Raw genomic sequence first — 144,179 nt, 5'->3', positions numbered from 1 at the left:
TTTGGGAATTGTGCTTATGCTAAAGCAGGCAATTTGTGCATCCACTTATGCGTTAGCAAGCAGTTCAAAACTGGTTGCCAGGGCTGGAAAAAGAAGGATGCTGTTTGTCTTTGAGGCCACTACTTCCTCTTTTTGGACACTTTCTTCACTTTCTGTTGTTCCCACTTCCTTTCTTGCAACCTGGGTCACAGAAAACAAGGATCTGATAAACACATTTTCAATGAGATGATGATAATGTATGTTACCTCTTCTAAGACTATTTAGAAGAAGGACCACAAGAAAGAGGACACCTTTAACAGAAAAGTAATTAATTTCTAATGTGAGTTTCTGTGCCATTGTGATATGTGTATACAGGCTTGTAGAGATGTGTATTTACTTTGGTTGTAAGAGGCATGTGGGAAACATCAGAATCAAGACTGGAAGAATATAGTTCTCTACAATTCCATTGTTTTTATTTGGCCAAAGGGATTGTCGGTTAATCAACAAATTGTCAATGTGAACAGCCAGGTGGTTGGTGGAAGATAAAGATTCCCTTTTCATTTATAGTTCTGTATACTTCATCTCCTGCAATTACAGGAGCAGAATTTAGAAGCTGTAAAGCTTTGATTACTATTAAAATCACCGACTCTGTTTTTGCATTGTTAAAAAAATTCTACATTGTTAATTTCAGCAAATTTATGCTTGATTATACTGGAAATGTTTCCATAGCTCACTGTTTTCTTTTTGAACTAGGAACAAATGTGTGCTTAAATTTAATTGCCTTCAATTCCTAGTCAGTAGTGAAGCACATAGGATTTTAGAAGTGATGAACAAGATTAATGTATCAGCTCCTCCATGTACATTCCAGCACTTACTGTAATATTAGAATTAAGATTTCTTTATAGATACAAATATCTACTCATAACAGGCAAGGAAAGATGGAAGAAATTGTATGCAATAAACAGGAGCTTTTCTAGCCTAATTTCATTGGACATATCTTTTAAGTTATTTTCTTTCTTTTCTTTTTCTTTTTTTCTTGACGTAGTCTTGCTCTGTTGCCCAAGCTGGAGTGCAGTGGCACGATCCCGGCCCACTGCAACCTCCACCTCCCAGGTTCAAGTGATTTGCCTGCCTCAGTCTCCAGAGTAGCTGAGATTACAGGCACCTACCACTCGCCCAGCTAAATTTTTTTTTCTTTTTTTTTTTTTTCTTAGCCGAGACAGGGTTTTGCCATGTTGGCCAGGGTGGTCTCAGACTCCTGACCTCAAGTGATCCACTCACCTTAGCCTCCCAAAGTGCTGGGATTACAGGCGTGAACCACCGTGCTTGGCCATTTTTCTTTTTATTAAAAAGAAAATCTTATCTTTTCGGTAATAAGGAGCAAACATTTAGGTCTAATAGGAACTTGGGAGCATTTTGTGTGTGTGTGTGTGTGTGTGTGTATGTGTGTGCATGCATGTGTGTGTGTTTTAGAGATGGAGTCTTGCTGTGTTGCACAGATTGGAGTAACTGTGTTGCACAGGTTGGAGACACTGCAGTCTCACACTCTTGTACCCAAGCAATCCTCTCACCTCAGCCTCATGAGTAGTGTGGACTACAGGTGCACTCCACCATGCCTAGCTTATTTCATGTGACTTTATCTTTAATTTTGAGTAGAGGAGTACATCCAGGATTGAATAACAGCAGGACTAGTGGACACAAGCCAACAGACAGTCTACCCAGACCCCAAGTTACCCGCCGCACAGCCCTTTTTCTGTGTACGATGCCAGCTACATAGGGGATCCTACAGGAGGAAGGAAAAGCCCACATTTGGGCTTTGTAATGGGTGGCCTTGCTCTGTGGGTACAGATGGAAAGTGCATGAGGGCTGCAGCCTCATTCAAAGGTGGCTAGCAGAGTGTGGTGAGAGGAAATCTTCTTCATGGGTGGAGGTTCTGGCAGCACCCTTGGTCACCCACTTTATAATGAAAGAAGAGGCAACCCACAGTTAGAAATTAATGAGAATCATGGGAAGTACTGGAAGGCCATAGATGCATATCGATGGATAGAAGGAGTGGGTCTGAAAGTGAAGATCTTTATGCTGTGTCAGCACTCACAAGAGTGTCCACAGAAGAGGCACTGAATGACTGAGCAGACAGAATGACTTGGCTTGTGGACATCAGCCCATCCCTACCCATCACCACCTAGAGCTGACTCGATGAGCTCATGAACACAGTGGCCATGGAGTCTAGGCATGGGGCCCTACAGCCCGGACCCACACTCACCAAGGCTATCTAGCTGCCACTGTCTAAACCACCAGCTTCAGAGAACACTGTGAGAACTCCCATCTTCTCCGGTGCATCTCCTTGTCCTGGTGCACTTCTTCCCCCTGATGCCCTGCTGCTGGCTTCAGTCTATACCAAAGAGGCCTGTATTGTAAATTTTAAAAACTTTTTATTTTCCCAGTGCCACACCATCACACAGGTCATGAGCACCCCGCCCAGGGCCCAGGTGCAAGGTTTGTCTAGTCGCAAGTTCCTCTTCTTGTTCTCCTCTGACTGTGACCTAGTGATATTTAAAGGAACCAATAAAACTCCCTCATGCCTCTTGCTTGTATACTCCACTGGGACTCCCAGTAAAGGCAGGTGCTCATGGGAGTTCACTCTCTTGTGCCCCAACCTGCTTTGTGGAATGCTCACTTGGTGCTTCTTACACATAGCCCCCTGCATGGCATGGTGTGGCCTGTGTCGCTCTCTAGGACTACAAGTAGAACAAATCTTATTTCACATGTTCTCCGAGTGTAATGACCAAAGTCAGAGACTGGAGACATCTCCAGAGTTGGAGAGATCCTTAAAGACCCTACAAGGGGGACTGACTCTGCGATTTACAAAATGAGGTCACAGATTCATTCTTAGAACAGCTTCTTGAAAAATCTGCGAGTATTTGTTTTGCAATACTACCACAATACTTAGAATTCTTAAAGAAAACTTTCCACTAGTCAAGCTAAGCAAATTCAGTTTTAGTCTTAGTAGACATTTGGCTTAAAATTCTTTTGGTTGCCTTTAGATAGTAAGCTGACATTTATTTAAAAGGTCAATTTTAATAGCACTCAAAAAGCATAACAGAAATCTCTTATAAGAAAATACTGTCTTCTTTCATGGTATCTATATGGTCTTTTCATAAATTGAGCATTGAAATAAAAGCATAGCAAGGAGGTCTTAAGACATTAATCTGTCCTTTAGTAAAAGAGTTATAAATGGTTTGTAAAAATTTCACCTCATGGTCAAATAGGTTAAAATAAAATGAAATGATCTATAAGATTGCATTTAAACCTTATATATAAACCTTCATTTAAATTGAGGTTAACATTAATAAACAAATGCAAGGGTAAAATTTGGCTTTAAACAGAACTATAATGTCATAGTAAAGGCTAATAAAAGGTTTTCCCTTTTGAGTCATCATTTAGGCAAAATAATTTATGGCAATCTGGAAATTGTTCTTCCTAATGCCAGGGTTTTTGAATGATTTAGAGGGCCCCTGAAACATTCGGAAAAGAGGTAAACAGGATTATTTGACTTGCAATCTCATGAGATTGCCAAAATGATGTCCAATCTTCTTTAAGTTACATTTTGGTGAATAATACTAATATATGTTAAAAAATGGTATTGGATTTCTAAAATTCTAATGTCTAAGTTTATGCTATCAATCATTATTAAGGGTAAAGTTATTGTGAACCATGAAGATAAATAAACTTCTTTGTCAGTCATATTTTTAACTGTAACTATACTGGAAATTTTGTCACTTGCAGATAATTGTTGTCTTGCTTTGTTGCTTCTCAAAAAACAATTTATAATCAAGCTATATTAAGGACTTTAACAGGTGTTCTCAAATGCAGGCTTTTAATAGCTCTAAAAATTTTAACATTGGAATAGAAAAAGAACATACAGGACTCATAAAGAACTGATATGCGCTGGGCGTGGTGGCTCACGCCTGTAATCCCAGCACTTTGGGAGGCCGAGGCGGGTGGATCACGAGGTCAAGAGATTGAGACCATCTTGGTCAACAAGGTGAAACCCCATCTCTACTAAAAATACAAAAAATTAGCTGGGCATGGTGGCGCGTGCCTGTAATCCCAGCCACTCAGGAGGCTGGGGCAGGAGAATTGCCTGAACCCAGGAGGTGGAGGTTGCGGTGAGCCGAGATTGCACCACTGCACTCCAGCCTGGGTAACAAGAGCGGAAAAAAAAAAAAAAAAAGAACTGATATGTTCACAAACATCAGGCAGAACAAGAGTTAACTAAGTGAACTGCACTCAGAAAGTTTAAGCAAACTTTTTAACTTTTGCTTGGAATATTGCTGATCCTTCTTTTGTTTTTCAGAGTCAAGGAAACTTATTTTAAACTATTTACAGCCTTTTATAATTAAGTAAGTATCCTCCTGTGAACAAAATTTGGAGCATGTTTATTTTTGTTTGCCTGGTTCCCCTAAAATTTGAATACTACTTGTAAGTACTCTTAACTTATGGCAATATAGTTGTTTGCATCAGTGCAATAAGAATCCATTTTTCTTTGTGAGCAGGACACAATTAAAAAACTGGTTATTTTACCAAGGCTTTAACTGAAATGGTGTGTTTCCCTTTAAAGAATCAGGCTTGACATACAGTGCCAATAAAAGCCCCTTGGGGAAAACTGACCTTATACCTTGTCTACACAGTCCCTGCACAGGGTTCCTAAAGCTGACAGTTTAGCTGCTATGGTCTAAACTGTCAGCTTCAGAGACCTGTGGTCAGTAAAGAATGTCTCTTTCTAACAGGTCTGGAAGCTCTGAGTTTATCTTGGGACCTCAAGAGGAGAGGATCATCCAACTCACAGGTATCTGAGGATACAAACCCATGGCTGGGCTTGGCTTTAAAGTCTTATATGAAATTCATTGTGGAACAGAGTTTCATCAGAACCAATTCAAAAGGCCTATGAAAAATAACCTTTCTTGCTTCACTTTATGCAAATAATCAGGCCAATTTTAAGACTAAAATTTATTTGTAATTTGTTTTTACCAAAAATGAGAACTGGAGAGAAAAATTGTGCTCCAAAACGTATCATACATTTGTCATTAAACCTTGGTTTGTTAATTGTTTTTTAACTTTTTGCCTACATTTTAGACTAACCTTGCTATTCCTGTGAATCAAGTGATAATCTTCTGCCGCTTAGAAAAGAAAAAAAAGGGATGGGCAACGTAGAATAAATATGCTAGTTCTGGGCAATTATCTTTTTAAGTCTACCAGGTAATGAAAATGAATAGAATGCCCATAACCTGAAGATTTCTTTGTTTGGGAAAATAAAACCAGGAAACTTCATAGACCCTCCCAAAGGAAAATTCTACATCTTAGCAAGTAAAATTAATGGAAATTATCTACTACGCCACGCTTGTGGAAATTGCTATACTCGCTCTACTATTTGCAATAGGGTTATACATGGTAGCAACTTCTAACTAAAACATTGTACAGAGAGTTTCCATTGCTGTCGTAGTTTGCTTAATTATTATCCTTATAATCAGGACAAGAGTTACTGACAAAAAGGAAGCATAAAAGTTTTACTATCACTAAGTCTGCTAGAACTTTTTATTGGGTTTAGTGATGTACTTTTAAATGAAACATGATCCTTTTGAATTAACATCTCTAGTAAAGTAAAGGAAAATCTACAGGTACTTAAAATTCAAACCAAAATTATTAACAGGCTCAGGGAAAATGTTGCCTTCAGCCCTGGGTAGCTACAATCCCTCTTTAATGAATTCCAGTCTTTATGGAATTGGTGAACCCCTTTATTAAGCTCTCTTTTACTTACATGTCTTGTAATAATATTTGGACCCTATATACTGAATACTATGACTCAAATAGTTTCTTCTCGCCTAGAAGCAATCAAACTCCAAATGGTGCTGCAAACTGAACCACACATGGCCACGCCATTCTTCTGAGGACCCTTAGATTGACACCAGGAGAGCTGCTGTTCCCCATTAGATGCTTTTCAGCAGGAAGTAGCCAGAAAGAGTCATTACTCAAACCCCACTAACAGCAGTTAGTGTGATACCTCCACAAGGGAATACGGTAGAGTTACTAAGAAATTATTTTAGGCAGATAGAGAAAAAAAGTGGCCCTTGGAAAGTTTCCATTTTTTGAAGCATTTTAATGGAAAAGTTTCTTGTAAAGCCCTGTCTCTTAGAGCCAGGCCATCAACCTTCAGTATGTAAACAAATTCCTGAGGCATTCTTGCCCTCGCCCCACATGTTCCTGGCAACATGGCTGCTCCCATGTATCCCCATGTGTGTGGAACAGCATGGTGCCCTGTATTTGCATATTAAAAGGCAAGGGTGGGAAGGCCACCTTTTTTGTGGGCTACATGAATGATATGCCTAGTCAAACCAATCCCCTGTCTCTATGCAAATCAGACACCACCTCCTCCAGCCTCTGTATATATACCTGGTTGGTATCTGTGGTGAGTGGAGACCTCCTCTTTCAGCTTTGGAGCCCAGCCTCCCTCTGTCTCAGCATGCAGGGAGCTTCTTTCTTCTTTTCTGTCTTTCCCTTTCTTCTTGCCTCTTAAACTCTCTGCTTCTTAAAACCACACAAACAAAAAAAAAGCAAAGTATGATGGGCTCACAAAAGTGCCAATGGCGAGAAGTCAGCTTTCTTTAAAGCTCCACTTCTCCCAGCTTTTAAATATAAATGTATCTCAATTATTGTAGGAAAGCATTAATATGATCTTATCAATTCACAGTATTTTATATAAACGTGGTGAAGTCTTCAATATGTTGAGAGAAAAAAATAAAGTGATCTTACACAGAAACCATATGAAAGATCAATCCTATAACTGAGAAAACAAGAATGTACATTTGTAATGTCTGCAACCTGTCAAGATGAAGAATATGTAGGAGTTTAACTTTTGAGAAGTATATTCTTGGCAACGGAGTAATTTCAACTGGGAAAAGTAACCCTTGAAACAGTTAGGGGATTATCTAGAGTTCTGGCATTCATATAAAGCCTGCTTATTTGGAACAAACTACTTTGGAGTTTTAAGATTGGTAAAATGTCACCCTACCTTGTATTTTGAACTTTATTAAAATGACCTGCAGCTAAAAATGTCCTTATATTATTGCCCCAGAAAGACAGCATCTTATAAGGATACCTTGAGGTGTGGTGTAGCTATGATACATGTCAAGGCCTTCTCTGTCTTCTATAAAGAAAATAATCATCTTGTAATGTTGTAAGCAAATGGCAGAAGAGGTGCCTACATTCTTTTACCCCAGGCAACTAGAAGAGAACAGCTGAACTCTTTGAATGCCTCACATCATCCAATGGCAAGCGGAACATTAAAGAGAACAGGAATTGCTTCTGGCATTTTCCGAATACTAATTGTGCCTTTGGGAGACCTTTGATTTTAAAGATTTTTGAAGGCAAAATAATCTCATTTTCTCATATTGAATTAATGGGTTAAAACAGATAAGTCATATGAGGAACTTGTTGCACTTTGCTTTAGGGGAAGCTTAGCTTTACACTTATTGAGGTTCTGATACCTACAGAAAATCAGGTACAACTGCTCTGGCAGCCCCATAGCTCAGCAGGCACTCTGCTCTCTAACAGTGCTACCTGCTGTGCCCTAAGTACTCCCTGCTTCTTGCTGCCTCTACTGGAAATCCTGCCCATTCTTAAGATCTAGTTCAAATATCACTTCCTAAAAGAAACCTTCTTTGATTCCCACAACTGTGATCAAAGCACACAGAACTTACCACATTCAGTTGTGTTACCAACATCTGTGTAGTACACATGAATCCTCCAGATCACAAGCGAAGGCAGAGACCCCTTTCCCTTTCCTCCAGCTTCCTGTTAAGAGTCTCCTGCCCCTCACTATGCACTCATCCCCAGCATGCTTGTGCTTCCTGCATTACAACACTTTTTCCTCTTCCTCACAAACTTCATTTTTAATTATTTTTTTCACAATAAAAATTGCATATATGTGCCCAGTGCAGTGGCTCACACCTGTAATCCCAGCACTTTGGGAGACCAAGGCAGGCGGATCACCTAAGGTCAGGAGTTTGAGACCAGTCTGATCAACATGGAGAAATCCCGTCTCTACTAAACACATAAAAAATTAGCCAGGCGTGGTGGTGCATGCCTGTAATCCCGCCTACTCAGGAGGCTGAGGCAGGGGAATTGCTTGAACCTGGGAGGCAGAGGTTGCAGTGAGCCAAGATAGCACCATTGCACTCCAGCCTGGGCAACAAGAACAAAACTCTTGCCTTAAAAAAAGTGCATATATGTAAGCTATACAATGTGATGTTTTAATATATGTATACATATACATGAAATGATTACTGCAATCAAGCTAATTAACATAGCCATCACCTCATATAGTTACCTGTGTGTGTGAGTGTGGTGAGAACATTTCACATCTACTCTCCTAGCAAATTTCAAGTATATAAAACATAATAGATCTCCAGAATTTATTCATTTTATAATTGAAATTTTGTGCCCCTTGGCCAACATCTCCCTATTTTTCCCTCCCTCCAGTCCCTGGTAACCTTCTATTCTCTGCTTTTATGAGCTCATTTTTTTTTTAGATTCCACACATAAGTGAGATTATGCAGTGCTTACTCTTCTGTGCCTGGCTTACTGGGTCCCTGGATGATACACTTAACACAGACCTCTGCCACTGGGGGCTTAATGGCCATCCCCCGCTCTGCACTGTGAACTCTGGAAAGGGGGGTTGTTCTAGGAGCATCTCAAGAGCCACTGTACCCAGAGACCAGATCATCTGTAGAGCTCCTGACCCATGGAATGTATTTAACTCATAGTTGTTGTTGCTTTATCCCTCTACAGTTTGTAGGTTTAAATTAGTAATGATATTTCATTTGGGTCAAACTGTATTTATTAATAAATATTTCCAATCTGCTAAGTGCTTTTAGAAATGAAATAATAATATTGTTGTCCAAGGCCAGTTCAGTTCAGTTCAGGCATCGTGATTAATGACTTAAGAAATGCCCAGGAAGATTACCCGACTGTTTATGTAGTAGAGATGGAATTTTGGTAGGCATGTGGCCTCTCTTAGGTCAGCAAAAGCCACAATGCATGATTAAAGAAAGGCACACGAATGAACACAGGATCTATTTCCAGTGTTGTAACTTCCATTAACAAACAGATCATTGGAAAGCACCTTGTAATCTAATGTATATTTCTATTTCTCAACCTGTAAAAACAAAGAACTGAAGTAAACTGAAAACTATCCTATGTTAAACTAAATAAGTCAGAAATGTGTAAAGTCTATACCTGTAGCCTTCTAATTTTGTAATTTGTAATAAAACTGTCAGGATTTGGTGTGAGTGTTGGCAAAATGTTTTACTTCAAACACTGCTGCACGAAACAGCTGCCCTGCAGAGAAAAGTGGAACTTGGGAATACTTCAAAATGAATGGTGTGTATGTGGGGAGTTCCATCTTTTCCACCACAGTGAAACCCTGTTACCCAAGTTTAGAAACTGTTTACATAAAATGAAATGAAATCTTAGAACTCCTCAGATGTGCAAACCAAAAATTAAACAACACAAATAACACAAGCTGTGGGAAAAGGCTGTCACTCTTCTCTGAAATAGGCCTTTTCATGTAAATAAAATAGGTGACTTTTTTAAGGTTAAAATCTGGTGTATTTTAACTTTAGGTGGTGACTTGCTCCTAATGTCTGTTCACCATTTTCCCAGCTACACTGTCATATCATCAGAACCTTCTTAGAAACAAAAAACCTTCTTTGATTCCCACAACTGTGGGAATTCTAGTGAGGCTTCTTTGCTCTAGTGAGAAGACAAATCCAGAGTGGGGATTTTCCATGCCCAAACACACAGTTCGAATTCTGGAAAGAAAGCCCCACAGCCTTCCTTTTCTTAAGACCTGATTAAGACCTTCTTGATCTGATTTTACATTTTCTAATCCCAGAACAATGCAGTTGACATGCAGTGAGAGCTGGCCGTGTGAATTTATTTGGTTCTACTAACTTAAAATTGGGGCCAATGGGGAAAAGAAACATTCACTCTATTCTGTCTCTGATGATAATAAAATGCCGGGCACTGCTCTTGCTTTCTCCTCTCCTAAACCATTTGACAAAATCATCCCTCCAGTCTTGCATAGGCTTTTCTACTTTCACCTCTCTGTCTTAGCCTATTTTTGTGAGCCTTCTGCTTCACACCTTTGGAGCTATTGTAGCTCTTTGACTCTGGTCTTTAAGTGACTTGTGGATAATTACGAACCCTTGAACACATCATAACACATCATAACCTGATGAATGTCTTTTTTTTGAGATGAAGCCTCACTCTGTCACCCAGGCTGGAGTGCAGTGATGCAATCTTGACTCACTGCAACCTCCACCTCCCCAGTTCAAGCAATTCTCATGCATCACCCTCCCAAGTAGTTGGGACTACAGGTGTGCGTCACCACGCCTGGGTAATTTTTTTTTTTGCATTTTTGGTAGAAACGGGGTTTCACCGCGTGGACCAGGCTGGGCTGGAACTCCTGACCTCAAGTGATCCGCGGGTTTCTGCCTCCCAAAGTGGTGGGATTACAGATGTGAGCTCTGGAGTGAGACTGCAGTGGATGCAAATCCCTGATGCTGCTACTCAGCAGCAGTGTGACCTACGGCAGGTGACTTCACCCTGCCCAGCTTCTGTTTCATCAGCTCTAAAGTGGAGATAGTAATCTCTTAGGGTTGCCATGAGGCTGAATAAAATAATGTCTGAAGATAGCTTAGTACATTGCCTGCTAGACAGTTAGTACTCAGTAAGTGCTACCTGTTGGTTATAAGTGGGTTACCATTTCTACACAGTCTTCTAATTTTTAAAATTCTGTTGGGATTTCATCCTATCCAGCCTTCATTATCATCATAACTGGGTCATCCTAAGCTATCTCTGCCAGAGAGGTGCTTCAGGCCTCACCTTGCAAAGCACAGATATTAATTCATTTCTTTTTAATTTATCAAGGGACTTTCACTAGCTACTAATTTAGCAGAGCTCAGAGTCTCCCTGTATGTCCTTGAGCTGAGATGTAGCAGATCAAGTACAAAGAAAAAAAAAATACTAATTACTTAGCCTTCCAGCTGTTCATTTTCTTGTTTTTCAAAATGGCTCTTAGCAGCAACCAGGAGACAGAAAAATGGTTGTTCTGAATTGGAGGTTGATTTAATGTGTTCTAGGCACAAAACTTTCACTTTCAGCCCTCTTCAAGCCCGAAATACACAAAATACAACCTGTAATGTATTTAGTAAATGATGAGTGGCTGAGAGGTCAAAGACAATCTGGCACTAGGGAAAAATCTGCTGTTGTTCAAAAGTCTCTCTTGCAGGCTGGCTTTTGGCTGGGTGTGCTTGACTGTCCCTCCATCCTGGGAAGGCAGTAACAGTGAGGCTAATATTGTCCTCTTTCGAGCAGGTAGAGAGAATCCTTCCCCGATTCCTTTCTCTGTCTCTTAAAAGACAGTAGGGAGAAAAGGCCGACTTCCATTCTACTTGGGGAAAAAATATTTATCTGTCTTATTTTTCTCTGTTTTTAATTCACTGAGTTTTATTACAGTTAAGACTCATCAAGGGATCAAATCTGAAAAATTATAAAGGATACTTATTACAGAAAAAATTTAAGGGTAAATGCTTTCTTCCCCACTGTCTTTATTCAGAAGACATTACAGGAAATGTACTTAAGTTGAAATAGAGATTTCAACTGCTGAACTCATAATTATGATAATAAACAGTTGTTTTACTTGGTCCCTTAATATTTCTAGATGTCTGCATCCTCAGATCAAAAATGAAGGGCTTAAAATACATGAGCTATAAAGGCCCTGTCAGATTTGAAAACTTTATGGTTCTACTAGACATTTAATTTATAAATACACTATTCTCCTTCCCAGATGGTTCCTGATAATGTGGCATTTTTCACAAACGTTGCTGATATAGCATCTATTTTGTTTCCAATGAAGTGAAGAACAATGTGACCCATTCAAAAGCTGGCTCGTGAGAGAACATTAGCCACTAGTTATCAATCCTTTTATTTAATTTTCTTGATAAGGACTTTATGATAGAAACATTTATTTGCTGCAAAACTAATAGCAGTCTAGACTGTATTTGATAATACTATACATGTACTCTGTAATAGCTCTAAAAATGGATTTTATATTTGTTGCCAATTCAATTTAGATGGGTTGAGAAAAAAGAGAAAATTCACTTTTGTGCTCATCTTTCCTGAATGACTAAACACTTAAAAAGACATATGGTTTCTCTAAATCATTAAAAAACTTTAACTGTTACTTTCTATGTGCATTGCTTCTCTGTGTAGGATCCAGAAATGATTGCTATTAAGATTGTAAGAAATTTCTTTTTAGTTTTAAGAACATATTCTTTTGTTCATATACATGCTTTGTTAGAATGAGTTAACAGATATTTACCAAGAAAGATGGAAGAATGTCAATAAATGGGAAACCAAATTATTTCAATGAGGAAGCAGCATTATTTTAATGAATAACTCAGTTTGTGAATGTAGTTTCCTTAATTTCACCCATCTAACAACAATCTGGCTAATGTCTAGTTGTGAAATTAAAACAGATTTTGACATTTTGTTTTTCATTCCATGCTCATGGATAGAAAGAATCAATATTGTGAAAATGTCCATAGTACTCAAAAATAATTTATTTATTCAATCCTTTTCCCATTAAACTACCATTAACATTCTTCACAATATTAGAAAAAACTATTTTGAAATTCATATGAAACCAAAAAAAGACCCCAAATAGCCAAGAATATCCTAAGCAAAATGAACAAAGCTGGAGGCATCATGCTACCTGACTTCAAACTATACTACAAGGCTACAGTAACCAAAACAGCATGGTACTGGTACAAAAACAGACACATAGACGAATGGAACAGAATAGAGAACTCAGCAATAAGACCACACGCCTACAATTATCTGATCTTCTATAAACCTGACAAAAACAAGCAATGGGGGAAGAAGTCCCTATTTAATAAATGGTGCTGGGAAAACTGGCTAGCCATATGCAGAAAATTAAAACTGTACCCCTTCCTTAAATCTTATAAAAAAATTAACTTAAGATGGATTAAAGACTTAAATGTAAAACCCAAATACTACAAAAACCCTAAAAGAAAATCTAGGCAATACCATTTACGACATAGGCACTGGCAAAGATTTCATGACGAAAATGCCAAAAGCAATTGCAACAAAAGCAAAAATTGACAAATGGGGTCCAATTAAACGAAAGAGCTTCTGCATAGCAAAGGAAACTATCATCAGAGCAAACAGACAACCTACAGAGTGAGAGAAAATTTTTGCAATCTATCCACTTGACAATGGTAAGTATGGGGAGTAGAGAGTGGAGTAAATGAGGGAAGAAAAACAACCAGAGTGAGATGGAGGCTGAAGAAGAGAAAAAGGAGGGCAGGAAGAAGGGACTCCTTGAAGACTGGCTTGGCTTAGAGGAGGGTGACTACACCTTTTGGTTTGCCTGTGATCGTGGTAGTTGTAGAGTGTCCCTTTACTCTAAAACTGTCCAATACAGATGATAAATGGTCACCCAATATACACAAATGGCCCAAATGCCAGTAGCATACCTAACAGTAGGACACCTGTCCTGGCATGCTTACTGTCATGTGGTGCATCCCAAAAGGAAAACTGCCCAGCATTAGCAGATATTGGACAACAAATGGTGTCTGTAGGAAGAAATGTCTCTGTGTTTTTATGGTATATTTGTATAATTTAATTGACAGACTGTGGCTTAGATATGTAGAAAAGGGTTTTGTATCAAACATTATAATCTACAGTTGGATGAGACTTTTTCTTCACCAAATCTCTGCCCCTGCTTTTGTCTTCCTTTGCCTCTAAGGTGCCCCAAGGGTAACCATGCCCTTGTGCTCTCCTTGCCCCTTGAGTATAACTAGCTTCTGTTACTTGCTTCTAGCCAATAGAATGGGGAGAGGTGATGGGATGCCTCTTCCAAGATTAAGGCATAAAAAGACTCAGGATTGGTCTTGGTGCTCATCACCCCCCTATTCTCTCTCTAAGGGAAACTGGTGCTTTATTGTGAGGAGTACACTATGGAGAGACCCATGTGAAAAGGAACTGAGGACTCCAGGCAGAAGTCACCAAGGACTGAGGCTGCTGACAGCTGTGTGTGAACTCGGAAGCAGATTGATCCTTGCCCAAGCCTACACCTTGTCTACAGCCTTCATGAGAGACCCTGAGTCAGGGGTGGACATCCAAGCTGTGCCAAAACTGTTGACCCACAGAAACTGTGAGATGATACATGTGTTTAAGCCCCCATATTGTGGAGTCATTTATTACACAGCAAAAGATGGCTAAGACGAGCACTATTTTTATCCCTTGTGGGTTCATGGCTTGGTTTCCCTACCTCCCACTGACTGAATGTGACTAAAGCAAAATCCTATAATCAGCTGTCGCTGAACAATATTAACTGATTGTCTACTGCTTACTAGCATGGCAGGAATTCAAGAGTTTATGAAGGAAATGGCAACAGTGAGGCCGAGGATTTACATGCAGGAAAGGCTTCATCCCGGCAAATTACCCAGGGCAGACCTTGCCTCCTTCACTATCTAAAATATCCAACTCTTATAGCTTAAAATCCTCATCTCTCATTGTCTGTCTTATAGAAACCATCCTAACCACCAAAACACAGCCACTCCATTCCTTATGAAGGGGCTCTTTAGAGATGGGGAACCTCCTCTAGTTTTCCACTTGACTCTGGTCTTCCTCCTAGTTCCCTTCCTTCCGGGCAGAGGCTGAGGCCAGGCACACAGTACCTTTGCTCTTACTGTGTTTGCAAAAACAATGGTTGCATTTTCCCGTAGCTGACTACTAAAACTCTTGGCTGACTCATTAAACATTTTACTTTTGTCAGTTTCAAAGCACAGCTTACATATTAATGAAATCCACCATCTCTCCTTTTGATAAGGACTTTTGTCCGGTTTCATGATGTGGTTCATTCTTGAGAAACAACAAAACATGGTGGTTAAGAGCTTGGCGCTGGATCCCACTTCCCAGTTTTAGGTTCTGGTTCTAAAATTTACCCGCTGTGTGATCTTGGGCAATTTGCTTCACCTCTCTGCGCCTCCATTTACACATAAAATATTGGATAATAATGACGTAGTTGTGAACCAAAGAACATGTGTCCTTATTTGGAATGACTAGAAATGGTTAGCTGTTTTAGAATGACAAACAATCAGGAATACATGGGCGACAGTCCTGATGATGCTTGGGCACAAGGAAGTAAACACGTGTAAAGTGCTTAGAGCAAGGGCTGGCTCCAAGTGAGCACCGATGAGCCTTAGCTCCTACGCTATTATCACAGTATCATTTGGGGCAAATATAAAGCTATCATTTTTTAGATCAAAATGCTTTTCTGAGCTGTGACTACCTTCTTTGATTCAAATTTATGAAATTTTCCATGAATTGTGAAATAACCCACCGGCCTATACTGGCTTCTTAGAGAGAGTCACCCATGACTCAAATTCCTCAAAAGAAATAAGATGTCTTCCTCTCTGCAAAGGCTTGAGAAGTTATTTGTAGCCAAAGGATGGAGATAAGGCTTGTGTTACTCCTGGAAGCAGAGAGGGGACCTATTTAATAGGCAAGATGAGGATACTACAGAATCATTTATCAAACTTTCAAGCAACTGTGGTTTGTAAAATAACTGAGACACCCTGGAAAAGTCAGATCTCTTAGTCAAAGGAGAATGCAATTTAAGTTTCAGTAATCCATATAGAAGAAATGAATACCTGCCCAAGGATGATGCATAGATATTCACAAGGGCCTCGTAGATGTTATTAATAGCAATCATTTTTAGTGGACTGAGAAACAGGTATGTATACAATACTTAGTTTACGGAAGTGGACGATCTATTTTGGAATAACAACTCAGAAGGGGTTGTACACACACACATACACATATCCTCACAGTTTTCCCAAAAGAGTTGGGTGTTTCTGCTCCTAGGCTTCTTTCTTTCTCCTGCTTCCCTGATTCTGTCCCCACTCTCTTGACTTCCTGCTTTCCCTAACCTCAGCCAATCTTCCTCAATCCGCTCCCTTGTTCTGTTCACATTCTTAATACAGATATATGCTGATGCTAGAGTGTGTTGGTTAGAGCCACAAGTACTCAGGGTGGTGATGAGAATGTGAAGTTTGTATATAATTTTCCCAGAAGAACAGGAACAGATGTGGAGAGAAAAATCTGTGAACGAACACATTTTATTAAAAAAAACCCACACAACTATAGTAGACCCTAGACCCTTGACACTCAGAGTGCGGTCCCTGGAACACTGGTATTCCAGGTGTCACTTGGAAGCTTGTTAGAAATGCAGGACATCAGACCCCAAACCAGGCCATTGAAACCTAATCTGCTTTTTAACAAGACCCTCAGGGATTTGCATGAATATTAAAGTTCTAGAAGCAATTCCCTAGAAACATATTAGGTTAAAACTCAAGCCCTTATTAGCAGCATAGTGTAGCAGTGAAAGGATGGTACCTGATACTAGAATGGCTAGGTTTAAATCTTGTTTCTACCACCTACTGTCTGAATCATACTTCCTTTTTCTTTTCTTTCTTTCTTTCTTTTTTTTTTGAGATGGAGTCTCACTCTGTCACTCAGGCTGGAGTGCAGTGGTGCTGTATTGGCTCACTGCACACTCTGCCTCCTGGGTTCAAGCAATTCTCCTTCCTTAACCTCCCAAGTAGCTGGGATTTATGCACACGCCACAATGCTTGGCTAATTTTAGTATTTTTAGTAGAGACGGGGTTTCCCCATGTTAGCCAGGCTGGTCTTGAACTCCTAACCTCAGGTTATCCACCTACCTTGGCCTCCCAAAGTGCTGGGATTACAGGTGTGAGCCACCGCACCCAGCCCTGAATCACACTTTCTAAATCCCTTAGAGACTCAGTTTTCTCATCTACAAAATGAGAATGATAACAATACCATCCCATTGGATTGTTAAGTGAAGTAACAGTTATAGAATGCTTAGAACAATGACTGGCACACAGCAGTTAAGCACCATGTAAGCATTGGTCAAATATATTTTCCAAAGATAAGTGTAACATAATTAATAAATGTTAGAACTTCTTTAAATAATTAATGGAAATAATTCCCAAAGCCCACTTGAGCAATTTATCCATATCCTAACCCACTACTCTCTCAGCCCCACTTCCAGGCTGCCTCTGTGCTTTGCACATAAGCTTTGCATTTATTAACCCTGCAATGCAATTATTTGTTTATTGTCTGACACAGGAAGAAGATCAACAAATGCTTGTAAAGTAGATGAATAGATATTTGATATATCATTATTTCCAAATCTTTCTCAAAGCCCAGGCATCTATCACTCTCTCTTTTTTAAAGCATTTTCCCCTTTGTAGACCAGAATATGCCACTCCAATATGCCACTATCAAGTAATTCAGGACATGCGCCCGCAAATGTAATCTGAAGGCACTCAAAAAACAGCAAATTCAGGGAGAGGCTTTCTCTGAACTCCCCTTATCTGCTTAAAGACAGATCTTCCAAAAGAAGCTAAAGTGTCATGAATCCGCTCTCCAGGAAATTTTATTAACCAGAGAAGATGGACTCTTCTCACAGCAGAGACAAGTTGACACTAAAACCAGAAAAACTTTGTCCCAAATGGTGGTATCTCCCATCTCTTCTTCTAATGCCCACTTACCTTTCCTAAATATCCTTTACTCTCTAAGTGACCCATGTCGCCCTCCCCTTCCCCTTTTAAGATAAAATTTCAGATCTCACTGCTTTAAGAGTACTCACTTTCTTTTCCTGTAATGACCCATGCATATAATATTTAAAATTAATACCATTGTATATCTTTAAGACACATTATTTTAGATTTGGGGGAACATCTGCAGGTTTGTCACATGGGTGTATTGCATAATAATGAGGTTTGAGCTTTTAGTATACCCATTGCTCAAATAGTGAGCAATGTACACAATAGGTAATTTTCCAGCCCTCACTTCCTTCTTGCTCTGCCCGCTTTTGGGGTCTGAAGCATCTATTATTTTCATCTTTATATCCATGTATACCATTGTTTAGCTTCTCCTTAGAAGTGACAACACGCAGTATTTGATTTTCTGTTTCTGAGTTATTTCACTTAGGATAATGGCCTCCAGGTCCATCCCTGTTGCTGTAAAAAACATGATTTCATTCTTTTTTATGGCTTTCTAGAATTCCATGGTGTACACATGCACATTTTCTTTATCCAGCTAACCATTGGTGGACACTTAGGTTGATTCCATGACTTAGCTCCTGTGAACAGTGCTGCGATAAACATATGACTCTTGGTGTCTCTATATGTAATGATTTGTTTTCTTTGGGCAGATAACCGGCAGTGGGATTGCTGAGTGGAATGCAGTTCTACTTTTAGTTCCTTGAGAAATCTCCATACCGTTTCTCCGTCCAGGTCATACTGATTTAACATTTCTACCAACAGTGTATAAGCATTCTCTTTTCTCCACCTCCACACAAACATCTGTTGTTTTACTCTGGAAGAAATCCAAATAAATTTCAGGCGTCTGAAAATAGGTATTGTTAAAGAACAAAAATTATGAAATGACACTTGTTATAGCACAGTAAGACAGACTTTATTCAGGTCCACCGCAATAGGTATAGGGGCGCAGCAATGAGGAACTGCAGTGAAGGAGACAGACTGGGCTCAACTCCCAGCGCAGCATGAGCAAGTGGGACCTTAGAGCCAAGAAGTAGGGTGGGGGTCAGCAGATGGAAAAATTACTAAGAGGGAACCTCAGGGGTAAGGCGAATTCTGGCTGAACTGATTTAGCAGGGGTCTTGCTAAAACTAGATTTTACATGGAAGTGCACAGATGGACCTAAAGAATATTCAGAAGTCTGAGTAGAGTTTGACCAAGCATAGAATCTTTGTATCAATGAGGCATCTAAAAGGGAAAGCAGAATAAGCTCGGAATAATTTTACAATGATTTTCAAAACATGGGTGCATGGAGAGTAGATTTTTATAAAGGTCAACAGCTTTGAAAACTTCATTCTGTTGAAATCAAGATAATCATTTTCTCAAGTGATCTCTAAGAATAATATAGGAAATCGTGGGTATGAAAAGTAATAATAATTAAAAATAAGTGGTCACCCCCAAAAAGTAGGTGCATGGAGCCTGTACATACCTTTTGTAAAGAGGTGAGAGTCACAAAAATGAATGACATAAAAATGGTGAGATAGCTCAAGCCTGTAATCCCAGCACTTTGGGAGGCCGAGGCGGGTGGATCATGAGGTCAAGAGCTCGAGACCATCTTGGTCAACATGGTGAGACCCTGTCTCTACTAAAAATACAAAAAAAATTAGCTGGGCATGGTGGTGCGTGCCTGTAATCCCAGCTATTCAGGAGGCTGAGGCAGGAGAATTGCCTGAACCCAGGAGGCGGAGGTTGCGGTGAGCCGAGATCGCACCATTGCACTCCAGCCTGGGTCACAAGAGCGAAACTCCATCTCAAAAAAAGAAAAAAATTGTGAGATAGGCAGGGAATCAGCACTCCCAGGTAATGAGGACATTATCTGTACTGGCAGACCTTCAGAGAGACTTAACTGGGAAGCCAAAGAAGCTTAGGCTCAGGGCCCCTCATTTTCTTTTCCTTTTCTTCTTCTTTTTTTTTTTTTTTTGAGACAGAGTCTGGCTCTGTTGCCAGAGGATGGCCTCCATCTCTTGACCTTGTGATCCACCCGCCTCGGCCTCCCAAAGTGTTGGGATTACAGGCTTGAGCCATCGTGCCTGGCCAGGGCCACTCACTTTCACAGGGTAATTTGCAAGGCCCTTGAAGAGGCCCTAGCAATTTTATATTCTTTTGACGAGAGTCATTTTAGCGATGTATGTATAACATCATACAAAGAAAAACTGAGCAAATGGGCTTCTGCTTGATGTGCTTAGAAGCCGTGCTATTGCACCAGCTTTTGAGGTAAGAAAGGATTTATTGAGAGGCTGACCAGTAAGGACACAAGAGGTAAGGCTGAAATCTTGTCTCGCAAATTTGAGTCCAGGTAAGTTTTAAGGGATTAGAAGGCAAGGTAAAGGATTTTGGTGTGGTAAGGTCTCATTGGAGAGCTTCAAATGTGACTATTTTTGGTAGGGTACGCTGAGGCTGATTTTCCTTTCTGTGGATCTTCCTTCTTCCTGGCCAGCAAACCTCTCATTTTTGAAAGGGGTCTGGTGTTCATGTTTGGGTTGTGTCCTGGTCTTCCTGGTTCTGTGGGGAAGAATTGCTGGTCGTGGATGTCAGGGGTCAAATCTTTCCAATTGCCCAAGCCTGAGCCGTATGACTTGCAGTCTTGGCTCTGTTTTACCTACGAGGCACTTAGACATCCTGTTATCAATAGGCCCAGTTTGTAACTGCTCCTGTGGTTACAGTTCTTCTGGAAAAGACTCCTCATCCCCCAGTTGTGCAAGTTTCCCACAAACCTGCATCAGCGTTGGCTGGATCGTGCTTCTGCAGAGAAACCCTTGCACTCCCTTCTCTCTCGCCCATTCCGGCCGTGGAAGCAGGTTCTGCTTACCAAAGGCCTCTGAGTTCTGAGCAGTTTTGAATTCTGGTTTGTTCTTTGATAAAGACATAAATGACATTACAACTGTTTCCTCAGACTGGAATAATGAGCTCCCATTTTCAACACTAAACTTAAAAGAAATAAATATTTAAAAAATCTAGCATTTGTGCTACAAAATAAAAGGCATAACATATGAGAAACTTGGCTTACAGTATCATCTGTGAAGAAAAGAATTAAGTATTTTGTTTCACTCTGTACTCTAAGTGTCAGTAGTGCTAACGAGGTTATTAAAAAGCTCTTGAGTTACCATGGGTAGAGTCAGCAGGCAAGCTCGAAGGGTCCACTGTGTTCTGGGGATCCTGTTTCCTTAGGGTTAAAAGCATAATTTTCAAAAAGGTAAAAATCACAAAAATAAAATAAATGAGGCACATATTTTATTTAACTCATTAATTAAAATCCAGTTAAAATGCGATTTTGATTTACAGAGATTTATATTCTCTGCCAGACAAAATTCATTTGCATTGTCATGCAAGGGAATCATTTGCATTGCTATGGGCAGGAAAAATTTGCATTGTTATTCATATTCTATAACTTAAACCCTATTCCTACAGAGTCGTAAAATAACCTAGTCAATCGCAGGCAATCAAAAGCACATGCCCTGTGGAATCAGAGAATCCCAGAGGTTCTGCTAACAATGTCCTGTCCTCCACTGAAAGGACACCAGGAATCACTTTGGTCTATTTGTAAGACTTGGACCATTTTTCCTACATGAGATATATTATGAAAAGAAGAATGTTTATCAGAGTGTAACTAGGAGAGCAGAAGCTCTCGAATTCATGTATTAATGATTTCACATACTTGTGGACACACGATAGGACCAGGAATATTTTCAGCCTGGCAAAGATGAGATGTGTTGTGGACAGTGATCCAAGTTATCAAATACTAAACAACTATCATGAAGCTAAGGGCTGTCCTTATTTTGTGTAGTTCCAGAGGTCAGAACTAGGATAAATGGGTTTGGGAGTAGAGGTAGGATGGGGGGAAGAAGCTACAGCAAAGCAGATCTTAACATATGAAAAACCTGTTAAGAAATGGAAGTTTTGGGCCAAGCACAGTGACTCAAGCCTGTAATCCCAGCACTTTGGGAGGCTGAGGTGGGAAGATCACTTGAGGTCAGGAGTTCGAGACCAGCTTGGCCAACATGGTGAAAACTGGTCTGTACTAAAAAAATAGAAAATTAGCTGGGTGGAGTGCACCTGTATTCTCAGCTACTTGGGAGGCTGAGGCAGGAGAATCACTTGAACCTGGGAGGTGGAGGTTGCAGTGAGCCTAGATCATGGCAAAACACTTTAGCCTTGGTGACAGAGCCAGACGCTGTGTCAAAAAAAAAATAAAGAAAAAATAAAATAAAAATAAATAGAAGTTTTGATTTGTGGTTTCTGTGTCATTGAAAATATCCAAGCAGAAGTTATATAGTCTTTTACAGGAATGTGAAAGGAAAATACCTTGGGCCCATGACGAAAGGCAGGTAACTCCTTTACGGAGTTTATGCTCACTTCCAACAGGGAAGATGAGTTGCTTGTTTGTTCCTGCTTCTAGGATAGCAGAGAGCAGTCTTTAGCCTGAAACCCATTCCTAGGTAAGTAACTGAATTGAGGTTTGTCTTGGCTAAAGTTAAGATGAACAACCAGCTGGTCTAAATGTCAGAGGTGTTTCAGCCAGAGCAACTCCATCATTGGTAGGGGCTGGATAAAATGAAACTGAAACCTACTGAGCTGCATTTCAAGATGGTTGGGCATTCTAAGTCACAAGATGAGGTAGGTCAGCACAAGATACAGGTCATAAAGACCTCGCTGATAAAATAGATTGCAGTAAAGAAGTTTGCCAAATCCTACCAAAACCAAGATGGCAATTAAAGTGACCTCTGGTTGTCCTCAATGCTATATTCACATCAGCACCATGACAGTTTACAAATGCCATGGCAACATCAGGAAGTTACCCTATATGGTCTAAAAAGAGGAGGCGTGAATAATCCACTCCTTGTTTAGCATTTTATCAAGAAATATCCATAAAAATGGGCTTCTCTGTCTATGGAGTAGCCATTCTTTTATTACTTTATTTTATTTATTTATTTATTTTGAGATGGGGTCTTGCTCTGTTGCCCAGGCTGGAGTGCAGTGGCATGATCTCAACTAGCTGCAACCTTTGCCTCCCTGGTTCAAGCAATTCTCCTGCCTCAGCCTCCTGAGTAGCTACAACTACAGGTGCACACCATCACACTCAGCTAATTTATATATTTTTAGTAGAGACGGGGTTTTACTATATTGACCAGACTGGTCTCAAACTCCTGACCTCTTGATCTGCCCACCTCGATCTTCCAAAGTGCTGGAATTACAGGCATGAGCCACTGTGCCCGGCTTATTCCTTTATTTTCTTAATAAACTTGCTTTTACTTTAATCTATTGCTTTTTCTCCCAAATTTTTAATCTTAATTGAGTTTGTCTGTGTGTATTTGCATGAGGAACAGAACTGCTATTTTTATATGTTAATGAATACTGAGTTTTCTTAGCCCTGAAAAGAAAGGGCACTTTGGTCCTTCCAGCCAAAAGGCTCCCCCAGGTAACCAGGGGCCTCATGGGAGTATCTGGGAGGTTGACCACCCTATGATATGCATACACTCTGTGAGGGAATTCCCAACAAAAATTAATTTTAAAAATGGCTCATCCAAGTAACGCCTATAAGAGCTAACCACCTGGCATTTTGAGCCCTCTCTAAGGTCATAGACCTTTGGAGGTAGAAACTGGGATACCTAAAAGGGTGGAAAGTACTCAGTGGTGACACATTGGGGGTCCTGCCCACAAGTAGCACATATTGATAAACCACATAAAAACCCTAGACCATAGGTCAGTTTCTCCTTAAAAAAAAAAGAAAAGAAAAGAAAAAAGAAAATTAAAGTGGGAAACCATCTAAGAATGAGGAGAAAACAGGGAGTGACCCCCCTTTGAGCACTCTGTAGATTTTATGGCACCTCTCCTTGCCACAGATTATGTAAAATGGAAATAATATGGGCTTTGTGCACATTTACATTAAGGAAAATGCCCTAAGGTCAACTTGCAAACTGTAGAGTTTTAAGTCCTCCTTTTTTCTACTTTTTCTGTTCTGCCTGCTCTAAATCTGCTGTTATTTTTTTCTTGGTTTTTGTTTTTGTTTTTTTAAGACAGTCTTGCTCTATTGCCCAGGCTGGAGTGCAGCTCACTGCAACCTCCCGCTCCTGAGTTCAACCAATTCTCCTGCCTCTTGAGTAGCTGGGATTACAGGCATGCATCACCATATCCAGCTAATTTTTGTATTTTTAGTAGAGATGGCGTTTTACCACGTTGGCCAGGCTGGTCTCAAACTCCTGACCTCATGATCTGCCTTCCTCAGCCTCCCAAAGTGCTAGGATTATAGGAGTAACCCATAGCATCTGACCCTGTTTTTCTATTAAGATGAAAACCACTGTTTAGCTCCAACAAGTTCTTTTTGCAAGGTGGTAAATTTGAATTATCTCATGGCTAAAAGTCTGAAGTAAAAGCTATAGGATCTCTGTGTGTGTGTGTGTGTGTGTGTGTGTGTGTGTGTGTATTTAAAAGGCCTGTATAATTTTATGTTTAATTCACAATTAGATCAATTTTAATTTCCCTCTAGCACATCAAACTTTTTCTCTCTGCAGCCTGTAAAGTAAATTTTGCTATTTGACTTTCACCTGAGGTGCTTCCTTTAATATGCAAATTTAAGGCTATTTAGCTGCAACTGCCCAGGATTGTAAAACAGATTATCAAGAATCTGAACGTCTAAGAATGAAAAAAAAGTTCTTATGAATCTATAAAATGTACTTCTATCAACATGCCTATGTATTTATGTGTTGTGTGCGCAATGTTTCATTACTACAAATGTATAAAAGAGTGCTAGTTAATTGCTTAAAAAATAAAAATGTTTAAATCAGATACTAAAAAGGAAAAGACTAGTCAAATGCTTTTTCAAGTGTATGTAACTTAAGTAAAATCTTTAATAAATAAGCTAGCTTTAAAATTATTGATAAAGTAATATTAGAAGTGTCTTAAGAATTACTAGAATACTGTTTTGCTGGCATTTATTAATCAAGCAATTTCATATTTATCCCTGCCAAATACTTTAAAGTGCCAAATTTAGGCACAGGGGTTACAAAACTGTAAACTCAGCCCAAAACAGAATAATTTTTTCTTTTGTAATTTTTAATAAACAATATATTGATACTGGTTTAATGAAAATAGCCACATCTTAAATTTAGTAAGATTACCAAAACTTCTAGTCTTGTAGCTTTAGGCAGTCTAGTCCACAGGCAATAAGGAGGTTTGTTTTGGGAAAGCACAGTTATTGTCTTTGTTTCAAAGCTAAGTTATAAACTAAGGTCCCCCCAAAGTTAGTTTGGCCTATGCCAGGAATGAAGAAGAACAGCTTAGAAGTTCAGAGCAAGATGGAGTCAGTTGGGTCAAATTTTTTTTCACTGTCTCAGTTATAATTATGCAATAGTGGTTTCATAACTTTAAATTATGACTCTCACAGTTTTCCTGAATAATCTAGGTAAACAATTAAAATAAAATAAGTGAATATAATAGGCTAAATACTAGTAGACAAACTGGTCATAATTTAGAATATAAGGTTACATTAAATTAAATAATAGATATTTCATTATTTGGGTGATATCATTTGGCTGTGTCCCCACCCAAGTCTCATCTTGAATTGTAACTCCCACAATTCCTATGTGTCATGGGAGGAACATGTTGGGAAGTAACTGAATCATGGGGGAGGGTCTTTCCTGTGCTGTTCTCATGATAATGAATAAGTCTCATAAGATCTGAGGTCTTTAAAAATGGGAGTTTCCCTGCATGAGCTCTTTGTCTTTGGCTGTTGCAAAGCATGTGAGACATGACTTGCTCCTCCTTACCTTCCACCATGATTGTGAGGCTTCCCCAGTCACGTGGAACTGTAAGTCTATTAAACCTCTTTCTTTTGTAAACTGCCCTATCTCAGGTATGTCTTTATCAGCAGCATGAAAACGGACTAATACATTGAGTAATTTCCAATAAATAGATAACAGAAAAACATTCTTGCTAAAAAGCAAAAAACAAACAAACAAAAAAAGCTGTGTCCTTTTTAAGAAAAGGTGAACAAGTTTTATCTAATTTAAAGCTTATTTAAAGGTTATGTATTAAACGAGGTAAAAGGAACCAGAAAATAAAAAAGGTATTTTTTGATTGTTGTGGTAAGAAAGCTTAAAGAGAAATACATCTTGTTTGTTCAATTTAGTCCTAAAATAAAATGACTGGTTGTTTAAGAAGCAGGGATGTTCCAGACAAACCAGAAAGTCGAAGCATGTCATGAACAGTCACTGCGAGTCACAATAAAAGGATTTATATTGGTGAAAAAAAAAAAAAGCAAAAAATTTAATATGATCAAGTTGTCATATTATTATTAAGCTTAAGTTTGCTTAGGATGATAAAAAAATAAAAAAAATTTAAGGTTATTTCATTCATGGTATGTACTTTTAAAATCCTTGTGACATTGAGTTACAGGGCTCCTGGATGTAAAAGGGACACCAAGTCCTAACAAATCTTAAAGCCTCATCTTCAGGCCCTGTAGAATATGCCAAACAAAATAAACTGCATTCCTGAGACACAGGGCAAGAACTTAAAGATATTCAACTCCTCAAGGTACAGGGACTATTGTGAAAGAGATGGGCTTATAAGATGGTAAGGGCAAATTTTGAAAGATAAAATAAGTCCAGTTTCTCTATAAATTAATCATTAATATTTTACTGATGCAAGACCAGCATATTGGCCCCTGTGTCAGCTTAACAAGATTTTCTTTAAGCATTAACCAATTCCTTAATAAAATTATAAAAGGCTTATGGAAGCTATACCTTATGGTCAAGATTAAAATTTTATAGATTGTTTACAAAATTTTCAAAAACAAATTTAATTGTCTTCATGCTGTTTTTAATATTGTTTGGAAAATTAACTCTTCTTTCTCAAAAAATAACGTTTTTCACCTTTCTTAAAAAACATCCTTGAGTTATCACTTTGGTTAAATGAATGACTTATTTTACAATGGCCTGTGATCCTATTTTGTGATATCAAATGTTTAAAACCTTTGATATTTGACAAAATTTCCTAAATCAAATTATAAATTGTTTTATTCTGACCTAATTAATCCTTTAAAATATTAGGTTCCCTAAGATCCAAAAAAATAACATAATGTGACTTATTTGGTACAAAAATTATATAGGAAGCATTGTCAAATATGAAATGGTGTTGTGTTTTCTTTGAGTATACAGTATAAATGTGTTATTGGTATGTATTCCCAAATTATGGGAAACTCCTATAATTCTGATATAACTTAGAGTATATTATCAGTAATAATCATAAATGTTATGTTAATATTATTGCATGCCACAGAGGTAACAAATTCCCTTGTCAATTGTGTTTATGACTACAGTTACCCTAAAACTTTTGTCATCCATGGACAATTGTTGTCTAGTTTTGTTGCCTTTTTAGAAGTCAGTTTTATAATCAGTTACACAACTCTAACAGGTGCTCTTGAATGCAGGTTTCTGATAACTTTGAATATTGTAATATCAGAATAGAGAAGAAAATTTCAGGACTCATGGAAAGCTAAAATGTTCATGAATATAAAGCAGAATAGGAATTAACTGCATGTACTAAACTAATCTTTTTGACTTTTTGCTTAAAATATTTGCTGATTCTTTGTTTTATTTTTTGGAGTCTCAAAAAGGTTTCTTTTGAGCTATCGATAGCTTTTAACAATTTAGTAAACTCCCATGAACAAAATTTGCAGCATATTTGTTGCTCTCTGCCTGATTTCTTCAGAATTTGGAAACTATTTGTGAGTATTCTTAAATTATGGCAATAAGTGCAATAAGAATCTGTTTTCTTTTGTAATAGGACACAACAGGAGAAACTGGTTATTTTACCAAGGCTTTGGAATGATGTGCTTTCCTTTAAGGAATCAACTTGACTTAGGGAGCCAATAAAGCCCTTGGAAAAACTGGCCTCATATTTTGTGTACCCAATCCATGTACAGGATTTCTGACCTGTGGTTAGTCAAGAATGTCACTTACTGACAGGTACAGAAGCCCAGGGTTTGTCTTGGAACCTCAAGAGAAGAGGAAATTCACCCAACTCATAAGATACTCGATGGCACAAATCCATGGCTGGGCTCAGCTTTAAAAAAGACTTACCTGAGGTTCCTTCTATGGAACAAAGTTCCATCAAAGCCACTTTAAAACCCTATGTAAAAAAATGATCCTTGCTGCACTGTATACAAATAATTAGGACAAGTATGATAAAGCAAACTAGTCCTACCATGATTTGCCTCTAGTAAAAATGGGAAACTAGAGAGAGAAAAATTATTTTTCAAAAATATAGTACACCTATTGTTAGATTCTAGTCCTGCCTAATGCTTTTTTCATTTTTATTATTTTCTACATTTTGAACCAAATTCCATTTGTTCTTGGCTACAAGTCTTCAAAATAATGTTTTCAATTTTTTTTCCTTTTTTTCCTCATGTTTCCTGATTTGAAGACAACTGTTAACCCCTGTGAACTGAAGCCAGACAACTTAAACTTTACAAGAAAATAATAGCAACCTATTTACATACATAAGCCACTTTCATACCTGCTTACTAGGAATTTGTATTTCTAACCATTTCTCAGGTGATGCCTAGGTTGCTGATCCAAGGACCACAGTGAAAAAATCTTGGGTTTAGACAAAAAAAATACTTATCTTTATAATGGATATACACTTTGGACATTTCTCATTATTGTGAAACAATGGTCTTTGTGGAGTGAAGCTGAGACTTTCTGAATTGACTCCAAATGATCTTGACTTTCTCAGTCTTCATACAATGTTTCCTGCACATCATTATCTCATTATTGAGCTCCTAATGTTTATGTGCATTTCTCTGCTAAGAAAGGGTATCATATGTTTCCTCACCCATCATAAACATCACTGTTGTACTCCTATTACAAAAGACAGACAGGTGGATGAGAGAAAACCATTACAAATTAATCAAAGTTTTATATAACATGAGCTTTCAGAATGAAGACCCAAAAACTTTAGGGAAACTGTCTATTTTCAGACTTGGGTTCAATGAAAAATGGGGAGTGGTGTAGAAATGTGATTGGACACAAGATTATGACTTAATGGGAACAGATTGATGGGGAAGCCCAGCAAAGCCTGTCTGTTTCAAGTCTTCTTGGCCTCTTTGTTTAGCATTTCTTTCTCTTGGGTATGGGACAGGACCTCTCTGGAATGAGCATCTTCCAGGGAGAAGACAGAGAGCCCTTTCTAGGTTTTATGGCTTGCTTTGGGGGAAAGGGGTTCTACTTTCTATGCACCCACTTGGGGAAGAGGATTTCTGGTTTCTGTGACTCACTTTGGGGGAAAGGGGTTCTACTTTCTATGCACCCCCTTGGGGAAGAGGATTTCTGGTTTCTGTGACTCACTTTGGGGGAAAGGGGTTCTACTTTCTATGCACCCCCTTGGGGAAGAGGATTTCTGGTTTCTGTGACTCACTTTGGGGGAGAAAGATGGACAGGAGACAAAAGGACAAGAATGTTGGAGAGGGGCATTCCTTTTGAGGCTGCTTCTGAGGCATCTCAGTCTTCTTTAGTTCAATGTACTCAGGAGGCCAAAGAGTCATATTTTGGGCTACTGTTTTCTAAGTCCCAGTGCTTTCAACAATGGTAACTTTACAAATTTTACTGAGTGTATATGAATATTAACAGAAGAATAAGTCAAAGGTGGTGTTTCTGATTCTTGTATTATTATAAAGGACATTTAGTGATGGGACACAATTTTTCAATGTGTTAGATCCCAGGGGCATACATATCCTTATGCTTTCCTTTTGCAATGTATCCACTGGATACTGAACCCATGAATGTATCTAAATCTCTCTTGAAACTCTAAATTTGTCAACATATATCATAATTTTTCTAAGCTTAGTAATTGTGTAAAGTCGACCTTTTCATGTTTCCTAAAATTACATATTTTTTTCTCCAAGAGGAGCTTTCTTAATTTTATTATTCTAGGATTTGGTAAACACATCTATATCTAATGTGCAGACACCACATAATTTACCAACTAGAATGTACCTGGATATCTCCTTGGACACTTTAATTAGGGTATGATTTCACTGATGCTTATCAATTGGATTTATCTATCTATATCCACAAGGGATTCTTTTCCAACTTATGCTATGAAACTCGCATTTTTTGCACAAATTGGTTTGGTCTCTTAAGAATCATCTGTTAGTACCAAAGCAGTTACAAAAAGAAAAAAAGGGGGTGGGAGGTGGAAATGCATTTCAGTCTACTGGAAAAGGAGACAGGCCTGGATATTCTTGGAAGCCAAGAAGACAAAAGTTTCTTTTCAATAGGTACAAAGAAAGACAGTTCTTTATTTTTGTGTAACCAAGAAACAAAAGTTTCCTGTTTGTAAGACGTTCTGGAACACAGCAGGGGCCATTTTCTCACAGTCCTTCCCAAGGCACAAGGTTTCTATCAATTCCAAATACAGACCGACTTGGATGTGTATATGAGTCAGGAACACAAGGTCCTCATCAGGCTTCCCTTACAGAAGGGAAGGTTATCCAAGCCAGAGCAGTTCCCAAGGAGGACAAAATTAATGGTTTAAAAATATAAAACATAAACAGTTTCAAAATGTAAATTAAAATTTTCAACTGATGCTTTTCATAAAAAAGAATGAATTCAGATCTTTTGTGGTTTAGAGACGCTCTGTAACAACAGGACTTTAGACTTCGAAGTAGGCAGCATATGAAATAATATATTTCAGTTATTTTTTTGCCTGAAAGATTTTTTTTTTTTGAGACAGAGTTACTCTGTCACCCAGGCTGGAGTGCACTGGTGTGATCTCAGCTCATGGCAACCTCCACCTCCTGGGTTAAAGTCATTTTCCTTCCTTAGCTTCCCAAGTAGCTGGAACTAAAGGTAGGTGCCACCACACCCAGCTAATTTTTATATTTTTAGTAGAGACAGGGTTTTGCCATGTTGGCTAGGCTGGTCTCAAACTCCTAACATTTAGAGATCCATGTGCCTTGGCCTCCCAAAGTGCTGGGATCACAGGTGTGAGGCACTGTGCTTGGCCCTGAAAGCTTTCTAAATGATTCTCAGTAGACCCAGAATTTTCATTTTACAGAATCGAACATATAGTTTCCCAAACATTTGTTACCAGTTATTTTTTTAAAGAGTAAGGTCTAGTTATGTGAATTAGTCAATAAGCATTTGCTGAGTGCCTACTATGGGCCTGACTCTTAATAGACCTTGGGGATTTAAGGATGAATAAAGTATAGTCACTGTCTTTGGGGAGTACAAACTCAGGTGCCAGAGAAAGACATATAAGCAATAATTATCAAGCAAATGCTTCAAGAATAGCACGTGCCTTATAAAGTGTGGGAATCAGGAAAGACTTCATAAGGAGAAATATTTTGAGTAGTACTTTGTAGGCAATGAGGGATGAAGGTAAGCTGAGGAGGGGAAGAATGGGAAGAGGAGTGAAAGGTGTTCCGCATTTGGGCTGAGGGAACAATGTTGCAATTCACATAATTAAAAATACACAATATATCTGGGGACGTAGTTGCTGGCATTGGTTTATATAAGAGGTAGGTTTATTGGTTTATGTAAGTGTCTTGCATTGGTTTATATAAGAGGTAGGTCCAATTCAATTGAAGTAGATCCTGGGTGGAGGGCATGTGAGCTTTGAGACCATGAGATTTTGGGATGAAGAGAATTTTAACGAAGGGAGACAGGTTGGGAGGCAATTGCAGTAGTCAAGAATAGAAATGATAAGGTCTTAGGAACTAGCATCCTCATTCTCTACTCTGTATATCAGCAGGCATCTGAAACATCTTGAATGTCAAATTCATTTAAAAATGTATTTTAGCTTGTCAGCAATCAATTGGCAACTAGTTATTGATTGTTCGTCATGTTCTTAGAGTCACAACATTCTATGATTGGAGTGATGGAAGTCACCCATTTCTGAAGTTAGCTATTTTGTGCATATTCTAATTTTACCACTTCCTCTTTCTAATATACTGAGAAAGTCACATAAACTCTCTGAGCCTCAGTTTCCTCATCACTAAAATGGAGATAATGACATTTACATCACAGAGTGGTTCTGAGGGTTAAGTGAGTAAGCCCAGCAGTACCTGGTGCTGATGTGCTCACCCCTGCACCTGCCCTAACCCCATGCTCTACGTGGGTGTGAAGTGTGGTTTTTTTAATGACTGATTATAGATTTTCACTGAATTTATTTAAATAACCTTTAAAATTTTGTGACATCTCTGGGGAAATGGGAAACATTTGTGGGATTGTGTAGTTGAGGTTTGCTCTAACTAGTTCAGTGATTTCCAGCCCAGGGACTCTTAGCCCTATTATATATTGATATCCATTGAAAGAGCTTTTAAAAATTATGATTCTTGGCTTTCACCACCTCCCACAGCTTAGAATCACTTCTAATTCATTTAAAGAAATTTTTCTGAAGAGCACACTGATTTGGGGCCATTGTGTTAATTTTTCACACAGACTATAGTTACTGATCTCAGAAAATCGGAATGAGGTCCACAAGATGTCCTTTCATAATCTGTGCTGAATTTGCAGGATCATGCTGAAAATTTGGAATAGCATCAAACTTGCCATAAGACTGTTGCCCTAATACCTCTTTGCTTAAGTCAGTTTCATTGTGAGAGATTTCTTTTCTGGGTCATAAAATGAGCTAAGTTTTTTTTTCCTAACAGAAATTACATACTACAATAATTTAATTTTGTTCACTTGCAGTGACTTTAAGGATTAGTATAGATGAACTCCTGACCTCAGGTTATCCAGCAGCCTTGGCTTCCCAAAGTGCTGGGATTACAGGTGTGAGCCATCTCACCCGGCTGAGATCACATCATTGCACTCCAGCCTGGGCGCCAGAGCAAAGCTCTATAAAAAAAAAAACAACAACAATTAGTACAGATTAAAATACTCTCTAGTTCTGGGCAAGACACAGCTCTGTAGATATTAGTAAAACATGAGACTGTTAGAAAAGTAGATAGTGAAACTACCATCATCATTATTGGAAGTGTTTGGATTTGACATTTTGTTGCAAACATCTAGGGTAACCACCAATTACAAGAGAACTCTTATGGAGTCCCAGTAAAGAGTATACAAGAAAGTGTATTGTCAGAATAAGCCTTGGAAACGCAGAAAGCATCAGTTAGAAAAGGGAAGAGAACTTTGCCAAAATACAAGGTTGGGAATTTCTAGACTGGGAAATGCTGAATGGTTCTACAGAGAGTGGGAAAAATGTTAAGCATCAAAAAGGGACCTGAATCTGGCCTTGGCTTTCTACAGGGGTGTAAACTTGGGAAAATCACATGACTTTTCTGAGCACTGCCTTTAAAATTAAGGGATCTTCAAAATCTCTTCTGTCAGGAAAAGTCACGATAGACATTTGAAGTAGGCAAAAGAGATGCTTGCGTGTCCTTTCAATAGGAAGCTGGGCATTGTCCAAGAGACACTCCCAGGATAGTGTGATTTTTTCAGGGGTGTGAATCACTGATTGTTTTTGATCTATTTAGCAACCCTGTAGACAGATAGAAAGGGTGCCTTAAAGTCATTAGTTTGTAAATTTACTGAGTGGCTACTAGATCTTGGAAGTGTGATAAATGAGATAGGTTTCTGATCAGTTTCTACTCTAAAAGAGACCCATATACTCATTAATATTGAGTCTTCCTGCATTGATTCCCCTATGATCCCCACTTCCTCAAACCCACCCAGGCAAAGGGAATGGGTCAAAGAAGGAATATTATGCAAAAAGGCATGGTAGGCATGAAAAGAACCTTGGATATTTTGTAGTTGGGTTGCTTATAGACAACAAATTTAATGAAGCTAAATGGTAAGATTTAGCTATCCTTTTTTTATGGCCCTTGCATTCTGTACTCAGGGGAGGGGATCTTACATGTTGCTTGCGGCAGGAAGTCAGCCGGGATTTTTCAGCAGGAAAGAGATGTGATGTGAACTCTACCATTGATATCACAGATGAGCAACAGAGGATGGAGTGTGGGTGCACTCATCTACTTGAGAGTGGACAGATTTTTAACTATGGCAGTAACTGTGAGGATAACAACAAAGGCAGGGGTTGAGAGACACGTTTTGAAATGTAGTTAACAGGGTTGAATTAGAGAGAAACACTGGAGTTGTGAGGGAAAGTAGTACAGGTTGATTCCTTGCTTTCCAGACTGGATGAACGGTAGCTTCCCTAACTGCAACAAAGAACGTAAGAAAAGCAAGGTGTCAGGGCAAGTGGGGTGAGCAGGCAATGAGTTTAGCTTTAGACATGTGATTTGAGCAGCAACTTAGTTGTGAAACTAATTTGCATTTGCATAATTGTTTACAGTTTTCAGGAACCCTCATATTTATTGACTTTTATTTGTTTTATGGTTGTGAGTTGATGAGAATGCTAATGTCTTAGTGTATGAATGTGGATGAAGCAATATGTGTGTGCAGTTCACAGAGTAAAGGCACACAAGGTTGTTTTTTCATTTACAATTAGGGCTTTCGTATATCAGGCTTTCCTTGTTGATGGCTCTGCGTGAAACCCAAAAGCCCCACCCACCCCCATCTATGGGATCTTTTCCAATGGTTATCCACGATTTCTAAATCCTGTTTCCCATGGTTATAACTTAGGCATTTCGAGTGTGGGTATACTATTTCCAAAGTTCTATGTTCCTGGAGCACAAAGGCCAATTCTATTCATCATAGTATCCCAAGCCTTTAGGACAGTGTCTTCCAGAGAACCTAATCAATAAATATCACCTGGATGAATGAATGCATGATTGAGCTTACTGAAGTCAGCAAAACTTAGGCAGAGCAGTACAATTATAGTACTGACAGACTGCCCAGAAGAATCCCAGGACTTAAGTGTTTGTATTCTCATTGTGTCCTTCAATGTGTAGAAAGCTCACATCCAAAAGATCTTCTTGCCTTCTTCCCATGACCTCAGCTCCATGATGGACTTGCTAATTACCTCCTTCACTCTTGAATATAAATATCATCCCCTATTTATGTGATCCTGGGTTAAGGAGGCTTATGGATAACAGTCCCAAATACATGTGGGTGTCTAAAACCAGACTATCTTGATGTCAAGTACCTAGAGCTATTGCTGATTACCAGTAGGTTCTATTTTTATCTGTGGTCTTGAAGGGATATAGTTATGTTACTAGGGCACTCAATGTGTTTGAAATCCTTAAGTGACACATGATTCTTCTATTATTTTATACACTTTGAGCAACCTCACAAATGTGTGAATCATAAAGACATTCCTGTATATGAATACAATAATAACATGGACAGTACTCAAGCTCATGATAATAAAAATGAACTCAAAGATGAAATGATCTAAGAAAATATACAGGTAATATACAACAATCGTCTCTTATAATAGCTATGAAGATAATAATTACATTATTTTAATGCCTGTCAGAGGCAGTCAGTTTTGCTGTAATAATGTAACATATACTCCCGAAAACTACTGCACTATGCAAAATCGGCAATAACAATGACGGGGTTTATGAGGAAATGGGTTTAGGGGCATAACAGTCAAAAATCTCACTCGTGACACGTTACAAACAACAACAAAGGAACATAATAAAATGACAGTAGTTTGTTACACACGTTCAATGGTTAAGAAATGCATAAATGCTGAAATAAGTGTACATTTTAACTTGGAAAAGACCTGATGCTTGCCTGTGGAAGTGAGTGTCAGAGGCTGTACCTTGTGAGTTTCTGTGAAGAGGTAGAAGGAGGGTTAGCTGAAATGTGATGGGAAGTTCTAGTACATACAGTGACCTGAGGTGGTTGGCAGGCGTTTGGGTGTGTGCATGTGTGCGTTTTGTGCGTTCCCTGCATGACCCAGTTCAACTGGCTGCAGTTTTCTGTGTTTCCAACAAATGAAGGTGGCATAAACAAGCACAGAAGTCTCATTGTGCCCAAATTGTTCCCTAATATATCAATTTCATTGGAACAAATTTGCATTTTCAAAACAAGCCTTCTAGTAGAACTGACTGTTCTAGTACAAGGGCTTTATCTATATTAACTCATTTAATGCTCCCCACAGTTATTTTGGTTTGGCACTGTTATGGTCCTCATTTAATTGATGAGGAAATTAAGGCAAAGAGAGGTTAAATAACTTGATCAAAATAAAAACTTATTAAGTGACAAAACCAGTGTGCTATTTTGCCTTTCAATGTACTATATTACGCTAATGACATTAATACATTTAATAAGATAAGCGTTTCTCCCAGACTTTTGAAGGTAGATTTATTTTGGAGAGGTCCACTTTAAATAATTCTTAATATCTGATAATTATCTCACTTAAATCTCTGATGTAGTTTTAGTACATTTTTCTGTTGTTATCTCCACTGTCAAGGTGGGAAATATCATGCTATCATTCTGTGTTAATGCCCCTTAAATAATTGAGGATGAGTTGAAAGCAGTGTATTAGTGTATTCAGTCTTGTTTAGTGCCCAGCATGTACTCAGCCGCAAGCTTGACTATCTCTTTCATCATTGATAATTATGCTAAAAGTAATATTCAGTGAAGTCTAATCAATGGGGTTCCAATCATAATGTAAACATGCTGTGCTCCATTAGCATTAGAAATGTTTATTGCCTGTGTATTTCATTAGTGTCCCTGGTTCCTCCTCATTACACAAACTCTTTATGGAATAGAAATATTTAACATAAAACATCCTGAATGCTTTCTGTTTTTGAGGAGTAGCTTTTTGATTGCTAAGCAGGCACTTAACTATTCATATCCTATGGAGAGTTGGTTGCAAATGTGAATGGATGAATAACTAATGACACTTTGAATGGGATTTTTGGCACAATAGTGACTAAAAGCTGACTCCTAAAAAGGAGCGATGTGGGAAAGGATTCTGGATCTCTGGCTTTAGAGCTGGTGAGACCTAGGTTCAAATCTTAACTTCTCCATTCGTTAGCTGTGTGATCATGGAAAAAACACTTCTCTGGGGTTCAGTTTCATCTATAAAAATATCTTTGTCATATTATTCTGAATCAATGAACTAAATCACGTTACACACATAATATATAATAGATAATTGGTAAATCAACCCCCAGTAAGAGAGGACTCTGCAGCCCATCAACAGACATCAAAGCCTGGGTTGTTGGTCTGAGCAGTACAAGCCTGAGGTACTGAGGTTGAAGGTAAGTGGTGGACATGGAGTTATGAGACTTAAGGTAGCAAAGCTAGTGAATGTGCTAAAACCTACAGGGGTCACAACGGTGGAGTGGGGAGAGGCCAGGCTTGCAGCATGCAGAGATGGACAAAGGCATGCTGGACAGGAGGTCTAGTTTAGGAGCAAATCTCTCCAACATGGGATTCCAGCCACTGATTTGCTTCTCTCTACCTATGCAGAGAATGTACAACACAGGATGGTCTCTGATGTTGTGATCCACCTGCTTTGGCATCCCAAAGTGCTGGGATTACAGGCGTGGCCAACATGATGAAACTCTGACCCTACCAAAATGCAAAAAATTAGGTGTGGTGGTGTGCACCTGTAGTCCCAGGTACTTGGGAGGCTGATGCAGGGGAATTGCTTGAACCAGAGAGGTGGAGGTTGCAGTGAGCCAAGATCATGCCACTGCACTCCAGCCTGGTGACAGAGTGAGACTCTGTATCAAAAAAAAAAAAAAAAAAAAAAAGTACACACAGTGATCTCTAATGTAAGCTATGGACTTCTGTTAATGATAATATATCAATATTTGTTACATCAATTATAACAAACGTATCACACTAATGTTAATAATAGGGGAAATGGGTGGGGTGAGGGGGTGTATGAAAGCCCTGTACTTTCCACTCAATTTTTCTTTAATAAGAAACTGCTCAAAAAAAAAGAAAGTTGGCTGGGCATGGTGGCTCACGCCAATAATCCCAGCACTTTGGGAGGCTGAGGCAGGCGAATCACCTAAGGTCAGAAGTTTGAGACTAGCCTGGCCAACATGGTGAAACCCCGTCTCCACTAAATGTACAAAAATTAGCTGGGTGTGATGGCACACACCTGTAATTCCAGCTATTCAGGAGGCTGAGACAGGAAAACCCAGGAGGTGAAGGTTGCAGAGAGCCAAGATGGCACCATTGTACTCCAGCATGGGCAACAGAGCAAGACTCTGTTTCTAATAATAATAATAATAATAAAGTTTCTCTTGTAGTTTTCTAACCTAGCTTCTTTATTGCTCCTTGTTGGACCCTTCTAACCACAGCAACCAAGACTGGTCCAACATATCTCGCACTTTACCCAGAGAAGAATGCAGTTGGGCTGGAGTGAGTGTGCATGTGAGTTGGTGTTTGATCCCCAACAGTGTTCAGTGGAGACGGAGTGTGTTGGCTGAATTCACCCTCTCTGAAAGCAGTAGGATTTGGTGCCAGGAGTTCAGATTCTGGAGTGAGACAGACCTCTCAGATTACTCACTGCCTCTGTCTGTGGTGGTGGACACATCTAAACCTTCGTTTTCTCATCTGAATACAGCATATTATAGAGTCTCTTATAAGAATTAAAGGGATTAATCTGTGGGAAGTGTCTGGCATGGTATCTGGTTAATAGTAAATGTTGCTTCCAATATCTGTGCTGCATAATAAGCCACTCCAAAGCTTAGTGGCTTAAAACACTGATTTATTATTTCTCATGATTCTGTGGGCCAGGAATTCAGGCAGCAATCTGACGGACATGTATGTACTCCAGAGAGTGTCAGCTGCATTCAGCCAGTGGCTAAACTGGGTTGGAAGATCTGAGAGAGCTTAACTCACAGGTCTGCACCTCCATGCTCCTCCACGTGTCTTCTCGCTCCCTGTGGCTGACTTGGGCTGGGCTTTCTCACAGCATAGTGGTTTCAGGATTTCTTACATGATGATTGGTGCTTGAGAGCAAAGAGAAATTGGCCAGCTCTCTTAAAGGCATAGTGCCACTCTATGATAGTACAACGGAGAGGAAAAAAGCCATAAAAGCAGCCCTGGTGCAACTTCAAGGGGAAATCGTCTCCCCTGTAAATGGATGAACACCACATGCCTACTGAGGGTGGGAACTATGGCAGCCATCTTTGGAGGTGATCACAGTGCTCAAGTTTTTATTTTCCTGTGATTTGGTTTGCTGTGTTGCCTAACAGGCATAGCAACATCTCTGACAGCCAACAGCATGATGTAGGGCAGAGTGAGCTGTGGGAACGAAAGTACAGGTGTGGCCTTGAGGTTATGCTAACTTGGCCATTGTACTTTCTCTTACAGTCAACAAGGGTCCAATACATTTTCAGTATTGCTGTTCTGCCAACAGCAATACATTTTCAGTATTGCTGTTCTGCTATCAGTAAGATGGACTTACTCATTCCATCTGCTTTGTATTTTATCTCGTGTCATTACTGTTTTGAAATATGTTTAAAAAAACACTAAAACATAGACATACTATTTCAATATGTCGTTTGCTCTTCTATTCATACCATGGAAAAAAAATTAACTTCATCAAAAAAGTGAACCCATACTGGCCTCTATTTGTGAGTTTTTGTTTTTTCTATTGGAATGCCTTTCTCTCTTTTTTTCCTTCTTTTTTCTTATCAGTCTATATCACGCTTTGAGGAATTTTTTTTACCTCCTCCCCTTCCCCATTCCGAGGGAAAGCAGCACTTATTTATCTTCCAAGGCCCAGCTTCCATGTCGCTTCCTTTATGAAGCCCCTGTTGACACACCTGCCACCAGGTAAACTTGATCACTCCCTTTTTTGTGGCTCTACTGTACCCTGAAAGCTTCCACCTTAGTAACCATAATTTTTATTGCACGAATATGTTTATTCAGGCTAATCAGGTCACTGTATGGCTGATGACACAGGAACTGAATTCCTAAGCGCCTACCATGTGCTACATGGGGGCACACAAAGCAGCATCATTGTTCACACCTGGGATGTTATTTGCTCACATACTGCCCATTTCCTTTAGTTTTTCGCAAATGCCATCTTTTCCAAGAAACTTTTCTAAATCATTCCCATAAGTATGAAAATCCTATCTTCCTTAAATGCAGAGGTACCTGCATTTCTAATTAACATATTTCATATTGCCTTGTATTACAGTTATAATTATCTACTTGTATTATAGTTACAATAATTATAATTATTTACTCCTCTCCTCCCCCAGAGAACTGTGAATTTCTTGAGAGCAAAAGCAGTATTTTATTTATTTATTTTTTGTTGTTTCCCCCACAGTGCCCAGTGCCTTGCTCTTTGGGAGCTCATTATCTAGAGGAGAAGGTCACAAAATACATATTTAAAATATAATCTTAACTTCAGGGTCAGAGACCTACACAGGGCATCATGAAAGCACTAAGAAGAGGTACTTTCACCTGTGTGGTAGGGGGTTTTGTTTGGCAGAAGGCGCCCTAGAGACTTTGGTTACTTAGGAGTCACCAATGTAATTATCTTGAACATCCCAATTTCGGCATAAGTCAGTTTGATGCTGAATTGATGTAGGGCCTCAGGCATAACTGGCATGGTCTGAGAGAGGAGAAGATAGCTGAGGTCCATGTTCCTTAGAGCAGATGGGGATTTTCTCTGGATAAGGGCTTTTTCATTCTGCCATGAAGTTGTGAGGGCCCTAGTTAGGGTTAGGGCATCTAGGAAATTTCCAAGGTGAAGATATGGGCATGGTACTAGAGTGTTTGATTTCTTTGCAGACAGGGAGGTACTTTTTTTTTTCTTTGAAAAAAAGATAAAGGCAAAAACAGCATTTGAGCAAATAAAAATTACCCTTGAACTCATCTTTACCTGATGGGTTACTATGTCTGCTTTTGATAACGCCTAAATCTTTCTTCTAGGAAATGCACATGCTACCTGCACTCATATTTAATTGGTCAAAGAAATCAGATGGCCAAGCAGTGAATGATAGAGACAATGATGTCGTCGCCAATGACTAATTGGAGCCCTAGTCATCTGTTTCTGAAGATAAAAGATCAAGGGAGGTCAAACAAAAAGGAGACTTATAAATGTAACTTTAAGTAGGTGAAGTGAAAGATTATTCAGCTGAAAAAAGTAATTTAAAGAAAGAATTAAATTTTTTTATCAACTAGTTTGAAACCTTCAGAAATGAAAATATATATACAATGAAGAAAATTTTGCTGTCTTTCCTGACAAAACAAAAACTAGACCTAAGGAACTGAACAACCGTGGGACAAAGTGCCTTACTTGAGACATAAGCCTAGAGAAGTGCGTATTTTTAGTGTATCTGAATTGGTTTTGGCAGTCATAGAAGGTGTTTAAGGGAGCAAATAAATGGATCTGCAACAAGCACTTCCGTGATTCGGAGTCACTGATCACGCCTGCAATGTTATTTGCTCACATACTGCCCATCCAAGCTCTACCCATTTCCTTCAGTTTGCCCCAAATGCCATCTTTTCCAAGAAACTTTTCTGAATCATTCCCATTAGTATGAAAATCCCATCTTCCTTAGATGTAGTGGTACCTGCATTTCTATTTAACATATTAATACTGCATGGTGCCTTGTATTATAGTTAACGATTCACTCCTCTCCTCCCCCAGAGAACTGTGAAGTCTTTAAGAAGCAGTATTGTATGTTTACTTTTGGTTCTCTCACTGCCTAGTGCAGAGCAGCGCACATGAAGGAACCCAATTCATTACTGTTGAAGTTCATGAATTACAGTTTGCATAGGAGCCATGTGACATGCATACTTTAGCTGTACCCTTGAGGTGATGCCAGAGCACAAGGTGCACATAAGAGGAAGTCATGTTTATGATGATTCTAGGGCCTAGACTCACTAATACAGTAAGAAAGCCTTGGTATGGTGGACAAGCAGTGAGAAAGAGAGGAGCGGGCTGTCTAGGTTCTGGACACTGGGACACGACCTTAGTATTTGGTTCCTCTGACATCTAGATTAGTTTGTCCCTTTTAGATATTTCAATTTATAATCCCTCAGTATCAAATGGTGTTATATAGGTCTTAGTTTTAATAAATTGTTCTACTAATATGATTTGGCCTTAGTTATGCAAGCATCAAAAGTGAGCAATATAAAGTTAATTTAAGGGATCAAATATAATATTAGGCTGAAAGCCTATTAAAATTATAGAGAAATATGTGGAGGACTTATGTTCGTAATATAGAGTATGAATATTTTTAGATTCTCTGGCATTGAATTTAGACGTGCTTGTTCTATTTTGTAAACTGAAGAACTGGCCTATATCTTTGATCTGTGTGTTTAGATTTTTTTAGTGACAGACAATAATAACCAGAAATAGAAATTCCATATTTGGTGGTAATATAGTACAAGGACCTGAGAGGAGAAGGTCTTAAGGTGCTGTTAATTAGCAAAAATCTGAAGCCCACGGTCTCAAAGCAATTAAGGCTGTTAATTGAATATTTGGATGCCCAGAGGAATGGCTCATATGTGGCAGGACAGGGAACCCTAGGCTTGCATACAGGAGTTACATTCTATAAATGATCCCGAACAATTCAGAAAGAGCAAATATGTGCCAGTGTATGTTTGTCTAGTAGTCAACTGCAATTCTGAATAGTAATACATTGCTGGCTATATGCAAAATTGCCTTTTTACCGTAAAATTAAACACTAACAATTCAATCATTCAGCCTATCTTTTGTAAATATGGCATACTATTTATTCATAGAAAATTCAGTTTTTTTTTTACCATGGTGATTGTCCTCTGGTTGGATAAACATGTTTATGATTCCACTGATACTTTAAATGCAGTTGGTGGTTACACATGGCTACAGTGTCACACTTAGGCACATTTGGGGGACAGAGGAGAGTGGACACTGCTGATGAGCTCAGAGTGGCAGCGATTTTTATTATCCAACTCTTTCATAGCCTTTGTACGGGCTTAATTAGCTGCGGCATTTGATTAGGTTGTGAACATACTTCTTAAAAGAAACTTAAAACAAATGGAAGATTACAAAAGAGTTTTCAAGGAAGGAAAATATAAATGTTCCTTTTAGGAGATCTTCAGGGAAAAGTGGTTAATATTTTCAGTAGTGCTTATTATTTTTCATAGCTCTGGCTTTAGGGTAGGCTTCTGCCTCTGCCAGTCCCAGGCTTGCAAAGATGCAAATGAGTGTCCACTGAAGAACAGACACAATGCAGTGAGAGAAGAATGAATTTCGTTTCTCACACTGGTTCAGTCCTCTGAACAGTGTGATCAACTTTCTGGTCTCTGTGTTAATGAAAAGAGAAATTATATGAATGCTTAAAGTCCACTGGCTATCCTGCAAGCTAAAGTTGGCCAGTAGTTTTCCATCTATTTGGTTAAACCTTCCAGAGAGTTGCAGAATTGAGTGAGTTGAGGGTTCCCCCCACTTCGTTCCAACTCAGTGTGGTTTCTGGACAGTTTGTAATAGCTTTAGCTTTTTAAAAACTCTATGAAGTGGCTTTTTAAAAAAGTGGAGGTGCTGAGCAGGCAGTAAAGGATATGAGCACAGAACCTAAAAATTCCCAAGCGGATAATTTCCATCCTTATTTGAGGAATTATGCATTCATAAGGCTGGTGTGATTTAGGAACAGGACATTCAAACTGCAAATAGACACTTTCATATATGACCAGAGCATATAAAAAACAAATTGTACTTAAGGCTCTAACCCGCGTTTATTGTGCACATATATCTTCTAAAAATATGGAGTTAACCTAAAAGGTGCAGGAATAGAGGGCTGAGGCTGTTAACACTAGACTGGGAAGCATGTTTAAGATGTAACAATGCCACCTCTTTGGATCAGAAGAGTTCCTGTTTGTTATGCAATGTGTGCACTTCATTGTTTACACGATTTCACTAGGTGACTCGGAGCTGTGTACACAGCCAGGTGAGCCTGCAGCAGCGCCCCAGACTCTGAAACTAACACCGAACACCCTCTGTCTACTGCCTTCTGTTAGCCCTGCCTTTGAAATAATATCATTTTCTGGAAAAAAAATTCCCTAAATCATATCTATTTCTCTAGATTACAACCCTTTTTTTTCTTAAACGTTTTTAGGAATTAATTAGAAGTTTCTTGGAAAAATTTCCATACTCGTTTCCACTGTGCTGAACTGACAATTTAAAAAGTAACTATTCAGAAGATACTAAGCAGATTCGGCTGGAGAGCCTCTTTTTATTGTGTTATGGGGTCTCCCAGCCTTCTTCTTTCTCCTACCCTTGGCAGCCCATCCCTCTCCTCCAGGAGCCCCTTCTTTTTGGTATTTCCTGGAGTACGGATGAAAATAAATAGGGGAGCAGCCCCTGGCCTAGGCCAGGCACACAGGGGTCCCAAGGGCTGACCTTGGGAGACTTGCGGGCTTCTGGGAGAAAGGCGCGTGAGGCCCAGCAGGAGTCTCCCGCGCCAGGAAGCGCCAGGGGCGGCGGGGGCGACCCCGCGAGAAGGGCGGGCGGGGATGCGTCGACTGTTTCCGTGACTTGGGACCGGTAGCCCAGTTCTAGCTGTCTGCTCCCCTGGCCCCAAAGGCCGCGGAGAGAAGGGGGCGGATCCTCGCGTGCCAGACACGCCCCGGCCGGGTTTTAAATTCGCCAGGCGCTCGCTCCCCGAGCCACCGCCGCTCCCCCGCTCCGCCCGGGACTCCGGACGCGCTCCCCGCGCGGGCTTCCGCAACAGTCGGGCCGAACGCACGCACGCTCGTACTCACACTGCGGTTCACACCCGCACGCGCGCTCGCACCCGCACGGCCGCTCACGCGCGCTCACACTCCCCCACGCGCGCTCCGCTCCCGCTCTAGCCCCGCGCCCCGCGGAGGCGCAGGACCGCCGCCGAGAGCGCCGAGGGGCCCCGCGGCCTTCCCATGGCGGACCTGAGCTTCATCGAAGATACCGTCGCCTTCCCCGAGAAGGAAGACGATGAGGAGGAAGAAGAGGAGGGTGTGGAGTGGGGCTACGAGGAAGGTAAGCGGCCGCGAGTCAGGGTGTCCGGGGTCCCGGGGCGGCGTCAGTGTCTCGCCGAGCGTGGAACTCGCGTCCTGCCGCTGCTGCGCGCTCCGACGACCCGCACGTCCCTTCTTTCCCACGGGGGTCTCCGCCACCTTTCCACTCCCCTGGCGCGTTTCGGGGCGGGAGGCGCCCCAGGGAGGCGTGCTCGCCGCCTGTGTTCTCCCGCCGCCTGCGCTCGCTCCTGGGAGTCCTCCGCGGGGCTGGCGTTCGCACCTGCTGCGGTCGGGAGGGCGGGCAAGCCTCCGAGCCCGGGCGGTACCTTTTGTCTTCTGAGTAGCCAAGAAGAGCAGCGGGACCTTTTACTCAACACTTGAGGAAGACAGTGTAACAATTCGTTTTTGGCTTGAAGACTTTGGGGAGAAAGTGTTTCTGCCTCTGGTCTTTTCGTGAAGCCTTCTAGCAACGCTCAAGTCTTTCTGAAACATGTCCTAAATTTCAGACTCAAATCATTGGGTTTGGCGAGAAGCCGTTGACCTTCTGAAAAACTTGAGATTCCTAAATGTATTCCTGAAGACCTAGGGCTCCTATTAGAACCAACCAGAAGAGCTGACGTTTACTACGCATGTTGAAACCCATATAGAATATATGCTTTTAATTATAACAGATTTAGAAAGAGCATGTGAATATGTATGTGTGTAGGTGTATACATATGCACACTTTAAAATACTGCACTTGCGTTTCCGATAAGGGCATTTATTACTAGCATGAGAGTTAGGGTTTTTAGCTGTCACTAAATATGTTGAAAGTTACAGCTATTTCCCAAGTACTGAACGTAATTGAACTAATGAGCAGAGGAAATTGTTCTGGTATTCTTTTTTCTAATCACTTAAAGATGACCCAGATTTCCTAGAGTCGTAAATTATTATGTCTTTGTTGACAAATACAAATATAATATTTTGTTAGTCCGGGATTTTGTATCTGGTATTTGATAATATCAGATCATTCAAATAATGAATACAAAAACACACAGATTTACCATATTTCTTCTGTATAGTGATGGTATCATTACTTTCTTCAAAATGTAAAGGATCAGTGGCTAAACTAGTTTTTACATGTTAAATTTTACGGCAGCTTATTTTTTAACCTGTTTTTAATTTATTTTATTTTGTCCTTAGGTGTTGAGTGGGGTCTGGTGTTTCCTGATGCTAATGGAGAATACCAGTCTCCTATTAACCTAAACTCTAGAGAGGCTAGGTATGATCCCTCACTGCTGGATGTCCGCCTCTCCCCAAATTATGTGGTCTGCCGAGACTGTGAAGTCACCAACGATGGACATACCATTCAGGTTATCCTGAAGTCAAAATCAGGTATCTTAGAAAGCATGTGTATGTGCTCTTTTAAACCAGAAGTCAGCATAGAGTTATTGAAATGTGATTTAACTTATATAATTTAAAGGGTACCACTGAAGTATCTCTATTTTCAGGATACCTTTAAACTATAATATAAAGCATTTTTGGGAATTACCTACTGAAACAACTTTGAAAGAATAAAAGTGTGAAATGATGAAGATTATCAGTTGGTTGTTCTGCTTCTTAAGATGCTACTGGAACAACCTTAGTTTGATCATCTTATACCTTGTGAAATATGAGGACAGGTACATGCAGGTGCACTGATCCGAATTTTGTCCAAAATTGTTGATTAGCTTAAATCACTTATCTAAATTTAAGCTAATCATAATTCTCTGTCTTGCTATTTTGTGAAACCAAAGAATAGAATTTATTGACAAAATGTGGCATTCCAGGTAGACTTCTCAGGTGAATTTTCTCTACTGTCTTAATATGCCCCAAATAATTTTAACTGATAACAATAAAAAACACCCTCTAAACTGAGCCAGAGATTTAAATGGTGAACAAACCTCTTCATTTATTTATTCATTTATTTAAGTTCCATCCTGTGAAACCTCCCCTACTCCTTGCAAACCTATTTGAGATGGATCTGAAATGTTCTGTGGAAAAGGTGTTAAGTAATTACCAAGGAAATCAGTTTTTGGCTTTCTCGTAGGAAAGAAGAAATCAGATTTAAAAGAAAGTAGCATTAATAGCATGCATTTTATGGTGAATAATAACTATCTTTTGAGAAAAATTAAAGTATGTAGAAATATTAGGACATACTCGATAAATAGAGACTGTGCTCAAAAATTAATTCCAAATCGAAAAAGCTGATATTTTACACTATAAAATTTTTAGTTTTATTATTAAGCAAGGCAGCGATTGATTTCCAACTATGGACTTATTTTGTTCATTGTAAATGTTTCTAAGCTTTAATTTAGAATCCATGAGATAGTCATAGATTCACGTAGTCTTCCTCGCTGTTCTGAGTTTAGTCAACATGTGAGCATTGCCCAGAAGAGTTTCTGGGTTTATATGTACTTAGACTCAGTTTAAGACATAAATTTCAACTTGAATTACAATTTTTGGGGGGATGTGGGTTTAGCTATGATGGGACATTATTATTTTTTAAAGGAATTTGTAAAATTATTGAATGCTGACTGTTCTGGCATATAAAAAGCAATTTAAAGAAGTACATGTATGTTGATATGTTGAGATGCCTTTGAACTTCCGGAAATAAATGTTTATATATCCACACAACAAAAATACATTTCATGTCAGGTGCTACGATGAGTTTTGGTTGCATACAAATGGATAAGGCAGTTTTTGAGTATTCATAGTCTATTGGAAACTCAGTTCTTTAAGGTACTGGTGTACACATGACGTGGCAAGCCTTTCAAAGGGTTGCGGGAGCAGAGAGGAATGACTGAGCACATACAGTCCACTGCGTCCCTGTATGCCCACTGCGTCCCTGTATGCCCACTGCGTCCCTGTATGCCCACTGCTGCTCTGAGATCAGATTTACTGCATCATACAGAATTTACCATTTTCTTCTGCTACCTTCTCAAATACTCACAATTTTCTTTCATCTTCTGCCTCACTCTAAAACAGAGACTATGGACCATCATCTGGGTGCTCTCACCATGAAGTGTGTTTCTTCCTCAACCAGCATTTTGTGCTTTTCTTGTCCTCCTCCTTCCACTCCTGCCCACTGAAGAACTGTCTGCATTTCTGTCTAGGCCTGATGTGGATACACATGATCCAGGGCCTTTTCTTCCAGCCGCCCTGGTCACCTTCCCTCTTCAGATGCCCCTTCTCCTCTCTATCATTGTCATAATTTCCTCCTTATTGTTCCTTCCCTTCCAATATTTCTGCAAACTCAAGAAAAGTAACCAAAATACCATGTCTTGAGTAGTTGTTTTTCCCCTTAGGATATTTAAGCTCCTCAGAGGAATAGTTTGTAAGCTCTAAATACCCTGTCATTTGCTTATTTAAATAAGGTTTTATCTTTATGGAAATGGAATATGAACACGATTAAAATAGTTGAATAGTACTCTTTCTGTCTCTGGTTATACCCTACTCTTGCCCACCTATGGTGCTGCTGTTCCCTAGTGACAAGTACTTTGAAACTTTCTATCTGTTTCTCCTGTGGTCATCTCCAAGAATGTAAGACTATAATAAGGCTTTTATGCTTTGATATGTAAGCTATGTGTGAACCTTCTACTATAAAAGATGAGGCCAGTTTTCCTTTTTTTTTCTTTGAGACAGAGTCTCACCCTGTCACCCAGGCTGAAGTACAATGATGCCATCTTAGTTCACTGCAGTCTCTGCCTTCTGGGTTCAAGAAACTCTCATGCCTCAGTCTCCTGAGTGACTAGGATTACAGGCTCCTACCACCTCACCCAGCTAATTTTTGTATTTTTGGTAGCAGTGGGGTTTCACCATGTTGGTCAGGCTGGTCTTGAACTCCTGACCTTAGGTAATCCACCTGCCTCAGCCTCCTGAAGTGCTAGGATTACAGGCATGAGCCATAGTGCCCGGCTGAGGCCACTTTTCTTATTGCCATCTTTCTTATGATATCATTCTCTTATTATCACTGTATACTTAAATTAATTTTTAAAATCTGTATAGATTCAGGGTGTGCAAGTGCAGTTTTGTTACTTGTATATATTGCATAGTGGTGGAGTCTGGGCTGTTAGTGTAACTGTGGCCCAAACAGTGTACATTTTATCCATTAAGTAATTTCTCAGGCCTTCTTCCCCTGGAGTCCACTTAATTTAATTTCTATTTAAATCAATACTCGGCATTTTTATTATTACAACTGCAACTATTGTTTCCAGCTGAGATTATCTTTTGTCTCACTTATTAAACAATGTTTTGTATTTTCCTGGAGTTAATGCATTTTGTTAATTGAACTTTTTGTTTTGTTTATCTGTCACTAATTTCATTTCCAAACTCTCTGACATATGACAGATCTTCTCTTAGGACATTCACGTGCAACAGGTCATCCTCCTTCCCTCCCTCGTTCCTCCTCATCCTTTCTATTTCCCTGTGGAGGGTGCTCTTCCTTTCTGCTCTCCAGGCCTCCTTACAGCCTCCTCCTGCAGCTCCTTGGACCTCACACTGGGGAAGTCTCTGTGTTTGTCTCTTGTGTTGAATTGGATTGTTTCCTGAATGCCATGTCATGCTCTTTTTTGGAGTTGCTCCCTCATCTCAGGGAATTTCTTGGTTTATTCACTTCTACAGTTAATCTTCCAGGAACTTGAAAAGGGACAAGTGAGGGCTACATGCTTTGATGCCTGTGTGTCTGTAAGTGTTTTTATTATACTTCACACTTGATTGAAGTTAGCCTGGAGTAGCAGTGTGGGTTGGAAGTATTCTTGACATCCTTTCATGTTTGACATCATGACTGTATTGCTTCCAGCTTCTATTGCTGCAGTTGAAAGATCTAGTGCCCCTTCTCAACCCCCTCTATGTGTCTTTTCTCTTTTTTCCTTTCTGGAACCTTTTTCAGTGTTCTCTTGACTGCTGTTGTTTTGAAATGTTACAACCATATGCCTTGGTGAGATTGTTTCTTCATTGTGTGCTGGGCACTTGGTAGGTCTTTTTCAGTCAAGATAATTGTGTCTTTCATTTACCAGAAGTTTTCTTAAGTTTCTCATATTATTTTATTGATAGATTTTGTATTTTTATTTTTCCCTCCTCTTTTGGTAACTCCGACTTTCTTCTCTTTCTCTTCTACTTTCTAGTAGATTTTCTCAATTTTTAATTGTTCTGTCTTTTTTTTAACCATAGATTGGAATGTATTTCTTTTACTTTCTGTGTCTTATACTTTGACTTTTAAAAAAAATTTTATATTTGATTGCACTTTAGTTTCTGGGGTACATGTGCAAAACATGCAGGATTGCTGCACAGGTACATACATGGCAATGTGGTTTGCTGCCTCCATCCCCCTGTCACCTATATCTGGCATTTCTTCCCATGTTATCCCTCCCCAACCTCCCTACCCCCGCCGTCCCTCCCCTAGTTCCCCACAACAGACCCCAGTGTGTGATACTCCTCTCCCTGTGTCCATGTGTTCTCATTGTTCAACACCTGCCTATGAGTAAGAATGTGGTGTTTTTCTGTTCTTGTATCAGTTTGCTGAGAATGATTGTTTCCAGATTCATCCATGTCCCTACAAAGGACACAAACTCATTGTTTTTTATGGCTGCATAGTATTCCATAGTGTCAATATCTAGTTTATTGAGAGTTTTTTTTTTTTTTTTTGAGATGCAGTTTCGCTCTTGTTACCCAGGCTGGAGTGCAATGGCGTGATCTCAGCTCACCGCAACCTCCACCTCCTGGGTTCAGGCAATTCTCCTGCCTCAGCCTCCTGAGTAGCTGGGATTACAGGCACGCACCACTATGCCCAGCTAATTTTTTGTATTTTTAGTAGAGACGGGGTTTCACCATGTTGACCAGGATGGTCTCGATCTCTTGACCTCGTGATCCACCCGCCTCTGCCTCCCAAAGTGCTGGGATTACAGGCGTGAGCCACCACTCCCGGCTGAGAGTTTTTAGCATAAAGCGCTGTTGAATTTTGTCGAAGGCCTTCTCTGAATCTATTTAGATAATCATGTGGTTTTTGTCTTTTATTCTGTTTATGTGGTGAGTTACGTTTATAGACTTGTGTATGTTGAACCAGCCTTGCATCCCATGATGAAACCTACTTGATTGTGATGGATAAGCTTTTTGATGTGCTGTTGCAATTGGCTTGCCAGTATTTTATTGAAGATTCTTGCATCTATGTACCTCATGGATACTGGCCTGACGTTTTCTTTTTTTGTTGAGTCTCTGCTGGGTTTTGGTATCAGGATGATGTTGGTCTCATAAAATGATTTGGGAAGGATTCCCTCTTTTTGGATTGTTTGGAATAGTTTCAGAGGGAGTGGTACCAACTCCTCTTTGTATGTCTGGTAGAATTTGGCTATGAACCCATCTGAACCTGGGCTTTTTTGGTTGATAGGCTATTAATTGCTTCCTCAACTTCAGCCCTTGTTATTGGTCTATTCAGGATTTCGACTTCTTTCTGGTTTAGGCTTGGGAGGGTGCAAGTGACCAGGAATTTATCCATTTCTTCCAGGTTTACTGGTTTATGCATAGAGTTGTTTGTAGTTATCTCTGATGGTAGTTTGTATTTCTGTGGAATCGGTGGTGATTTCCCCTTTATCATTTTTTATTGCATCTATTTGATTATTCTCTCTTTTTTCATTAATCTGGTTAGCAGTCTATTTTGTTGATCTTTTCAAAAAACCAGCTCCTGGATGTATTAATTTTTTGAAGGTTTTTTTGTGTCTCTATCTCCTTCAGTTCTGTTCTGATCTTAGTTATTTCTTGTCTTCTGCTAGCGTTTGAGTTTTTTTGATCCTGCTCCTCTAGCTCTTCCAATTTTGATGATAGGGTGTTAATTTTTGATCTTTCCTTGCTTCTCATGTGGGCATTTATTGCAATATATTTTCCTCTAGGCACTGCTTTAAATGTGTCCCAGAGTTTCTGGTACATTGTGTCATCGTTCTAGTTGGTTCTGAAGAACTTCTTTATTTCTGCCTTTATTTCATTTTTTATTCAGTCAACATTCAAGAGCCAGTTGTTCAGTGTGGTTCTGAGTTAGTTTCTGAATTCTGAGTTCTAACTTGATTGCACTGTTGTCTGAGAGACTGTTTGTTACGATTTCCGTTCTTTTGCAGTTGCTGAGGGGTGATTTACTTCCAATTGTGTGGTCAGTTTTAGAGTAGGTGTGATGTGGTACTGAGGAGAATGTATATTCTGTGGATTTGGGGTGGAGCGTTCTGTAAATGTCTATCAGGTTTGCTTGTTCTAGGTCTGAGTTCAAGTCCTGGATATGCTTGTTAATTTTCTGTCTCATTGATCTAATATTGACAGTGGAGTGTTAACGTCTCCCACTATTATTCTGTGGGAGTCTAAGTCTCTTTGTAGATCGTTAATAACTTGCCTTATGTATCTGGATGCTCCTGTATTGGGTGTGTATATATTTATTAGGATCATTAGCTCTTCTTGTTGCATTGATCCTTTTACCATTATGTAATGCCCTTCTTTGTCTTTTTTGATCTTTGTTGCTTTAAAGTCTGTTTTATCAGAGACGAGAATTACAACTCCTGCTTTTTTTTTGCTCTCCATTTGCTTGGTAGATCTTCCTCCATTCCTTTATTTTGAGCCTTTTTGTATCCTTGCATGTGAGATGGGTTTCCTGGATCCAGCATACCGATGGTTTTGGACTTTTTATTCAATTTGCCAGTCTGTGTCTTTTGATTGGTGCATTTAGCCCATTTGTATTTAAGGTTAATATTGTTATGTGTGAATTTGATCCTGCCATTTTGATGCTAGCTAGTTGTTTTGTCCGCTAGTTGACACAGTTTTTTAATTTTGTCGATACCTTTTACAGTTGTTCAGTCTTTTGATTGAACTCTTTTCTGCTTTCTTGTTTTTAATTTCTAAAACATTAAACTTAGGCTCCAATTAAAAACATTTTTTTTAAAAACAGAACATCCAGTATTTATTTCATGAATGTACAGTCTTTCTTCATTCTTTTCTATATTGCTTCTCTTCTATCCCTGCCTGTCTCTGTTTACTCTGGGTTCCTTTTACTGTTTATTTTGGTATCCCTCTTTTATTTTGGAGGGTCTCCTCAAATGTCCGGTGATTTTTGACTCTTTTTTCATATTTAAGACTGAGTCGCAGATCAGAAGCTCTGTGCACCTGGGCGGGGTTTGAGGACTGTTGAGCTTCACAGTACCCTGACCAAGGAAGGACCTGGCCATGTTGCTGGTGGAGTCTTCATAGCTTGTATCAGTTTATTTGGAGTATGCTTATTTCCTGTGTGTGTTTTTGTTTTGGGGTTGAGGGTGGCTCAGGTTGGACCCCAGCTTTCTGGTTGTTGGCACAGACAGGAGACTATTACCATTTAGTATGTCCACATTCCTTTCATCTTCTGCCGGAAATCTCATCATCACGCCTGACCATGCGTGATGAGGTTTACCTGTTTCTTTTAAAAACTTTAAATCGGTTTTTGTTTTCAGTTTCCTACTCTGCACTGCCACATTCAGTAGTATCTCTAATGCTCCCACCTCCTGACTCTTTCCTGGTGTCTTAGTCTGTTCGGCTGCTATAAAAAAATACCTTGCCGTGGGTAATTTGTAAATAATAGAAGTTTATTTCTCATAGTTCTGGAGGCTCGGAAGTCCAAGATCAAGGTGCTGACAGATCTGGTGTCTGTTGAGGGCTCTTCCTCTGCTCTGTATATAGCACTTCAGTGCTGTGTTCTCACATGGTATGAGACAGAAGGTCAAACAGGCTCCCTGGAGCCCTTAAGAGTCTCATCCCATCCTTAGAGCAGAGCCCTGACCTCTTCGACATCTTATACTGTTGCACTGGGGATTCAGTTTCAACATGGACTTTGGAGGGGGATGCAGGCACTCATGCCATAGCATCTGGGTTCTGTGGTAGGAATTGTCTGCCTCTTGTGGCCTTCCTGTAGTTATTTAGCTTTTAGCTTTGTTTTGCTGAATCACGACACTACCTTTCAGTCTGCTTTCCACCACTGCCCAGTTTTTTGGGCATTTCTCTTCTGCTGTTGTTCTTTGGTCTTGTTCATTTTGCTCCAGCAAATTATGCCCTTTTCATTTAGTGAGAATTGAGAAGTGATGGCAGATAGATGTTTGAGTGCAATCTTCCTTGTGTAACTGGAGGTACCCCCTGGAAATACAGCATACTGTCTTTGTAAATTAAACAAAAATCCACACAAGAAGCACAGTTCTTTTTAGAAATTAGTGCTGACTTCACAATACCACTGTGCTAAAACTTCAGCCCTACCTGAGGCTGTGTTTGGCCTGGGTTATAGTATTTTTTATTTTGCTGTTTATATTAACAAATCAAAAAGAGTTGCCAAACAAGTTTAGAACAATTGTAGTATAATTTGAATGGTTAGACTTATCAAACTAAAACTTTTAACATAATCACAATGGTATTGTTCCTGTATATATAATCCCATCTGTGGTTACAGCCTTAATTTAAATTGGAGGATTTTCAGGGGCATGAGCCCTCCCTTCATCCCTCTCTGCTGGAACTTCTCAAGCAAAAGTCACTGATGAACTCATCACCCTCCAAATCCAATGGGCATTTTCATATTCTTACTGAACTTTAACTCTGCTGCATCTGAAATGGAATTTCTGGAAGTTCTCTCTCCTGTTAGTCTCTGGGCCACACAGTTGCCTGACATGTCTTCCTGATTTTGACTGCCTTTTCTCTGCTGTTACTTCAGGTTCCAGTGTGCTTCAATAACAGGGTTTCTCAAGGTTTCCTCCTGAACCCTCTTCTCCTGCATGTACCCCGTGAGCAGGGCATCTGTATAGACTGTGTGCTCCTTTGTTCAATGTTCTGTTTCCCCATAGACAGCAGAGGAGCTTAGGAAAGGGGCCGCAGTGACAGGCTCTCTAAGTGGCATGGACCAGCGCAGCCTCTCATCTCAGACTCCCTGACAGGTGGTGGGCAGCCTCAGCTTGAATAGCTCAGGGAAGGAAATCCGTTTCTCACAAGAAAATCCATTTTGCTTTTGAGCAATTCCAAAAGTCAAAAAGTTCTATGGTCTCTGTCATTGTTTCTCTTTTAGGTCTCTGGACCTATTTCAAACAAACATAATTATACTTCCACACTGACATTCTTTCGAATACTATGGTCCTCATAACAAGCAGTTGCCATTTTTCTTTTCAGACCTTCTTAGTTCTTTCAGCTGTTGCTCATGTGACAGTCCTCCGTCCCTCAATACTTATATATTGATTATTTAATAAATCATGGGAGTTACAGAGTCACTTGTCTTTTAGACCCAGGAAGATATAATACTATATATGAGAGCAACCAGGAGAGCAAAAGATTGTAAATAGCTACTGACCCTCTGCTTCATCTGCATTGTCAGCAGACAAGACAATAGGGACAGAGGGGACTGCGGGAACTGGCAGCTGCAGAGAGCAGGCCTAGCTTGCCAGATGTTTAATGTGTGAGGAGAAGCTGGAGATGTGCACCTGTGAACTAAACATAGATGTTCACTGGTTTCATCTGGCCTGCAGGGTGTGGTTGGCAATCTCGGTATCATCTTTTGCAAGCAGTTACATGCTTTGGATAAGGTAAGTATAAATCAGATGCAAAGCCTGCCCTCAAGGAGGATTCAATGGTAGGTCATAGAATATGTTATAGCTATACAGGGAGAGATTATTTTTGGTCGAAATTCTTAGGGAAGGATTTGTGGAGGAAACAGCATTTGAAATAATCCTTGAAGGATTAATAGCATTTGGATATGGGGAGCCTGGGGTGGGTGGGAAGAAGGGACAGCTTGCAAAAAGGATACAGATATGGGAAGTTCTAGAGGTCGTATAAGGAAAGGCGAATCCTTCAGTATGTCTGGAAGAGATTTGTTTATGATAAAGGGGGTTAACAGGAAATATAATAGAGAGGGTATGCTGGAGCAGATTCATGAGGGACCCTGGACAGAGGCTAAAAAGTAGAACCTTAATTTTTTTAGGATAAAGTCATGATTAGAACATTGCTTAAAGAAAATCAAGCTGGCAGCACTGAATGAGATGGGATCTGGGAGAGAGTGTGAGGCAGTTTGAAGGTTAGTACAAGAGACTCAACCAAAACTGCAGGCATTGCAGTATCAGTGGAAAAGGAGGGAAGACACAGGAGTGAACTCTGTGATGCAGCCTATGGAATCTCATGGGTTAGTTATGTGGAGCAGGGGAGTGGAGGGGATCAGTGAAGAGATGGCTGGGATGGACCCCCATAACTGGACCCGGTTTCAGATTCTGTCACTATATTTCTACCTCTGCCCTGGGCAAATTTCAAGGTAGCAGACAGAGTCCCTCTCTCCTAACATGGAGTCGAAGCGAGCATCACATTTCAGGGTGATCTGACCCGTCTATTGATCCTGTTTTCTCCTGGAGTATGGAGAATTTTGTTAAGGCTGCCACATGTATCATTTAGCTTCTCAGCAGGACAAATGGGTCACTGTCCCTTAGGAATCTTAACATTTAAGGTACACAGGCAAATTAAAATTAAACATCTTTGCGGTGGTATAAAGAGGAGTGTAAGCACAAAAAAAAATTCTAGATTTTTAGCTTGAGTGGTTTGATACTGAGGTGGTGAGAAAATGTCAGGGCGAAATTTCTTTTTCCTTCTTTTTTTTCTTTTTCTTTTTATAGACAGGTTTCATTCTGTTGCCCAAGCTGTAGTACAGTCATAGCTCACTGCAGCCTCCAAGTCCTGGGCTCAAGTAATCCGCCCGCCTCAGCCTCTCTGGTAGGTGCGACTACAGGCCTGTCACCATGCCCAGCTAATTTTTAAATTTTTAGTAGAGACAGGGGTTTTGCTATGTTACCCAAGCTGGCCATGAACTCCTGGGCTCAAGTGATTCTCCCGCCCCGGGCCTCCCTTAGTGCTGGGATTACAGATGTGAGCCGCTGTACCTGGCTGAGTTAATGACTGTCTTTGTTATTGGCTAACTTCGTTGCATTTGAATTACCTGGTGAGTTGCTGTGTGAAACTCACTTTGCTTGTGCTTCACTTTGCCAGGCCTGCTCTCTGTGCTGTTGTTGTGATCTTTACCCTTAAGAGCTGAAGATGTTTAGTAGAACTATAGCTTAAAAGCCAAAAACACTTTAAAAATAATGAAAAATTTTTGCTTTTAAGGCTTCGAATGTTAAAAAAGAACTAATTAATTCTATTTTGAGGGAAGTTTTAGAGATAGAATTGGAATTCCTTCAAAGTTATTCCGAGGTTATGAAGTCTTTAAACCCATTAAAAATGAACCCTTTGGGGATGGGCATGGTGGTTTATGCCTGTAATCCCAGCACTTTGGGAGACTGAGGCAGGCAGATCACTTGAGGTCAGGGGTTCAAGACCAGTCGGGTCAACATGGTAAAACCTCGTCTCTACTAAAAATACAAAAATTAGCCGGCCATGGTGGGGCACACCTGCAATCCTAGCTACTAGGGAGACTGAAACAGGAGAATCACTTGAACCTGGGAGGCAGAGGTTGCAGTGAGCCAAGATCACACCACTGCACTCCAGCCTGGGTGACAGTGAGACATCATCTCAAAAATAAATAAAATAAAATAAAATAAAAAACAATAAGTAAAATAAGAATGAACCCTTTGGATTCTTTGGGTTGTGCATCAGAGACCCTCTGCTGTGGGGGTTCCTCTGTGTTGGAGGTGTGGCTCTGCAGACTCCATCTCCTGGCCTCACCATCTGCAACCCAGCATGACGGCAGCTTTCGAACTGGTTAGGCTTCCCTTTTGTTATTCTGTCATCTGTGCAGATGCTGCATAAATAATACTTTAAATACTTTAAATTAAATAGTATTTTAAATACTGCAAATATGATCACGTTAGTCCCCTGGTTAAAAGCCCTCCATGGTTCCGGGCAGGAGAAACTCCAGCTCCTAAGCATAGGCACGTCTCCTCCTCATGCCCACCTTTGACTCGCTAACTTCTGATTTTATTCTCCAAGAACACACTTAAGCTGCTTCATATCTCAGAGCCTTTCCCAGGCTCCTTGCTCTACTCTGCATGCACTTTTCACCTCTCAGCTTATTCAAGACTCAGCTGAGCTGGCATTTTCTTGGGAACGTCTTCTCGGACTTGGTGATTCGCACTTGTTATTGGCTTGTCCCTCACTGGTTGGCCTCCTGCTACCCTTTCCCGTTCTTGATGTGTTCTATATAGACTATTCAGTTTAGTCCCTTAAGCAGTGAGACTGCCTGGTCAACACCGAGGCTGGATCTTTCTTGCTTATGCACTCAGTAATCAGCACAGGTCCAGGCATCGAGTTGGTCTAAAAATTTAGTGTTGAAGTCACATTAAAAGAGAAGAAATAAAGCTTGAGCACTAGCCTTTGAATTATCTGGTAAATTTGTTTTCAGCAAAGGATTGTAGAATCTTAGATAGATTTAGATAAATGTATATACATCAGATCTTTATGGGTTTTCAAATCTTGCAGAAGCTTCCTCAGGGAACTCTTTTTTATGTCTTATAAATGCAATTGCCAAGGCTGTGGTAATGGCATCAGTTTGTTTTATATTCTTTTCACAAGTTCCTTTTGTAAAAAAATTCAGCATGTCATCAGTAGGAGTTTCATGTTTTGTCATTGTAACTTTATTGAACCAGATGACATCATAACTCATACACCTGCCATGTAGTGACCCAATATTCCTCAGCAGAATTTGATATTCATAAATGTAGGAAAAGGCTATCCCTTCTGATATGATTGGTTTCTTTACTAAAAAAAAAAGTAAGCCGTAAAAAGGGAGAATAATGCCTGAAGAGGATGTTGCCAGAAGGATAAAACAGAGGCGCTATTTATTTTCAGTCTATAAACACAATCACTTTCGGGGGATGAACGGGTAATGCTCTTACCTGGAACCTCATAAAACTCTGAATTCAGAATCTTGTCATTTTTTATGGCATTATGTGGCCATGTGACTTTAGTGTGGTTTAACTTTGGATGATTCATCTGCAGCAACAGTGAAAGGTCCCCAGAGCCTGATTCCTGGCTGGCAGCCTCCTCTTCATCACCTCTCCCTGGAGAACCAGGCTTGGGCAAAACACTTCCCTTCTCAGTGTTCCTTTCACTCCGTAGAATATAACTATTTTATTGTAGTTTTATTGAGTATCATGACATCACAGTTAATAAACCTGCCATGTAGTAACCAGATATGACTCAGAAAAAATATGATCTTGAAAACTATAAATTTACACTTTAACCTACCAGAATGTAAGATCTACAAGGCCAGGGAATGTTGTCTGTTTTGTCAAAATCAAGGTATCCTAAATACTTAACACAGTACCTGGTATGTGTAGTAGATGACCAGAAACATACCAGTTGGAAGGATGGGTAAACTTTCCTGGGTTTTGAAGTTCTTCTTATCAAAACATGGGTTGGTGCCGTTTGAATTTCCACGGTGTTTCATTTAAACTGTCTCCAAGTTTAAGTGGAAGGCTTCATTGCCGTTAAGGAAATTTTGAGCATTGGTCGTGTGAGGAGTATATTTTTGAAGCATGGTGCAATTAGTAAACTGCTCTATAACAGAACAGTTTTTAGAAATACCATGTGCCTTTGTGTGTGTGCGTTCTGAGTGTATGTGATAGAGGGGTCTCGGGGAAGGAGTTTTAAAAATCCTCTTTCCCATTTCACTTATGCTTCATTTTATGATACTCCTCTTTCTCTTTCCTTAGCCACGTGGAGCTGAGCCTTTTCTAGGACAGTTTTATCGCTTTGTTTTAGAAGTGGCCTTGTAGAGCTCACCCGCTGGGGCCTTGGGTCTCACTGTTGTTGGAGTGACGAGGGGTTTATTTTCTGTTTTTTTTTTTTTCTTTTTGGTTTGGGAGGTGGGGTCCACAGTGGGTAGACTCCTGGTCTCCTTCCTGGTATTTCTTAAGACCAAATTTGGACAGCCAAGAGAAAGGAATGAGTTGTGAGATTATTTAGAAACATTTCATACATTGTTAAATCCACAGAATGGATGTTTATTGAAGAGGAAGGTGAAGTGAGCTTGTACTGTGGTTCTGAATATCTATAAACCTTTCTGATCCACGTATTAAAATGTTTTAGATTTTGCTGGGAAATAGGGTGAAGTGCAGTTCTCCAAGGAGCAACTTCAATTTATAAATCTAGAGTTAGATAATTCATTGTTTTGTAGTTCATACTCACAGTTACCAAAGTTTGTCTTTCCCTGTTCCTTCCTCACCCGTGGTACATGGGTCAGAAGATTCGAGTTCCAGGCCCTGTCCTGGAGCCTGCTCAGAGGCTGACTGCGGCAGGTCACACTCAGTCCCTCTCACACCGTTCTTCTGCTCTGTCTGTGGAGTTGGTGATAACACTCTCCCCTTGGATTTGTTGTGTGACCTAAATCAGACCAGACATGAGGACAAACACTAAAATCTAAAATCATGCAGGGCAATCTTATCCTAAAGGTCACAAATCTCACTTTCTCTTCCCCTTGATGTGACGTATATCCACTCGAAAAATTAAAGTTACTTCTTGCTCTGGATGTTCCTTGTCTTCGTTATTTGAGCTTGTAGAAAGCTTGGGAGCAGATTTGTAGGGTATGTTTAGTAAGGACTCCATGACCTCCATTGTGTCTTATAGCCTCATTTCTCCATTTGTTTTCTGCCTCTTTCTTTGTTTCTCTTTGTTCTTCTTCCTAATTTACTTTGTCTGACTCTATTGTTTGTACCTTGACCTAAGCAGCCTTAAATACTTTTTGGAACAAGCCATTAGATGAAGAGCCAACCAAACAAGTAAATATTGTTGCACCAGTTGGCTTTCTTCTCTTTTGAGTTTTAGGGTAAGGATGAATGACAACTCTTCCTTGAGAGAGGTGTGGAATCTTCTGTGTCCTCCTCAAAGGCAACTCAATTGTGAAGAACAATCTGTTTCAAATGTCTGCTTCTAGGAAAGGGAAGGTGTTGAATTTTGTTAGCTAAATAATGTAAAATTCTTAGCTGATACTGTTCAGAATTGGGAGTTGCTAGACGAAATATGACCTGAGTTAAACAACTTTTACTTGTGTTGAAATTGACCATTTGTTTGTAAGAAACTTTATTTCAAGTTGGTACATACGCTGTCAGGGAGGTTTTAACTAAAGAATTTTATTGCTTTAAGACGGGTTCTCATGCAAATGTATTTTTCATCATCCTTTAGTGTGCCCTTGTTGGGGATAAAGTTCTTGATCATATCCAGCAATGAGAAAGAGGCACATGGTCCTGTGGGATTGATGTTAATATTTTGAGTATTGTCAATATTTTATCGCAGTTTTATTTGGTGTCATTTGTGGTAATGAATGTCCATCAGCTATTAAAGTGTGATTTCACTGTTGATTAACTTAGTGCTGATCAATCCTCTTCATGAAAAATTTTGTTAGTCCACATACCTGTTGTCTAAATGGAAAGCCTTCTAGTACAAGTGGATGATCTGCAAATGCGATTTAATTTATTTATACGTCTACAGAATATTATTGGTCAGAGAGTCAAGCCATATTTTTGTCTCTTGATCAGTGCCAAGCTTAAGTCTCTAAGGGAGGAATTTGTTTTCCTTGTCTACTTCTAGACTGAAAACACACTGGAAATTTAAATATATATGTCATTACGAGTTTTTCAGAGTGTTTGAACTTCTACTATGTCTGAATGGCCAATACAAGAATGTCAGCCAAGCCTAAATAGTTTAAATTCACCTCACAGTTGTGATACTTTTCTCATTTGGCTTTATGAATTTAATCTGTAGAGCCTGTGAGAGCATTTTGGTGAAAAAAAAAAGTTTCTAATATTTATAATGCTGAGCTAATAAATGTGTGATCTTACTCAATAACATTTATTTTCTTTTTCAGTTCTCTCGGGAGGACCATTGCCTCAAGGGCATGAATTTGAACTGTACGAAGTGAGATTTCACTGGGGAAGAGAAAACCAGCGTGGTTCTGAGCACACGGTTAATTTCAAAGCTTTTCCCATGGAGGTAAGAAGAATGAATCAGCTTGTAAAAATCTTGTTTTCTGAATAAAGTATTCAGTGATTTACTAAAATCAAAGTAGTGCATAGCCCTTGAATTTTATCAGTTTATGCTAAAATTTAGAAAGTGCTGGATGCAACGGAAGCCTAGCGCAGCATGTGAAGCTTCCTGTCTACTCTCATGGCATGCTGTGTGCGCATGAGCACGTGACCCGAAAGGCACTCTACAGTATTAATTTTCACCCTAGTGTTTCTAATCTGGTAAAAATTCTGCCTCTGCAGATTCAGTAGTTTACTTTTATAGATGTTGTGAATAAGTGACGAGCTGAAGACAGACACCGTTGGAGAAACCACAACAGTAATGAAAAGTCTAGGTTAGCAAGTTTAAAATCGTGGGTTGGTTTTATTCACTCCAAACCACTGGGGGAGGGAGAGGGAAAGAGATTTTTCAAGAGTGATTCTTTTGTCCAGAGAATTCCCACCCTGACTTATGTTCTTATTTAACTCCTGCTCTTTCTTTGATACCTGATTGAAATCTTAGGTCTTCTGTGGGACTTTTTCTAGTTGCCTTCCTAGGCAGAATTAATTTCTCTCTCTCTGTGCTCCCTGTATGCTTGTTAGGGCGCTGCCACAGTGCTGGCCCCATGGGTTGTACCATTTAGTATCCACAGCATCTTTCTCACTGTCTGTGAGCTCCTGGGGACCGGAGCTCCCTCTCACCCCATTTTTACTCCCATCATTTGCCCAGTGCCAGGCACAGTTGAGACAGACAGTTCACGCTGGTGAAAGGAGGGGATGTTGGGTTCAGTCCAGGCCTTGATGATATTTCTAGGAGGAACCTCAGTTTACCCCAGAAAATAACCCTTTGGTGGCATATAGGAGCATGTTTTGGGAGTTGCTGGACTGTGCCAGTCTTTTCTCTGACATTCCCAACTGTGCATGGGCTTAATATTAAATATAAAGTTGCTCATGATCAGATATGACATTCAGTGCCACTTCAATGGCTGGAAATCATGGTTGTATAATTTTATGTCAGTAATACATGTATTTTAGAGGATTCTGTTGAAGTGTTTCTCAGCATTACTTTAATTATAATTTTAAAAATATCTGGAAGCTCAGGATATCTCTTTCATTAGAAAAAGACCTGAACTTTGGAAGTGAACTGTTCCATGTTTTAAGGCTGGAGAGGAAAAAACCCAAACCAGTATTTTGAAGAGTGGAAGAGGCGTACAGTGATGTGGACAGTAAGGAGAAGCATCTTCTCAGAGGCATTGATGGTGAAGGCTTTCAGCACTTACCTCTCTAAGAGCTGTTTGCTCAGTGCTTACAGACATCCTCTCCTTGCTACTGCCTATGATGCTTCTGTGTCCCTTCTGGCTCCTGTCCCATTGTCGGCCAACCTGACAAGGAAAAATTCACACCAGAAGACATCAAAAAGGAAAGAAGACACAAAATCCAAGACAGTTAACACCACTGGGTGGTGGGGCACAAAGTGAGGGGCAGGACCACCCTAGACTGTCAGGGCCTTTGCCCTGCCTCATTATTTGGGTATGAAAAGCCACTGAGTGCATTTCATCTCAGCCCCCAAAGACGGACTGTAGTAAAAGTTCTGGGGAGAGGTAGCTGCAAATGGGGAGGCAAGAACCTCTGGATGAGAATTCCATGGTTTTGTTTGTGTCATGCAGAACTTACAGCCATGGGAAGTGTAATTAGCAAGCTGCGCTCTTTACTCTGTACTCAGATAGCATTTCCAGACCAAACGTCCAGATTGGGCTGGTTTCTTTGTGGGGTTTCAACAGCTCTGGTCCATTAAGCACAGGTAATGGTTTGTTTCGATGAAGATTAAATCCTGGTAGTGAGGCTTTGTTTCTGCAGAAATATTTATATTTAGGATAATGGAATTGCTGACTATGATTTTTCCAAAATACGTAGTTAATAATATTTATATTCTTTTTTATCCCAGATTACCCCTGATCCAATCCCAGAGAAAATACTTGAATCAGACATCCGATGTGTGCTTAGTGCTGTATCCTGTTGAGTGTGTAAATGCTATGGGTGTGCAGAATTAGAAGGAGATCTCTGCAAGCCAGAGTTATTTGTTTATTGATTTATTTTTGTGGAGACCTTGAAAACTGAGGTGGGTTTTGAGAAGGAGAGGGCTCTCGTGGTGTGGGAAAAGAGAGGAGAGAGGGTTTCCATGTGGAAGAATATCCTGGGAGTGGGGATGAGTTGGCTCATACACAGTTAGGTAGATAACTTACTACGGGTCCCCTGCTCGTGAACTGCCACCAAGGGCCACTTCAAGCATAGGGCATGGCCAGCAGCTCAGTGGAGAGTAAGACCAGATACCCTTTTGGGTACATGATATTTTTTCCAGTTTTTTTTTTTTTTGAGTTCACTTTCCATATTTTGCTTACATTTTAAGTCTGACTTTTTTTTCCCTCAGAATCACATATCTGTGCATCTACCTCTTTTTTGTTGATCTTATTGAAAATTAAATGACTGGCTTGTTAAACAGACACCATAAGCAAATACTCTATCTCTTACATGGAACACATAGGAATGGCCTTTTTTTTTTTTTTTTTTTTTTTGAGATGAAGTCTTGCTCTGTTGCCCACACTGGAGTGCAGTGGCTCGGTCTCACCTCACTGCAGCCTCCGCCTCCCAGTTTCAAGTGATTCTGTGCCTCAGCTTTCAGGGTAGCTGGGATTACAGGTGCCCACCACCATGCCCAGCTAATTTTTGTATTTTTAGTAGAGACGGGGTTCCATCATGTTGGCCAGGCTGGTCTTGAATTCCTGACTTTAGGCGATCTACCCACCTCGGCCTTCCAAAGTCCTAGGATTACAGGTGTGAGCCACCATGCCCGGCAGGAAGGGCTTTTAACAGAAATTCATCTACCTCACCTTTTAGAAATTATAAATATAACAACAGCTCTAAAGAGATTTTTGATACTTTCAGTAGTCAGAACTGACAGGAATTCAAAGATTAACCCAATTTGTTTCTCTAAACAGTTTAACTGCAGCTCTTCACTAAGCAAGATGTATAAGGTATGCCATTCGTGTTTTTCCATCTTGGGACTTGTAGGTTTCAGAAACACACATCCTTCTGCAGCCATCCAACACTGCTTACCATGCTCTCATCTGGTAAACCTGAATTCTATTGTGAATACTTCAGGTTTATGCTTAAATGACAGTGCCTTAATAAGAGAAAAATGTAATCTTGCTGCATTTTTCCTCCTGTTACCCGAAAGGGTTTCATTGTGTTTCCCAGGGTAGATTTGAGCTGGTCTCAAGGGATCCTCCTGCCTCAGCTTCCCGAGTAGCTGGGACTATAGGTGTGCACCACTGCGCCCAGTTCTAGCTGGAATCCTTTTACATGATGTGTGAGTGTTTTACATTGTGATATTCAATCAAGACATTAATGTGAGTATAAGATTTTTGATTTAAGACAAGTTTGAGGTCAACTAAAATTAATTATTATGTGTTTGTTCTTCTCATGGCTGTGGAAGGTCCTTATTTTCTTTGGATTTTGTTGGATGTCTTAGCTTGTGAAGTCCAACTTCAGTGCTATATGAATTATTTGCCATTTTGCTAACACACTGCTACACGCCATGCATTCAGCGTTCCACTGGAACTGTTTATTCCCTTCACATTAACTTTTGTTACAGATATCAGGCTCCTGGGTATTGAGGGTCACAGGTACACATTCTACTTTCAGGCTGTGTATTCTATTTGGGTCATTTGACTGTGGACACTGCCATCTTTGTTGCTTCAAAGTAGCCTAACTCTGTGGTCTGTATGATTTTTGGTAAATTACGGTGAATTTTTACACATGAATAGCTACTCTCATAATTCCAGGGAAGAAAGTGTCTCAGACAGTTAGATTTTATTCTGGATCAATAAAAATTTTTAAAAAAGTGATGGAGAGACCAACAGTGTGTCAAGTTTTAATTTTTCCAATTAAGAACATTACTCTCTGCTGTCCTCATCATTTTATAAAGAGAGAATCTTTAACAGCCAAAGTCATGGACCCATAAATTGAATAGATTTAGATTTCTAAAAACATATATTATTTCAATTTTTCTTGCATCACTACAGGTGAATGATAGTTTTGTCAGAGATAGGCACTGATCCAGCCCACAGACTAGCAGGAGATCGTGTATGGTGAGCCTGACTTTCTTGCCTTTTGAGCCTAAAAGTCTATAGTTTAAGAGTGAATTGCCAAGAAGGAGTTCCAACCATATTGAGGCTGGACACTTACCTTCCTTTATATTTTGTTTAAAGAGCAGCTGTTGCTCTGTGTATTCTGGGAGGACTTAGTGATGATTGTGCCACATACCAGCTGTTGAGAGAAAGTTGAGTGCATTAGTTAAATAGAGAAAAAAATTATTGTACAGAGCAGGATGCTTTAATTGTGAAGAGTCTAGGCCTTGGTTACAAAATAGACCAACAAAAATATTCTGAAGACTGTATCTCATAATATAGTGCTAATCCTTAATACTACATTTGGGCCCTGGACCAGGTCTTCAGATAGCCCATATTTCTTCTTTTTCCAGGCAAATGGTAGCATTTGGTAGTTAGTGTTTCTTAGTAACAGTGAATGGTCTTTAAGGTTGCTGCTTCCCAAGTCATTTGCATGCTCACCTCACAGAAAGATTTATTTTTATCCACTTACTTTACTATTCTAAGGAGATCCCAGGAAGAGTTTGCCGGGTTAATAGTGAAATCATGACATTTCAAGTTATTTTACTTTGAGGAACATCTCAACTGGAGCTTCATGTTTGTTGAACCTCTTCTAAAATAGGGACTTCCACTGATTTCCAGAGAAATGGAATGGGATGACTTTATTTGTGAGTGAACATTCTGAAGATTGGATAAAGAAATAGAGATTTAAAAGGAAATTTGGCGGTCATCTAGTCTAAACTCTTATGTAACATAGGAAAAAATCTATGCCTTATAGGCTGTGAAGTTTCAGTGGCTTTGTGACAACAGAGGAAGGGTGTGTGTTGCAAAGGTGAAATCCCTGCTACCTCCAAGAACAGGGATAAGTGAGGCAGTGGATTTAGTAGAGAGCCTACTCCTGCCCACTTTACAGAGGTGCTCACTGAGGTCTGGGGAGGAGAAGGAGGGAGGTTAGCTCAGGGCCACAACCTCAGAATGGCCCATGAACCGACTTCTGCTCTAGGCAGTGCTTTTTACACTTTCCAAAGCCAGTTACCAGGAAAATCAACTCTAGTTTGAGATTTCATTTGTAGCTGTAGTTAATACTTTGGATTGAGGTTGCTTTGGGAGTAAAAAGAAAGGTTTGTATTAAGAGGAGTTAGGACCGACACTAAAGAAATGATTTGAAATTTGAATGTTCAGCTTTTCTGGGAAGTCTTATTATTTTGACCAGAAAAAAGGAACAACTTGTCTCTAAATATAATAATGATGATGATTATTTGGTATCCTGGACTCTCCCAAGGAGCTGGAAGATTGAGCCTGTGTATAAATAGATGAAGGGGTTAGAGCCTTGTGCAGTGGCCTCTCCAGAAGTCGTGATTGCAGGAAAAAAAGCAAAAAAATTGTATGTTTCCTGAATTCTGATGAATGCTTGCATTTTACTTCATAAAAATCATGGTTTCTGCTTTGATTCAGCATATTTATTTTTACATTTCATGCAAAAACCTCACAGTTTACTGTGTAGAAAATGAATTACAATGTTGAACAAATGTTCTTTTAACTGTATTCCCACTCAGAAGTGTGTAAGAACAACTTGACCTTTGAGAAGTCACTTTGAAGCTACTTTTGATTTTATATTTGTTAGTATTTCTTTTAGTAGCTCATTTTTTGTTGTTTGAGGATGTACAAAAGGTTGTTTTGGCAAACCAAATTTGAAAAAGAGCATTTATGTTACAGCTAATTTTATGAAATTTGTAGAAAAACTAAAAATTAATTCCTGTAAATGAGTATAATATATAATTAATGTACAGTTAAGGTTATAGATACTGCAGGTAGAAAATATTTTAAATTGGGCTCTGAAAGATCTAAATTTTACAGAAAATACATTTCCTGTCAATATGTTTTCAGATAATAAATAGCCTGAGATTTGAATATATAGTTCATAACTGGGGTTAATCTAAATAACACATAATCATCCATTCATTCTTTTGTTTATCCATCCATCTGTTCATCCATCCATCTGTCCGTCCGTCCATCCATCCATCCGTCCATCCGTCTGTCTGTCCATCCATCCATCCATCCATCCATCCATCCATCCATCCATCCATCCGTCCATCCATCCAAAGTATTTCATCTTCAGGCCCTGGACTAAGTGCTAAGGAGACAGCTATGAGTACAACAGACAATGCAGTTTTCAGACAGTGGGGGAGTTCAAATGCAGTTTGCGGTTTGTCTCCTATTTGTTTTTTTCTATATGGGCAAGTCTTTAGCACAGGAATGCTCAAGTCCTGGGCCATGGACTGGTACCTGGCCTGTTAGGAACCTGGCTGCACAGCAGGAGGTGACTGGTGGGCCAGTGAGCAATACCTCTTGAATCTGCCCTCTGTCCGATCAGTGGTGGCATTAAATTCTCGTAGGAGCATCAACCCTATTGTGAACTGTACATGCAAGGGATCTACGTTGCACACTCCTAATGAGAATCTAGTGCCTGATCATCTATTACTATCTCCCATCACCCCCAGATAGGACCGTCTAGTTGCAGGAAAACAAGTTCAGGGCTCTCATTGATTCTACATTATGATGAGTTGTATAATTATTTCCTTATATATTATAATATCATAATAATAGAAATAAGATTGTTTCTTAAGAGTATAATAAATGTAATGTGCTTGAATCATCCCAAAACCATCCCCTGTCCCCAGGCTGTGGAAAAATTATCTTCCATGAAAATGGTTCCGGGTGCCAAAAAGGTTGGGGACTGCTGCTTTAGAAGATATAGTAGTCCCCTCTTTGTGGAGGATGCATTTCAAGACTCCCAATAGGTACCTGAAACTGTAACTAGTACCAAACCTACAGATATTAATACTTGGTTTTTTCCTATACATACATGTCTGTGACAAAGTTTAATTTATGTATTAGACACAGTAAGAGATTAACAAGAACAATAATAAAATTATAACAATATGCTAACATCACTACTTTTACACTTTAAGACATTGTTAGTAAAATAAGGGTTACTTGAACCACGAGCACTGTAGTACCATGACGCTGTATCTGATCTCTGAGAGACCTCTTAAGTGGCTGATGGGCATGGAGTGTGCATAGTGTGGAGACGCTGGACAGAGGGAGGATTCACACCCTGGGTGAGATGCAGCAGCGTGGTGTGAGATTTCATCACACTACCCAGAATTTATAATGTATGAATTGTTTATTTTCTGCAACTTTCCATTTAATATTTTTGGACTGCAGTTAACTGAAACCATGGAAAGCAAAACCATGTTTCTGTCACATTCCCCTAAGCTGCCTGTGCAGTGTGCAAATTCAGGCCATCAGAAGCTAGTTAGAGGAAGATTTTGAAGACGTTTCTTAGAACGCAGATATATTGTTTGAGATGTGAATGACTGTCAACCACACAAAATATTTATCAATGAGTATGCGAAAGGCATTGTGCTAGGGATAACCAGTCATGGTTCATTGTTAGCTAGACTATCTTCAGTAACCCAACAAAATTAGAATCGGTGAGATACGGGGGAGGAAGTGTTCTTGATGGGGAAGAGTTAAGAAAGGAGTAGGTTCTGAAGAGCCGCTAGAGAACCTGGGACCCCCGTGGCTTCCTCCCTCAGGACTGTGGCAGTGTGGGAGGAAGTACGAATGATGTAGTTGGTGAGTGTAGGCTTCAAAGTTGGAAAAAACCTAGATTTACATCTAACCTCTGCAATCTTAGGCAAGCTAGTAAACCTCTTCCAACCTGTCTGTAAAACTCATCTATGAAAAAGGGCTAAACATTAGCTCGGAGGTCAGCAAAGAGTAAACCCTGCTGTGTTTCCTATTTTTAGGAAGAGATGGAATATCAGAGTGGGATTGTGATTGTGATGATAAAAATCTTGTCAAAGCATCCTGACGGGGATACAAAAAGCTTTTTGGGCTGGGCGCAGTGGCTCATACCTATAATCCCAGCACTTTGGGAGGCTGAGGCCGGCGGATCACCTGAGGGCAAGAGTTTGAGACTAGCCTGGCCAAACTGGTGAAGCTCCAGCTCTACTAAAAATGCAAAAATTAGCTGGTTGTGGTGGTGGGTGCCTATAGTCCCAGTTACTCAGGAGACGAAGGCATGAGAGTCGTTTGAACCTAGGAGGTGGAGGTTGCAGTGAGCCAATATTGAACCACTGCAGTCCAGCCTTGGCGACAGAATGAGATTCTATGTCTCAAAAAATAAATAAATAGATAAATAAAATAAATTAAAAATAAATAAATGAAACAAAAAACCTTTTTGTTACTATTAAATAAGAAATGGAGAGGACATATATATATATAGAAATGGAGAAAATAAAGTCAAGTTATTTTTTGTTTGAAACTTCTTCCCTGTCTAGTTGAACATATTGTCTTTTATAAGTCTAATCAGTTATGACATTTCCAGGTTGTTGTTCCTGACACCTCTTTTTATTTAAATGATGATTATGCATTCATATCCAGAAAAATTTGTGTTGTCACTTCGTTTTGTAAGGGAAGTAAGTATTGCCTTGAGAAAGATAATTGGGCAACAGTACGATAAAACTTCTCATTGAGTCAAAGGGTGATAGGAGATTTTTAACTCTGTAAGTTTTTAAACTATAAAAACCATATGTTTTACTTTTGTTGTTTTTCTGGGTATTTAAGAATGACAGTTTAAAATGGCACAGGGGTGTTAGTAAGGAAATTGCGTCCCTGCTACTGCTTTGCTGTGCTTGAATATATTTTCTCTGAGCTTTGTAGGGCTCCATACAACAAAAATTCGTTGTGGAAGCCTAGAACAGCATACTGTGACCCCTCTGAGACGCTGAAGCTTTTTGTCACAGGGTTTGTTCCCTAGGCAGCACCCTGCTCTGGCAATGTAAATTCTTATTCAGGGAGACTGCATTTTGTTTGCAGTTCACCATTACGTTTGTTTTCTGACTTTTCAGCCTCTATTCCTTCATTAGTACATAAGGATAGTAAAATTCTACCTAACCTTATACGACTCAGGGAGAGACTGTAGAAATTAATAGTGTAGGCTGGCTGTGGTGGTTGACGCCTATAAGCCCAGCGCTTTGGGAGGCTGAGGCGGTGGATCACCTGAGGTCAGGAGTTCGAAACCAGCCTGATCAACATGGGGAAACCCGTCTCTACTAAAAAATACAAAAAATTAGCTGGGTGTACAAGCACATGCCTGTAATCCCAGCTACTAGGAAGGCTGAGGCAGGAGAATCTCTTGAATCCAGGAGGCGGAGGTTGTAGAGAGCCAAGATTGCACCATTGCTCTCCAGCTTGAGCAACAAGAGTGAAACTCTGTCTCAAAAAAAAAAAAGAAATTAATCGTGATGTTGGAAGCACCTTGCACTGAATTTCTCATGTAGTGGTGGGAAATGTTAAACAAAATCTGATACTCACTTGAAGTGCTTTCTGAAAATAATTTAAGAGCATTATTAGGTATGTTAGATGTAAATGTTGTACCATAGGCCAATATAGTTTTGTTCTTTGAGAAACCTGAAATGAATAGAACTTGATTTTAAGTCATTGAGTATAAACATTAAGTACAGAAGGAAGACATTTATTCTAAGGCCTGAAAAATGAAAGGTAGACCCTTTTTCATAAATTAATGTCTTCACTTGGGAACCCAAAGGCAAGTTAATTCTCTAAACTCAGCTTGATGAATCACTTAAACCTCTGGATGATAGAGTTTATTCAGTAGAACCAATTTATTTGGCTCCAGAGTTAATGCATTTCCCAGGAATATTACTTAGGAACTATAAATTGGTGAGTTCTCAGAGGAGATCCAACACAGAGAGATGCCTTCTCCCTAGCCTGAGTTCTGAACAAATTAGGAAATCAGGTATTCTTAGAGTCATCATCAGATGGAGAACAGAACATCACCTCTATTGTGGACAGAACTACACTGGAGACACAGCTTACTGTGAGAGAAGAGTGTCTCCCAGAAGTAGGCAGGGACGGGGAGGGTAGGGTGGGGAGCGGGGATGTTCTAGGTAGGATTTATGAGTCTGCTCCCTAAGAGTAGTTCAGATTTCACAAGAGTTAAAAGAGAAAAAAGGAGGAGGAGTTGGTTGAGGAGTGGAGAGGAAAGCCAGCTTTGTTCAGGGAAAACCCCTCCTTACAGAAATCAGGAATAGGGAAGCAGCATTCCCGTTAGGAAGACTGACGGCTCTCTCAAATTCTCCCACTTAGCCTTTAAAGCTCATTGGCACTAGACACTAACAAGAGGACAAAGCTCTGGGAATCAGCAAAGGAAACCAGTTTCCTTTCACTGCGGGTTTCTTCATTTTAGCCATCCGGGATTATGTATATCCCTTTTTGCTTGCTTCCTTGTATCTAAGAGTAACAGTTTTCTACTTTCTAAAAGGATTTAGGGATAGGGTAGGGTAAGCAGAGATTCTGAATTATCCAGGGTTTATTGGTTTTTTTTTTTCTAATTTACTTGGGTGGGCTTTTGTGCAATTTATTGTCTTAGCCTGAGCTGATCCTGTTTGAACCATGGATATAACGAAAGGTGGTTTTGGATGATTCACTTTTCAAAGACTGTGACCCTGGTCCAGGGCTTAGCTCACTAATCCTCTTTCAAATTTGGGTTGTACAGCACTGGAAATATTTTGTAGTGAGTTTTAAAAACAAATATCACTTATCCAACTTGTTATGGAGAACAAATACTACAGATTTTTATCAGTGGGCATTGTTCCTAATTAGCTTACCAGCTCCGACGTGGTTTGTTCAACTGCGTTCCCAATCTTACTGTTTTCGAACCTAGCTGATCCAGAGCCTGACTGTATTGAAGGCGTCTACATACAGGCAGTGGTGCGGGTCACAGAGGAATCAAGGCTGTACTGTTGGCCACGGTCTGTCACTTGCTCCTCAGCTGAGCTGCAATGGATGCTCTGTGTTAGCTCTTTCTCTTCCAGAGGCTGTTCACTGAGTTTTGAGTCTGTGAGGGAAGCGAGATGGTAGAGTGGCATATACTATTCAACAAATAAGTGTTTAAGTGTCTTGTGTTTAAAGCCAAACCCTGTGAGAAAGACAATATAAAAAAAGTTTGTGTTTAATGCTTCTACCGTCTGGTTTAGAGAGGTGGAAGTAAGACAGAAACGTGAAAAGATAGTGATTAAAGGGGTAAGTGACAATGTAAGTCAGTTCAAAACACACTCAGGAAGCCACTGATATGTATTTGCCTCTGTGGCTGGTGCTGAGGGTACGACCATGACAGAGAATCCAGGCCAGCAGTTCACATTGCCTTGGTGTGGCAGGCTTACTCAGAAGCTGCTGCGACTACTTACGTATGAAGAAAGCCCTCGGAATGGGATATAAAGAACACAGATCAGAGAATAACTGACTTTTGCTGAGCTCAGAGAATACTCTAGAAAGGAATGGATGTTGGAGCTGGGCTTTGATGACTGAGTAGGAGTTCGCTGGGTACACAAGGCTGGGGAGTCCATATCAGGATGGGAAAGTAGCATGAGGCAGGGCAGAAATGTTGGACTCCTCATGGTGCATGGGAAAGGGCACTAGCGGTAACCACTGAGGATTCTGGAGTCAAGCTGAGGAGGGCCTAACTTCTTCCTGAGAATGAGATGCTGCCTTCGTGAGGCAACTGAGAACCACTAGCACTTTTGAATAGGTAGATGATGTCAGTGAGTGGCCTAGGGTGGTGGAATGCAAATGGGAAAACAAGACATGGATGGCAAAAGAAGAGGTGGCGTGAGAGACGCAGTTGAGGATAAATGGATTCAGCTTGAGGAGTGTTTGGAAAAAGCCAAAAGGATGCTGAGAAATGAAACTTGACAAATGGAATATCCGTGGAATGAAATTATTGGAATAATTCTGGTATACTTAATGGGGAAAAAAAAAGTGTCATAAAGTGAGGTACCATTGTGAAGGAAGATGATGAATTTTAACTATTTTAATGATAGTGTCACTTTCATTGCTATCCATATTGCTTTTATTTGTTTGTTTATTTTTGAGATAGGGTCCCACTCTGTCGCTCAAACTGGAGTACAGTGAAGAGATCTTGGTTCACTATAGCTTCCACCTCCTGGGCTCAAGCCATCCTCCCTCCTCAGTCTCCTGAGTAGCTGGGACTATATAGGTGTGTGGCATCGCTATGCATGCATGCATGGCTAATCTTTTTTATTTTTTATTTTTTAGAGATAGGGTTTTTGCCATGTTGTCCAGGCTGGTCTTGAACTCTTGACCTCAAATGATCTGCCTGCCCCAGCCTCACAAAGTGCTGGAATTACAGGCATGAGCCACCACCCTCAGCCATTGCTTTTATAGGTTGAGTATCCCTTATCTGGAATGCTTGAGACCAGAAGTATTTTGGAGTTTGAATTTTTTTTCAGATTTTGGAATATTTGCAATATATTAATATATTCACTAGTTCAGCATCCCAAATCTGAAAATCTGAACTCTAATCTAAAGCGTTTTGAGTGCTAAGATGATACTTAAAAGAAATCCTCACTCGAATATTTTGGAATAGAGATTTTTGGATTTGGAATGGTCACCCTGTAGTAGTTGGGGTTGCAGTTCCTTGGAAAGTTATAAAGATGTCCTTAGCTCTAGGTAGGGTGAGGAGATTAAAATGTTTGAAGCTATGCTATGCCTTATAGAATTTGACTCTTACCCAGAACAGTGCTGATCTCTCTCCCCACAACAGAAGAGTGACTTAAACTAAGGATTAGGAGATTCTAGCTTTTATTTATTGCTAATTGGAGTTGGTTTGTATTCTCAAGGGAAAGAATTCAGCTTTGGAATTTCTATCCCCATTTAAAGTCTGGTGATCTTAATGTTCACAGGGTAGTATATGGCTCTGCCTGAGTTTCCTAGGCAACCCAGCAGAACCTGCCCTTTTGGGTGTGTCTTTCTGAGGGACTTTGTCCTGATATCTACACTCCTTGGAATCACTACAGCTTGCTGTTATCAACTGATGGTCCTGGAATCTCTCCCTTTCTGTCACACCCTTCTCATTCATCTTATTTTTCAGTCTAAATGTACATATCCCATCAGTGCACCTGGGGGCTCTCATACCTTTCTATACTTTATACATTTATTATACTAGCAGAAAATAAAGATAATAATATTGAGTATGAAAGCTGCAAATGGAGATGCATCAGATTTCATGGATATTTTACATTTACTCACATCTAAATTTTAATCGAGACTTAACTTTGACTTTGATGTGAAAGCCAGTATTGTGTAAGCACTACGTAATTCTATTTTAGATTGTTAGGATTTGTCCTACTTGGCATTACTGATTCGAAGTGAGCTAAAAAGCTTTGGGACAACTAGACTTTGGCTTCTTGATTCCATTTAAATTTGAGGCTTCCTTGTAGGAAAAATTATACTTGATCGTTCTAGTCTAATTTCAGAAGCATTTTGAATGCATTATTGAATAAATATTGAGTTTTATGGGAGGGGTTGAGCAAAAATTTGAAAGAATGGCAGATGACTTTCTTCCAACAGCCTTTCTCGTCCAACCTTTTTCTGTGGAGTAACAAAGTTAGGAGGTATGAAATTGGACTGACTAAATACGGTAAGTTATTTTTTAGAATAATATTCAGTGAGCATGTACATAGTATTATCCATGAACTGGAGCCTTGTGTGTTGTTAAATGACATGGCGGGAAAGGGAATTGGGAGAAAGTTGTCAAGGTCAAATATGGTCATGCTGAATGTGCGAGTAGTTGAGGTTTTTATGTAATTAAACTCAAAGCTAAATTCTAGGAATTTCGATATTTGAAAGTTTGGTTTGATTTCTAATAGAATTTTAGTTCCTGGTATACATGTAGTGGGCTATACATAAGGTGGTCAGAAGAATCGATGAGAAGATTGTAGGCATAGTGACAGGTGCTGAGAATGTAGAGGACAGAGATGTCCTTCTCCCACCGAGGGGACTTTGCCTTTGCTCTGTCCTCTGTCTAGAGGATTTCCTCCCCACTGCCCTGACCCCAGATAGCCTCATGGCTTGCTTCTTTAGCATCTTTGAATCTCTGTTCAAATGCCAGATAATCTGTGAAGCCAACCCGAGCTTTCCTTAATCTACTTGGAACCTGTGTCCACCTTCTTTAATTTGTCTTTCTCCATAGCATTTTATAGCAATTTAATGGCACATCAATATATATAGCTATGTTTATGTATGTACTATATATGTATAAAATTAAATATAACTGTTTCATAATAGTCTATTTTGGCTGGAGTTTGGAGGAACTAGAAATTAAGTAATTAGAGATAAATTTAGAATAGTAGGCTGAGGGCAAAGAATGGAAGCTCTCGAATGGAGTTTCCATAGAGAAGCTGTGTTTTGGTCAGATGTATGATGTACATGTATTATTCAACCAAGAACAGTGGAACCTCACTGTTAACATTGCACAGTTCTGAACTTTTTATTTGTTCACTCAATATTTATTGAGCACCTTCTGTGTGTGCTCTAGACAGTTAAGTATTAGGATAACACATTAGTGAAAAAATATGCAGAAATCACTTCCCTTACAAACCCTTCCTTCTAATGAAGTGAAGTGTAGTCAATTACTTTGGTCGTAAGAGGTGATGCCCTTTAGGAAATCATTGCTAAAAACCAGATCTGATGTTCACATGACCTGAAATGGGATGATGGGCTTGACAAAAGGAAAAGGATGAGTGTTAGAACCAACGTGGGGACAGAAGACTGTAGAGAGCTTACTGAGCTTTGATGGTTTGTTTGGAGATCAGTGAAAAGATCTACTGCTTAATTATTAGGAAATAATGAGGCAAATATAAGAGATTGGGGATTAGGTTTAGACTACTATTTTTAGCTGATAATACATTTTATGGTCATTCATAGTTGGTTTAGGTTCTTCATGTCCTTATTTTTGGGGATATTATAAAATGATATAGAAAATGCTTTTTAGATTTTTTTGTATGAAAATCTCTAAATCAGAGCAAAAAGCTCAATTATCCTTGGACACAATTTTATTTTTAAGAAATATTACCTTTCTATCAGAAGCCAGCATTTGGATTGTAATGAAAATACACAATGTAAATTTTATTTTATTTATTTATGTTTGCTAGGCATACATCTAAAAGATTTGATATAAGTAACTAATGGAGTGTTTTTGCTCAGCATCATATTTCTCCATTGTATGAGTGCATTGGTTTAGGGCAAACAATAAAAGATACAACTAAAAAATAATAGGAAATATTTCCTCTCACATTACAGGAATTCCTGAAGGGTGGAGCCAGTGTTGGTTTATGTGGCCATTCAGCCATATTTCCAAGGGCCAATTTCTTTCTGTATTGCTGCTAAGCTATTTCAGCATTTTAGCTTTTTTCCTGTTTGCTTCGTTTACTCATGCTTGTCAGGTGGCTATGTTAACTCTAAGCATCAGATCCTTACGAATGAATGTTTAATATAAGCGAGGGATTTTACTCTCTTGCATTAAAAAATAGCTTTATTGAGATATAATTTACCATAACATTTACTCATTTAAAGTATGGTATTCAATGGTTTTATTATATTAACAATGTTGTGCTACCATCACTATAAACTAATTTTAGAATACTTTCCTCATTCCAAAAAGAAACAGTCATTTTGCATTCCCTCTCTTCTCAGCCCCAGATAACCAGTAATCTGCTTGTTACCTCTGTAGATTTGTCTGTTCTGGACATTGCATATAAATGGAATCACACAATATGTGGCATTTTCTGACTGATTCTGTCACATAAAGTTATCATGTTGTAACATGTATTAGTGTATACTTCATTCCTTCATATTGCTAGAGAGCATTTTGTTACATGGATGGCTATGCCGTGTTTTGTTTAGCCCTTCTTCAGTTGTTGGATATTTGCTTTTTACCTTTTCACTGGTATGGATAATGTGGCTACGATCATTTGTGTGCAGGTTTTTGTATGATTATGTGTTTTCATTTCTCTTGGGTATATTCCTAGGAGTGGAATTGTTGGGTTACATGGTAACCCTGTGATTTACATATTAGAAATTGCTCATCCATTTTCCAAAGTGGCTGTACCATTTTACAATTTCACCAGCAATGTATAAGGGTTCCAGTTTCTTTACGTCCTGGCCAACACTCGTACATTGCTGGTGAATACAGAATGTATATATGTTGAAAATACACTATGTGTTATTTTGTTCATTCACCATGTTTTTTTTGTTCAACATGATTAGGGAATCATTTGTGTGTGATGTATCATTTTCATTTGTTAATTTTCATGTGTAGTATTATGTGAATTTTCCACAATCTATTTATTCTGCTGTTGATAGGTATTTAGCTTGCATTTAGCTCTAGTCTGTTAGAATAGAGCTTCTTTGAATACTCTGGCCTTTTGGTGACCATATATCTAGAATTGGAGCCTAGGTTACAGATTAGGCATAGTTCAGTTCTAGTGGATACTGCCAAATAGTTACCAAAGTGGTTGCACCAATCCATGTTGCTACCAGTTTCATTAATCTCTTTTTAAGAATTAGGAAACATTTTCCTAGAAGTCCTCCTTACCCCAACCCTCCAGCAGAATTCCCCTTATGTATAATTGACCAGAACTTCTGTATTTGCAGGATCTTAAAACAGTCATTTCACGAGAAATAACAAGGCTGTAACTGTCTAGTTTAAACAAGATTTACCCTGTAGCACTGAGCAGGAGGTCTAACATTCTGTCAAGTTTCACCCTCCTGATGTATAAATGCAGATGGGGTTCTGGCAGCATGGAGGAAAGGAGAGGGAACTGGTTGATGGTTAGCAGTCAATTTTGTGTTCCAAAATAAGAACATCCAATTAGACCAATTAGATGCCTATCTGAAAAAGTAATTTTTTATTCCACAAGATATTTCTTCTGGTATTAGTTTAAAAGGTACCTGGACTTTTAGTTTCAGGGTAGCTAAATGTAGTCGGTGTTTAATAAATTGCTGGACACGTATACCCTCCCAAGACTAAACCAGGAAGAAGTTGAATCCATGAATAGACCAATAACAAGTTCTGAAATTGAGGCAGTAATTAATAGCCTACCAACTGGGGAGAAAAATAAAAGCCCAGAACCAGATGAATTCTACAAGAGGTACAAAGAGGAGCTGGTACCATTCCTTCGGAAACATTTCCAAACAATTGAAGAGGAGGGACTCCTCCCTAACTCATCTTATGAGGCTGGCTCCATCCTGATACCAAAACCTGGTGGAGACACAACAACAAGAAAGGAAAACTTCATGCCAATATCCCTGATGAACATTTCTATGAAAATCCTCAATAAAATACGGACAAACCAAATCCAGCAGCATATCAAAAAACTTATCCACCACGATCAAGTCAGCTTCATCTGTGGGATCCAAGACTGGTTCAACATACATGAATTAATCAAAGAGAACTACAAACCACTGTGCAAGGAAATAAGAGAGGACACAAACAAATGGAAAAACATTTCATCCTGTTGGATAGGAAGAATCAATATCGTGAAAATGGCCATACTGCCAGAGTAATTAATAGATACAATGCTATTCCGATTAAACTACCATTGACATTCTTCACAGAACTAGAAAAAACTGCTTTAAATTTCATGTGCAACCAAAAAGGAGCCCGAATAGCCAAGACAGTTCCTAAGCAAAAAGAACAAAGCTGAAGGCATCACACGACCTGACTTCAAACTGTACTACCAGACTACAGTAACCAAAACAGTATGGTACTGGTGCCAAACAGACATATAGACCAATGGAGCTGAACAGATACCTCAGAAATGACACCACACATCTGCAACCATTTGATCTTTGACAAACCTGACAAAAACAAGCAATGGGGAAAAGATTCTCTATTTAATACATGATGTTGGGAAATCTGGCTAGCCATATGCAGAAAACTGAAACTGGACTCCTTTCCTTACACCTTGTACAAAATTAACTCAAGTTGAATTAAAGACTTAAATGTAGAACTGAAAACCATAAAAACCCTATGGAAGAAAATCTAGGCAATACCATTCAGGACATAGTCATGGGTAAAGATTTTGTGATGAAAGCACCCAAAGCAATTGAAACAAAAGCCAAATTGACAAATAGTGTCTAATTAAACTAAGGAGCTTCTGCACAGCAAAAGAAACTGTGATCAGAGTGAACAGGCAGCCTACAGAATGGGAGAAAATTTTTGCAATCTATCCGACAAAGGTCTAGTATCCAGAATCTACAAGGAACTTAAACAAATTTGCAAGGAAAAAACCAAAAACTCCATCAAAAAGTGGGCAAAGTGTGTGGACAGACACTTTTCAAAAGAAGCCATTTATGTGGCCAACAAACATATGAAAAAAATCTCAACAGCACTGATCATTAGAGACATAAAAATCAAAACCATTATTAGAGACCATCTCACACCAGTCAGAATGGTTATTATTAAAAAGTCAAGAAGCAATGATGCTGGTGACGCTGTGGAGAAATGGGAATGCATTTACACTGCTGGTGGGAATATAAATTAGTTCAACCATTGTGGACGACAATGGGGCAATTCCTCAAGGATCTAGAACCAGAAATACCATTTGATACAGCAATCCCATTACTGGGTATATACCTAAAGGAATATAACTCATTCGGCTATAAAGACACATGCACACGTTTGTTTATTGAAGCACAATTTACAATAGCAAAGACATGGAACCAACCCAAATGCCCCTCAGTGATAGACTGGATAAAGAAAATGTGGTACATATACACCATGGAACACTATGCAGCCATAAAAAAGAATGAGATCATGTTCTCTGCAGTGACATGGATGAAGCTGGAAACCATCATTCTCAGCAGAGTAACTCAGGAACAGAAAACTAAACAACACATGTTCTCACTCAGTGGGAGTTGAACAATGAGAACATATAGACACAGAGAGGGGAACAACACACACCAAGGCCTGTTGGTGGGTGGAGAAAGAGAGGGATAGCATTAGGACAAATACCTAATGCATGGGGGGCTTGAAACCTAGATGACGGGTTGATGGGTACAGCAGACTGCCATGGCATATGTATACCTATGTAACAATCCTGCATGTTCTGCACATGAATCCCAGAACTTAAAAAAAATGTGCCATGAAGTCGCCATTGTACAGTGGTTATTATTTTTCCTACAGAAACAGTATTTTTATTACAATTTCTATCTTTTTAAATGCTTAACAGGAAATTAATTAAAAATATCAAATACTTTTATATAAAAGGAAAGATAATAAGTGTACCTAAGTAAAACTTTCTTCTGAGTTACGTTATGTACAGCAAAGATGGTACTTGGAATTTTAAGGGGCCTTTCTCAGTAAGTACGCATACGTACACAAATACAGTTTTTTAAGAGATAATATTTCTGCTTAAAACTAATGTGTAGCCGGGCACAGTGGCTTACACCTGCAATCCCAGTATTTTGGGAGGTCAAAGCACGTGAATTACTTGAAGCCAGGAGTTTGAGACCAGCCTGAGCAACATGGCAAAACCCTATATCTACTGAAAATACAAAAAAAAAAATTAGCCAGACATGGTGCACACCTGTAATCTCATCTACTAAGGTGCCTGAGGCATAATAAGTGCTTGAACCGGAGATGTGGAAGTTACAGTGAGCTGAGATCATGCCACTGCATTCCAGCCTGAGCAACAGAGCAAGACTCTGTCTCAAAACAAAACAAAACAAACCCCAAACCCCCCACATGTGGGTTATTCATAATGCGAACTTTTAGAAGAAAGACTTTTGTTTCTATTATTTGAATTTACAGAGGTTTTTGAGAATGGCTTGGATGGCTAGGATGATAAAGACATTGAGTAGTACAGTGTATGTGCATGCTAGAGCAGGGGAATGAGCAATGCTGGGAAGTCGAGCCTCTAGTCAGTCCTGGAGGAGGCTCAGGGTTAGGTAATGCTGGGTATAAGGGAAGCCCTCACTGCCTAACTGCTGTTCCCATATCTGCTCTCTGAACTTTTAAAGCACTTTGGCCATTGATGATTGTTCACTTTGGATTGTGTTCAAAAATGTAAGAATCTTGTTTGAAAAATCCCCCCTGCCCCAGTCAGTATGAGCTGTGCTGAACTGAAGTGCATTGCCATGTAAACATAAGTTAAATTTCCTATCTGAATTGTGCTTTTTTGGTTCACACCCATTGATGCCTTTCCTGTTCCTAATTGACCTTTTTAAAAAACTCACAAGCTGTTTTGGTACAAGTTCCACCTCAATCAAGGAAAGTGATACTTCACCTTGTCACAACATTGAAAGGGAACTTGGGCTCTGTATTTCAGGTCACTAGTGTGTTAAAAGTCAATTTTCTAGAATGTCCTTTAAAATAAGTTGATTGCTTATAGCATTGCTATTGTATTAACAGGAGAGTCTTATACAAATCACAGCAAAGCATGATTCCCTTTAATTAGCACTAGAAATAATGTGGTTTATTGATGAGTTCACTAAAGAATGGTTCTTTGTGCAACTCCATTGAGCAACAAGTGAGTTGGATTAGTTTGTTATGATTTTAAATTACATTACAAAACTTACATAAATAAGGAAGTACTTTGTGGGAAAAGCATAGGTGTAGATTTTCACAGGGCTGTTTGTCTTTCAGATTAGGGCAGTTTCATTTAGTTGTAGGGCAAGAAAAATTCTTCCATTTCAGAGAATGTTTTTTGTACAATTCTTGCTACATGTGCCTCAGAATTTACTTTTCTCATAGTATTTTGAAATTTTAGGGTGTTTATATTGTTGGACAGTTTCGTGTTCTTTGCATTTTCTCATGGCTGTGGAGTTAATAGAAGATGCATTTTTACTGTAATCCCCAGGGAATGGTGGAAATGCTTATGAAGACTATCTGTTTGCCAGACGTATGCCATATCTTATTTCATTATTAAAATACTCCTTAGAGGTAGATGTTATGTATGTTTTTCAGCTGAATAATCAGGTCATGAGACATTTAAGTATTTGCCCAAGGTCATTTAGCTAATGGCTGAGACTTGGACCAACTACCATTCTATTTCCTATACACTGTATGCCTTCCCCTATTTCTAATAAACACGTTCTGATTTTTGCTTTATTTAATTGCAATTCAAAAAGTGAAAGACTCTGAGTAAGCAGTGTTAACAGACAGGTACCTTTCCAGGTGTAGTGGGAATTAAAATAGAGTGATTTTTAAAAACATTTTCAGATAAATGCATTTTATTGTAAATTTTAATATTTTGAATTGTAATTGGATTTAAAAATATTCTTTCTGAAAACTAGGTTATTAATCTATTAGCTATGTGAAGTTGGAATGTGAATATTGATAGTGGTATTTCACAGAGGAATGAAAGAGAAATGAAATAGTGCTGAATTTTAAACCCAATTAAAATTGTTGTAGATGCATGCTTATTACTAAAAAGAGCTTATTACTCTGATTGTCACCAACACAGCTGAAAATAGTTAATACATAATAAACCAAATCTGCTATATTCACCAAGATTATGAAAAGATATACTTATTTACTGAGTGCATTGTGTGCAAAGGAGGTTGGACTGTACCCCATGGACAGTAAGGAGCACCTGATGAGATGTGCAGTGTATGATTGCAGGGTAGAGAATGAATTGAAGCCAGCTTTGGAGGCATGGAGACAGTTAAGAGATGGGCATAAGTCTAGCGATAGATTATGGATCTTGAAACTTAAAGCACTGGTGATGGCAGTCAGCCAGGTGGATGCATTTGGGAGATTTTCGAGAGGTGGAAATGGTAGGACATAGCTCTTGGTTGTTTGTAAGGGAAGAGGATGGTGGAAGAGATTTCTGGCTTGGGCTCCATCACCAGAGGTGGGAAGTGAAGACAAAGACACAGTCTCAGGGGCGGTGGAGGGAACTCAGCTGTGAGATGCTAACTTTAAAATATTACACTAGAGATATTTCACTGGGTAGTTTAAAAAGGGATATAGTCTTAGGACAGATTGTGATGAAAAATGCTGATTTTGGAGTCATGGGCATCCAGGTGATGATAGAAGACATGTGAGTAGATAAGAACAGCCAACAAAAACATGCTCAAAGAGAAGACGTGTGAGGGCAGAGCCCTGTCAGGGGAAGAGAACCAGTAACGGAGTGATGGAACTGCTGTTGAAGGGGGAGACCAGGAGGGTGTGGCACTGTGAAACCCACCAGAGGGGGCAATGTGAGAAGGACAGGTAAGACTATTGGCTGCTGCAGAGCAGGTGATCTGGTCTCCTGGGCCAAAAATGTGATTTAGTGGTGTACATGGTGAGCAATTTCACTAAACTGATGGGGACGATAGACAGATTTGAGTGGATTGTAGAGGAAAGAGGCAGGGAGGAGGTGGTGATGGGAATGGTTATAAGTTTTTGAGTTTGCTGTGAAGAGAAAGTAATAGGAGGGTATGTGAGGTCAAGGAAGCTTTTTTTTTTTAAGATGAGAAAAATCTGTCTGAATGGTGTTGAGAAGGAGCTAAGGAGAGAGAGGTTAAAGGCTCAGAAAAGAGCTGGTGGATGAAAGACTTTTGAGTGGTAGTAGCAGAAAGCAGCAGATGTTTACTCCTGGAAAAGAGAAGGAGGGAGGAAAGACTGGCAGGAGGTCCCAGCAGGAAGCAGAGACCATTCCTTCTGATGGTTTTATTTTCTCTGAGAGGCAGGTGACCTTGGTGTTAGAATATTAATGATGTGTATGCAGGGATGCTGCTGGTGGGCCTTGGGGCTGGATTTAAGGACAGTTCCAGCTGGCACTGTCTTATAAATTGTGGAGTTTAAACACTTGGAGACGTGGCTCCAGTTCTTCGGTTTTTCACAGCTCTGCTGTCCTCACTTCTGGAGACATTTGAAGTTGTGGCTCTATGGCGGTGATCTGGCTTTCTGTGATGGAAAGTGTTATTAGTTATCTTTAAACTGAAAGAGAGTAAGTAGGTGAGTTCAGGCAGCATAGTGAGAAGAGGGTCCTGCCAAAGTGATCACACCTGTGTTTTCCAAGCTGAGGCGCTAGACCTTTCAGCGCTGCCGACCTTTCTCTCGCCACTTCCCACTTCTCTGACTCAGATTCTGCACTAGCCAGCACTTTACAGAGACGGTTCCTTGCCCTTGTAATGGCCTCACATGATAGACAGTCTGGTCCCCCTTTTGCAGAGGAGACATAGTTCAAGTAGCTTTCCCAGGAGCTGGAGGGAGAGTGCTCACGAACACCAGGTATGCGGCTGGCATGCTAGTGGTGTTTTGGGTTGCACACTCTCCTTCCTTTCTCTGGTATTTGTTGTCTCTGCAGAGACGGTTGCCATTCCTCCATGCTTGGTGTGAACACTCACACTGTGCATTCTACCCTGTTCAATCTTCTCCAACCCCCACTCTTGGGATTGAAGGTGACATGGGTGGTGGAGCCACACTGCCTGTGTCCACAGCCTAGCTCTGTCACTTGTTTGCTGTGTAATTGTGGGCAGGTTACTTCGCCTTCTGTCCCTCCATTTCCTTCTTGTTAAATTGGGGTATTGATGGTGGTCATAGAATCTACTATTATGAAGATGCTGATGAGGATGGAATGAGGTAATATTTGTAAAGAACAGTGCTTGGCAGAAAATGTAACATCAGTGCTTATTAAATCAATAAAAATAACCACAGCATCCCCTAACATTTTTATTGTTAAAATCCTTTTCAGTCATCTTTTTCTTCTATAGGCTATAAATTATATATTTTTATTTATTTACATCCTGGATTTTTTTATAACAAGATTTGAGGTCTTTGCATTTCCAGTGTCAGAGCAGTGAACACTGAAACTCTAGATACTATCGGTGCTCCATGAATGTTGAGATGAATGCTGCCATTGTTTCAGAACTCTTTCATCATCGTGGCTCCCATTCAGGGATGAGCGGGGTGAGGATTGCAGCCTGATTCATTGTATAGGAGGAATAGATCCAATCTATAAATGACTTACTTTCCCTAACAGACCTGTTGACAGTCTCTTTACTTTGCCTTCCTTATTTTACAAAATAATAAATGAGGTATAGGGAAGTATAGCAATTTAATTGCAGCTATAGCCTGAAATTCAGGTTTTTTTTTTTTTTTTTTTTTTTTTTTAAGAAATAATGTGTAGGATATTTCCTGGAAATCAAGAAACCAATGTTGAAGAATCAGTTTTAATTGCTTCCGACTTTACATTAAATATAAAACATAAAAATGATGCAGTTTTTTTTCCTTTGATGCAAGACCACACCAACAAGCTTTTCCCAACCCTTTATTGTGAATTTCATAAAGGAGGCATCATTTTTGGGAAGAGAGTCCAATGGGGTTATGATACCCTGTTCCTTAGAAGGCAGGAAACCAGTCAGCATTTAAAGAGGGAAACCAGTCAGCATTTAAATGTCTGCTTTGAAATAAGACATTCTTTTTATAAATTACATAGGACTAGTGCCTTTTTAATAGAAGATTCTGAACCCTAAGAACACTATAAATACCTTTTGATATTAATATCTTCATAGGAGAAGTTGCTCTGAAGCCCTTTGTCACATTCTCCTGTTTCTCTTCCACCTATCTATATGAATAACATAGTTAGGTTTCGGCAGACATAACAAGTAGGTGATCGCTAGAGAGAGAATTTTTGGAATAATTTAGTTTCCATTCCATGCTTTACAGGACTTTTTCACTGTCATATCTGTCTACGCCTTGAATGTCCTTCTCTGAATAATAGACACATAATATATTGACAATGATGACTTAAAGCGTAGCAGCATCCAAAAATAATGCACACTAAACCTTGATTTATCAGCTGATGAATGGGCTGCCTCATGTAATTCTGTGTGGATGTGGAGAGACATGGTGCTTTCTCTGTTCACTATTTTTCAGTTATCTGATGATCCACTTTGTGACTCAAATGCTTCACTTTCGTTTCCTTTTCTCCTTTTTCCTTCTTTTTCCAGTGCTTATTATCTTCTATATTCTTTCTTTCAATTCCCAGTATCATAAGAACAGCTGAGATATAACTCCTCCCACTTTGTTCCTCTTTTCTTAAGTTTTATAGCCCGCTCTGAGAAGGGCTGTTTCGAGTGTGGTAGAGCATGGGTGAGTGAGATACTTGGCTTCTGGAACTTGGAATCTATTGACACTGCTACGGTTTTCTATAGTTGGGTTTCTTTGGGGCTGAGGAAGGCAATTAAGCAAAATCAGGACACAGAAATGAAAATCTGCTCTTGATGATTTTTTTTTTTCCTCTGTGAATCTATACTCTACAGCGGCCTAGCTTGGAGGAAAGTTCTTAATGGCTATAGATTGGGTAGAAAGTGGTTTTCAGGTCCAGTTACATCTAAGTTCACGGGTTACATCGAGTATTTATTATTCATAGAAACTTAACAGCAGCCTGTGGCTTCTCCCAGGCTTTACTTTTAACCATTAAGAAAACAGATAAGAAGAATATTAAAAAGTCAAGGGTGAACTTTGCTCACTCACAAAACAGTGATTTCAGCTGCCTTCAAATGTGTTTTCTGATAATCCTGCCCACCTTATAGGCTGATTGGCCTTGCTCCACTTGTCTTATCCTCGTGTCTCTACATTCTATCTCTGTGCCTTTCACTGTGCTGAACCTGCCAGCTCAGTAACCTAAAAAACAGTCCAAAGTCTCTTTCCGTCCTCATTTTTCCTTGTTTCTTTGCAGCTGTCACAGCTTTGCTGCTGGTATCTCCTTGACACTAGGGATGCCCACACTCTCTTCTAGGAAGTCTGTTCTCTTTTAATGGCACTTGGGAATTTTCTGAGTTTCCTCCTCCATATTTGATAGTCCCTCTTTCATTATCTTACCATTTTCCAAAACTCAAGTCTTTGGCCCTGCATCAGTTTCTCTCAAGACCACGTATTAGTTTGATTTTATGCTGCTGGTAAAAACATACCCAAGCCCAGGTAATTTATAAAGAAAAAGAGGTTTAATGGACTCATGGTTCCACGTGGCTGAGGAGGCCTTACAATTATAGTGGAAGGTGAAAGGCATGTCTTACATGGTGGCAGGCAAGAGAGAGCATGAGAGACAAGCGAAAGAAGAAACCCTTATAAAATCATCAGATCTTGTGAGATTTATTAACTCATGAGGACAGTATGGGGGAAACTGCCCTATGATTTGTTATCTCCCACAGAGTCCCTCCCACAACATGTGAGAATTATGGGAGCTGCAATTCAAGATGAGATTTGGGTGGGGACACAGCCAAACTGTATCAATCCATGAATGAAACAACTCTACAAGGTCACATTTCTCTAGGGCAAGCTTGTTCAACCCATGGTCCGTGGGCCACATGCAGCCCAGGATGCCTTTGAATGTGGCCCAACACAAATTTGTAAACTTTTTAAAAACATTGTGAGATTTTCTTGCCATTCTTTTTTTCTCATCAGCTATCATTAGTGTTGGTATATTATATGTGTGGCCCAAGACAGTTCTTCTTCCAGTGTGGCCCGGGGAAGCCAAAAGATTGAGCACCCCTGCTCTAGGGGTATCTGCTCCCTGTACCTTTAGCCCTTTCTCAAGGCAGCAGGAGTTCTGTACGTCTCATTAAGGGGGCACTAGTTTGATTGTTTTGATGTGGGTTTACAGTCCTATCTAAATCTGAATTCAGTTGTGGCTTGCACCTGTAATTCCAGCTCCTTTGGAGGCTGAGGTGAGAGGATTGCCTGAGCCCAGGAGTTCAAGGCTATGGCAAGCCACGATTTTGCTACTGCACACCAGCCTGGATGACAGAGCAAGAGATCTCTTTCAAAAACCAAACCCTCAAAACACCCCTGAATTTCTCTCTCCTTTGATACGATGATTTCAATGGAAATCCCGGTTATCTCCCCTCTTTCTCTCCTCCTTTTCCTTACTATCTGCTGGTCGAAGTTCTCAGTGTCTGTCTCCCTTCCCACTGTCCCCCCCTCCTTCCCACACCTTTTATTTCTGTCATCTCCAGACTCCCATCTGTATATCAAATGTCCATCAGGGCCTAGGAGGACAGGTAGGATATGGGTGGGTATCAGGGCAGATTGGGGAAAGGCATCCAGGTGAGTGGGCATAAGGAGAATGGGGAGGCTGTTGTGAGGAGTCAAGGTCATGCTTGGTTTGAGCATGTGGGGAGAGTTAGGGTGGGGATGGATGTGGTTGGAGAAATGTAAGCCTGGTATGGATAGGAAATAAAGGAAATCAGAAATTTTCAACAGAGGAAATGTGGTGGAAGTTGGGCTTTGTAATGTAAATTCCAGGGGCCAGGAGAGGCCTAGATGGCTCTGGAGATAAAGGGGAAGGGGTCCCAGGTCTCAAGCTTGTCAGGTGGGGTGGGAGGGGGCGTTCTATGAAGAGTGTATGGGTGGGAAGCTCCTTTGAAGAGAATTGATGTCGGTTCTGGAAATATTCATCTTGAGATGGCAAGAATCTGAAAGGAAAGGTCCTTGCATTTGCAGATAAGAGTTGTCACAGAACTTGTATGGGTGCCCAGGGCTGGGGAAAAGGGAATTTGTGAGTCACAATTGCCTTTTCAATTTTTACTACTTTTTCCATCCTCATGATTCATTCTTTGGTACTTTACTGCTGTCATGTTATTTATGTTAATAATAAACCTCATTTATCTTGTAGATACCTTTCGGTTAAGCTGCCATGAAATCTTCAGACTTATTTTTCTCAGTGACAAATGATGATAAGGCTATGGCATGTCACGGTTTCATAACTTTGGACAAATCTATCTGTTCTGTGCGTTAAGTACATTGAGACAAATGTTTTGAACGTTTCACAGGTGCTAATGGTAAGGCAGCGTAATCAGTTGCGGGGAATATGAAGTTGTGAGTCCTGTAGCAAAAGCTCAGTCCAAGGTTTTCCCTGAAGCTGTAAAAGGACGCATTATGCTTGTTTTCCTGTGGTCCAGTTTTTTGACAGAAGACGTGGTCATCATGCTGCCAGAGTAATAATGGATCTTGGCTGTTTTATGTCTTTGTGACACTTGCCTCCTGTTGGTAGGTTGGGAGGAAGAGTGATGCGGAGTGAAAAAAGACTCAGTTTTAATTGTTATAGAAAACCACTTGCTTTTACCCTGACATCCCCAAGTGTAGAAGGAGGCCAAGCCTTTTGCCTTTTGAAGGAGAATGGCTGAAGGGAGCCTGGAGGCAGATTCTTTCAGCAGGAGGGATTCTGCTATTGTTGTTGGTAGCCATAGTAGGCCTTGGGTTCAGGCTGCAAGTGCACCTGCTGTGCGAGTGCTTACCAGGCAGAGTAGGTCTAGGCTCCCGAAGGCCAGTGAGGCAGGGTCCTGCCTGGGGCCGTGTTTAGTCCAGTGGACCCTGGAGGAGTAAGTGACCCTATGCAGTGGGCCACCTACCTGTAAACAACAGATGCAGTGCTAATGCCACCAACCCTTGCTCTCCTTAGAAATGATAAGTGGCATTTACATACATGGTCTGAACTATAATCCAGTTGGCTGCTCTTCATTGTCAAAATCTGTCATCCTGCTTCCCTGCCTTTGCTGGCTATATATGACTAATGCTAATAACAGCAAAATGTGGTAAGAATGTAGGAAAAAGAGTACCATGGAAAGGCAGAGAGAGGCGTGAATAATCCAGGCTTTTAAGATCCAGCCTCCTATGTAGAGAGAGACTGATGCTGAAAGAAGTGACTAGTGAAGTTCGCAGAGCTAAAGAGTTGCAGAACTGAAACAAGAATCTAAGACGCCATTCCTAGCTGAGGTCTTTTATGAGAGCACACTGCCTCTCAGAATTTATCAGGGGAGTTGGCGAAGTGTACAGGGTTGCCGCCTCTGTATCCTGCCCTCTCCATAGACCAGACACACCCCAGGGCATATCTGGGCTATTAGGCTTTGAAGTGAGTCTTGTGAGTCCTCTCTGCCGGTAATAGCTGTCTACTTGGACCTTAATAAGCCAGTTCATAAGATGCGCTGTGGCTGCCTCATCATTTCCTAAGCTGTATCTGTAGCATCATATGCTTTCCCATTCAGACCCGTTTGTCCCCAGATGTCTTTAACCATTGCATTAGAACAAACTTTGGAGCATGTATTCGTAATATGTGTATATTTGTTAATAAATTATATTGATGCATTAATATGTATTTATGTTACATATTTTATGAAGCATAGAAAAATTGAAATAAAGTATTTGATAAAAATAAGTTTAAGTAGAAGGTTTAATATGTTATTTCTGATCATCAGAGGATTGTTTTGTCCCTTCAGGCCCCCTCCCCAAAGGGACCATGTTTTGTCTTAGAAGAATAAATCAAACATTGTCACTTTGTTAAAGTCATTTTTCTTTATTCCCATTGGAATTAGTCATCTTCAGATGCAAGCTTATATTGGTTGCCATACTTTTCTTTTTGTTTGCATGATCGGTATTAGTCAGGGTTCTCCAGAGAAACAGGGAGAGGGAGAGGAGGGAGGAAGAGAGAGAAGCAGAGGGACAAAGAAGAGATTGGGATTTAATTTAAGGGATTGGATCATGTGGTTGTGGGGGTGGGCAAATCTGAAACTCAAAAGGTAGACTGAAAGCTGGAAATTCACGCAAGAGCTGATGTTACAGCTGGAGTTTGAAGGCTGGAAACTCAGGCCAACTTTTATCCCGAGCTCTGAAGGCAGAATTTCTTCTCCTTTGGGGGACCTTAGTCTGTGATCTTAAGCCCTTTAACTGATTGTATGACGCCTACTCATATGGCGGAGGGCATTCAGCTTTACTCAAAGTCTGTTTATTTAAATATTAATCACATATAAAAAGCACCTTCACTGCAACGTCTAGACTGGTGTTTGATCGAACAGTTGGGTACCAGTAGCCTAGCCAAGTTGACACTTAATATTTACTGTCCTGCATTTCTGTCATAATTTTTTAGCTGGGACTTTTGTGGTAGCCTCCTAACTTATATTCCAGCCTTCAATGTCTGCAACTTCCAATTCAGCTCCTGTGCTATCAAAGAGAGCTTTGAAAGAAAGAGATTATTATGGGGGAGTTTGATTCCAGACTGCATACATAATAATGATATTCACTGCAATAATATATTGCTTTAGTATTTTCCAGAATACAGGTATGATAATTAACATTTAAAGCTCTGTGCAGTCTGACCCCTCTACCTCTTTAGCCTCACCTCTTGTCATTGCCAGACTTATGTATGTACCCTCTAGCTACCCACCAAGGTACTGTTAGTCCTTCAAATGCACTTATAATTTTCCTGCCTCTATGGCTTTGCTTCGCAGAACAGAACCAGCACTAATTAATACAAAGCACAATATGATAAAATTATAGGAATAAAGAAGGGGCAGTGGCAGAACAGATGTCAATGTGAATAATTGAAGCTTTTTGGATTTGAAATGACTTTCTTATGGTGAGCAGAAAGCAAAGGGTGAGTTAGGTGGTGTCATGGGCAGCTTTGTGTCTCTGCCAAATTCCTGTTGAAGTGCCAGTTCCCAGCACATCAGACCGTGACCGTATTTGGACATAGGGTCATTACACAGCTAATTAGGTTAAAGGAGGTCATTAGGCAGGCCCTAATCCACTATGACTGAGGTCCTTACAAAAAGAGGAAATTTGGACACAGACTTATAGAGAGGCAAGACCATGTGAAGACAGAGGGAGAAGCTGGCCATCTACAAGCCGAGGAGACAGGGCTCCAAAGGAACCAGCCCTGCTCACACCTTGATCGCAGACTTCCACCCTCCAGAAACATGAGAAAATAAATGTCTGTTGTTTAAGCCACCCAGTCAGTGCCACTTTGTGATGACAGCCCTGGCAGACTCATACAGATGGGAGGAAAGGTGCGTGGGGAGCAGAGTGAGCTAACTTGAGAGGCAGCGCAGGTGCAGAGTGCTGTGCCTGTGGGCCACGCATCTAGGTTACCACTGCTAGGTTATAGCTGAATGTTGGCTGAGTTCCAGAATGGGTTGGACATTTGCCTGGTACTTGAATTAGCCAACATCTACTGGTGTGGAAAGGGGGTCTGTCATGATTTGTTTGGTCTGAAAATGAGAGAAAGGACCTTCAAGAGAAGAAGGTTTATCAGAAGCAAGACAGAGCTTTGTTTTTTAAAGCTTGGATACCTTGTTATTGTGAGGGAAGAATCTCTCGTGCTCTGGAACCACCAAGACTTGGGTGATTACTGAGGACCCAGAAGGTGGAGTTAAGGATGTGTGGGAGAGCTGCTGTTGCTGCTTTCGTTTTGTGTTATTTTGCTAGACATGTGGGGGTCATAGTGACCTTCTGTTATCCTTGTTAGCTTGGGTTGATTGAAGAGCCAGCATTTCTCTTAATTTTTCTTTTCTTTTTTATTAAAAAGAATATTTTTAGAGCAGTTTAACATTTATAGAAAAATTATAAAGACAGTACAGAAAACTCCCATATACCCCAAACCCAGTTTCTTTTATTAGTAGCATTTTACATTATCATGGTTACATTTGTTACAGTTAATGGACCAATACTGATATGTTACTAATCCACATTTTATTTAGATTTCCTTAGTGTTTACCTAATGCCCTTCTTCTGTTCTGGGATCTCATAACATCATGTTACATTTAGTTCTCATGTCTCCTCAGGCTTCTTTTGGCTGTGACGTTTTTCTCAGGCTTTCCTTGTTCCTGATGACCTTGGCAGTTTTGAGGAGTACTTACTGATTAGGTATTTTGTGGAGTGCCTCTCACTGAGATTTGTCTGATGTTTTTCTTGTGGCTAGATTGGGTTATGGGTCATTGGGAGAAAATGCAGCAGTAAAGTGCCATTTTCATCACGTGTAAGGTTACATGCACCCTATCAACATGACTAATCACTGTTGATGTTGACCTTGATCAGATAGTGTTGGCTAGTTTTATCCACTGTAAAGTCACTATCTTTATCCCCTTTCCATACTTTACTCTTTGAAACAAAGTCAACACCCACAGTACGCACTTAAGGAGTGGGGACCCTCAGCTTTTAAAACACAGAAATTGTGCAGCAGTTTTTGAAGAGCAGGTGTGAGTGACGATGTTGCTGAATTGTGGAGTGGGGAAAGAGAAAAACCCATGCTTTCGTGGTTTATTATTATTTTTAAAGCCCCAATATATTGCTGTGAGAAGGAAGACAAACGTCAGTGGGAATTTTGTATTTTGTGGAATAAAAATTTATTTCAACCTTGGGCCTAGACCTTCTTTGCTGGTTTAAGTAAGACAATCAGTTCTTACCTCTACCACCAGGACCCCTATCCTGTTGTTGGAGCCAGAGAAGGAAAGATTAAAATTGTCTTGTATTATTGAGAGATTATAGAAGACAGTTTTCTTAAAAGCAGTGCCTTTCAGTTGCATTTACTGTGTGGTCACAGTCTGTGAGTTTTTCACAGCCGGTCCTGGCTAGGTGGGCCATGGGTACTGTCTTTTCCTAGGTTACCAGTTCTATTATTGGTAGAGGATTTCTTACCTCCCTCTAGTGCTCAGTTTTATAATCACAGATTCTACCTGGATCAATTCAGCAGTGGAAAAATCAAATTTGTGGCAATCTTTATGATAATTTTTCTGAATATTTTAATATAGATGCTAAAATAGATAGTGGTTGAATTTTAGCTATGTCTTTTGGTGTTAGAACTAATTTTAAAATGAGGCAGTGTTGTAAGGTGGTGAGTAATTATAACTTGATGAAAAGCTATAGTGATGAAGATTGTTTTCTAGGCAGAAGGTTTACCTACCTACTATTATAGTAAGAACCTCAGTGGACATTTGATTTTTAATCAGGAATTGAATTTGGCTTCTTTCAAGTGTTTTATCAGTGCTCTAGGAGCAGTGCATATTCTAGATAAACTTGAAAGCTGCAAAGCTTTATGAGGCTAGGAGTGAGGGAGGCCTCTCAGCATTGTTCGTCATTTCTTCACAGATAAAATTTTATCTCCAGTGCAGGAAATAGCCTTCTTTAAGAGATTTACATCAGCATTTGTTATTTTACCAGGGCTTTAAAAATGCAGCATTTTTTTTTCAGGTCACTATCTGTAGATATTCTTAAGAAAATGGAAGTAATTTACTAGAACTAGAGGCGGACTTTGTACACCTCCTGATGGAAATACTGGGTGGTGCAGTATTTTGCTATGCAAGTATTCATCCTCTGAATGAGTCCTAGTATTTGTTCCCAGACCTGGAGTTTTGCTTTATTGAGATCCAGAAGGGTGACATCCAAGGAAAGATAACTGAATCCGTGTGAAGTCTGCGAGTCCCTCTAGTTCTCTTCCTCCACATCAGGACTGAAACTGGACTAAGGGGCAGCGATCCACTAAGCACTGCTACTGTTCAGAAATAAGGAAAGACTTTATACAGATAACTCGTATTAAGCCAGTCATTTATTTGTGTCTACTTGTGATCCTCTTGTTGTATGAAACACCATGTAGAAATAGTGAAGAAATGACTATCTTTGCACATTAAGTGATGTGGTCTGTCTGTTGCCACTCACCCAGCTCCATCTGATCCACTGGAACTCCACTCTGTTTGGCAGCATTGATGAGGCTGTGGGGAAGCCGCATGGAATCGCCATCATTGCTCTGTTTGTTCAGGTAAACCATCTGCTGTGATTATCGTATTGTTTAGAGATGCTAATTTCTAAATCATTTTGTAAAATATTTTTTCTCAATTTTATTGCTTACAGATGAAATTACGAACATACAGAGAACACTTGATAAAAATAGATAACTTGATCCTTATGGTTCATGAAAGTTCAGCCATATTCATTGGTAGAAAATAGTTACTTTATTTATTATAAATTTTCTTCAGAGTGGCATTCAAGGTCCTTGAAGAAATGATTTAGGAAATGTCTCCTGAAGGTAGAGTTTATTTTATTTATGAAAAAGATTTTCAGAAAATGTTTTTAGACCCTGGTTTACAGAAAAATCTATGAAAAATCTATAATAGAAGATTACTTCACCCCTTCTTTATTAACAATTTTACTCTGAGATTACTCGAAATGCTTTGAAGGAAAACACTGATAAAAATCAGACTGGCAAAGACCTTGGCAGATATAGTCAATATAACATTTAGATTTGAGCTCTGTGGTAGGCAAAGGATAGTATATGAATTTACCCAAACATATGAAAGCAGGCCATGTGCTTTCAGAGGTAAAAGCTTAATCTTGTTTTTAAGGCAAATCATCGAAATTTTGTTTTATTATATATTTGAAATCATAAAAGATTTAGAGGTGAAAGAGTGCCTGAAAATTTTAGCTCTAAAGCTGCCATCAGGACCAGAAAGCAGAGTTCCAGCTCTGCATGGCTCTGGGTTGCCTCTTGGGTAACCTGGGAATAGAGCATGTTAGCACAGTGTTCTTCAGAAACTTAATTTTCCAAAGAGAGTTCCATAATGGGCCCTTTTAAACTTGTTTTTTTATGGCATATATATCAAAAATTAATTGCAATAATATTTAATACCTATCTCCTAGATATTTCTTTATTGATGTTTGCAAGTAGCCATCCAAATTTGACTCTTGATATTTTTAAATAAGCATCTTGCAAATATGACACATGCCACAGAATTTAAAAGGAAATCCTTACATTTTTCAGTGAGCCCTCCTCTGACTGTTTATTCCATGGCTTTGTCATAGGCAGGGACTTACATTCTTTGTATTTTATAACTGGATTATATAAATCACAAAAAGAAAGAAAAAAATCACAAAATGTTAATGAAAAACTTAATTATACAAATATATTTTGATAATTTTTAGTGTATTGAAGTAACAATTATGAAAGACTACTCTTATAACCCAGAAAAGTTAATAAAGCATCAAAATCTGAGGAATTGAGACAAGGTACTATCTCATTACTAAAAACAAGAATAAAAAATAGTAAGATAAAGTAAAAATAAGAAATACAAATAACCACATAGTCATATATAGAGGGGAAAGGAACATGCCATTTTCATCTTGGGAATTGTTAATAAATATTTGTGGGTGGAATTAGGTGTGATAGCTTAGTATTTTCACTTCCTGATTCTTAGCATGTAACAGGTGACCTGGATTTGTAGAGCCCCAGACTGAAATCCCAGCCCCTTAGAATTAATGCGAGTATTTCCAAGAACAAGCTGCGTTATTGCAGGCAAGGAAAAGCCTGGTTAGCAAGCACACTTTTTCTAACTTTCTATAAGTTTTTGTGGGGAAAAATTCAGGTCATCTGTGTGCAAATTCTCAGGGGAGAGTAAAATCACAGAACTGAGAGCAAAATTTCATGAAGGAAAGAAGGAATGGAGGGAGGATGGGCTGAAATCCCTGCAGGGAGGGCGTCTGGCCCTTGGACTGGAGGAGAGAAATGGGAGGGAGGAAGTCGGAGACATTGAGTAGATTTTCCTTCCAAGAAGCTTGGCTGAAGGAAGGAAGGACAGATGGGGCAGTAACTAGTGATGATGTCCAGTGAATCTTTTGAGATCTGAGATCTGCCTGTGGTTCCCTCCCCCCCACCCCCGAGCAATAAGAGCTATTGCAGACATAGAGATTAAAAATACTGGCAAGAGAGGGTGTCACTAAGGTGGAAAAGTCCTGGAGGAGGGAAGAGGGCACGGGATGGAGAGCTTATGTGGATGGACTAATCTCAGATAGGAGGAAACCCACCCCTTCTCCAAAATAGAGGGCCAGAAGGAAAGGGTGGGCACAAATGGGGCCGATTCAGGCAGGATGTGAAAGGCAGGATGTTAAGAAAGTTCATGCTGACGACCTTTATTATCTCTGAGACACACAAAGCAGAATTATTTATAGAGCAAAGAAAGCCTGGTGTGGGATTGAGTCTCGAAATAGCTCAGGAGGGGATGATAATAGACTTGGCAGTCACTGAGGGAATCCCCCTTGGGATAGGACACCCCAGATCATACAGGACAGGGTATGGTGGGTTGTTTTTTATGCAGGTAAAGGAGTAGAGAGTTCTAGTAAGTTGTTGTGTTGATCCATCACAGAGCAGATGACGTAGGAAGTAAAAGGATTAAAGAATGGAGAGTGGTTGGAGAGATCTCATTCTGTTTAGCCAGTCCCACGTCTAGGCAGGAGGGGGAAGGAGAAGAAGCCACAAGGACATGCAAGCCTTGGCTCCTGGTGATCAGAGGAGGTGAGAGAGGAAAGAGCAGGAGAGCTGGCTGGCCTGGGGCATCCGGTCAGAGAGGCCAGTCTTTCAGAGTTGAATTTTTCGGAATGAGAGCACATACCAGGAGTCCCCTCAGGGTTGGTTTGCTGAGGTGAATGGGACAGAAGGCCACAGAGTGAGGGCTGAGAAGACTTAGGCCAGGGAGGAGATGGGTCACCCCCTGGATGCTGAAGTCATTCAGGGTGACAGCAAGGAGGTGATGCTTGGGAGGGATGGTCTAGTGGGTCAGTAAGGGAGAAGGAGGGCATGGTAGCCTCAGAGGATGGTCCCCTTGGGAGGATGGCTCAAGCACATGGGTCAGAGTCACACTGAAGAGAGCAGGAATGCACTGACTGTGGCCTTCAGTCTGTCTTCCTGGGGGACTTCCACTAGAAAGGCCTGCAAAAGAGCTGTGGCCTCGGGCAGACCTGAGGGGTTCAGGTAGATTGGGAGGTGGTGGGAGAGGCTGGCAGAAATGCAGAGTTGTTCTGTTTCAGAAAGTGCAGTGGAAGATAAGGAGAGATTGAGTTAGAAGTGAAAAAAATGGGAGGTTCAGGGCTGAGATGCCAGGCGAGGAAAACAGACCAAAGTGGTTTGTATTTCCGGTGGTGGTGAAGGATGGCAAAGGTGAGAGGTGAGAAATGAGTTCTTCTCAAGGTTTCTAGTGGGCTCTTGGTATCAGGTTGTGCTATCTGAACAGTTGCTTGCACAATTTTAGCAGTTGGGGTGTGGAGATTATCATCAGAACTTGCCTTTTGCTGGTTATAGTTTCTTCATACAAAAATTTGACAAGGAAGGAAAGGAAGAGATGGAGTAAGAACAGAGGTTATAGAGTTTTCAGGATATTACGTTTTGCCCATAAAATAGAGTCTTTATAGTTAAAAGGAGCTGGTAATAGTCGTTAAGTGCTGTTATATGGAAAAACTATATTTGATGCTGTAGCGCATCTAGAGTAAATTAATAATGGATATTAAGTGAATTATGATGACCCAAGCCCTACAGTCATTGTTTGATTTAATCTTATCTTCAACCCTATCATTTTTATCCTCCCCATGAGGATTTTATTCCTCCCTACGAGGAAGTGGAAGGATGTAAAGGTTAAATACACTCGCTTAAGTTCACACAGCTAAGAGGTGGCCGAGTCAAGATTGGAATCCAGGCAGTCCATTTGCAAAGTGAGCCTATTCCTCAGCTGCCACATTGAGTGGCCTTCGTGTTTACATGTGGATGCTTCAAAGAGTTTACAGCCCGACAGGAGATGCTGAGATGAACACAGACCCCAAGTGCAGACGTAGGCTTCCCAGTACTATAGGAAGGTTAAACCAGTAAGACAAAGAGAGGTCCATTTTCTCCTGAAGAACGGGTAATGACTTCTGCCTAAAATTCCAGGCTGCTGCACCCACAGGTACATATGCATTAGGTTTTTAATTTTTTTTAACTTTAGAAAATTTATTTTCTGTTTTTAGAGCCTAACTCAGGAATAATTGTCGAAGCTTAGAAAATAGTTCATGTCTTGATTGTTTAGAGCTGACAGGCTATCGTAGGTAGAGCATTTCTCATCTCTCTCCTGTCCCTTTGGATGCTCTTTCAGCTGGCCTGTTTTGCAGTTGGGTAATGTCAAGAGAAACAGAGAATGTGAACATATTGGCAGCTACTCTAGCTTCTCTTAGGTCGTTCTCCAAATATCTGTGTGGAAGGAGAAAAGCTGACAAAAGCAGTGATTGCTTATTTGAGGTTCTAAATGATCTCCATTACTCTCTTCCATTATCATGGACCATTAGAAATTGGTCAGATTTCACTTAAAGTTTCTAAAGGCGAAGTCAAGAATATTAAATATTAGAATTTTTTTGTCTAATTTTTTGGGAGAATTTTATGTACTAATAATATATAGTGATATGTTTTTTAAAAGAAGGCTATGAAAAGCATATTCTTATTTATTTAAGAATAGAAAGGTAGTTATATTATTATGACCAGTAGTAATCAAGAAAGTTCTTGATTTTGGTGAATTTAACAACAAAATCACCTATCTGCTTTTCTAAGTTAATATAATTTTTCAGTATTGTTAAAATCTTTATAGCAGTGATCTATACATGCCAAAGTTAAACATGGAAGGGTTTGAACATGTACTGAGTAGTTTTCATTCAAAAATGTCCTTGGTATTTTTATATAATAGTATTTTATAATTTGATATATATAGCAAAGTGAGTGATTCCTATACATAGTAAGAAGAATTTAGAATGAGTTTCTGGACATTTACATATCTAATACTTCATTATACTAGCTTCCATTACAACTTTAATTACCTTTAGTAGATATTGACCTAGTTATTAATAAAAGGCCATTTAATTAGTCCTCAGAAAGGGCATTCAGATGGACTGGAGCCAAGTTCTGTTCGTTTTGTTGAGTTTAAGCTAAACACTTAAAAATGCTGTGGTTGTGGTTTATGCTTTATATTTTGCAGATAGGAAAGGAGCATGTTGGCTTGAAGGCTGTGACTGAAATCCTCCAGGATATTCAGTATAAGGTAAGTCATTATTTAAAGTAATACAAAAAAGCTGCTCATGTAGGAGGTCCCTGTGACCACCTGTGGGCTCGATGCTGTGTTGGAAGGACTCACAGACCTCAGAAAAGCTGCTCATGTAGGAGGTCCCTGTGACCACCTGTGGGCTCGGTGCTGTGTTGGAAGGACTCACAGACCTCAGAAAAGCTGCTGTCCTTGGGGTTATGGTTTATTGCAGTGAAAAGAAACAGATCGAAAAGCAGAGGGAAGAGGTGCATGGAATGAAGTCCGGGGGAAACAGGGCACAAGCTTCCAGGTGTCCCCTCCCTGGGGAATCACATGAGGATGCCCCTGATTCCCCTCGCAATGATGGGTCACAACATGTGTGAAGTGTTGCCAACTATGGAAGCGCACTCTAGCCTTGGTGTCTAGAGATTTATTAGAGGTCAGTCATGCAATCACAAAATGCCTGCAACATAACTGACCTCAGATGCTCAACCTCTAGCAGCAACCCTCTCCCTGCCCTCTTCTCTGTAAGTCACATTATCAGCATCAGCTTCTCTGTTCCAATTGGTACAGTATGTCTTGAGGCCTCAGGCATGTAACAGCAGGAGTTCATCATAAATACAGCATGGCCCAAGTCTGCAGGCACACAGAAACACTTATATCAGGTAGAATATTCCACACTCAGAGGTTATATCCCAGGAGACAAGAGTTAGTCCTGAAGACAGGCCTTGATCTGGGATGTGCAAGGTTTGAGCAACTCAGGCCTGCTGGGTTAACCCTTTCCTACCTGCATGCTATAGGAAAGTTGTATAAATGAAACAAATACAAATTTGGGGAATCATATTTCAAAGCATTTATGTTAAATAAATTTTAAAAAAGAAAACAAGTACACATATGTGGTAAGATTATATACAAGAGAAGGTGATCAACATGTCCCTGCAATGATATGACCCAGCATTGCTAGGAAGCCAATGCCAATCTCTCTTATAAGCAGTGCCTTTTTGGCTCATGCTTATAGTCAGCTGAATGTGAGTGATCTTGGGGAGGGGAGTAGTCTAGTCTTGTAGGGCTGCTGGAGATACAGAGCAGGGGTTGAACGTGTTTGATTGCAGGAGATCCAGAGACCCAAATCCAGTTCTAAGAAAGATCAATTTGAATTAGCTTTACACTGGCACAGCCCAGGGTATCCTGAACCAGGCAGAACCTTCACTGAAGGTCTCCTGATTAGGTTTGTAATGAACCCAGCTTCCAAGGGAAGCCCAGTCCAGACAAAAGAAACTGATAAGAAGATGGTCGAGGGCACGTTTTGACTTGTATTTGTATAGTTGCAATGGGCTGAGAAAATTTATTTTACCATGTAATAGGACACCAATCACTATGGAACTCAGGAGGATCAGGGAGGCAAGTAAGCTAGAGTCTTTACTGTGTAAAATAGTCCCAGGAAATCAGGAAGGGACTTGGAGGTTATGCAGTAGCTCTCCCTGTTACATCTGTTATCAATACAGTAATCTTTTTTTCCTGTCACTTCACAATTCTTTTATGACTGATCAATACAGTAATCTTTTAAGAAAAATCTGATTCACTTGACAGGGCCAATTGCCTCTAAAGTCTAGGCAGTTTAAATGACATGATTTAAAATGATGATCTTAAATGTGAATTGTTGAATAAGGGTACAAATGACTCCCTTGAAATTTAAATCCAGCTTTAATAAACATTGATTGGAACAGAATATTTCCATGTGTTTTAGATCTCCCTTTCTAGGTGTGATCTATACCAGCATCTGGCATAGATCCCAGAGCTGAAGCACCAAATCCAAATAGGACAAAACAGGAAGCTGGAAGCCAGGGTGTGATGCCAAAAAGGTTAGGAGCTGCAGTGAAATTAAGCAGGAGGAAAGGCATTTTGAAAATCCCCCCACCCAGAGTTCAGGCATTTTATGGTAAGAATTTAGCCCAAATCTCTGATATGAATTGTGCTTAGAGCAGAAAAAGTAACCGATGTGGGGGCAGATGGGCACCAATTGTAGGTTTCTCACCAGGACTTACAGGGAGAATTGAACTATGGTAGCAAAGAAAATAGTAGTAGAATCACAGCAGGAACCAGACGATACTACTCGAATGAGTAGGTAGAAGGAAACACCAACAAATGGGTGGGACCTGATGAGGCCATTCATAAAACACTTCATCCTACATTTTTTCTAATACATTTTTAATTCTAAAATCTAGAACGATTACATTAACATTGGGTAAATATTTTTTTCTTTTTCAGGGGAAGTCCAAAACAATACCTTGCTTTAACCCTAACACTTTATTACCAGGTGAGTATTTATCTGATGCATTAAAATGAATTTTAGCCGTGGCTATAGTCACATTGTTTTTTGCAGACTGTATAAAACGATATGTTGTTAGTTAATAATTTTTTTTGCAATTTATATTCTCATTAGCAGCTACCATTTCCAGATTACTCTAAATGTATAAACCTTTTGAAGTAATAAAGAGACACTTTGCCCCTAGTTCTGTTGATCTGTCAAGAGCTTTCTTAGGATTGTCATTTGTAAAAATTGCTACTTCTGTGCAAAGCACCAGTATAATAAAATAACTGGCTTGGTGTGGTGGCTCACCTTTGTAATCCCAGCTACTCAGGAGGCTGAAGCAAGAGAACTGCTTGAACCCAGGAGGTGGAGGTTGCAGTGAGCCGAGATCACATGATTACACTCCAGCCTGGGTGACAAAGTGAAACTCTGGCTCAAACAAACAAAAACCCTGATGTACTTCTAAGATTGTTCAGTAGAGTTCTTAATCTTTACAGTAAAATGAACTTTGTATCTAATTTTAAAAGATTACCTCTCTGCAGTAATACTATTATTATACATTATTCTAATTGTATATGTGTGCAGGTAACAATTATACATAAAATACTCAGGATATGATTTAAAAGTTTGTCGCATATAAATTTTGGTCTTCACATTTCTCTGCCCAAATTATGTGTTGTGTCTTAGTGTTTCAAACAAAACCAAATAGGTTGATGCATTGTATCTTCTGTTTTCTGCATTTAATTGCTCTACAACAAACCAATTTCTATGATATGTTAAACATTTATTAATCATATTTAATCATAAATTCCTCTAATGCAGAGCTAAAGGATTTCATAAGAATGATTCATTTTGTCCTATTATAATATGGTTTTGATATTTTGCTGTTGAAGAAGTAGTATAGAGGTAGCTAGAACTGAATGGTTAAAAATACAGGCTTTCAGACGGACGTGATGGCCCTCACCTATGTAATCCCAAAACTTTTGGAGACTGATGTGGGAGGATTGCTTGAGGCCAAGAGGTTGAGGCTTGCCTAGGCAACATAGCCATACCACACTCTAAAGAAAGGAAAAAAAAATGCTGGCTGTGGTGGTGTGCACCCATAGTCCCTGCCTGGGAGGCTGAGGTGAGATAATTGCTTGAAGCCAGCAGTTTGAGGATGCAGTGGTTCATGATCGCACCACTGCACTCCAGCAGCCTGGGTAACAGAGCCAGACCCTGTCTCTTAAAAAAAAAATACAGGCTATGAAACCAGACTGCCCAAGTTCGAATCCTGACTGCCAGTGGTTATTAGCTGAGTGACCTTAGGCAAACTACTGATGTTATTATTCCCCATCTGAAAAATAACATTAATAATGCTACCTATCTCACTGGTTTGTTGTGATGGTTAAATAAATTAATGTAAATTGCTGACACATTGTAAACATTCAATAAATATTAGATACAAATCAATCAGGTAAATTCTTTAATAAAGTAAAAAAAACTCAAAATATACATACGTTTCTAAAGTGCTTAAACTTGACAGGTTTATTCTGTAATCCACTGATAGAAATCACTGTAAATAATAGAGAATTCATCATGTTTTTTATCCATTATTTTCTCCACAACGAGTAGTTTAATATTGTGGGGCTCTAATCTGAAAATGACTTCCATCTTTGAAGTGTCATTTGGACAGTTTGTGATTTTGGAAATTGTTGGAGTCATCAGGATTGTTACTGTTTCACTTGCCTTTTCATGACACGTCCACGTGGCCGTATAGACCCTCTGCTGCGGGATTACTGGGTGTATGAAGGCTCTCTCACCATCCCACCTTGCAGTGAAGGTGTCACCTGGATATTATTCCGATACCCTTTAACTATATCTCAGCTACAGGTGAGTGTGCTACTTTGAATCTTTCAGAGTGAAGTTCTGAGTTAAACATTGTTTCTGAGAAAGGAAGATGCCTGTTTATGTTTTAGCTCCCTTTAGGTCTGTCATAGCTTTCCAGATGAAAGTTAAATGGCTTGAACTAGTTAAAGTGATTGAAAGGTCAAGGATGGACAGAACCCAACACTCATTTATGGTCTATATTTCAAAAGTTAGTTTTTAAAGAGTTAATAGAAATCGGGGAAGGAGAAAACTTTGGATTAGTCGAGTTATTTCTTTATGTGAATTTCCCCAGGTGTGGAGAGGAGAACGTCTGGAAGTAAAGTAGGGATGCTGATTATTTCTGTAAGTCACACATAGGCTTTGTAATGGTTTTGCCTTGGTGTGTACAGGAAAGTTCTGCATATGTAGAGGTGGAGGACCCAGGAGGAATGCCCTGGAAAATTCTGGATTGTTTTCTAGCTCCACTTTTGGTCACCCACTCCCTGCCTTGGACTCTGCGTAGGTGCCCTAAAGGCTACTGCGCAGTGGGTAGGAGCACCCGAGTGAGTTGTCTGGTGGAGTTAGCTGGTGGAGCATGAGGCAGCATCACTCTAATGTATTTAAACCATGATCTCGATATTACAAAAGGGGCTTTAAGTATCTCCTGTCTTTCAGGGATCTCGCTAAGGCATGGATACATTCTGGAGAGCTATATTGTTCTTTTGTGATCAAACTCAAAAGGGTTGGGAAATACTCTCAGCAAACCAAGGTTTCTTTGGTAGCTTTTAAATATTCCCCATTATTTCTTACTTCTTAGTAAAGCTTTTTTTAGTTTGTCCTGAAATATTAAAAAAATCCTTCTTCCAACATTTAATAATTTCTCTTAATTTCTGTTTTGTTAGGGATTAATCTAAACATTTCCCCACTCAGCCTCTCCTCCTCATAGCCCTTATTATTTTATGAACTCTGATCATAACACCTTTGAACCTTCATATTTTTATATGACAAATCCTGGTTCCTACATTTAGTCATTCATCTATTTGTTCTTATAGGAGACTATGCTTCACATGGTTAGACTTGGGATACAGGTTTGAGAAAAACAACTGTGAAGACAAAGGGCTCTTCTCATCACTTCAAATAGGGGTATATGCTACCAACACCACTTACCACTGGTGATGTGTTCTCTTTTTAGTACCACTAAATACACATTGCTTTTAATTTAAAAACGAAGGACACAAAGAAACCCTTCCTGAATGCCAAATGGACACAGAGGTTAACAAGAGTAAAACACAGTCTTTACCCTCAAAAAGTTCACCATAGAGTTAGAGGCAGATGACTAGACAGTTAAAATGATAATAAATAAGGTGCTCTGGAAACACATATGGAAGAAACCCAACCACGTCCAAGAGGCATATGGAATAATTCCTGTAAAATATTAAAGTCTGGTAAAGGAGAGGAAAGAAGTTAGAAATTTGGGTCTAATGTTAAGCCTAGAGTTTTGGACTCATGATATCTCGATTTGCGACTTAACAGTGAAGATGATGGCTGCAACACCAGATAAACCTCAAAATGTCAGTGACTTAACACAGCAGAAATTTATTTCATACTCACATAAAATCCAACATATGTGTTTCTGATTTGCAGTGAAGGCTTTTCTCTGTGTAGTCTTTCAGGGAACCAGGTTGAAAGAAATGCTTCCATCTGCACTGCCTTCCTCCCACAGTCGCCATTGGTGAGAACAGTATGTTCTCAACAGGGATCTTTTGAGGTCCAGTGATGGAAACAGTGAGCTCCACTTATACTTACTTTCTGTTGGCTACAACTGGTCACATGACTACCCTAACTGCAGGGGAAGGTGGGAAGTGCATTCTAGCTTCATCCCCAAGAAGAAGAAAAAAACAGATTCAGTGATCAGGTGAGTTAGCAATTCCTGGCATGGTAGCTTACGCTGAGTAGGAAGACAAGAAGATAGTCCCTGCTGAGTGCAACACTGCAGTGGAGATGGGGGAGATGATGCCTCCTTAAGAACTAAAGACCCAGGGTCTTGAGAAGAACAGAGAGGAAGGGTTGCCAAGATGTGGAGGACAGGGGTGGTTAATACTGAGAAATGCTGTGGAGAATTTCAGTAGGACAAGTGCTGCCCACCCAAGCATCAAATAATTACAGCCACTTTAAAAAATGGGCCCAGGTGATCAGAGTTCCTCGACTCTGAACTTCTGCCTTTCATCTGGCTTAAATTCTGGATCTTGACTTGTTCTTGTCCTTTGAGACATGATGTTTCCCTGGCTGGGCACGCTCACTGCTTGATTCTAGTTTTATATCCTCCTCTCTTGCGGACCTTGGCTTCCCTTCTCCAATACCACTCTTCCTCCATCCCTTCCACTGAGCTGTTTCTGCTTTCTCCAGGTAAGTAGCCCATCCAAGAAGTTTGCTTTTAGGCTCCTACCATGGTGAAAGCCTTCTTTTCTTTTCTGATTTTGCCTCATCATTGCAAACAAGATGCGTGAACAAGTGCTGTAGTCACCAGTTAGGCCACTGTTAACCCAAGGGAGATGTTTCCATAGAATGTTGAGCTGAACGTAGAGGGACCAAGAATAAACACGGACCATCTTTATGGTCCACAAGAATAAACATATAGACCATCTTTCTAGAAGCTGAATGGGAAAGGAAAGGAGGGATTTAGGTACAACGTTTAGAGTAGTCAAGTGTATTTTGTTTTGTTTTTTAGATTTAGGAAACACTAGAGGTTTTTTAGACATATTGAAAACAATCTGTGAATAGGACAGTTGATCCCATGTTATGGTGACTTCCATTATCATTCCCAGGTTTCAGATGAGGTGATTGAGGCCTAGGCAAATTAATAAACCTTTGCCTGCAGGAACAGGCAGTAAGGGTGGATTTGGAGATCCATCCAGTCATGTGCGATGTCAGTGCTGGGTGCTTAACTACTGCCCCCTTTTGGTGTGCCCTTTTCAACATTGCACTTCCTTTGAGACCTTCTTTCTACATGAGGCCTTGTTAGGAAGTCCCCAGCAGTGTTACCGCGGTTTCTGCCCTTTACTGTGTTATGTTCTGTATCCCCAGTTGGAGGAGTTTTGTTTCCCTCAGACAGTTAGAAACGCATAACAAGAACTTCAGCAGCTGAGGCCTGATGTGCAGATTTAGGGATCCTTAGCGTCAAAAAAAAGAGCAGAATAACAAAACAAATGAGACACCCAAGAAAAGAATATGGACAGAGAAGAATCACATAGTAAGAATGGGAGGAGACACCCTGGGACACTTTCCTGAGGCTGATACTTCCTGAGGTATCCTTCCTAAAACTCTTCTAAACTGGTAGGACCCCATGTAATTCGCTCCTGTTTGCCATCTGGTCACTCCAGGTCACTTCTCTTGCTGACTTTGTATTTCTGAAGCAGAGAAGGAATCTGGAATTCGCAGGCATGTGTGGTCGGTGGTGAATGCCACCCCATTCAGGTCAGACTCAGGGACTGCAGCCTGTGCGGGGGCCATGGGTCATACAGGTGCTGTTGTTCTATGAATGACACTTGTAAAACATCAAACTTCCCTCTACATTTGCTTTTCCTACAGTTTGACTCAAGGATACATACACATTTCTTTGTTGTTGTTGCAGATAGCCCCAAATCATAGATACCCAAATTTCAAAACCCCGAGGCTTAACATTACAGTATGTTTTATGATACGAGGACACATTCATTTGCCTTTACTTGTCATTGACCCTGTTAATAAGAGCGATTTATTGATATAGTAAGGTAATTATGTCATAGTTCTAGCTTCCATTTCTTTATCCGTCTCATAGGTAGTTGTTAGCATGTGAAATTGCTCCTTTGAGAGTGATTTGGATAACTTGTCCATTGATTCATGCATTCCTTCATTTATTTGTCAATTATTTGACATTTGCTCTGTGCCAGTTACTGTAATCAGTACTGACAAGAGGAGATCAGTAAGATACTCTCAAAGAATTCACCATCTAGGGCGAAAGGCTGGCTGATACATAGGTGTACATTAAAAGAAAAACCCAGTCCAGCACTGTGGGATGGTACAGACATAGTCTTGAGGTAGCACATAGGAAAGGTGCCTGGATGAGAGTTAGTTATCTAGAGGTCTTTCCCAAGCCAAGAAGGTGGTATTGCCTGAGTATTTGTGGGAATTGCCAACAGGGGAAAAGTGTCTGTATGCTTGTGTCTGGCAGGGAAGCCAGAGAATACAGAGTGCATTTTGGAAATGCTTGCAGTAAGCGTGGAGAGCCTATGATGTGAGGGGGTCGGAGAGGGGAGCAGGCGCCTTCCTCAGTGAGCCTCAGGGTGGTGCCATGGGTTTGGGTTTTCTCCTGAAGGTGGCGGAGAATCACAGGAATGTTGTAAGGAGGAGAGAGATGTGAACAAGTTTAAATTCAAGAAACACTCCGTAGCTGCAGTGTGAAGATGTGGATCATGTGGCAGTGAGACAGAGGGAAGGGAGTGACTTTAGCAATAATAAGGAAGTTAAAGCAGAACCGTGTGACTGATGACATAGGAAGGATTTGGGGAGGAAAGACCCCCTTGTCACTGGGCCTCCCCTGGTTTTGGCTTGGTTGACTGGCACATGTAAGCTGTTGCTCTCTACCATGATAAGGAATCAAGAAGGAAGAGCAGCCTTCATGGAGAAGATGCCAAGTTTATGGTTGCAAATATGGAGAGTTTGAGATGCCTTTAAGACATCCAAGAAGGGGTATGGTATACAAGTGGTGGGTGAAGCAGTTAGTGTAGAAGAGGAGCTCCTTCAGAGGATGAGGGAGTGGCCTCTAACCAGGGGTGTGCACTGTAAGAGTGTCCCCAGGGAATGGCTTGACAAGTGGAAAAACACAGGAGCCTCATGTGATGGTTAGAGAAGCTATGGGAGAGGCGAGTTTCAAGAAGGAGTAGAGAGATCATGAGTGTCAGATTCTGCACACACATTCAGTTAAGGATAAAAAGTATTAACTGGATTTAGCCACAGGAGAGATTATAAACTTGAGAACGAAGTAGATGAGCTGAATGTCCTTAGTCATATTTGTTCAGCATTACTTTATTGAGGGGTAATTTCCTAAAAGTACATCAGATCTTTTAGTGAACATTTTTTTCTTTGCCGGGTGCAGTGGCTCATGCCTATAATCTGAGTACTTTGGGAAGCTGAGGTGGACGGATCACCTGAGGTCAGGAGTTCGAGACCAGCCTGGCCCATGTGGTGAAACCCCTGTCTCTCCTAAAAAATACAGAAATTAGCTGGGCCTGGTGGTGGGCTCCTGTGATCCCAGCTGCTTGGGAGGCTGAGGCAGGAGAATTGCTTTGAACCTGGGTGGCGGAGATTGCAGTGAGCCAAGATTGAGCCATTGCACTCCAGCCTGGGCAACAGGAACGAAACTCCATCTTAAAAAAATTTTTTTCTTTATAATCACAGCAAATTTTAATTTATTGAAAGGTGTAGCCTTGTTGCATGCTCCAAATTTTCATTTCCATCTAGAATTCCTTTAAGGATTCCGTTGCCAGCATTTGCCATCTTACTGCTGAACTGTATTGAGAGTGTTAACTGTTCCTCTAGATATACAATATTGTAATACTGTACTGGCCAGTGTGTTATGTTAAGATCCAGAGGGAGATTATTGTGCCTTAGGCTCTCCAGCTTCAAAGGGAACCTGGCTTTGTATTTTTCCTTGAAATAGGCCAGTGACAAAGTCTGATTAATTCTAACCTAGTAAAGTCATGCTCCCTGATTATTGGGAGGTAAAACCGTATCTTCCCACATGAAAGCCGAAGCTGGAGGAGTGCGCATTGGAAGGAATAATCTCAGCTGCCCTTGAAAATAGATGACTTTTTGATTAGCTGTACTTCTCAAGGAAAAGATTTAGGTGCTGTTAGCATGGAGCGCCATCACAGCATCTGTTCAGACGGCAGCAGAGTTGAAACATAGACACACAAAGACACACATTTACGTATATTAAAATGCAAGTTAGAGTGGTTAAGAAAAAAGTTACAATCTTAGAAGAATATAAATCAGTCTGTCCTTGAATGCTTTGCTTGGTGCTGCTCATAGAATTTCACAGGAAGCAGAGCAAAAAATGAAAAAGATCCAAATAAGGCAACGGAAGTGAGAGGAATCAAAGGAAGAGGTTGTGATTCTTTTTTTTTTTTTTTTTTGAGATGGAGGTTCGCTGTTGTTACCCAGACTGGGGTGCAATGGCGCGATCTCGGCTCACCGCAACCTCTGCCTTCTGGGTTCAAGCAATTCTCCTGCCTCAGCCTCCCGAGTAGCTGGAACTACAGGCGCGCACCACCATGCCCAGCCTATTTTTGTATTTTTAGTAGAGACGGGATTTCACCTTGTTGACCAGGATGGTCTCGATCTCTCGACCTCATGATCCACCCGCCTCAGCCTCCCAAAGTGCTGGGATTATAGGCGTGATTCTTTGAGTTAGAGGATGTGATTCTATGAGTTAGACCAAGAAAAATCGAGAAGTCTCAAACATTGAGAAGTGGAGGAGAGAGATGCTTGATGTATAAAATAGCAGAAGGAATGATGAATGACAGGTGGCGTAAAACATAGCTGATTATATTGAGAAATTTGAAAATTTGCATTGAATTAAAGAACATTGTTTTCTTCTATATCATAAAGTTTATGTATGTGATTAAGCTGCTGAATATTATTATGGAAAGAATTGGTATCTTGACGTGTATCACCTGCTGTAGGATAATATTGGCACTAGCAACTTTGAAGAAGTTCTCAATCATAATGGTTTCCTATTAAATGCATAATAGCTGTGATACAGGGAGGTGTGGACTTCAGCTGAAGTATAGTGTAGACCGTTAAGCCCATCATACATTGTCCTGAGTGCTATTAATAAGAATTCTGGAATATGTGTCTGAAGCCTCTTCTTAGCTGAATTTTTCATATTATTCCTGATTAACATGCCTTATGTAGGGAGATAAAACACAATTGGATGGATCTGAATGAGCATAATTTTCTTTTTAAAAAATGATCTCTAATCATTAAATTACCTTATTTTTATTATTATTTTTAAAAATTTCCCTAGATTTTTAGGGAACAGGTGGTACTTGGTTACACAAGTAAGTTCTCAGTGGTGATTTGTGAGATTTTGGTGCACCCGTCACCTGAGCAGTGTACATTGAACCCAATTTGTTGTCTTTTATCCCTCACCCCCTTCCCATACTTTCCCCCCGAGTCCCAAAAGTCTATTTTGTCATTCTTATGCCTTTGAATCCTCATCGCTTAGCTACTACTTATGAGTGAGAACATACAATGTTTGGTTTTCCATTCCTGAGTTACTTCACTTAGAATAATAGTTCCCACTTCCATCCAGGTTGCTGCGAATGCTATTAGTTTATTCCTGTTTATGGCTGAGTAGTATTCCATCGTGTGAGGGTGTGTGTGTGTGTGTGTGTGTGTGTGTCACACACACTATGGTTTCTTTATCCACTTGTTGATTATGGACATTTTCACCATTATGTAACTTTAATATAAATGATGGTCTAAGCATTAGGTTACCAAAGTAAAAAAAAAAATTTTTTCATCTGGATTGTTGTGTTTGGAAATGAGATTTCAAGAACAGAATACAAATACCAAAACTTTACCAAATCTAACACCGGACATTGTAAGACATATTCTGATTTCAGAGTCATTAAAATGCAAACAAGTATTAATCTTAGAATTGATAAAACAGGATATTACGGTATAGTGGCATCTGTGCAAATATGTATGTACACATATAGAAATGGGTTGATAATTAAGTTTTACTCTCCTTTTCCTACCTTTTTCTTCTGTCTTTTTCTGCATTCCCTTCCTGCGTATTCCTTTCTTTGCTTATCTACGTTCTCATGTTAAATGTCTTTGTTTTTTCCTTTCTCTTTCAACTCAAAGTAACACCGCTGAAATGAAGGAATTTGAACGTACTTATTGTTCATTGACCCTGTGGTTACATGACCTGTCTTCTAGAACACCGCACACTGTTTTCAATGCTCTTTTCTTCAGTCTTGCCTCCTCTTCATTCCTTCTGCATTCCATGTTTCCTGTGGGTTGGAAAGTAGGACTCTCTACATCGTGACAGCCCTAGTTAGTGCCTGGCATGTGCTCAGCCTATGGGATCTAGAGCACATCTGGCCCTGGACAACTGAGGAAGTCTGACCTCACCCACAAAGCAGCAGGCCTTTCTCAGGGGTCTTCATGCTCCATAAGGAATCAGAGGAGCTGTTTTCCTAAAGTCTAGGTTGCTGTAGGGCCACAGCATGGTCATGTTTGAAACTAATTTCAATTTATTGGGAACATTTGTTGTAGACTTCCTTCTATGCCCATCTCTATGGTTTGAATGCGTCCCCTCCAAAACTCAGGTGTTGTTAATGTGATGTATTAAAAGGTGGGACCATTAAGAGGTGTTTAGGCCATGAGGGCCCTTCCCTTGTTAATGGATTAAGACCCTTAAGAAAGAGGCTTCACATAGCATCCCTTTGTTGGCTCTCTTGCCCTTCTGCCTTCTGCTACCTGAGGACGCATCAAGAATGCCCTCGCCAAATGCCAAATGCTTTGCTCTTGGGCTTCCAGCCTCCAGAACTGTGAGAAAATATGTTTCTGTTCTTTATAAATCATCCAGTTTCAGCTACTCTGTTATAGCAGCACAGAACAGAGACGATGTCCATGGTTCTCAGTCTTGCGCATGTGTCAGAATCCCCTGAGGGCTTGTTTAAAGCACAGATTGCCGGGTTCCACCCCTGAGCTGCTGATTCTGTAGGCCTGGGGTAGTTGCTGATAACTTATGCTTTTATTCTGGGACGATGCTTTGAGAACCGCTGTTTCATATCTACCTGCATTCGTCTCTACAGTAATTGAGATCAGCGCTCTAACCCGAGAATGCTGAGGTCCCGAAGGTGAGTGTGAATGGCAGTGCTAGGTGAGTCCTGTCCAGTGGAAACATGATGTGATCCACATATTAAACTTTGTAGCAGCCATGGTAAAAAAAAAAAAAGCCAAAAGAAACAGATAAAGTTAAGACACTAATTCAAATAGTGTATTTAACCCAGTATGTGTAAAATACTGTCATTTAAGCACGTAGTCAAGGCAAAAAGTCATTGATGAGATTTCTTCCATTCTTATTTTATGCTGCGTCTTTGGCTAGCAGTGTGTATTCTGCACCTCCAGCACACCTCAAATTGGACAGGCCACATTTCAAATGCTTGGTGGCCATGTGGGCCTAGTGGCTGCCATCCTGAACGGTACAAATCAAGGATCTTCTCTCTGGGGAGACTGTTTCTTCACTTTGTTTAAATGCATGATTTTACATTGCTTGTAGAGATTTTTATATGTATTTTCTTAGTGTCTTAAGTGTTAGACAGCACTTTCCCTGTGATTGTGAGCTCTCTAATCTGTAATTCTTGAGTATGTTCAAATCTGTGTGGCTCAGCAACTCTCTTGAGGTGATGAGAGCAGACAGCAGCTGGGGCTGGGGCCCCTTTAGGCTGGGGATGGCGTCAGGACTGTTGACATTGGTGTTACTGGAGAGTGATGTTCTTCCTACTCTCTTCCTCAAAACAATGAAAAAGATCAGATTAAGGAGTCATGACAGAGTGAGAGCTGGTTTATGAATGAGAGGTCGGTAAGGAATAGGAAGCATTGGTTTTATACGGAACATTATATAATGGGGTGAAGAGAAATGAGGCAAGAACAAGGCTGCAGAACGTGAAAGGTGCAGAGTCCTCTCTCTGTGTTTGTGTATATCTGTCTCTGTATACATGTATGGAGTGTTTAAGTACAATTTGCTTTTGACTTTTTAATTTGATTAGTGTCATAAGGAATCATATTTTCTTAGTCTTGTATTGTTATTGATAATAAAAGAAAAGGAAAGCACCACTTTTATAAAGAACTATTTTATCGAAACCGTAAAATATCTGTCACCTGCCAAATCTTCCTCCCATGTCCTTTGTTGTAATATTTTGTTGGCTAAGAACACTTAACATAAGATCTACCATCATGGCAATTGGAAGTATACAATGCAGCGTTGATAACTGTAGGCATTGTACCGCACAGGAGACCTCGAGGACTTATTTATCTTGCATTACTGCAACTTTGTGCCCTTTAACCATTACATCCCCATTTCTGCTTTCTGCCAGCTCTTGGCAGCTGTCATTCTTCTCTCTGCTTCTAAGAGTTCGACTGTATTAGATTCCAAATATGAGTGAGTTCATACAATACTTATGTTTTTGTGTCTTGTGGATTTCGTCTTCTGGGTATAGATTGAAAGGAATTGAAGTTGGTGTCTTGAAGAGATATCTGCATTCGTATGTTCATTACAGTTAAGACAGGGAAAACACATAAGTGCCCATGGATGGGTTACTGGAGACAGCATACTGACGTTTATGTGTTATATTTCTCTTTTAACATGATGACACATGAAATGTAAGTAAAAAAAAATTTATTAGAACTTGGGAACTCCCGAAAGCTACGTAGCACTAAACTGCAAACCCTGGAAATTAGCCCTTTGAATGCAGTAATAAAGAAGCAGTTTTAAAGCTGAACTTCTAGAGGATAATTTGGTTTGTGAGGCAGTGAGGATTGGAATAAATGTCTTAGACCAATTGCGGTGCATCTCTAGTTCAAAGGACAGTGGCTTTTCAATCTAATACCTTCAGAAGATGAAGACTTATCCGTGAAATGTTCAATGTCAGTGCCCTGCAGTTTTCTCTTAAATTGGTTAAAAATAAATACCATGTTAAAGTGGAATAGCGTTAACAATGGATTCACTTATACATTCAGATATATGTGATAATAATGGTTTCTGGAAGGCCTGACATTTGAGTTTTGTTAAAGATTTCTACCTCGAAATATTATTCTGTTCATTTATCACAATCTCTCATTTCAGTGTGGCTGATTGAGTATGCACTTGAAACCATTTGAAGTGACTAAAGGGTTTTGGGGGTGGTTGCTTTAGAAAAATTGGCATTTCAGAAAGACACATGTTCCCCTCCATCTCTGTTGATGTTTGAATTCTTCAAAGCACTGCTGTGATCAGAGAAACACATTGCTTGTGAAATAGTTTTCTCAGAGAGCATAGTGGCTGGCTTTTGATTCAGATCATCTCTTCTGGAAGAGGTTGATTTCACAGAACGTGCTTCAGGGTGAGGCCTGGGGCTTGAAAGGTTTGTCTCCAGTTCAGAATACATAAATATAAAATTAACCCAGCTTTAAAATAATCTTCAAAGCCAATAAAAAATGGAGTCTTTCATATGTTGAGGCAGTAAAGTTTCTAACCTGCATTGCTCCTCAGTGACCTGTGCGTGCCTCATAGGTTCAGGCTGCAGGTATTAATTATGATTACATGGAAATGAATGTTAGGAGAGATGATTTTAAATTTCCTCAGTGAATTTTTGGTTTATTATAAATACTTTCTGCATATAAAACTGTACCTAAATATTTATCTCAAAATGCTAAAGGTTTGACTTCAAAAGAAGTTGGTGAAATAGAAGTGCTAGTATTTGTCAGACACTTCCTATGTGCCTGGAACTATGCTGAGTGATTTTCAAGAATATTCTTTCTTATTTCTTAGACTATCCTTGTGAATACTGTTATCATCTCTGTTATACACATGTGGAAACTGAGGCTTGAAGAAGTGAAGTCCTTTGGTTGTGTGGATCTTAGCTGGCAAAGCAGGCGAGAATTGGCCTTTGGGTGCAAAGTCCAGTGCTCTCACTGTCACATTCTTCTTTTTGAAAGAGCATAAGATTCTCTCAAACTGACCAGTTTTCTTTTCACTCTGTACTTGGGGAAAACTTTAAGGTGAAAGCAAATAATAAGAGATGCTCACGCATCTTCAGCTCTAGAAGTTTTTCAGATGCAGCAAGAAATAGGTGCTACTTGTATTTTCATTCTAATACCTGAAGAAGATTTAGTGAAAAACCATCAAGCAGGTTAAACAGCTGATTGGTTTTCTGAATGGCTCCTCTATGTAAATACAACACATAGGTATTATAAAAAAACTAAACAGGACAATAACAGTTGGGTCAGGCTTAATCTCATTAAGGGAAATCAATCAGTGTTCAGCGATATGGACATGGAAAAATAAGACATTTGAAGTCATCTTTCTTTGCATGCAGAGAAAAAAAAACCCCAAAAACCAACAAAAGCAAGCTGGCTTTCTGACCCGGATTCTAATCGAACTAGCTGTTTAATTTTTCTCCAACTCTGTGTATGAGTGTATTGAATTAGAATGTTGTGGGATTTGACTCTTGGAGTCAGGGAGCCTCTTCTGAGGAAAATTCGCATGTAAACATATCATTCAGGGCTTTCATGCCCCCAAGTCTCTAGGTGTTTCTTGGCTTTTGCTGGAACTCCTGAATTAGTTGCTCTCTTGCATTTCATTTGTCTTTATGAATGGCAGAATTCTATGGCTGGGTCATATTAAGGATCTTTGTAGATATAATCCCTTGATACACAGATGGTGAACTTCTGGTGGATGGATGTTGCCCAAATCACATTTGCTCAATACCCTGGGATATATGCAGGAGATAGATTATACTGAGTTGACTAGAATTCCTAAAGAGGTGGCTGTGGAAATGAGAAAAGAGCAGATAGACTTGGAATTGTCAGACTTCTCCACTAGCTAATATGGAAACTTTAAAAACTTTCAGCCTCAGTTTCCCCTTCTGCATAAGGATTGAAGAATGTGTCATGTGACTATGTGGCACTTAAATGAATTAATAGATGATGAACCCTGTAGGTAAATCAGTTCATAGAGGGAAATGAGCCAGGGGAATGGTCATCACTTTTGCTTGTTGCTTAAATATTAATACTTCCCAGAGAGTCACGTCTGGCAGGCTCTGGGTTCTTAGAGAAACTGCAGGGAGGCTGTGGGCAAGGTCCCTGAGGACTCTGAGAACCTCTTCAGTTATAGTGGGGAAGCCATGGGACCTGGAGAGGCCACCCAAGAAGGGGAAATGAACTTGAAAATCAGTATTGTGAAGACTGGAAATTGGACTCAGACTTTTGGAAAATCATAGATATTTTTTAGACCCATGCTCTCTAGAGGGCTGAAAAAGGGGCAAAAGTCTTTTGATAAAAGGACACCTTGAATCCATCTAATAAATCTAAGATCTAATCAGTGTTTGCATACAGTAACATAAGAATCTGTTAATTAAAATATACTTGGGAAGCATTTAAGAACACAGTCATTTGTTCACTCTTACTATGTTTTAGATAGGCATAGGACGTTTTTGAGAGAGGTGTGTATCATTTTTACATTAACAAATGCAGCAGATTTCTGTGTCTGTTCGAGTTGTTCAGAGACCTTGATATGTCTGCTTCTGTTGTCATCTCTCGAAAGTGTCCTGCCTAATGTCTTAGGTCTGGAAGAATGAAGTCTGCTTCTTTTCTTTTTGAAACTTAATTTTAATTTTCTCTTTTTAAATTGTAATTTATGCATATTTTATGCATGTCCTTTATGAAACTCCAATCTTTTTAATGTATTAATCTATTTTCTTCTGCTTTTGTTTTCAGATAGAAGAATTTCGAAGGCTGAGGACGCATGTTAAGGGGGCAGAACTTGTGGAAGGCTGTGATGGGATTTTGGGAGACAACTTTCGACCCACTCAGCCTCTTAGTGACAGAGTCATTAGAGCTGCATTTCAGTAGCCAAAGAGGACAGAAACAAGTCTATCTTCATGAGGGTATGTCCAGATTATGTAAGGAAAATGAGGTGCCCAGCTACTTAAACCTAGCATACCAAAGGTGCACTTATGGTGATCCTGGTAATTTAGTAATTAAGCATATGTACTTCATCTTGATAAAATTTATGACACATTCTTGAGCTCTGTTAATTATAGGTCAGGTAGTTATTTTAATTTTATGCAGTATTAAAGAAAAACTATGATTATATTTTCCTATCAGAGTAGCCCTAAATTCCAAATTTTGCTGGCTTTCATAAGGAAAGACACCCTGCGGCCCCGAAAAAGTGACGTGCAAGGACCTCTTTAGTAACTTACCATGTTTTCCCCTTGAAGCAGCACTAGTCATGTCCCAGTGACCAAGGAGCACACAGGAAGGGGCTTGGGGAGCATGAGAGTCTCACTGTGGACCGTACTTGTCTTCTGCAGAATTGATTCTCTTATTTCTCAGGGTAGGGAGCCTATCTGGCATGCACTGAAATACTTGTTCTATGGAAGTGCTATTTATTTGATAAAGTGAGAAGCACTTATTAATTATCTGAATATGGTGAAACATTATGTATTTTAATATATTGAATTCACTGTATGTATTTCTTACTTTTAAGGATCTAACAAAATAAAATATCACAAACATGGAAGAGATAAAATATAAAAACGACTATATATTGGATTATTTCTTTACCTTGTTAGTCTCCAAAGAGTGCATAGGTCATTGTACATCACTGGCAAACCACAGCTTCCCAAGGGGAAAGCATCTGTTGGAATAGATCCTAGGGAAGCAGTGAAATCTCTTCTTTGTAGGCAATTTAAAAATTAGCTGGGCATGGTGGCCGCCACTTGTAGTCCCAGCTATTCAGGAGGCTGAGATGGGAGGATCACTTGAGCCCAGAAGGTAGAGGGTGCAGTCAGCTGAAATTGCACCACTGCACTCCAGCCTGGGTGACAGTCAGACCCTGTCTCAAACAAAATAAAACAAAACAGAAAAACGAAGTCTGCTGGGTAACCAAAGTGATAGACATGGAGGCTTGGACGCTAGAATAGGAGCAGTGGAGGTGGAGAGAAGCTGATGTATATGAAATAGAAATTGCAGGTTATAGCTAATGATGAACTGGATGAGGGGTAGAGGGAGATGGAAGTGTCAAAGATAACTTCTGGGGATTTACACTTTGGAAACCCTAGATGGAGTGCCACTGAGTGGCAGTAGGAAGGCTGCGGGGAGGCCCTGTTTGGTTGAAGATAAAGCGTTGAGCTGTAGCACAGTGAGTGAGAGATGCCTGTCAACCACAAACTCCTGTGGTCCTGAAGGTCATTAGAATTTCAAGAGTGGAGATCAGAAAACAGGATGGGCTGAAATATGGGAGTATTGGACATAGATATTGTATATGTACATGTTCATATAATGTTCTGACTTCACCAAGTGTGCATGAAATCTTGTGGGAGGTTTTACACACAAGTTAGGCAAGACACAGATAAGTTAGGTCGCGCCCAAAGTAATGCAGTTACTTAGCAGCAGAGCTGAAAGATCCAGGCAGCTTGACTGGCAGAGCTCTTTTTCTTTACCATGATACGGGCAGAGGTTAAAGAGAGTCGCTACACTGGCGGTTGAGTGGTACATCAAGGAGGGACGCAGTTGCAGCAGGCGGAAGACCACAGGAAGGCAGGAGCTGGAGACTCCAGGTCACAGCCACCTTGGTGGGCTGGACTGGGGTGGGGCAGGAGGCCTCAGCAACAGAGAGGGGGTGGGATTGAGGAATTTTTTTCCTATCTTTTTTTTTTAATTGTACATTAAGTTCTGGGGTACATGTGCAGATCTTACAGGATTGTTGCATAGGTACCCACATGCCATGGTGGTTTGCTGTCTCCATTCCCCTCATCACCTGCATCAGGCATTTCTCCCAGTGTTATCCCTCCCCAACCTCCCCACCCCCCGCTGTCCCCCCTTCCCAACAGACCCCAGTGTGTTATGTTGCCTTCCCTGTGCCCATATGTTCTCATTGTACAATACCTGCCTATGGGTGAGCACATGTGGTGTTTGGTTTTCTGTTCTTGTGTCAGTTTGCTGAGAATGATGGTTTCCAGATTCATCCATGTCCCTACAAAGGACACAAACTCATCATTTTTTATGGCTGCATAGTATTCCATGGTGTATATGTGCCACATTTTCTTTGTCCAGTCTATCACTCACAGACATTTGGGTTGGTTCCAGGTCTTTGTTATTGTAAACAGTGCCTCAGTGAACATATGTGTGCATGTGCCTTTATAACAGAACGATTTATAATCTTTTGGGTATATACCCAGTAATGGGATTGCTGGGTCAAATGGAATTTCTATTTCTATATCCTTGAGGAATCACCACTGTCTTCCACAATGGTTGAACTAATTTACACTCCCATCAATAGTGTAAAAGTGTTCCTATTTCTCCACATCCTCTCCAGCATCTGCTGTCTCCAGATTTTTAACTTGTCTATGTACTAGGGTGTGGGGAAGGAGCAAATAGATGGAGAGAGGCTGAAGGTGCTGCTTCTGGGAGGAGCTGGAGCAGTGAAGTCTAAGAAGTTGAAAGGGATGAAATTCTAAGCACACAGGGAGACTGGCTTTTGCTAGAGGATTGGTACTCTTTGTACTGCAATGGGAAGGAAGAAAGAAGGAGGTGTGATTTAGAGCTGCTGTGTACCCATGACTTGCTCTTATCATTTAATGATGAATGGGGCAGGAGCTAGGAGGGGGAGAGCAGCAGGGAAGATGGCATAGGAGAAGAGGGAAGGGGAAGGATGGATTCACAGGAGAAGCCAAGAGACAGCGGGGGTGGGATGAGGGTTGTGAAGCATGAATTTATGCATTTCTCCAGTATAGGTTTAGTTATTATATTCCCTGTGAATGTCAATACTGTAAATGACACTTTAAATGAAGGAAGATTATTCCCTTGAATGTTTGGTTGCTATCTGGTCTTAGACCAGAGTTGCCGTTCCCTAAATATCTAAATAGCAATTATTATTATTTTCTCTTTTTCTTATGCACACACACACACACACACACACACACACACACACAAGTATTTATGAGATTTTGTATATTTCACATACTTCATATTCTTTATATGATAGATGAATATTGTGTAGTCTTTCAAAAATTTGAGTTAATTTAGGTTCTATTTTTAAAAGGAAGATGGATTTATGTTCTTTTGTATTCTCCTCTTGGTGGCTGAGATTTCTTAGAGGGGGTAATTTGCTTCCAAATTCCTAAGAATGGTACAGGAATTCCAGGGTGACTCTAATTCTTATTTCATTCTTTTATGAATACATTTCTTATCCTTTTATCTTGAAATGTGTAATGCAAATCTAGTCAGAGTTCCACATAAAACTTACATTGGGAATCAGGCTTATGTGTATGTACTTTTTATTTGATATTTAATAATGCCCTAAGGCATGTAACTCAAATTTTTATTAAAGTGAAATGATTTGACAGTCAGACTTTGAATTTAATGCATGAATGTTTCATTTAAGCTCTTGGAACTAAAAAGGAAAAGACATTTCTATGGTAGTGAGTTGTTCTCTACAAAATGTTTAAAATAATTCACATTTATTTTAGTTATGTTTTACTGAAATAACTTTAGTTTTTGGACTTAAAATGACAAATTTTTGAAAAATGACATATCTGGGCACCTGGAAGACTTTGATAACGAAAGCTTATTATTCCCATGAGTAATCTGTGACTTTTTATATTACCATTTCAGAAGTATGAACTATGATTTTGTATTATACTTGTTTAAAGAATTAGCATGTAACTCACCCAGGTGCTGGAAATTCTTTGGTTCAGTGGTGCTAGTTCAGATTTACGGAGGCCTATGGATATTAAATGATCCTTTACTCATTGAATTTTCTATATGATGCAGGAGAACTAAATGTATTTTGATAACAATGAACAAATGATATAAAAAGTTTCAGGTCAGTTTACTTGTTGCTTTTGGTATCATGACATTGGTACTACTCTTCCAACAAAGTGATTATATGATTATTTGCCTTTTTATTTCATTAAATGTTAGCCAGTTTTTAAAAGTCTATTCTGACTGCTCAAAGAGTGTCTTGCTTGTGACCTAAATATTGTTAAGCTGTATACATGTTTACAGTAACTATCATGAATTTTAATTATTTTCTATAAGAAACAATGTCACATGGCTCTTCAAGTAGTTTCTCTTTATTTCCCCCTTAGAGGTGGAAAAATAAGTATGTCCGAAATAGATTAGGAAAGAAACAAAGCCAGAAAAATGGGGTTATTCGGCAGGCATCTCCAAATAGTCCCATTGTCAAACTTGCCTTTATTTTTCTTTTGGGATCGTTGATGTTAGCCTTGACTCTGTTGAACTCTTTCCTACGTGTACTTTTGCAGTTAGTAATATTGCCTTCTTAGCTTTAATAAAACTGTAGCTAGTATCAATTTCATATCAGTCTTCTTTGGTAACCTAAAAGAGTTCTAGATTAGAAAAGGATAAGGCATTATGGAGAAGCTGGTGCTTGTGTGGGGGACAGTGAGAATGACTCTGAATGACCAAGTAGGTGAAAGCTATTATCCTTCCAGATTAAATGGAAAGCTCAAAGCCATATTTTCAGCCAGTAGAACTTGGACTCTCCTCACTCTGATAGTTTAGCATGGTGTACAGCATTAGGGTGAGAATTGAAGGCTCTGTATCTATAATTATTTTCTATTTATTATATCTCATAGAATTTCCTCCAGCTGGAATGGATTTTCTACCAGATCTCAAAATGATTTCAGTAAAATGCCAAAACACCAAGGATGCTCAAAATATCTGTTACGTTTTGATTATGTGATATAACAATTAACCCATCAATGAAAAAATACAAGAGCTGTATGAGCTCTCTTCAAAATTACTGAACAAGAATAATTCCTGCTTCAAAATATGTTTCTTTTCCTTTTTATGTTTTAGAAATGTTAATCATTTATCATGCATAAAAATTTTAGTGTGATTTTTTTTCCTCCCACTATGAATTCAAACACAATTGTGTTTGGGAGGAAGAATGCCTTGCAGTCATGGGCCAACTCATATGTTGAATGTTAGTATGTTCTGACACCCTAAATACAGTAGATTTCATGATTTTAAACCTAAAGAATGTATTTTTCCATAAGGAAATCACTGTGACCAGTTTGTCATCTAAACATGTCTTTCATGCCTTTTATCTCATGGATACTCAAAAGGTGGAAGCGGGCATTAAAAAAAAGGGGGGCTTTTAAGTATCAGCAAAAGGCTTTGGATTAGCTCAGGAAAGAATTTATTTCTAGAGGCTATAAGAAAGACTTCCTGTGTAGGTAGGTGGTTTAAATCTTGGAGTGGGTTTAGGTAGCAACCTGCCTGGACGGGGGTTGGGAAAATGTTCCAATAGACCTCACAAGGTCTCTTCGAGCACTGGATGTTATAGTTCCCTGGTTTTATGATTAATATGCTTTCCTAAGTCTCTATTAGCTTTATCATGGAAAAGAGAAACCAGAGAGAACAGGCAGCAGGTAAATGAGGAGGAAAATTAAATGAATGCTTTTTTATGAGTGAGGTTTTGTTAGTAAGACTCCAACTGGAAACATAAAGCAAACATAAAGCTTAAAAATTTATCTGAGGAAGTTAATAAAAATGCTAAAATAAATCAAGTGCAGAAATAATTGGAAATCATCTATACTTTTATCGGGAATATAAGGAGATACTTTTAAAAAAGCATTGAATAAATTTGTTTTTCTATTATCTGTACCTCATAAAAGAGGGTATTATAGAAGCAATAGTATCAAATAAAACTTTTACGTCAGCATTTCACTATGATTAAAAGTCTTAAAAATAGAGGGAAAATAGAATCAAAATAGGATTTTTACTGAGATTAATATTTTTTTCAATTGGAAAAAACTCAGAAAATTGCCTAAAAATCGACCTCAGTCAAATTAAAATAAGAGATTAAGGAATTGAGCCTATATTAAAAACTAGATTGTTACTAGGTAGATACAAAGAGTTCATTCATGTTAGACTGTGTAAGAGTAGTGACAATCACAGAAATTATCCTTTTCTTTCAGTAAAATTTTACCTGACCTTCGCTTTCTGTTTGTAAGCATCTCATTTTTCTTTTTTATATCTCTAATCTTAGACAGTTTGTTTTAGCTGTCTGCCTTTTTTGGATCTCTCCTAGAAATCTACCAACTTAAAGTCTACAATATTTTTCTCTCTGGTCTCTATTTAAAGGCTGTTGATATTTGAAGACCCGGGTTTACCTCCATGAAGTCTTTCTCCAAAGTACACTGGCCTTACTAATCTTTCTTTGCTTTCTGAGTTTAGTACAATGTTAGTTTAGTTTTTAAATTGTTTTTTGTTTTTTAATGCGCTTAGCAGTGTTAGTTTCACTTACTTCACCAGACTATAAATGTCTATGCAGTAGAGTCAAATAAGTTTGTAACATACTGCATTAAGCAGGTTTTCTTCATGCAAGACTTCTGAGAACCTTTAATATGAAGGTTGTATGTGAATCTCCAAGAGAGTATGGTATAATATATAGCATTTCACAAATTTATTTAACCAGAGAACAATATGAGACTGCAGAATATGTTTTGGTAAGTGCTTTGGAATGATTCAAAGCATCCGTTGTGATCTTGGATCTACCTGAAATAGAGAATACGGTAGAGCCTACTGATGGGGGCCAGAGCCCACAGATGCCCCAGCCTCTCCTCCACATGCCCTTCAGGGATGGAAAGCCAGATCTTGGATGTGTCCTGAGATCTTGTTAAGCTATCTTACACACAGCATGAAGTAAGAATAAATTAAAAAATATATTTTTAAATTTTATATTTGAGTTAAAGGCTGATGAAACCCTTCATGTAATAATAAATTGTAGTCGTCTGTGCCAAGAACTGTAACAGGCGGTTCGTGTATGTCTCATTTCACCTCAGAACAACTCTTCAAGATGGACATTGCTTTTTGAAAATTTTATCAATAAAGAAATTGAGTCCTAGAAATTTTGTCTTTCCCAAGTATATAAAGCTATTAAACCATACAACCAGTGAAACTGTTGGAAATAGCCATTTTTAAAAAATGCCCTTAAAAATTTAGGCAGATATTTATTTTGTTATATCAGTCAGTTCTGATTCTGAACACCTTTCAGCTTTCAAGGAGATGATTATAATTGCATTAAAGTACAAAATGAAATTTAAAACTTCTAGGTTGAAAATAATGAAGTAAGCCTAGCTGACCAATCTAAAGCCTCATCTAGTACCTTACAAATAAATATTTGTCAATTAAATGAAAGTATTTACTTTCTTCTGTGAACTTCAGATTTGGCTTGGAATTATTTGGAAATTATGAAAGTTTGACTGTTTGTATGTTGTCTTTTACGTATTTTAGATATTTTGTTATTTAATGATGTGACAAAAGGAACGTTTATTTTTTTCTCACCAAAAAATGATAACTTTTTGAAGGGTAGTAAGTTTTAAGAGGCATTTTCAGAACTTATTTTACTGGATCGCTCAGCATCTTCTGAAACTGCCTGGCTTCTTGCTACATTATTTGGTGTCTATATACACAGTTTTCTTTCTACCTGCACTGCCTTTCATCTTCTGTATGCTGCATGAATGTCATTTTAGGAGGCTACTTAATGTTGAAATCCTCATGGTTCAGCCTTTGGGCTGTCTCTAGAGGTGAACTCATTCATACCCACAGCTTGTCACCACTAACTACACACGATTCATTTACATTCCTGGACTAGGTCTCTCAATTTACTTCTAGAGTTGAATGCCCAACTGTCTGTAGAACTTTCCTTTTGGATGTGTCAAAGACGTCTCAAACTCGACATGTACAAGATTGAATTTATGGTCTTCCTTCACAGATCTGCCTCTTTCAGTTTTCTTTGAAACCTGAGTCATGCATGACACTTCTCTTCTCCAGCTGTCTGGAGAGTATTGAGAAGGATTCTGGATCCACATCTGAGCACAGTAGGAGTGATGTGATTGATGGGAAGGAGTGTTGTGGTTTGTTATTGTCATTCACAAAAGAAGGTAGTATTATTGGCATTTGATTTAAATATCTCAGCTGTTTAGTATGAAGTCTTTTAAAAATGGGCCCTGGAAAATTGATCTACATTAGATCTACTGATATGTAGCTAGGTGTTAGCAATTATCAAGGAAACACAGAAACATGATAAAATTACTGACATCTCCTGATTTTCCTTCTTGTTAATATTTTTATCTCATTTACATAAAGGTTATGGTTCTGATGCTCATGTATATCAGATTGCTTACATACAGCAAAAGCTAGATAATTTAAAATCTCCGCATGGAAATGAAATTGCTTAAGGGTGAGGAAAGGATCATGGTAGTGTGGAGTAATTTACCCTGAGCCCCCTTATTCGGAATGGAAGCCATCTCCCGAAGAAGGGAAAGGGTCATATGTCTTCCATTAGGGCTTCTATAACAAAATGCCATAAACTAACATCTAAACAACAGAAATTTGTTTCTCACAGTTCTAGAGGCTAGGAAGTCCAAGATCGAGGCACCAGCAGGTTTGGTGTCTGGTGAGGGCCCCCTTCTTGGTTTGTAGAACGGTGCCTTCTCACATGGTAGAAGGGACCCACTAGTTTTTCTGGGGTCTCTTTTATAAGGGCAGTGATCCCAATCACAAGGGCTCTGCCCACATGATCAATCTAATTACCTCTCTAAGGCCTCACCTCATCACCTTAGTGGTTAAGATTTCAACATAGGAGTTTTGGTTAGCGAAGAAACCATATAACAGAAAGGTCAACACTAACAATCCTCAGAAGGGTGAGAAACATGCTATTTTAAAATATTTTAAACAAAAATATACCAAGAATAAAAAATTTCATTTTAACTAAAGGTCTTTGAGATATTTTTCTGTTGGTACATATAGGTTGGCCTCATCCTTTGGACTACTTCAGTTTTATTCAAACATTGCAGTTAAAACTTGTTTTCATTACATACAAAGCTAAAATAATCTACATAATTCCCAGATTATCTAAAATAACCTAGGTAATGTCCACAATCTGAAATATTTGTTGGATAATATGGAAGCTTCCCCAATCAAGAAGTTTGCCACCAGGTAACATCAGGTAATCAATTAATTGTTAAAACTATAAAACTGCATTGATTTCAGATGGATCTGTTCTCCATTTCAGTGCTTCTTAAAACCCCTTCAGAATTTCTGAGATCTTATTGCTTTTATTGCTCTGCATTCTTATTGCTCATTCTTTTATGAGTTTTATTAGAAACTCATAAATGTCCTTAGGGCTTGTCCAGAGAACATATTTTCAGAGACATCTTAGGAGTGTGGAGTTGAATTGTATCTCAAGAAGTTCTTTAATCTAGTTTTTGCCTGAAGAGATCTTCAGCTAAATTATTCCAGATGGTTACTCCACATAGCTAGAAAAAAACTGAAGCAATAAACCTTTGTTGTCTGATAATATCTCCTTCAGCATTATTTTACTCCTGCATAATGCCCAGAGGGAAAAAAAATCTATATGAGATACTCTACCTGTAAAGTGTTAACTGAATTGGAATACTATTTTGTTGGTAATATTTTTAGTTTTTTGTAAATAAATATTTTTTCATGAATATAACTGGTTATATTTGCAGCATTCCAGGATTTTTGTTTTCCTTTTGTTAGAAGCTTGTGAAAATTCCTACAACCTTTATGTTGCAGAGAAACTTATGCAGTTTTTTGCAGATAAGAATGTTCATTTGGATTTTAGTATGGGTACAAACAGTGGTTCTCTAAAGGCATCTTTTCTTTAAAGAATGATTATATTTAGTGAATCTTAGCCATAAAATCACTCTAATGAGGAATAAAGGATGATAAATAAGAGTAACAGTGTTATTAATCATCTAAATTGGTTGTGCATGGAACATTCCTGTACCTGAAATATTTCCATAGGAAATAAGGCTAAAACACACATTTACTTATAAAATTAGATATAATACAAACTTTCTCTCATTATAATAGTTGCCCAAATTCCAATTCAACTTAATTTCATTGACTTTGATTTCTGGAGTAAAAACATTAAGCTTGAACTAGTGAAAAATGTATAATATGTGCATTCAATTAAGAAGTAATTAGATAGTCAATCACCCTTACAACACACCAGGGATTAGAGAAGAAGGAAGAAAAATGTGACTCACTGTAGTGTGTAAAACAGTTTTGCTAATTAGTTTAGTGCTAATTGAGATGGAGAAAGTGTCAAAGTATCATAACACAGGTTTACTTCTGAATAACTTTAAAAGCTAAGTTTAGTTTTTATAATATTACAGACTTCTATGACTTATCCTTGAGTTTTGATCAAAGCTTATTTATTCATTCTAAGTTACACGTATTAGTGAGTGATGAGGCAAAAACAACAAATGCTTTTTTATATTTCAGACATGATGCTGTATTTTGTCTCATTTTATCCTCACAACAGTCCTGTGAGGCCCCTATTTTTATTTTCATTTCAGAGATAAAGAAACAGGCAGAGAGGCATTGAGTGACTTGCTGAAGGTCACAGCCAGTAAAGTGCAGAGCAAGAATTCAGACCCAAGTGAGCCCCAATCCCAACGCTGGGCTCTTCACTACACCACATTTCATAACAGCAAAGTGCAGAACGTTATGTACTTTGTTTATCTTTGCTTTCTTATCTCTTGTAGATAAATTCCTGGGAATGACATTCCTGGGAAGAAAACACATAAGTTTTCATATTTTGGTAACATATTGATGAAGTACCCTCTACAAGGGTTATGCTGATTTATGCTTGCACTGTTGATTGGGTATTTTATAGATGGTATTTTTGCCATTTTTTTATATACTCTGCATCTCTTTCTCATCTTTTTACATTTCAGTTTATTGAAATATGTTCATCTCCTTCTGCCTATTGAAATGGCCATGGCAAAGGTCACCTTTGACTTCTCTATTTGCTTTTTATTTCCTTGTCTCCGCAATAGCACATGTTCATAGTAGAATACTCAAACAGTGTAGAATAAAACGGAGCAGCAGCAAACATCTCTCAAACTCTCCTCTTAGTGATAGCATCAGCAGCACTGGGGATTGTGGTGGATACGGAGGCCCTGGAGCTCAGTGGGGATGGCCAGGTTCCATTCTGACTCCATCAGTAATTAGTCGTGTGAACTTGAATAGGTTAACTGATAGCTGTCTCTTGTTTCATCACTTAAAGAAGGCTGTAATGGTATTTACCTCATAGGGTGGTGGTGACAGTAACAATGAGATAATGAAATGAAAGAGCTTAACATTTGTTTTTTGTTCACAATGTAGGAATTCAAAAATGTTACCTTTATCCTTGTGGTTGTTCACTGATGTCTCTTCATATATGTGTCTCATATGATTATGTAGATATGTAATGTTCCTTATGAAATTATACTGTGCATGCTGTTTTTCAGTCAGCTTGATGATATATCTTTTCACGTCATTGAATAGTTATTTTTAAAATGGTTTTACGTTTGGGCACGGTGGCTCACGCCTGTAATCCCAGCACTTTGGGAGGCTGAGGCCAGCAGATCATGAGGTTAAGAGATTGAGACCATCCTGGCCAACATAGTGAAACCCATCTCTGCTAAAATACAGAAATGATCTGGGTGTGGTGGCGTGTGCCTCTAGTCCCGCTACTTCAGAGGCTGAGTCAGGAGAATTGCTTGAAGCCGGGAGGCAGAGGTTGCAATGAGCTGAGATCACACCACTGCATTCCAGCTTGGTGCCTGGCAAAACAGTGAGACTCTGTCTCAAAAAAAAAAAAAAAAAAAGTTTTACATACATTGCTTTTAAGTATATACCAAACTTTGATGAGCTGTAATCAGTAATACTGTGGTTAACTTACCTATATCCTTAAAAAATTCTTAGAAATGACATTACTGGGTCACAGAGTTTTATTGTAATACATATGCAGATTGCTTTTCCCGAGTTGTATGCTTATGTTCCCAGTAGCTATGTGTCAGACTCTACCTTTCACCTTCACCAGTGTTGAATATTTTAAATTTTTCATCCTTGCCAATCTCATTAAAAATGGCTCCTTCCGTTATTTCACATTCTTTAAATACTTGGTTTTATTCCTCATTTCCCTATTCTGTCCCATTAATCTGTCTATTCATGTGCATCAGTCACAACGTAGGTGGCATCAGTGTATATTTCCGTGTTAGGGCAGAAGACATTTGTCTTCTGCAGGACTTTTCTGGCTGTTTTTACCTGTTAATTTTTCCAGATAAACCATAAAATCTTTTTATCAGAAGAATGGAAATAAAGAGCAAAATAAAGAGAGGTTGAAAAAAAGAAAATGAAAGACAAAAATAAAGAAAAGAGGAAAAGGAATCCTATTAGGATTTTTAATCTGCATTATATTTATAGAGTGATTAAGGAGAATTGATACCTTGCAATATTGAATCTCTGTATTAAGGAAAAATGCATATGTCTGTGCTTATTAAAGTTTTTTTATCCGTCATACATATAATTCTCTCTTCTCAAAGTATTTACTGCAAGTTGCATATTTGGGTTCTGGAGTCAGCTGGAGTATGGCTTGATGGGAACACAGCATCTCTGTTTGCTGCTCCACACCTTGGGCAAACTATTGATTCTCTTTCAGCCCTAGTTTCCTCATCCATGAAGTGGATATACTGACTTATAATCCCCCAGGGATGCTGTAAGGAGTTCATGAGCTATGGTAAAATGTGCATCACAGTGCTTTGTAGAGGATTAGCATTAAATGTGAGCAATTGCTATTATTATCATCATAGATTTTGACTAGTTATAGATTTTTCCATTGGTCAGTTTTTTTAATTGATAAAATAATGGCTTGCTTATTAACCTTTAGATAGTTTTCAATAATATTTCCACTGATTAGAGTTTTCTCGATAGACATAACATCCATCAATAATGACAAGTTTTATCTTCTTTCTGATTTTAATTCTTATTTCATTACATTATCTAGTACTCCAGAATAGTGTTAAATAATCAACAGCGATATCTGGCACCCTTTTACAAATGTCTGATATGCTTAGATTTCTGTTTCCAAATCCAGTGGCGTGTTTCTCTTTTCCCTTTTGGATCTCAAAAGCGTTTGACACTCCTGACCTCTTCCTCTTTCTCCCTTCTCGATTTTCTTCTCATGACCTATTGGTGTCATGAGTGAGAATGTTGAAAAAGAAGGTGTCTGTATGCCCTTGCTTATAATGGAAGGGCATTTATTTTTAACCTTCTGTTTGGTGTATGGCAGTATTCCAGGGGCTAAGTGAAAATAGAAACATAACCAGAGGTCATCTCTCCCTGAAACAGCTCACAGCCTGGTATCAGGGGTAAATCAGGCACACAGCTAACTCCAGGTCAGAGCAGCATGTGCAAATTGCCTGAAGAAGTATTCCACTTGTTTACAGGAGAAAGAGCCTCTTTTGAAGAAGAGAGTTCTTATTTCTAGCATATTGCTCTTTCTTACAAGAATCTATTTTGGAGATTTTACACTGAATTATTGTACTTAATGAGGGATAAAGATTGATAACTCACTTTGGCGAGTTGCCAATGAGCTGAGCCAAAATCACTGGAACTTACATCAGCACTGTGACCTGCAGGGGCCTCTGAGGAGTAAGATGTGTGTGTACACGTGCTTTTTTTATTTTTGGTAGCTTTTCAGGAAATTCTCCAGTAGTGATTTGGTTTGCACTCATTCCCTTGGGCCTCTTCATAAAAGATAATTCAAGGTTCAGAAAAAGTCACGTGAAAGATAGCATCTGCTATAATTATATTGAAATAGCTGACTATTTAGAAAACTCCTTAGGACATGGCCATACTTTGAGGTCATTGTTATGAACAATGATCACTGTATAATAGAAAATTTCTCTTTATGAGTAAGCTACCTTATTATTTAAACGTAAATACATGAATATTTAGAGAAAATTCCAGTGGGAGAAGGTCAGCCTTACCTTTATATATTCAAAGTGTTGCTTCTTTAGATTGTTTTACCAAATAAATTTACATTCTGATTACTATGTAATAAAGTTATTGTAGGAACTTTAGAAAATACACAAAGACATAAAGATGAACTTCTGTTTCAAATAATGACCATCAATTGAAGATAGGCAATTACTTTTTTTCTACCACAGACTGCATTAGAATAACAGGAAAGAGATTCTTTTTAAGTGCTTTGACTCACAAGGATACAGAAAGCAAGAGAGGAGACAACAGCCACAATATTTTGGAAGCTGGAAGCAGATGGTCTTGTAACAGATTTAGCAGATGTGAGGAACAAACCCATTTACATGATAGAATCTCTCAAATTCCCTGGAATAGCTGGCAACAGATATCATCTGGAAGGTGGAGTGAAAGGAAGCCGAAGTCATCTGTGTTGGTTGATAGCTATTTGAGAAGCACTTATCTCTAAGTCCTCTCCAAAGCCCTGGCGGATGGGAGATACTTGTCTTCTGGAGATAATGAAGAGAGAGACACTGTACTAGGGGAAATAGACACAACTGAGTGAGTAAATAACATCCTCAGACCTCATGTCATCTTCCCATATACTGGCAGAAAGGCCCCTCTTCTCCAGATGAAGCTGGAAGTGTCTTCTGGGAAGGGTCTCACAAGCACAGGTGACTTCTCTGCAGAGGTGGACCAGTGGGCTCATCCGGTGCTGAGCGTATGATAAGGAGGCCTCCACTCTGGTTTTGTTGTAGTGGTTGTTTGCCAGTCCTAGATATGAACAATTGAAGATATTTGAAGAAGAACTATAAATGAAAGAACCCCAAAACAGTCCATAAGGTGAGTTAAAAGGCATAAATACTTTGTAAAAGAGAAAAACTATAAAAAAGTTGTCATTCATGTATTTGGAGAGGTAAGGAAAGAAATTGCATCCACAAAAAAACAGGGTGCTATTAGGAAAAGGAATATTTAGAAAATGAAGAGCTTTTGTAAACTGAAAACATGATAGCAGAAATGAGAACTTCTACAGAAGAATCAGAAGGCAGAATTGAAGAAACTTCTCAGAAATTAGAGCAAAAGGTAAACTGATGAAAAATACAATAATGTAAGCAAGTTAGAGAACCAGTCTAAGATGTCCATCATCCACATGATAAGCTAGAGAGAGAACAGAGAAAGTGGAGGACAGGAGTCGGCCACAAAATTATCCAAAGCGTTTCCCTAGAACTCATGAGCATAAGTTACAAACTGAAAGAACCCACTGAATTCCCAACACAGTAGATCAAAACACACACCAAGACACCGTCATTGTGAAACTTCAGAACATGGAGGGAGAAATTCCAGAATGGCAAAAACCAAAGCAACAAACAGGTCAAAATCAAGGAATCTGGAATTCTAATATCTGACTTCTCAAAAGCAACACTGGAAGCTAAAGCAGTGAGCATGACCTTCAAAATTCTGAGGGAAAATTATAACCCACCAAATTCCTCACCTAGTCAAACGTTTTACCCAATGTGTGGGTACAGTAGTCATTTTTAGATATCAAAGCCATCAAAAATTATTTCCCAGAAGTTACTTGATATGCCACACCAAAATGGAGAAAGCCAAGGAAAAAAGATGTGAGATCCAGGAAACAGGAGAGCCAGCAAAAGAGAAAAACCAGGGGAATGAATGAATGCCCAGAATGGCAGTGGAATGAGTTCATAGGCAAACCAGGCAGTCAGTCCAGATGAGAGCAAGTGAGAAAGTTCTAGATGAGCTTTCTTCAGGAATGTTGAAGTTGATAAACAATTCATATCTTCCCTTCTTGAGAGGAGAGTTAGGCAATGGGTAGGTATTTGTGCATTGAATTGGTTATGAGCACACAGAACACTTAGGTGGAAAAACCCAAGGTGTGTATCATTCCAGAGAAAACAAAATACTGTGCAGGAAAGAAAAATTAACACATGTAGTTCTCCTCTGAATACTCTTACATCATTACGGTAAGAGAAGCTGCATATTGATCCAACCAAATTTACTGTATAGCCAGATTTGGAGGATGGGGTGATGGGAAGATAGGAAGGGTTCATATGGGGTGAGGTGTGTGTGTGTGTGTGTGTGTGTGTGTGTGTGTGTGTGTGCGCGCATGATGTTAACAGGAGGAAAGAGGGTCAAATCTTTATTCTCCAAAGGAAAAAATTGATAAATAATACTGAAGCAGAAAATTGAAAGGTAGCAATAGAATCATGCCATTTAGCTCTCTGGTGTTAAAATAATCAGCTAAAATAGTTATGGAGAAGAAAATTGGTGACACATAGAACAAGGGACTAATAGTCTCATAATATTTAAAAACTTAAAATCTTTATAAGCATGCATAATTTTGATGCAAATAGAATTAGCAATTGCTACTGCCATTTTGCACTTTTTTATGCATGCACATGCGTTTTCTGAGTGCTTTGGGTCAGGTGTATGGCTGGAGTTTAGAAATACAGAACAAATGAGACGAAGTGTGACTTTATCCTGTGAAAACTTTCTCTAAAACACTGAAAAGTAAACTTCTAACACATTCTACAAAAATAATGGGCCATATTTCACATTTATGTTGGGGCACAGTATTGTAGTTTAATTTTCAGCTAGTGAGATGTTTTTAAAATCACCCAAAATTATTACTCCTAGTACTATGCTCAGCACATGATACCTGCCATCTTTACAGTCCCACACGTTCCCTAAGAAGTAGATATTATCATCTGAGTCTCAGAAGGGGCAAATAAGGTGCCTAAAATCTTACAGCAATTGGATAAAAGAGCTGGGATTTGGACTAGGGTATCCCTCATTCCAAATCCAAACCCCAGGTTGTGATTGATTGAAACTTTTTTTTTTCAATTAATCTGGTATTTGCAGTAAACAAGATCCAAGTGTACATTTTTGAGGCTGGGAAAGCTAATTTAAAGGTCATCTTCAGAGAGCCTTGGCACAGGGAGGTGTCATTTTTTTGAAAAACATATAAGGAAGTAAAGCTCAATAGCACAGGGTGTTGAGTTTCCCCTGTGAGGGAGATTTTAGCTGAGTGAGTGTGCAAATTCACCAGGAGATTCTACACATAGGTAAATTAGAATTCATTCAGCATTTACCAAGAACCCCCTGAATTATGCCCTGAGAGTTTCAAAAATGAATAGGACACCAGCATATATGTACATCTGTTGCACTGTGAATGTGTGCTAAATGTTAAGTGTTCTGCTTTGGCTTGAGAGCTGCCCTCATATGATTAGAATGATTGTGTATTTGCCTACCCATCTTTTATTCGATGTTTTGGACCATGGCAGCTTGATATTTAGAAGGTTGGCTATATCTTATAATGAAATTTCAAACTCTAAGACCAACCTCTCCCAATTGAGTTCTGCAGTGCTCTGGTCCTCCAAAATGTGTGTTAAATTAAGAGGTGACTGTTCACATACATCTGGAGAATTCTGGATGTAATATTCTCCTTTTGGAGATTTGCAGTGCACGTTAGCATATGAGAGCCTCTGAGATGGTTTTGAATTAAAGAACCATAGTTTAACCGTGTTGATACAATAGTTTTTAACATGGATTCATTTTTTTCAACCAGCTTGTAGTGTTTTATGGAACACAGTTTGGGAAACACTGGACCCCGGGTTGTTTCCTTTTGCAGAAAATCCATACATTGTCACCTTTAGGCCCCATTAAATCTGAATTGCTGTGATTTTATAGTTTGATCATCAGTTTCATATCACTTTCTTGAAAAGTGGTGAAAGAGTAGATTTTTAACTATGTGAGGTAACACACATGTTAATTAGCTTGATTTAGCCATTGTGCAATGTGTATATATTTTAAAACATTTTGTTGACATGTTAAATATCTACAATTTTGTCTGTCAATTAAAAAAAATGAAAACATTTAAGAAGATTTTATTGTGACTATCATGTTTAAAATGTAGTTTGGTCCTGGTAGAGTGGGAAAAAAAAAAAAAAAAAGAAATATAGTTTGGAAATGTATAACCTGGCATTATAAATATTTTCTAATAAATTGTTCCAGACATTCTACATATTTATATGTATCTATGTTTATATATGTATGCATATGTAGACATGTATATGTCTATATATGTGTGTGCAGGTAAATCTACAGATACATATATACTATATATGCATAATTCTGAAATATTCCATTGTAATATAATTTATTAAGGAAAGGAAGCCATTTATTTTTTTGTTTTATTATTTTCTTTTTTCCAAAGGACATTGCCCAGAAGGAGGCCATTTAGTTTGTTTCCAGTTTCTTTTTGCAGTGAATATGCTTATACTAGGCTCTTTGTATGATTGGATAATTATATGTCTATTGTAACTTCTTAGAAGTATAATTCAGGACAAAAAGTATATGCATTCTAAATTTTAATAGATATTTATTACCTACCTTAGGCAATTAATGAGATGGCCAGTTTCCCACTGCCATTGCTGGAAATGCTAGTTCAACGTCAAAAAGTTCAGTATCATTGAACTAAAATCTTAGCTGATGTTGTTTCCCTATATGAGAAGCACATTATTTGTTATCTCAAGAAAGCACTATTGTCATATATATGTTCTGTGTTTATTATTTATCTATTTAGTAGAACTGTAAGTCATTTGGGAATTACGAATAAGGGATCTGTGTGCTCTTAAGTTACCATCCATCTGTGATTATTATACTTGATGACAAGAACTTAAAGCTTTATTTTTATTTATTATTTGACATGATGTACAAATTTTTTGTTTGTAAAATAGTTCAAGCATTACTTATTTTGGCTGAAAGTGTTTATTTCTGTGTAATTTTGCATTAATAGGTTCTGCCATAGAAATCAAATTATGGTAGACTTTGTGGAAAAATTACAGAAATAATGAGCATGAAGATATTTTTGAAATTTCCATGTTTTCTTAGGAAATTTTTAGTTTTTACTATCTCTTGTACTGTAAGAAGACTTTTCAGTCTGCTGTGGAAGAGTATCAGTAACGTAATTGATTCATTCTTTTTGCCTAAAGGAGGAAGATAATGGTCCTATGGTGCCTGTGGATGAGAAAAGGAAACTTTTGAGCTGCAGCTTCAGTTTACCCTCAAAGCCTGCATTGTTTGTCTTCATCGAATTCAGCCTTGATGGACATCTGTGATGGTTGCCTATACACTTGCTGAAATGAAATATTAGAAATGGCTGTATATTCCAAAGAAACCGTATATTATATATCCACATTACTGCTGCTAGGACTCATATTTGTACATGCTGTTTACTGCTTATGTGTAGAAGGAATGAAACTAGTTTCCAGAGTTGTTATTAATATGAATATATATCATGTGTTAATATTGAGAAAGGAAAACACATTCCCAGTGGTAGTAGTTCTTCATTTTCTGTTTCCAACAGAAAATTCACTCGTTTTAGAGACTAGTGTAATTCTTGATAATAAAATAAGAGTTTTGATTAAGAACAGCATTGAGCTTCTTGCAAAGCTGAATGCAAAGTGAATGATGAGTAAAATTACATCTCATTTTATTTTTTTCAGCACCCATACCACATTAATTGTTAGGCTGGATTGCCATGGAAAACATTTTTGGCATTAATGCAGCAACATAATACTTTATATATTACTACATAGTTAAAGGATTTAACTGAATGTATGGTTCAAGATATATTTATTTTGACATATTCAAAGCTGTGGTTTAAAGGAATTTGAGAAAGGTATAAGAAATAGGATAAAAAGAAATCAACGGCACGTACCAGGAATAGCTTTACTTTCCATAAGTAGAAATTTAATGGTGTCCTATATTACTGTAGTATTGTACACTTTGTAAGACTTAAAAATGTTTTATTCTGTTGATTCCACTTCTTTGGTATGTTAAGACATTTCTTTCAAAAATGACCAACAATATCCTTATTTTAGGTGCCACTAGCAAATGTAAGCAGATACTTAGTTGCAGTTAGATGTGACAGAATGAGATAATTTATGTAAAGCAGTAGAGTGCCTGGCACAAAGCAAATAATAAATGTTATTGTTGTTATAATTGTAAAATGAATGACTTCAATGACATAATCTCAGTTTGGAGGGATTTTGTGATGCAGAATATCTAAGTTATAGAAATAGAAGACAGGTGGAATAAGTATATGTTCAGAGTTTTTAGATGTATTAAGTAGAGGTGGTAATAATGGAAGCATTAAATACAAATGAAAATCACACCAGATATCCCTGAAATGGTAGCAGAGAAAGTTCATTGTCTAGTCTTGGGCAGTGAGAGAAAGGACTCGGGCTATGGCAGTGTGAATAAAAGTGGGGGCTTGCTAAGGGTTGAGATCTTTTGGTAGCCCTGGATCACATGGGGGCAGCTCCAGGGAATGCCTCTGAAAGTGGAGCGAGGTCCTGGATATTTGCCTTGTGTATAATAGTTTCTAGTGTCCAACAGTGAGGAAATGGCAAAGCGTGGTTACAAAACTGTGACAAAAATATTTACATCTAGCACTGTTACTGTTCATATGCCAAACATTGGCTGCACAGGAATAGCCTTATTTTTAATTAACATCAAAAGACTAGATCTGAAGCTTTCCATGAATGAGGGCTATTCATATGGCATTCCTGGAACAAAATACTGCACAGGTCCCCAGCCTCTCCACTCCTGACTGGGCTGGTGCTGAACAGTCATGGATTGTTCTTGGACTAACCTTCTGATGCTTCTTGCAGTCTCCTTTCATCTTTCCCTGAAATTCCCACATAAACAAATATAATAACAAATAGTGGCCGGGCACGGTGGCTCAAGCCTGTAATCCCAGCACTTTGGGAGGCTGAGGCAGGTAAGAGATCGAGACCATCCTGTTCAACTTGGTGAAACCCCGTCTCTACTAAAAATACAAAAAAAAAATTAGCTGGGCATGGTGGCCTGTGCCTGTAATCCCAGCTACTCGGGAGGCTGAGGCAGGAGAATTGCCTGAACCCAGGAGGCGGAGGTTGCGGTGAGTCGAGATCGCACCATTGCACTCCAGCCTGGGTAACGAGAGCGAAACTCCGTCTTAAACAAACAAACAAACAAACAAACAAACAAACAAACAAACAAAAAACAAATAGTAATTAAATGACTTTCAGGATAACATCTAGTTGTTCAAATTTCACCCTTCCCAGGTTTGTGTGTGTGGGTGAGAGTGTGTGTGTGTTTATGTCTGTATATCAGGATAACATCTAGTTGTTCAGATTTCACCCTTCCCAGGTTTGTGTGTGTGGGTGAGAGTGTGTGTGTGTGTTTATGTCTGTATATCGAAGCAGTTTGAATTTATTTACTGTATATTTTCTGAGTAAAAAACTGAAATGACTTACTTGGTTCAGATCATGGTATTCATTGATGACTGTGTGGAGGCTTAATATTCTATATATGGAAAATCCTTTCATTCCACAGCTGGTTACCTCAGATTCAAAATATGAATACTGTTTATAGTACGCTTTTGTAGGAATGAATTTGAAAGGTAGTTTGTCAGTAAACAAAAGTACAACAACTAATCTCCAGTCTGTTTTGGTGGTGTAATAAGACAGAGAAGTAAAACCTATGTGATGAACCCTCTAATTGGGGAAGGAGTCTCCCAAAAGGAAAAGCAGGGAATAATTAACAAATTTCATAGATCTTGAAATTTAATTTAGAGTGAAATGCTTTTTCATGTAGGTTATACACATGTAAGTGCCTCTGATTCATGGTAACGAATGTACTTATGGTGTGTAAAGTAATAATGGTGTCAGAAGTTTTGCCAATTAAGATAATTCAAGTCTACTCTTTTTTTGGTTGGTCAGTTTAGCTAAAGGGTTGTCAATTTATTGACCTTTTCAAGGAACCAAAGTGGAATTTTGGGTTTTGTCTATTGTGTTTCTAATCTCTCTGACATTAATCTCTTCTCTAATCTTATTATTTTAACTTCTGCTTGCTTTGTATTTAGTTTGTGTCATTTCCAGTATCACAAGGTGGAAGGCTGGGTTACTGATTTCAATTTGGTTTTGAATAAAGGCATTAACTGTTATACATTTTCCTCTGAGCATTGCTTTAGCTGCATCTGGTAAGTTTTGGTATGCCATGTTTTTGTTTTCATTCATCTCAAAGTATTAGAAAATACTTTGCCTTGTAATTACTTTTGGATGCAATGGTTATTTAGGAGTGTATTGTTTAATTTCCACATATTTGTGAATTCCCAAGTTTGTTACTGATTTGTAATTTTTTCTGTTGTGGTCAGAAAACATACTTTATATGATCTCAGTCTTAAATTTATTGAGGCTTGCTTTCTGGCTTAGCGTATGGTTTATCCTGCAGAATATTTCATGTGTAGGTAGGAATATGTATTGTACTGTTGTTGGATGATGTGTTCTGTAGATGGCTGTTAGGTCTATAGTGCTGGCAAATAGTATTGTTCAAGAAGTTTCCTTGTTGATCTGCCTATTTCTGTCTATTGTGAAAGTAGTGTATTGAATTCTTTGAATATGGTTGAAGGATGTCTTCAATTCTGTCAGTTTCATTTTGGGACTTTTGTCCTCCTTTATCTCTAGTAACATTTTTTATTTTAATATATTATACTTTGTCAGAGATTAGTATAGCTGCTGCTCCAGCTTTCTTATAGGTGCTCTTTGTATGATGTATCTTTTTCCATCTTTTCACTTTCAACTTATTTGTGTTATTGAATCTAAAATGTGTCTTCTGTAGACAGCTTATAGTTGGATCTTTTGTTTTTTTGAAATCCAGCCTGACAGTCTCTCTGCCTGTTAATTGGGTGATTTACCCCATTTACATTTAAGGCTCTTGTTGACGGAGTTGGATTTATGTCTGCCATTTTACCTTTTGTTTCCCACCTGTCTTGTGTCTTTTTGTTTTCGTTCCTCTCTTCCTCCTCTATTGCTTTCTTTTGAATTAAGTGAATATTTTCTAGTATATTTCAATTGCTTTAATGATTTTTTTCACGTTTTTGAATTTGTTTTCTTAGTGGTTGCTAAAGTGCATATCATATACTTGTTAATTTATCAGAGTATTTCAGATTTATAATAACTTTATTATAGTGAGTTATTTAGTTACTAGTAAATAGCTCTGAACTCTCTTCTTTCTTTTTGTGCTATTATTGTTATACATTTTACATCTATACATGCTGTAATTCCAACAATACATTGTTATAATTTTTACTTTATATAATTGTATGTATATTAAAGAAGCAAGTGAAGAAAGGAGAACACATTATATTTATAGAGTTTCTTCTAGTAAGCTTTTTATTTACCATTTCTGGTTCTGTTCATTTTGTCCTGTAAATTTGAGTTACCATCTGGTGCCATTTCTTACTCAGTACTTCTTCGTTCTCATTCATCTCCTTTGTGTTGTCATGTCAAATATGTCACATTTGTATATGTTCTGGGTCTATAGTGCAATTACATGATATTTTATACAGTTGCCCTTTAAATAAGTTGAGAGAAGGAAGAAATGTGTATTTACACTGTCTTTTATAATTACACAATTACATTTACCAGTGGCCTTTGTTTTTTTGGAATGGATTCAAGTTAGTACCTGGGGTCATGGCTCCAGTCAGAGGACACTTTTTAGTATATTTTTATATATGGCAAATCTGATATGAACAGATCTTTAGTGTTTGTTTATATGGACTATCTTTATTTCACCTATATTTGAGAGAATTTTGCTAAATATAAAACTCCTGGTTAAAAGTTCCTGTTTTTGTTTTTCCAGCATTTGGGCTATGACATTCAGGCTTAATGAGGTTTCCTACTATAAAACAAATCCTTTTTCTGTTTCTGCTTTCAAAAAAAAAAAATCCCCCCGCCCCCGCCAGAATCTGTACTATGATGTATCTGGGTGTGAGTTTGTGTTTATTCTGCTTGGAATTTGTTGAGCTTCTTGAGTATGTAGATGAATTTTTTTTTTCTTTTTTCTTTCTTTTTAGAAAAAACTAAATTTCAGATGTTTGAGCCATTATTTCTTTGAATATTCATTTCCACTTCTTTCTCTCCTTTTCTTCTGGTACTCCCATTATGCATATATTAATGCACTTAACAGAGTCTCATATTTCTCTGATATTCTGCTCATTTTTGCCCCATCTTACACCACCCCTCTGGGGCTTTTGTTGTTGTTTGATTGTTTATTTCTTCAGTGACTTGGCTGTACTATTTTAATTGAGTTTGTTACTCTTGTAGTGTGACCCCTATAATGTGGTTCCTCTCTTGAGCACTGCCTTGGGCATGTGCAGTCACTCTGGGATGACAGTAATCAGGGCTCTCTCTGTCTCTTTCCTTGATTTCTCTGCCTCTTGGCTTCCACTGATATTACACCTACCTGTTAGGTTTCACTAGTTGCTAGCTAATTATTGTTCTTGGTAATGCCTTGGGACATAAATCACTGCACAACTGATTCAGTTATACTTGGGCTCTTTTGCAGGATTAGTTTTGAGACTAATTTTAAGGTTTATTCTGACCCTAGGGGGATTCTTCTTAGTTGTAGCTTTCCTTAGTTATCTCTGATAAACTACCTGGCCTACAGTTTAACTTGTTGCTCTTGTACAGCTAATAGCCTCTTCTTAATTACTTGCCTCAGAAATCCTCATTGTTTTCCAGAGCACCCACAGGCTTAAACTTTCCATAATCCATTATTAATAAAGTCCGTTCTTTTGGATAGAGCATTGGTGCTCTTTTTTATTGTCTGCCTCTTGTCCTTGGCAAAATCTTTGAGCCACACCCTGAGAGATGTGGTTGGAGTAGTGGCTTGCTTCTAATGGAGTGACATTACTCTCTGCAAATAGGGCTCTGAGTATCTACCACCTCGGATCTTCATAGTTTGCCTCTCCCAGTATGGATCCTCCACCGTACGAGTGAGTCAGGATCAGGGCGATCAAGGTCCCAATATTCTTAGCCTGCTCTGCAAGGTCACTCTGGGATGAGGGTAAGCTAAGGATTCTCTTTGTTTCTGTCCTTGATTTCTCTGCTAAGCTCTTTGCTTCCATTGGTATTACTTCTCAGCTTCCACCAATTGCTAGCTAATTGTTTTTGGCAATGTTTTGATACATAAATTGCCCCACATCTGATTCAGTTATATTTGGGTCCTTTTGCAGGATTAGGCCTAGAACTTCTGCTTTGTTAGTGGGGACTGGGTAAAGGAAAGGGGCTCATGACCTGTTGCTCATAGCCCCAGGAGATTTAGCCTCTGCAACCTATTAGAATCCCTTGACTGGGAGCTGGGGGAAGAGGAATCCCATCTTCTTGATCATACTTCCTACAGAGTGGGATTTTAATCATGCTAAACTGGGGTAGAAGGAGGGAGGTGGTGAATTTGTGGCTCAAAGTTCATATCAGGTACTCTCAGTCTTCCTACTGAGATTTAGTAGATTTTCTTGAGTAAATGTTTCTCCATTTGCTGTATACCCTTAGGAAAGTTTTCATACACTATTTTTTTTTTTAAATTTCCATGAGTTACAGTTTTTTTCACTGGGGAGCAGTCTGTGGAGATCTTCACACACTGGATGTAATTTTCTGTCATTTAAGATTGTACGTTACTCAAAATATCAGGCTATCGGTCCTTTTTGGAATTTTCTGCTGAGCAAGCATATTTCTCAAAATTTTGTATCATATCATAATTAAGGGTGGGCTCATGCTTTTCCATAGCTTAAAGTTTAAAGGGGAATGTTTTTTAATATGAAAATGAAGTTGACATAACCTAATATTAGTCATTAACTCACTGAGTTAATTACTCTAAAGTTTTATTTCTATATTGTAACTAATTGAAAATGATTAGTTAGAATGTGCCAATTAATGATTTTTAAGTCTTCACAAACAACTCCAAGATGGCATAGGTATAAATAGACACACAGAAAAACCACATTTTCTTTATAATGCTGTCCACTTGTTTCTGTTAAAACATCTTAATATAGCAAATATTGATTGATGAAAAGCAGGCTATCAAATATAGTTTATAACCTTGGGTCGTAAAGTATTATGAAGAAGATGATGCATTATCCACCAATGATGTAATGCAGGCCTAAGGATATGTACAAGGAAATAGTCTTTCCTTTTTTTAATGTTTCCTTCCTTTGTGTGGAGCTCTTTTCCTGTAGTACTTTTGTATGAAACTCTTACCTGGCATTCACTGAGGATATGAGGTGGTGAGACATGATTGACCCTTCAAACATTTTTAGGAAACATAAAGACAACACAGAAGAAAAGGTTTTCATTGGAAATCGTGTGCTATGTCAGAGTTAGATCATG

The 144,179-nt window shown here is 39.2% G+C and overlaps 1 protein-coding gene across 2 annotated transcripts; it reads left to right on the top strand.

Moving 5' to 3' along the window:
• The first annotated feature begins 44,242 nt into the window (after positions 1 to 44,242).
• Positions 44,243 to 137,978, top strand: CA8 (carbonic anhydrase 8). 2 transcript variants are annotated; one of them, XM_078353567.1, is made up of 9 exons: positions 44,243 to 44,594; positions 45,755 to 45,946; positions 61,404 to 61,528; positions 95,021 to 95,116; positions 100,119 to 100,181; positions 102,432 to 102,480; positions 104,234 to 104,346; positions 117,853 to 118,022; positions 136,959 to 137,978. In XM_078353567.1, the coding sequence occupies exons 1-8, from the start codon at positions 44,495 to 44,497 to the stop codon at positions 117,985 to 117,987; spliced, it is 873 nt and encodes a 290-aa protein (XP_078209693.1). In that variant the 5' UTR covers positions 44,243 to 44,494; the 3' UTR covers positions 117,988 to 118,022; positions 136,959 to 137,978. The 2 variants fall into 2 exon arrangements, with proteins under 2 accessions (XP_078209693.1, XP_054102754.1); XM_054246779.2 differs by lacking the exon at positions 117,853 to 118,022.
• The last annotated feature ends 6,201 nt before the right edge of the window (positions 137,979 to 144,179 follow it).

This window comes from Callithrix jacchus, chromosome 16, assembly GCF_049354715.1.
Source record: "Callithrix jacchus isolate 240 chromosome 16, calJac240_pri, whole genome shotgun sequence".
NCBI lineage: Eukaryota > Metazoa > Chordata > Mammalia > Primates > Cebidae > Callithrix > Callithrix jacchus.
This window is presented reverse-complemented; position numbering and strand designations above follow the sequence as displayed.

What these genes read in the sequence shown, in the direction of transcription:
- CA8 (XM_078353567.1), top strand. Translation starts at nt 44,495, where the DNA reads ATGGCGGACCTGAGCTTCATCGAAGATACCGTCGCCTTCCCCGAGAAG. An exon ending in TCAAAGCTTTTCCCATGGAG is followed by an intron (nt 61,529 to 95,020) that starts GTAAGAAGAATG and finishes CCACTCACCCAG; the next exon opens with CTCCATCTGATCCACTGGAA. An exon ending in TCCAGGATATTCAGTATAAG is followed by an intron (nt 100,182 to 102,431) that starts GTAAGTCATTAT and finishes TTTCTTTTTCAG; the next exon opens with GGGAAGTCCAAAACAATACC.